Here is a 144,179-nt window from a genome sequence, read left to right on the forward strand (position 1 = left end):
TATGCATACCATCTGGTACCTGTTTTTACCAGAGAACAGAGTGCATTTAATCATTAAATCCCATCCTGCAGTACTTAAATCAAATTAATTTATATTGATAGATGCATTTTACTCCCTGTGGACTTTCCTATCAAAATAATCTGGTTACTTTTTGTGACAGCAGATGAAGTCACTAGACCAAATTCTACTATAAGGTACCCAGAAATAACCAGCAGAAAATCATTAGGTTTGTACAAGTATAAGTGTTCACAAAATAATCAGATGTGAATGATAGCTGTATTCAATATGTATATTATTTACATTACAGACTTTTCTGATTTTATCACGGTATGGTTTAATTAGCAAATCAGACAAATTTATGTTAATGTTAAGGATAGACATCAGTATTCTTCACCTTATTTATCCCTGTAATATGGATATAATAATGTTACTTCTGTGACACTATTCAAAATTCAAGCAAATGAAATTTTTGCGTAGTACTCTGGCTCTTTGCCTCATTATGCAAAGGTTTTTCTAAAGAACAAAACAGTGTTAGAACTGTTTCTTAATAACTTGTTTTCACCATTTGTCCTCTGTTTTCTGCCATCATTTTTTTGTAATTGATGGTAGAACAAAGCAGGTATTTAAATCAGCAGGTTAGATTTTTGTCAAAGAAATTATAAACATTCACAGACATTTCTTACTAAACAATGATATGATTATCTTCCAGTCAACTCAAGAAGTAAGATTCCCACACAAATTTTTCCTGGTCTGATCAGAGGTGCTCATGGCATCTAGCTGCCAATGTTTGTGAATTAGCTTGTACCCTGAAACAAACTCTAGCTTCATAAGACTCCATTGTTATTTTATAACAAATACCACCTTATTGAATGAGCTGTGATGTTCAAATAGCATTCATATCTCTTTCACAAACAGACACAGTTAGTTGACAAAAAAAAAAAAAAAAAAAAAGAAAAAAAAAGAGAGAAAAAAAAACACAGTTTAAAGAACATGACATATACAACAGTATTAAATGGCATGTCCTGGGTGAGAGATAAATTAAGCAATTAAGAAAATTGGTTAGTAGAATGACCTACATTGAAGAGGTGCTGTGGGGTGGGAATATGTTTAGTATTGTTTTTTTATGAGTGGAGGAAGGCTGAAGTTCCTTCCAAGCACAAGCAAGACGTTATCTGGAATTTACATCTCAAATAGAAATATGTGTTAAAGGAAAGATTATCCTTTCTATTCATTTGAATGAATAGTGACTTTGAAAAATGAAAACAGATTTTCACTCTTACTGAAAAAATGATTATATTTCTTCCCCTTAGAACCAAACTGTATTTGGTGGTTAGAAAAAATGGATCTGCAAAGCTGTGAAATAGTAATCCACTGAATGAAGTCATTTCAGAAGCCAAAAGGCTGCAATTAGCTGTATATCTCACTTTCCTCCCTGATATCAAGCTCTAATCAGGTGTCACAGCACTACATATGGAGAATATTTTTGGAATCCCCAGTTCTTTCACCTTCAAGATTTTTGCATAATGAGATTCACTTCTATTCATCTGCTTTTTCTCAGGATTGCTAATGAATTACATGTTGCTGTTTTATAAGCATCCTCAGATTGGACTTAAAGGATTAGAGCCAAATAATGAGCTGAAATTCTAACAGCTTCTTTTTGTCCTGGGTTTTAGATAGTGGTCAGACCCTCCAGACTTATAAACTGGCATACTTCAAACCAAGTTCTGTGCCCTAAACTAAAAGAGCTTCAACAGTGCCAAGTGCTGGCTCCATGCAGAAAAGCCCTAGGAAGTTTCACAAATTTCATAATGCAGGAAGAACATAACATTAAATGTGTATTAAATGTGTTTCAGGGAATTTAGTATCTCTCTTCCTAACGCAGAGTTTCTGCTAACCTCCTACTTGCACACCTTTTAGGAAGCTTGAGGATTGTGTGTTGTCCCTCATCCAAAACCAGCTGACAACCCTACACTCTAGTCAGTGCTCCCTGTTTCTTATACCCTTTCACAGATGTATGGGTTAATTGCCTTATTTTCACAGGGTGCTTGTAGAGTCATAAACACCTGTGTAGGCATAAAGAATTAAGCTCAAAGTTGAAAGAACTGATGCTATTTTGTTTTCAGTTCACTCCTTTTTTTGCATCACTGTAAGACAGAGAGTGGGGGAAGTGTGAAATTCATTTAATTACAAGCTCTTAACTTGAAAAACTAATTCAGAATACCAGATCTTAATAAAGCTGTTTAACTTTGTCAACAGCATTAGGGAAGCTTTTAGACCAATTAGATAAAACATCTCTAAAACAGCTCTCAGCTCTTCAGAAAAAAACAGGGGTAGTCTCATGGTCATTTTGCTTTGTTACAAGATAAAAGATTTTGAATTATATTAACATGATTTAGCCATGTAGTTCTAGGTCATTTACTTTAAGTAACTCATCTTTGCCAGCTTTGTTATTGTTCACCTTTGTAGCCCGTGTATCAGCTATCAAATGGATGCTTAGATATTGCTCTCTGCAACTACCTAAAAGGAAGGTGTGGGGAGCTGGGGGTTGGCCTCTTCTCACAGATAACTAGTGATAGGACTAGAGGGAATGGCCTCAAGTTGCACCAGGGCAGGTTTAGGTTGGAAATGAGGAGATATTTCTTCTCAGAAAGAGCAGTCATGTATTGGAATGGGTTGCCCAGGGAGGTGGTGGCATCACCATCCCTTAGGAGAGGTTGGGAGTGGTGCCGAGGGGCATGGTTTAGTGGGTGACATTGGTGGTAGGGTGATGGTTGGACCAGATATCTTGGAGGTCTTTTCCAACCTTAATGATTCTATGATTCTTTTGAATAATTAAGAACAAGGGTTTACCCACCTTTAAGAGCAGAATACTAGAAATCATAGACAGGTACTTTAAAGTTAATCAATAGTCCTTGAATTTTCCTAAGTTTTACTCTTAACTCAGCCACTGATTTTACTGATATTGTGTAAGTTATCCTTGTAATTATTTTCAATATCATCCACAGACTGCTACCTGTACATAAGGCATCAAATGACACAAAAAAAGCTGCATTAAAAAAACTAGCAACTACTTTCTCGTATGTTCAAGGAAGGAAACAAAGAGAATAAAACATACAGAAGCAACTAAAATTTGCTACAACAAATGAACATCCTTCTTTGAGCTTATTATTATTTCATCTTCTGTTGTAATGTAGCATGTAGTATTTTTTCCATAAAACTTCAGTTAATATGTCTTGGTCCACCATGGGCTTTTAGTAAAGAGGGGGGAGGAGTCTTTGCTTCACCTTTCCCTTTTTTATGACACTGTAGCTCCACCAAAATCCAAAGGTTCATGAAAAACCCACAGATCAGAGGATAGAGGTTCCTAAAATGCCTTCAGTGGAGTATAATGAAACTTGAGTTTATTTAAACCTGGGCAGCTGAGCCTCAGGAGGATGTCAGTCAGCAGACACTAAAAGCTCCTAGCTCTCTGGCACCGTGGTTAGGCTCATAACAGTGTGTGAGCATACCTGTGTATGCAGCATATAAATAATCCTCACAGTGAGTGACAGCAAGGGGCAGAAGAAGGAGATGTCTTACAGAGATGTATAAGTTTTCTCAGGGTACATTCAGGTCAGTGGAGTAACAGTATATAGGAGTAACTGCTAAATTCAGCAGAAGCTACACAATCATTAAATTAAAGGTGACTGAATTTCTTATCGCTGTGACAACAAGATGTTCTGCTGTGCCATGGGGTTGAGCCACACACTTTCTTTGACGAGTGTTTCTGTCATTACCTTTTAATGTCACCTGAATGCAGTTAAAATAGGCCTATGGCTAACCAACTATCGAAGAACAGTCCCCATGGAAATGAAGGCCTAACATGTCTGCTCAATGAAAAGGATCTTTCAGAATATTGCCTTTTGTGAAGGTTGAAAAGGCAGCATAAAAACACCAAGGGAATTGACAGTGCCTCAGATCTTCACAATAAACACAAGTATTTTTACATGTGTATGAATTCAGTGGGGAACTAACAAGCTGACCAAAAATGTGACTGGAATAAAGAAGAAAAAGACAGCTGTCATATTCATTTTGAAGTGTTATATTGTTCATATTGACATGCAGCTGCAGCAATTGCACAACAGAATAAATTTAATCTGAATTTTATTTTTATGACGTTTAGTTGTAAAAACAGTGCCAGGCTGTGTTCTCAATTGATATGGTGAAAATGTCAGTCCAAGCTGAGTTTATATATCCATCTGTATGCTTCTGAAGGGAAGCAAGGTCCAGACCACCACAGGCAACCAAAACTACCAACATTTCTGCGTATACCTTTTTATGCAAGTGTTTATGTCCTCATATTTGTATAGTTTATACTGTGCTTCTTGCACCGTGTTTGCAAGAGGACAGACAGTGAGCTGCTGTCTTCTGAGCAGTAGGTAAACTCAGACTTGCCACCTGTAATAAAACAGTGAAAAAATATTCAAGTAGATGATTGCTGAGTTTCTAACAGAGCATTTGTGAGAGGATTTTTAATAAGTTAAAATACTTTCTTCTGTGCCTGTCAGTAACCATTGAGTTGTAGAAAAAGGAACTGAGTTACAAGAGCAAGGACTGAGATGCAAACTGCTACTGGAATTAATCAGATTAATACAATGAATGAAACCAAAACACAAGCAACAGGACCTTCATATATATGATGGTATAAATCAGAGACAGTCAAAACTTTCTCATATTCTTTTTAATTATTTTTTTAATGTACTCTCAGTAACACAGTTGTCAATAAGAATAAAACTATGGAAACTGCAATGTAGATAAAAGGCTAAGTTTTTCACCTTTAAGATGAAAACTTTAGATAAAAACCTGTGTTCTTTTCATGGCCTATAAACCCTACATGTTCATAAAACCACTTACCTGTACAGAAGCCATAATATTCTTCCTGTTGATTTTAGTAACACTATTGCATCAGGGCTACGGAACCAAATGTCTCAACCCAGAAAAGCAATTTATCACATGCCATGGACAGAAGCTGTTTTACTGAGAAATTGATATAAGGGTGCTGACAGATATTTCAGAAGAACCAGCTGAGATGATTTTGAAGTCACCAGCTCCAACTTTCAGTTCCACTTCTCTGCAGAAGACGTGTCAGGGCTGAATTTCTTAACAAATGGGAGGCCAATTTGCACTCAAGTTACGGTGAGATGTTTTCACTTGAGGAAAGAAATCATATCCTAGGTACAAAGTGACTGACTACTTTTGCAAAATAAGCTGGCAAAGCCAGCTCTTCCTGTTCTCTCTCCCCCCCACCCCCATGGTTTTGCTTATGCTGATGAACAGACAAGTCCATTTTGTGTTTCTAGGACCTGTGAGAGTACAATCCACTGTCCTAGGATGAACTTTAAGAAAGTACATTTGCTTCAATGAATATCATTTACCTCATAGTGTGTAATTGCATAAAGAGTGATGTTGGAAAACCAACCAACCAAACAAACAAACAGGGGTTTTAACTCTTTTTAACAGGCATGTAAGCCATACAGTGTCTTCAAGACATGCACTCAGACCAGTGGCCACTGGGGTGCTAATTATATTTAAATATTTGCACAGGGGAGTGCAGCAGCCTTACCGTAGCTGTCACAGCCCTATAGTATTATTCATAGCCTTATACTGCAGTAGCAGGGGACATTTCTGAGCAAAAGTCCTGTTTGGCCATGATCCATAATCTAAACATTGTTCCATTTTTACATTTTTGTTTCAGAACCTTACACATTTTGACCTTACTGTAGCTGGATACCCTGACCATGCCCCTGACCATGCTTTTATGCTTTTGGCAGGCTCTCTTTTTTGTCTCTTATTCAAAGCAGAAGGTCACTGGAACAAACAGAGAAGAAATTCATAGGCTTTACAGGATTAGGAGGAATAAAGTATCCAATGATGCACAGCTACTTGGCTCACTGTATCACTAAGTGTGTAATACTGCAAAGCGTAAGCAGCTAGTCCAAAGATGTGACAGTCTCAATGTATCGAATTTGACACCTTTTCAATAAAATAGGCTAAGTTTAGATAACCATATGCTCATGCTGACAAGCTAACTTCTCCCTGAGAAGTGTTTTCATGAAAGAGTACAGGAGGGGCTCAAAGTTTAATTAGCTTAAAGTGAATTCAAAATATTGTATTAATATACAGTGGAAAGGTCATGGTGTTGAGTAAACATCAGAGATGGATGAATATATTCTATTTAACACACTAAGGTTTAGCTGCACACAGCACATTGTTAATGAGTCACACTGCCAAATTCATAAATCATACTAGAAATGTGTTATCTGTCTATGCTCTTACTGCAGTGTAATAAACATTGTACAATTAAAGTCCATTCTCTCTTGACTGCCAGCAAGGCAAAGTTGCACACAAGCAAAGTAGTCTTTTATCAACAGAGATGTATTTATTGTCTGTACTTCAGAAATTTAAATTAAGAAGGTGCACCAATTTCACTATTAGAACTTCACAATCCTAATTAATACATCATGTTTAGAGTGTTTAGATACAACCATTTGAAAAATTAAAAAACTAAATATTTTCAAATAAAAGTCCCTCAGCAGTCACTAACTGCCTTTTTGTTAATAATACTGTGCAACATACAACAATATCTACTTATTTATGTGTGATTATTCCATAAAACTGACCTTATTTAGTACATCCTAAGATCAAAGTCACTTTAAAATTCACTTCTTTTTCTGATGTATCCCACTGAGTATTTTGATTTCCTGGGTTGCTCATACACTGGTCTTACTAATTTAAAAGAAAGCCAAAATCTGAGGTGTATATCACACAGCTGAAGGCAGAGAAAATCTTCAGTCTCCACTTAAATACAATGACAATGGCATGAATAAACACAGGACACCTAATTTCTTGAAAATGCATAATAATTAGAGTGATAAATAAAGCCCAGTGATAGAAGCTGAACTTCTGTTTGTTTTTATAAAACAAACCAACAAATACACAATTCCTGTGATACAAAATTGTCTGACTCATGCAAATTTGGACAAAATAATGACTACTTTTGCTGATACTCTTTAAGGATTACAGTACCTTAAAATACACACAAAATCTCAATTAATGATGATGATTACAAAATAAAAATTAGAATAATACAGTTTTCTGGACACATAATACCAAGTATTAAATCAAAGACTACATCAAGAAAATTTGCACTGCAAGAAATTAAAACGTACAAACAATAAGGTATGCTGCAAAATAAATGTCAAAATGTTAGATTTTTTTTCTTAATTGTACACATAATATTTTACTTAGAATGTGATTCCACCCCATTTATAGAGAAACCTCAATAGTCTCAATGGACAGAAATATAAATATTAAGTGTTTCACTTCTGAGAAATTAGTACAAAGTGTATAGCAGATGCAACAAATTATTTTCCTGCTCTTATAGCTATATTCCCACTTCCACATGAGAAAATGGAGGTAAAGAATTAAATGTATTGTGTATATAAAACACATATTATTCAGGTCCTACTTGAGGACTTTTAAGAATGTCAGATGTGGAGACTTTTCTCTCAGAAGCTGAACATACATAGAGATTCACATATTCTTGTATAAAGGACATTGCTAGAGCAAGGGAGGCTTTTTAAAGGTAAAGTTAAGAAATTTGTAAAAAGCTATCTTTTTTTCAAAATGCCTGTACCTCTAGAACATTGCATGCAGAGCAAACATGAAAGCCCCTTTATATTCAAGTTCTTCTGACCATGTAGTAATTCTATTCCTAATGCATGTTCATTGCAACTCACCTTTTAAAGCAAAGTTTAAGTCTGATCACCCCACCTATGCCTGCTGGATATCTGTGTCACTTATAGTTTATTTTCTGATGGGCAAATTTTCTGATGACAACATGGTTTCATCATGGACCAGTGATGGAGAATGTGGTGCATTTCAAAACACCTCCAGATATGTTAAGTTCACTAGAGCTAGGAGTAGCCCCAGGGATATCAGTATTCGTGATGACTTTGGACAGTGTAATGCATCATTTAGATTCTTCAAAGAAAAGGATGAATAATATTTGCTAAATTGATTCTAGAATGGGTTATCTCACATGATACATAATGCAAGAAATCACATGAAAGTGTTTTGAATATACTTTTATCCCTAAACTTTATGGGCTTAAAAATATTAAGCCCATACTCCACCCTTTTTTTAACATTTTCAAATCCTTACTTTTTCCACAATTTAGCTGTTCCTTTTTCTTAATCTTATCTCTTCATTATCTGTTATTGTAGTATCATAAAATCCTTGCCCAATGCTATTAAAAATTATTATTATTATTATTAATAATAATAATAAAGTAGATTTAACACATAAAGCTTATATTGACAAGGAAATTTCTTCCAGAGGCAATGCTGTTTACTGATGCAAATAATGCTTTAGTGTTGCTGTCTTCCAAAAAAATATTTTTTGTTAACAGATTTAACACAAAGTATTAACTATTAATAACATTTAAATAAAGAAAGACTGGATCAATTTCAACAAGCAATTTTTTGATTTTTTTTTTAAATAAAATAAAACAATCGTGATTGCATCAGAAACTTGATAAAACATAATAATAATAATAATAACAACAACAATAATAATAATAATAATAAAAGAAACTTACCTTTGATTTTGGTCCATGCAATTTATTTATAGAGAAATCATATGCAATGGAATTTGGTTTTCAGTGAAAGAAACTAAAAGTCTCAAATTGCTAAATCACTTCAGGATGCATGTTATTATCCAAATACTGATAAACTTTCCTTTTCATTTCCAGCCACACCACATGCACACAGAGAGGTAGAATAGTACAAAATTAGCTTACTTTCACATTCTGTTGAATCTGAGAGACCTTCACTTTGGGGGGAAATCAGAGAGTCAATATATATGTCGGTTTCCACAAGCTTTGGATTTAATAAATGCTGTATTTCAGTCATCACTATGAAAAAGCTTGATAGATTTTAATGTAATGAAGGCAAGCCTCTTTTTAGCTGTAACTTAGATACACAGCTGCTCAGTTAAACTTGCTAAAGCAATTAGTATAACCTATAGCTCCAGAATTTCACAGGAAAAGGGTGATTGATGTTAAATGCTGTCAGATTGTTGCACTTAGTTTTTAACTAGTCTCTTTGATTATGTCATTTCTTCTGTATCCATCTCTGAAATGCAATCCATAATATACTAACATAATTCAGGGAAAATTCCTTAACTTCCTTTAATAATTTTGCACTTATATGTATATTTAGCTATATATGTGTGTGAGAGATGTATGTATGTGTATGGTTTATTATCAATGCAGTTCTGTGGAATAATACAGAGATACAGAGAAGTATCATCTGATTGCACTTATTTCACAGGCTGCTGACTCCTGACTGACTTCTTTAGTGCATTTTAATGGATGTAATATGAAGCAATTCCTACTGTGATTCTGTTTTTTTTTTGTTTGTTTGTTTGTTTGTTTGTTTGTTTCACAGGGATACCAGTGTTTCACTGGGAGAGGGATGAGATTTAGAATCTGGTGTTAAGCATAACTGACACCAACCTAGCGTGTTTTTCAGAAGCTTACAATAAAGTTTCCCAGAATGTCCAGGGATGGGTGGGCAATGCAAAAATAGTGTAATCCCCACTGTTAGTCTCAGGAAATAATGAGACTTTTCCCTCAGCTGGTAATTGTCTTGGTCCCACAGAAAATGAAGTCTCATCATTTCATAAAGAGCAAGACCAGATCCTAAATGAGGTAAAACTCATGCCTGTTTTCTCCTTCATAGTTCTCCACCTTTTTGAACCCATTCCTACATTTGCACATCAAGAAAAAACATCTAACCTTTTCCACTGAAGGAGTAAGGGGGCACAGAACATTTATATCCAAACAAAACAAAGCCAGAAAATGGACAATGTCTGGTCTGTTTACTCTCTTACAGAGAAATGTAAGTGCTCTTTTAGTTGTGGATGAAAAATATTCTTCACTAACCTTAACTTTTTTATAGAATGTAATTACAACATATATACACCCAGTGAGACAAAAAATATTATTTAAAAGTTTTAGAAATTTATGCAGATTTAAGGAGCACAAGATCAGGACTACACAAAAATTAATATTGTTATTTTATGTCAGTTTAGAGAAAGTAATATTGAAATTCCATAGAATCAATTGTGTATTCAATCCCATTGCAGCTTTCCATAAAAGCTTAGTGTTCATAATTTTTGTTTGCATTTAAGATGAGATACACTATTGTCCACGAGTTAAAACAGTACAATAATACAAAGATAAACTGAATTATCATATTTAATACCTGTTTCTTCCACAGATATCAACAGCAAAATTGATTAATTTCAGTGAGGCAGGAGCAAGATCTAAGTGGCCAGTAATATGTCCTTCAGCTTAGTGTTCTCTCAGTTCTGTTCAGTTAACACACTTTTCCGTTGCTGTAATAGTTTTAAAGCATTTATTCTGTAAATGAATAGTCAGCTTTCATGTAAACAGTCCATTAGCATTAATCGTATGACTCTCACATGATACATTGACAAAAAAGATGTTAGCAATTTCTCTCTTACTCATAACAAATAGGTAGTAGGTAAAAATGAAAAACAGCAGTTGAAAAGGAAGACTATAGCACTTGATCTCCTGACACCATTTCATTTCTCTTCAGAAATACAAAAAGCCATATTCTAGTTAGTGAAAATATGGAGGATTGCATTTCTGTTGATCAAAATATGAGTCGTTGCCTTCTTTATCACAGATCCTGTTGCACAAATTTGCATTTCTTTATATACTTCTCCCATGAAAATACTGAAAAATCTCAGCTTACTGGAGTACAAAATGTGTAACTGCATAAAATAATTGAATGAACTGCGTCACCAGCATTGACTATTATAAACAGATCCTCTCTGTGTCTTATGCAAAGAAATTCAAGGTATTAAAACCTTACAGCTATCAAGATTTACGCCTTCACTAGAGCTTGACTGAACACTAGCTATTGAGCCACAGGAAATAACTTGTATTAGGATTTCTGCCTGACAGGATGAACCTGAACCAAAGCCCAGTGGAGTCAGCATGAGTTTTTTCCTTCAAATTTAATTGGCAATGGATCAAGGTCTTTGCACACAATCTCCTATTTCTTCAACATTAAAACAATGCTTTTGACTGTCAAACATTTTCCTCTTCAATATATATTCCAAAGGAGATTTTGCAAAGCACCCCAGGACTCTGCAAAATGAAAATCAGGCTTGGATTTGTGTGTCAAATAGTAATCTTTAGAAGCTTGTTATATTGCAGATGGAGATTTTAGCTGCCATGTTGTCTTTCTAAAAATAACATGCAGTTTTCCAGTGAGCATGCAGTCAACTAGCAATATCACTGTGCATTTATATTGCAGAGGATCATTTGAGAAATCCATTTTAAGGGTTTCTATATTTCTATAATCAAATCGTAAAAAATATTCATGTTATACATAAGGAAAAATATTTTTAAAAAATGTTTAAAAACATGACATTTCTCAAAGTCTTTTTATGTTTCACAACAGAAGAAAAAAAGCCCACAAATGAAAATGATAATGAATATACTATCTAAGAACTAATTTACTTTTTTTTTTTTTTTTTTTTTTTTTTTTAATGTGACAATGCTGGCAAACCACAAGAACAAAATTTTAAAGTATTTAATGTAATTCAAAAGGAAAAGATTTGTATGCATTATCTCCAGGCCAAAACACATAAAATCCATTGTCAGGCTTGAAATAAAACACAATCAAAAGAACATTTGCAGATCTAAGCCTTTGTCTCCTTCATGTATTATAAAGTATCCTCAAATTTTCCAGCACCATTCTGGCCCTTTTCTTTAAAGGGCTGATAGCATTTAGTTAGGAATGCACTTGTATGTTTTTTGAGTCCTGATCCAAGTCCTACTGTTGCCAGTGAGATTTTTGCTGTTGAATTCAATGAGAATTAAATAAGGTCCTTAAGTAGAACTTATTAGACTCTATTAAAATTGTTGTTATTAATAGAGATTTATCTGTGACTGCCCCAGTGGCTTACAGGTAAGTTGATGGGACAGGAACAGTATATTTCTGGAATCAGCTATAAGGCAGAAAAGCTGAGGTAACTGTTTGGATTCCCTGATGAAAAGCTGCAATTGTTTCATTTACAAGTTAAATGTACTCTGGCTATTCCCAGAGTGACCTTGGCGGCCAATTGTGTTGCCCTTAGCGTCAGCAGAAAGAAGGCTGTTGGTGTCAGTGGGCTTTGGATCAGGCTTTGAACACAGAGAAAGCTTGCTTAAGGAGGAAAACAGACATAATGAATAGTTCTGATTTCCCAGGTTTTATCACTTAGAGTTCAGAATATCAACAAGACACTTTAAACCCTGAAGAATTCTATGTCAATTATTTTGACCTTGCATGTTTCTGCAATTGTATGCAATAGTACAATAGTAAAGAAAAACAAATCTCTGGCTTACCAAAAAAAAAAAAAAAAAAAAAAGGCAAGCACTTTATTTATCAATAGAGATTTTAGCTTACATCACTGCAATGACTAAACAAACAGCATAAAATAAACATAGGAGAGTATAAAATCACTTTATTCCAGCTGGTATCCCAAGACAACCTTTTGACTAAGTACAGAGTTGGATGTTTCAAGTATGGCACTTATATAAATAAGAGCAGAGAGAAGGTGATATAATCACAGTTAAAAGCAATGTACTCTGTTCCTTTGGTATGTGTGTCATAGGTAACTGCAGGTAAATACATAACTTGGCTGGCACAAACCAACTCCATCTTATTCATGCACATATTAGGGAATGAACTGAAAAGTACTGATATATTTTGTAGATCACATCTAATCTATGATGATTAAGGTCGCTGGTGTGTGTGTGGACAGGCAAACAAAAAATGGCAAAATTATATTCAGCATTTATTGTTTAGCATAACTAACTGATGTACAAACTATGTTAGAAAATAGCTAGTAATACACACCAGGAATAAACTCTGTGATTTAGACAAGCAAAATAACATCAGACATCTGTGAGATCGGTGAAAGCAGATGTCCTGATTGAGCTGTGGTCAGGTTCCTTACAGTGCAATTACCCTCCTTTTAAAACATGCTTACATCTGCACATTGCAACAGTTTCCCCCACCCCATCCCACCCCATATAGAGTATCCTTGCAGATTTTTAATATGAACATTCTACATGTTTACAACAATTAGTCAGACAGTCCAAACTGTGAACTCATCCTAATGATGACCAAAAAAAAGCCGCTCCAACAGGTACCACCCAATTGTTAGAAAGAAAAGTAGTAATAGTAGTAGCTGTAAGGCTAGGTCAAGCATGGTTTTATAGCTGTTTTTTTTTTTCAGTCTTTTAAATAGCACTGCATTTTTGCAGCTAGTTCAGTAAGTGCAGATCCAATACCTTAATGGCTTTCTTGGTGGTTTGATAAAATGCTTGCCTAAGCAATGTACCTTTCTCTAATAGTGTCTGGGTCTCTTCCACCTGGCACCGTGTTTCAGGTCTGTCAGAGCCTCACACATAAGCTGAGTCACTTGACTGAGTCCTGCCAAAGTTAGGCATGCTCATTCTTGGCAGGTCCTTATTTCTGATTTCGTATATGGATTTCCTTTTTGCCTGTACTCCTCTCACTGCCATTTTGATCTTTCTCCAGCCCAAGTGGTTCAGTTCTGCCAAATTGAGCACCACACAAATGCCACTGACAGCAAACATGAACACCAAGAACACAGTCTTCTCAGTGGGTCTAGAAACATAGCACTCTACTTCTTTAATGCAAGGGTATCTGTCACATTCGTACATAGAAGGGACATTGAATCCATACAGGAAGTACTGTCCCACTAAGAATCCGATCTCTAGGGCATTTCGAAAGACCACTTGAATGATATAGAACCGAGAAATGCCTTCTTGCCTCCTCATCTTTGATTTTGTAGTTCTGATGGCAGGGTTGGGGATCTCCTTCACTTCTAAGCAGTCTGGCTCTGCCTCTTTGGTGGAGTTCTCAGTGTTCTGCAGCACCCCATTGACAATTGTGTTCTTGATTTTCTTACTGTCCTCACGTTTCATTGACTCCTGGTCCCTCTCCAGGGTGAGGAAGACAGTGGAGTACCTCCGTTCCCTCTGCTTAGCAGACTGGTGAACAGAGTACGTTATGAAGCACAGGCTGGGCGTGCACACCATGATGATCTGGAACACCCAGTACCTTATGTGCGAAATAGGAAAAGCCTGGTCGTAACAAGCCTGATTGCAGCCTGGCTGCAGTGTGTTACAGACGAACATGGTTTGCTCGTCATCGTACACCGTCTCCCCTACGATGGCCACGATGAGTATCCTGAAGATCACCACCACGGTCAGCAGGATCCTGCAACAGACAAGCCGGTCAGGGCGCGCCGCCGCCCGGGAGCTGTCCGGTGCTGAGCGCGCACGGAGCGCCTCGGCTTCGCGAAAAGGGGGAGACCCCCGGGACCGCCACCGCCACCGGGACTGGTACCGGGGCTGGGACCCCCGGCCCGAGGGCACGGCTCGTCACCCGGCTGCCCCGCCGGGAGACCCCCGTGGGATCCCTGGGGACAAGAACGGCGGCGTGCGTGGTGTCCCCCCGCCCCGCGCCCCCACGCACACTCCAATCTCCAACCGAGCCCTGCCCGGCTGGGACCCCCGCGCCTCCCGTCTCCCCTGGCCCTTGCCCTTACCTCCCTATCATAGTAGAGTGCTGCTGCACGGCAGCTTCCAGTAGCCTCTCTAGAATAGTCCATTCCCCCATCGCTGTTCATCCGGAGACAAAGACTTGGGCAAGCGGATCTCTTCACTTCTTCCTGCTTTTTTTCCCCTCCTTTTCTTTTTTTTTTTTTTTTTTTTTTTTTTTTATAAAATTGTGTTTGGTCGTTGTTGTTGTTGCAGGGGGCGGTGGGGACGAAAAACGAACAAAAGAGCAACCCCCCCCCTACCGCTCGCAGTCCGGCGGCGGGCAGGCGGAGGGACGCGGCAGCCTTCCGAGGTCTCCGGACCCGGCTCGGCTTCGCTTGGCCCGCCTCGTCCCGGCTCGTTCCGGCTCGGGGCCCCGCGACGGCCGACCCAGCCCGGCCCGGCCCGCTATGCTCGTGTGGCGGCGCGGCGCGGCGGCCCGGCGGTGGGGAGGGAGGAAGGTTGGCTTTTAATGTCTTGCTGCCTCTAATCTGCCTTTAAGTAGTCTCCGCTTGCGTCACTGACAGGTTGGTGGAGAGCAGCCAAAAGCAGCGCTCGGATTTTCTCATTTTTATTATTCCGGCGAAGATAAATAAATAAAGGCGGTGGAATACGCGGAATAAATAGAGGAGGAGGAGGAGGAGGAAGCCGGGCAGAGGAAGAGCCGCCCGAGCCGGCGGCAGCCCTGGGCTGGGACCCCCAGCCGCAGGAGGGCTCCCGGGGGCTGCCGGGCTCCGGTCCCTCCCTGGGCTTGGCAAGGAGCGGCGGCGTGCAGCGGTGGCCTCACCTTAGCGAGCCGCGTGCCCTTGGAAGAGAGTGGAGTTACCGCACAGTTAACTCTCACCCGATTACATAGAGAAGAATGGCTAAGGAGAAATGGGGCGGATACATAGCCATTTCAGACAGCTCCCAGATTGAGGCTGAATTCATGCTAGGAGAGGCACCAAACCTTCACACAAAGCATCCCTAAGCACTACGAGAATAAAGTAATTTAAAGAATTTCCTACCATACAATCCATCTACATATTCCCCTAAAATATTATATTGTGTTTAAAATATATATATTTACCGGTACCCTTTACAGACTGTACCTGAGACACTACCAACCCCACATAAGGCACTGGCACCAACTGGAACTGACACTTTCCTGGTGGTGAAGCCTGAAGTGTATTCTCTACCTTTCCTTAAAGATCAACTACAGATTCCTACCTGCTGTTCTTTTCGCTGAACTGATCTTATTAAAATTAACATAAGAAAAATTCAAGTCAGTCTGCTCACTATGTTCCTATTGCCAAATTCAGTAAAATCAATCTGCTTCCAAAGAAGAACTGCTCAGGCCACAGTAAACAGTGTAGACCTTTGGTTTTTTTGCAGCTCTCTCATCAACCAATTCTGTGTCGTGTTAATGATGTTAAGTACTTTCTAAATAGATGAGACCAAGCTTCATCTGAGCAAAGGTCATCTGTGTGGTTTAGACACCCCAAGATTTGTCTTTTCATTTGGTGTGTGCAGATGGTCTCTGATTCATATAATGCTGGGTCAGATGCCTGATTGGATCCCCAAATCTTTGAGCTGGGAAAATATCAAATAAGAGGTCAATGAATATCTCATTACCAGAAATTAGTAATCTGCCTTCTTTCCCAATCAAGAGTCTGTTAAGAAGCATTCAATAATCTGGAATGTTTCCTTCCCATACTGTTGGGAATTACTGGAGACACTGAGTAACCACTATTTTTTCTTAAAACCTGACTCTGTTCTTCCTTCAAGCTGGTTCTCACATTTCTTGCATTGTGTGTACAGATTTTGCATAACCTGCTGCTGCAGCAACACCATAATTAAAAAGAAGAGGCTGTTTCTTTTGTTTTTAAGAGGAGTCCAGTATCTATCCAACTACCCTGAACATTAAGTATTTCAAACGGACCCCAAAGTCTGTGTTTGGAGATGGATCTGAAAATGAAAGAGATCAAGTCAGTAAAGGAAGCAGTAATGCATGTGTAGGAGAGTGGGCAGGGAATATGCTAAGAAGCTAATGATGATAATCCTATTTAGGAGACCAAACAGAGAGGGAAAGCCCTTGACAGAAATTACTGAAGAAAGGAGATGAGATTTTGGTCAACAGTCAAGTATAAGGATTCCTACAAAGGGAAGCTGTTCTCTAGCATCAGGATATAACACCCACATATCTCAGTTTTTATGACCAGTAAATAAAAAGGAATCTAATTCTGATCAAATCAAACACTGACCTTTTAATGAACAATCAGTGTTTGCTATATGTGATGAGTTATACTTACTACTGGTAGCCCAGCTGTGGAAACATGAAGGAGAGATACCATAAATGAATGCTACATACACAAAAGCAATGTTATAAAATAGTTTTTGATTTAAATATGGTTAAACACTTTCAGGCCTGCTCTTGCAGCAGTTCAATCTCATTCTGAAATTGCTGACCTCTCCTTTTCTAACAGTGACTTCATATGTCTTACCACAACCGTATTCACATGGAGGATGCTTGGCCTCACACAATGAAGTTTACTGAACTTCAGACCTTAGAGAGTTTGGGTAAAAACAAAACAAAACAAAACAAAAACACTTAATTTCAGTCCAAGAACCTCTTTCTTGATGCTTACACACATTTTAAGTTTTGACTGGAAAACTCAAAGGACTTTGATACATCACGAACTTACCTGCAGGAGTTCTGGAACTAAGAAGTGTTGTCATTAATTTGTGCCCCTACGTATTTGTCAAAATAAAAGTAGTAAGAACCAATTGTGATATTGTCCAAGTGCTTACTGTAGCAATGCAAAGCATATGAAGAAGGTCATTATTTGCATTCCCATTATTCACCACATGTATAAAGACAACCTGTGGACTTGTCTGACAAATTATCTAAATCACAAAGTGCTCAAACTATGTATAGTCATAATTGTAAGAGAGAGTTACCAACATAAGAAGATTTTCAGCTTCTCAAGGTTCATCTTGGGTTTTACACCATTCCCCTGAATGCTTCAGCCTGTGATAAAGCTAGGATTTGCAGAGCAGCAGGCTGCCAAGAATGCTATGGGTGTGTTGTATTCACATTAGAAATGTGAATTAGAAAATCATGCCTCTATTTCATTCACAAACATTCAGGATTATCAAAGCTTTATATTTTACAAAGCTGATGGCTTACAAAGAACTATTGCCTACTGAAGCGACAATACCGGTTTGCAACAGGGTCAGGCCTGTTCTGTTCAATGGTTTTATCAGTTTTATACAAAAGAAACAAAGTCAGCTTCACACTGCCAGCATAGGCTTTTGAGTTGGAGGGTGTATTTTTGTTTGTTTTGCTTTGCATTTGAAGTGAATGAGGCTTCCTTTACAGATGAAATTCAGCAGGAATACTCTCATTATCATAAGAATATATATTCATTACACAATCTTCACAAACTCCACTTACATTAGCAAAAAAAATTCATACAAAAGTCAAAATAACAAAGGAGCTCAAACAGCCTCTACAAAAAGAAATTAGAGCTCCAGCTTCTGTATATGTTCAGAGATGACCCTGCCTCAATATTAATTCATGTTAAAATAATATAGACAGAGCTGATCTTGGATTAGGTTTGAAGAATAAAAACTGTGTGTGTCCTCAGTCAGATGCCAAACAGAGGTTAATCTGTCTCTAAGAAGTGATGGGACGGATTCTCTCTAAGAAATCCAGCCCTTTTGCTCTGATCTGGTTTTGTAAAGGGTGCAGGAAGCCATTGGATCCCTCAGGCTGCACGTTCCCCAAGCACAGAGCTGAGCACATGGGGACCCCCGCTGACACATTTGGCTCCGGTGTCAGACTCCCTGCAGCCAAGTGTGGCTGGCGTGACTGGGGCGGGATGAAGGAGCCACCTGGCCTGTTCCTACCCGCTGTCACATCATGTACTGAAAACAGTGTTCCCCCACTTCATTATTCTCTATGCTGAGATGAACTCATGTAAAAACAGGATCCAGACCTTACAGAAGTGCCCCCCACATACCACCTCCTTTTAAAGATATATATTTATACTATTTTTTACAAATATTTTTATCTCAGAAGAAATCTCTGCATTTTTAGTACTATACCAAGGTTCTTCCCTGGTGATCTTTGTTTTGCAGTTGTTCAAAGTGGATCCATAATTACAGCAAATAAATGAATGCTATATTTAGATTTAAAAACTGCATGATGATTGACTGTATTTCATGATTACATGATAAAACACTGTTTCCACCAACTATAGCAAATTGAGAGCAAAGCAAGAGCTGTTCATGGACAATTGTAAGCTATTACTTAAGTAAATAATAGGTTTTCCTTTTAGAATTTTTTATGTGAAATGTATTGCCCCACATCAGCCTTGTGATTGCACTTTCTAGGTAGTGTCACAAAGGGAGATATTGCAGCATTACTTTTATAAAACTGCAGTACTTTCTTTCAAAGGCTGTCATGATGAATGCTTCATTTTTGATAGCATTTGGTGTAATCCCCAAAATCTAAGTAGTTAGCTACTAAACTGAAAACGCCTATCTAAGACCTCTCACAGCCATCTGCTACATTCTGTTTTCATTTGGCGCCATGTGTGTATTAATGAAATGATTGCATCAGATTATATCTTTTATTCATAAAATCATCTAGGTCATCTGCTTCCACCTACACTTCCTCATTAAAATGAACAGTTGTGTGTTCATTCTCCCCTCACTGTGAGTACAATCCTCACTGCAGTCAGCTGCTGTGTGCATTTTAAAAAGAAATCCCCTTGTCTGCTTTTTCTTATATGAGATTCCTTCAAAAAACAGCTTGAGTGTTTCACACCAAAAGAGTGCATTTTTCTTATGCTTGGAAAAACAAAGACTTCCTAAAAGGTACAAGATCTGGATGCACTGGTGACCTTTGTCAGAGGTCATCTGCTTTCAACAGAAAGCAAGAACACTGTCACTTGTACCAAGACATAGGTAGCAGAGTCTTCTCATCTAGACAACAGTGTTTGTATCAAAGCTGTCAATAACAAGGCAAGAATTTGTGTTCCTCGTTGTAAGAATGGAAGACAGCCTGCATTTGTATACACCATACTAGAGAAGAGTAAGTTACCAAATGCATAAATGTACAAAATACTCTGTTATCCTAATAATCACAATAAAACTCTATTATCAGTCTCAGATCCATGTCACCAATGCATGTTATCAGTAAAGTTTTGTCAGCTGTTCACAAGGACCAGCTTATGAATGAATTAACAGCTCAAATTAATTTCCTTTGAAATAATTTGGACATATATACTGAATCACAATGGCATACACTTCTGGCATATATACAGCAGAGTCTGCATTCCTTGGAAACTACTGAGAATAGCTTCTAATTTGCTGGCAAACAGGCTGCAGCTAGTAGAAAGAAAACTTCATTGAACGAAATCCTTATAAACTGACAGGCTCCAGACAGAAGTGAAAACAAAGTAAAATATTCCAGGGTCCAGATCACCAGTCCCCAGTCTTCTGATTTTCTCCTCTTTCTTTCACCAGTTTCAAGACAGTGCACACATTCTGCTAAAACATCTATTATTGCAGCTTTATGACCTATGATGGGTTAAGTGTAAATTTGTGAGTAAATCTCATGTAGGCTCCCTTTATCTTCTGTTTTAAGGTTCCATACTTACTAAAGAAAGAGAACCTTTCAAAAACACCTGAGACACAGAGCAGTGTAAAGGATTCCATAGCAGATTTAGTACCTACCACTTGCATTTTAAAGATGGGAAGAATATGCACATCTTTCATTAATGATAATTTATATCATAATATCTCAGTCCCGTGGTAGTCAATTTTCCTGGTACTAACAGCAATTCCCACTGACTTTTGTGGGGACAGGATTTAAAAACTCTTAAGATTTTATTTACACCAGAACATTTTAAAATTGCTAATGGCAAAATGCTAATGATTAGAAAAGAAGTACTTCATAATAGCAACAGCAAAAAAAATAAGACCAAATAAGTTGAAGAGAGTACTGTATTTTGGAACTGCAAGCAGCTTTTGATTCTTCTTGTATTCTGTAGGGAAAAAAAAGAGGGGGGGAGGGAAGAAAAAGTATGAGAAACCATGCTGCAGTATTTCAGTATGAATGTATTACAACAAGCATTTTTTTCAGATCTACTGTTTTGCCTTGCCTTATCTACATTTTCCTTTATCCAAATGCTACATCCCTAAACTCCCAGATGCTTTCCATTCAGTGACATGGTTTGTGACAGAGTTGCTTTCCTTTGTTTGGACTGTCACACCACCATATGTCTCCAGCATCCTGGTGCCCCTCACTCTCCTCCCTACCTCACCAGTCTCAGAAGGGAATTCACATTACATTAAAGCATCCCAATGGAAGCCACGCTGAAACAGTCCCTTGAAATAACTAGGGCAGGCGAATGATTGATTTGAAAGTAAACTATGTCAGCAGGAGTGGCAAATAGGAGCTCAGTAAGAAATGCAGAATTTTGTAACCCGTCTGTCATTCAATGATTTTACAGTTGCAATAAAGTTGAGTGCCATACATTTGATATACAATCCATTGCAGATATATAAAATATAGATAATACTCATATATACACATGAAAATGCATGTATATGCATGTTTTATGATTAGTGTCTATTTGACAAAAATAAATATGAAATAATATTCACCAGAAAATTCCACAGGAATTCCTGTTTTTTTTTAGGAAACCTCTTCTATAAGATTGCTGAGACAGTTTAAAAGGCCTGCGTGGAGAGGATGCATTCAAATTCCACGTGATTTTAGACCTTCTTCCATGTAAGACCCAAGTTAAAAGCCATTGAGTTATCTTTTCAATGACTTCAGTTCATGTGGATTAAGAATATGTAGTCACAGGTTTGAGAGAAGAATTATTATATTTTCTACAGTCCATGTAATATTTAAAAGAAATTCTTCAAGTAAATTTAAATTTTATAAACATTCAAAGGGATGATAACTCTTTAGTCTAGAATCTTCAGTCAGTTTACAGATCTGCACATTTTCACTGGAAAATAGTGATTCATAAACTGGAAATGGTTTTCCAGAACCACCCAAGCCACGCACATCTGGAGTTTCACAGGTGGGGATTTAAACTGGACTTTTTATCACTTCTACATCTGGTATTAACACATCACATCTTCTCAGTGCTGGGCAGAGTGTTTGTGAAGATGATTTTGTTTTTGTTAACCTTTCCTAAACAGTAAGTCTTCCAGGATATTCCTTAAATTTTTATGTTTCTGTTTCAAAATGAAGCAAAATCAAATTAAGAGCTTCAAAATGTTCTATGAATCTGAAGTCCTAAATTTTGAAAAATTGTGATTATGGTATTCAACTTCTGTTATTCCCCACAAAATTGAAGTAGTCATATAGAGATTTTGCAATAATTTTCATGTTGTGAACTATTAATTCATATTTCTCAGAATCTATCAGCAATCATGAATTCTTGTCTATTCTACAAGAAAGAATTTGTGGCAAAACAAGAGAAAAAAATAAATTCATAAGATGTTGTAGAGCATCTAAGATTATGTGTCATTTATTTCTGTGCTTTTAAGAAAAAGAAAAATCATAATTATGCATAATGTCAGTATGGTACTGGAAGGTACAGTTTATTTTTCTAGATAACATAGAAGCCCACGTAATTTCTCACATAGGTCACAGTTGCTCTAGGGCTGCACTGATTTACACAAATCCTATGCAAATCTGACCTCATTTTTAACCAGATATTTACTCTTCAATTTAGATTTAGGACTTCTGCTTTGTAGCTGTTTGCAACCTCTTTCACACTTCACTTCAAGAAATCAGGGACTCTATTCCTGTGAGGAACATAACCAAACTAGCAGCGATTTTTAGGGAAAAAAAAAATAAAATAAAAATAAATAAAAATAAAGGTTTTGGTACCTTGCTTCCTTAATTTCCTTAATCAAAATGAAATCATCTTTCCTACTGAGTGGGAAGCACAGCATGTAAAGTACCTCCCTTCACCCTACCCACACTTTCTTCATGGCATCCCCAGGAGGCTGGGGGCCAGTGTGGGCAGCCAGGTCCCAGCACACAGAGGTACCTGCCAGCTGATGGGGCAGCCCCTGGAAACTGCTCCTGCCAGAGTTTGGTCAGCTCTACAGCCAGCAAAGGATGGCAGAGAACCCGGAGGACACCATCATCCACTTCCTGTCAGGCTTGACACCTCACACAGCCCCTGAAGAGTAAATGTATATACTGTTGTTTAAAATGTTATCCAATTGTACTCTAAAGGCCACAACAGAATGAGAGTAGTGCAATATATTTACACTTGCATGCAAACATACATTTTTATCAGCTATTATTTTACATCAGTTAATACGATTTATTGTAAATATGATTTGGGTTTTCCTGTCTTTCAGGTTTTGAAGCATCTCTGGCATTTGTATGTCTGTACTTGCTGGACACTAAAATAAAATAAAATTAAAATAAAATAAAATGAAATGAAATGAAATAAAATAAAATAAAATAAAATAAAATAAAATAAAATAAAATAAAATAAAATAAAATAAAATAAAATAAAATATTTATTTAATTAATTATTTTTTCTTCAGTCAGACCCTCCAGAATAACTCCATTTTGCAGTTTCCTCAGTGCAGACTCGCTCAGTCTGTGTTCAGACCTCCTGCCATGGGACGACAAGCCTCCCTTTCCCCATGCAGACTTACTCTCTATTCCCTTGTTCAGCACATGATGAGACAGACTTTCTTGAGGAAGCCTCTAAGAACTAGTCCATGGACAATTTGTCTTATCTCAAAAGTTTCACTCTGCTCAAAAAGAGATGGGTTACAGAGAGCCAACAAAACAGAAGGACCAGGGCATTTGAGGGAGCACTGCATAACCTCACCGTGGCCAGGCAGAGTGAGCACTAGCAGGTTTACCTTCCTGCTTGGGAAACCAGGACAGCTTCCAGGCTCCAGGTGACCAGCATGGGTAGTTAGGGGGCTGGATTTGGAGCTGAGTATAGGGAAAATCTTAACTGTAAAATGTGATGACAGCTGCTGCAATTTATTTTCAATCAAGCAGTAAAACTTATTTAGGGATCAGATCAAATACTTGCTTTGTTATGAGCAGGTCTTGAGGATATCTGGGTTGGCCCCATCTTCTTCTCTAAGTTTTAGATTTCATAAAAGAATTTAAAATATTAATTTATAATTATATATAATTATATAATATAATTACCCAATACTCAGCATTTTCAGACAGGGATTTCAAGGTCTCTTGTTGCAAAATAGCTTCCCAGCACTTTCTTAAACTCCAGACCTCTTCTGATGATAAAGCAATAGTTTCCAGCCCTGATTTCACTGCGTAAGTATATCCATCCTAGAATTACAGTGGACAAAAAAACAGGCAAGTAACTTGTGGACAAAAAATCAGGCAAGTGCTGATAAACACTTAAAGATTTTACCTGTTAAAAATATGCCAATATGCAAATCAAGAAGACATGGATAAATTATTGATCTGATTTATTTCATTAATGTTGTTTGCTACATTTCATAATGTCATGTACTTCTTTTGAGCAAAGGATCTGCTTTGGGGCAGAGATTGTGTTATAAAGAAAAAAAGGCTTACAGGAAGGCTAGTGCAGTCAGAGAAAAAGATGACAGCCAAGTCCTTGTTGGACTTTAATAAACATTTGTGAAGCATATTCAGATTAATTACACCAACTAATTATCAAAGTCCAGTGTCATGCTACCTGAAATGTCAGTGCAAAATGTTCCTTGGGCAGTATTGTATGGCAACAATGAATGTGTGAAATCCAAATATGACTGCCACAAAGGCAAACAAGGCATGAGGGAAAACATGAGCTCAAAGATAGATCAATTAATGCAAAGAATACCAACTAGACAGGTGGATGAGTCAGACCTACCAGGCAGGCAGAGTTCCTGTTGAATGGAAAATACATTTTTCCATTCATTTCCATTCAAAATGCATTTTTCACTGTGAAAGACAATGCAACCAAGAATCTAAGCTAAATTTGGTGGCACTGTGCCAAGTTGACAGAAACATTCTCAAGCAGAGAACAGGAAATGAGTTTCCCCTTTTATAAGGTTTCTCCTCTTGTGGTTACCCCTTCCCAAATCAAACAGAAAGGTTTTCTTCGGTTCTTAAGATGTTCTTGAAAAAGAAAGAATAATAATAATAATAATAATAATAATAATAATAATAATAATAATAATAATAATACAGCAATAGATTCTCTTTGATGGGACAAATAATAGATATTTTCTTTTTTTTTTTTCACTGGGTAGGGTTGGTCAGAAAAATATGTGGAGTAAATATATCCAAACATACCTAAAGATTTCTAATTTTACTTTCCTCTGACTGTAAAAAAAAATAAAAATAAAAAATCCAGTACTAGAAAGTGCTAATATCCTCAGGGATATTAGCACAGGGCTGAGATGACTGTCCTGCAGAGATGGTATGGAGCCACGGTATGCTCGCAGCTGGCTGGAACAAACCAAGTGCACTGCCACAATGGCTATGAATGGCTTATAACAATATTTTTTCTTTTTAATTACATGAATATGTAAATAAGAAAAATCATAATAGAAAAGGCAAATACAAAGTGGTACATCAATGTATACATGTATAAATGGTCTTGTGACAGCATAGCATTACATTATTATTTAAAAGAACACAAGGTGTTTCTTAAATTTGTCGCTTATTATGAAAATAAACTTCTCAGAAGTGAAAAAGTGTATTCAGATGTATACCACTGCATTTAATATAATATGTAAAACCTCCAGCATTTTGGTGAGTGTAATAACAATTCAGAAGTTGCACACACCAGCATTTATGTTAATTCTCAGTGCCTGCAGTGAGTTGCACTAGAACCTGGCACAAGATGCACAATTTAAAAAATCCAGTCAGTGCCCTTCCAAGAAAATAAAGAGAGTATCCACTTGACTCTTTTCAGCCACCATATTCAATGGTTAATTAGAAGCATGCATAGATTTGCAGCATAGGAATTAAAACAAACAAATAAACAAACACACTTTGAGAAATTTGTCATACCTTCATCTGCTTTAGACAGTATAATTGGCTTCAAAAAAAAAAAAGAGCAGATATTCAATTGATCCAAGCTGAGAATTTGGCCCTTAATTTTTTTTTTTTAGTGAAATGAACAGTATAGTGAAACATTCTTTTCTACATTTAGGTTATTTCAGTAATTCCAATCTTCCAAAGTCATATTTATTGAAGCAAAACACATTCCCATATTCTACTCTTCAAGAGATTTTTAAAGACGTCAACCTACCTATGAGTTGGGCAAATTTTTAATGGTTATGAAAAGCATTGATGTTGGATACAGTACCCTCTTTCCCTAGAATACTTCCCTTCACTGTTTTCACCAGGCAAATTTTGTTTGTGGAAATAGCACAGAATGTGGGAGAGTATGCCAAATGAAGGGAATAGTTCATGTCAAGAACTGACAACAGGGTTGAGCTGTAAAACACAATTTTTGTCCCCAGACTAGGAGTTTCATTATACTCTTCAGTGCCATCTGCTGTAACCAGACTCATTTGAAACCTTCAGAGATGACCAAAGACCCACTCTTAATGGCTCCATGGCAGGGACATAATATAACTCTAGGTTTAGGCCTGTCCTACAAAGTGTAAAAGTCAATTAAGGGATCATTTTAATGGTGTTGTTTAATGACCAAAGATTAACAGCTTCTCCACAACTATAGCTATGTTCTTTCAATTTTTTGGTACATTTTTAAAGCTATAGTAAAATATCTTTACACAACTTAATACCTATGTTATTAAGCACCACAGCACCTCCACCAGCAAGCAGGGACAGAACTGCCGCTGCAGCTTTAAAGACTTGTGAGCAGCAGTCCATTTCATTCTCACCCTCTGAACCTGGAGAAGATAAGTCAAGAAACTATTTTTTTTCAAAGTGTAAATAGTATTTTGGTGACAGGGCTCCAGAAATTCAGCACTGTAAGACAACGGCAAAGCCTTAATGACCTCTACCACCAAATGAAAGATATTTTTTTTAGGTGAAGAAAAAATATTTCCAATTTGCTCATTGTTACCTTAATGCCCTTTCTCCAGTTATTGCAAAGAAAATAATGGTTATTTTATTTATTTATTTATTTTGTATGTCTTAGAGTAAGCATACAATGTGATTGATTATGTCTGTTCTGTCCTTTGGGATTTAAGCAGAGCTATGGAGCTCTTAAGCTATGTCCAATTTATGTCCAACAACTCTCTGCTTGAAAGACCATTTTTCCAAGAAGACTTCATGTTGGGTTGTTTGTCACAGAATACACAGCATATTTTCCAGTTGAAGGTTTCCTAATCTTCATGTACTGGGCAAACTCCATTTTTTCTGTGTGAATGATGTGTCATGACCCGATTTATATTAACTTTACAACACTCAAGCTCTGCTAGGATATCTATTGCTCTGGACACTAGAAACAGACACAACGAGACATTTCCTATACAAAAGACCTTTTGGTCTTAATAGGCAAGATAAAGGAAGAAAAAGCATAACAACCTCTGTCTTTTTCCATACTGGGAAATTCCTAGTAAGCAATACCTGCAATGCATTTAAAAAGCATAGAGCACTCCAGGTTTAGTAAAGCACTTTGCACCACCAGCACTTTGTAGGTTTTTGCACAGCAGCAGTTATCTGTTCTGCGGTATTTGAGGCATTCTCTATACTTAGATTGGCAAATGCCACAAACACCATGATAAATTTAACCACTGTGAGTGATAAATGTCAGGCTTTTAATAGCACCCACTGTCTCCCCGTCACCACATGACCCTATTTGGAGACTGGACAATCACCACCTCATATTATTACTTCTAAAAGAAATAGTGTTTTTAGCACTTAAAATGATATTATATTTGCTTTGTATAATGTGCATGGACTGAACAAGCAGAGGAACCATTGTGCACTTTACGGCAGAAAGAAGAACCTGCAGGGTACTATTCCTGATCATTTTGTATTTTGTTTATTTAGAAAAATAAGTTCAAAAGATAGTTTCCTTTTTCTAGTAGGTATCAATACAATGGCAGAATTCACAATCTCAGTTGAAATGAAAGGGAAGAAACAAATTTGTCCACCCAGCAGGTGACCACTGCTTATGTTATATTTGATCAGAAAGGAAAAGTCTACAAAACTAGTGCTGCAGATCTTAAAATACTGAATGTGACACCAGGCAAAACAAACGTTCCCTACATGACTTTGGGCATTTTTTACACTTCCAGCAGTATGTGATATATTCCGGCTATATCTGATGTGCACACTTTTGTGTCCTGTTGACCGCAGGCTGCAAGAAGGATCATTTCACATTATGAATATGATTCTATGATAATTTTGATTTGCAAAATTCCAAATTTATGAGGTTTTACCTCAGAGCAGAAAACCAAACTGGGAATTAATTTCAGTCTTAGGAACCAGGCTACAAAATATCCACAGTTTTGTCTTAGTCAAATGTCTCTGAATTTGTCTGGCATAGAATATTTGTCCTCCAACCTATGCTATATTTCTAGAGGATACTCATATGCCATGTCATACAAACATAGTCTCTGAAACTTGTTTCTGAGTTAGGGGCATTCTTTCTTTGCAAAATTAAAGACATATCTTAGGGAAAATATTGGTATGCACATAAATGCACATGTGTAAATATATACATTTTTATGTGCAAATATATATATAAATACATATAATTGCTACATACATTTCAGAGAACTCAGAGCCAAATGCAAAATGCTATCACCAACAATAATATAATCACTCATTTTCCCATGTATAGGAAAATTATCAGTACAACATAAGTCTATTTCAAAGGCCATTAGTTTTAGCTGCCAAAATATACGGGCAAGAGACCAAAAGCTACTGCATTACTGCGGTTTGCCTGGTTACCATAAAGAGCTGAGCTGCACAAGATAGCTCCAATTCAATTAAATCATTTCCACACCAGTAAGTGTTGTAAGGCCTAAGACCATTTTAAAGGCTTTCATTTCTACAATACAAAAATAAATAAATAATAATAATAAAAAAAATCAGAATGAAAAAGTATATCTGGGCAGCTTGTAGTATATCATTTTAATGGATTATGATGTTTAGAAAGTCATAACAAACATTAAATATCTAGTACATATTAATTACTGCAAATACATTTTTTAAAATATGGATCAAATAAATCATTAAATATTCATAAGCCTATAACCACAAATTGTATTTCTCATGATTCACACTTCCAGCTGCAAGAAACACATACTAGATTTCAGTAAACTAAAAGAACAACTTAGTAATTTTATCTCTCCGTAGCTTAATTTAAGGATGAAACTGTTTTTCAAGTAACTGGATTATTTTAAGTCCTTTATGGTGGGAGTTACTGGCTAAATTACAATTAAAATAATAAACTACTCCTGCATATTTCTTTGTGATTATATCATGAAGAATGACAGAATGTTAACATTATGCATACACACAGGCTATCTGCTATGAGTTCAGTGTATTAATTATGAATGAAACAGTACAATAATAAAGTTGTTTTCATAAACAATTCTGAACTAGTAACTCATTTGACTAATGATATTAATTTACATCATTTGTTACTCAAATGATCAAACGTTGATCGAACAAATGATCAGATAATGGAGTTAAAAGTTTAGCACAAGAGGGGTGTTTTCTGTAAAGCCTGTAACAGAATACAAAGGATGAGATGATCCTTTTAATCTTTAACCCAAACTAAATTTACAACCACAAAAATGGCATGATTTAACTGATGGAAAATAATGTTTTCTTGCAAGTAGAGTCCCTTGTCCCTTGACAATGAAGGATCACCCAGTTTAGGTGGTAAATTCAAGACATCATTCAAGCTAAAGCAGTAAAAAGTGGTGTTTTTTTTTTTGTTTGTTTGTTTGTTTTTTGTTTTTTTCTTATGCCTTGTTCAGTGTTTTATCCTTAAAATCTGCTGAGGTTTCTATTTCTGCAAGAATTCTACTCTCCTCTGGCTTACCAGAGAATCAGAGCACTGCAATGCATATTGCGCTGGCTTTTGAAAGAAACAATTTTGTAGAAAATATTGGGCTTTTCATACCAAAAAAAAAAAATAAAAAAAAGTACATCTAATAGACAATTAGTACATCATTAGACAAAATGTACGTCTAATGGACAATTTTATTGCTTTAAAATAATGTTTCTTTTTCTGTTTTTATTATTATTATTATTATTATTTATTATGTTTTGTTTTTTTGATGCAGTGGAGATTTAGCTTTTGAAGACTTATGTCCTGAAAATATTCAATACCAAAATGCATCTATTAAATAAACATGAGGATATGGCTTGATTCTCCTAAACTTCTAAACTTCCCTTTTCTTGACATCACCTGCTGTAAACCCCAGAAGTTGACTCCAAAGCTCTTCATAGCTCACTATGTGTGAGCTTATATTACCTCATGATGGAAAATAAGATAGTCACCGGGTATGTTATTTTTTTGCTGACGTCTCCTAGATTCATTTCATGCACTTGACATGGGACAGCTTAATCACAAAGTAAAGCTATCTTTTAACTATATATCAGCATAATATTTTGTTCCAACAATTAACATTTCTGTATGCTGAGTTTACAAGTATCAACAATCATAGTCTTCCCCAGGAGAAATAGCAAAGATAACTGGTGTCATGTCAGCTGCCTGAATTGCTTCTTTCTTGAGTACAATGAGTGAGATTTACTAATCATCCTGTCTTATAAATGTTTTTTGTTTTTTTTTCTTTATCTAGTTTCATGGGGCTGGGCTCAGCTATCAGCAGAAGAAAGCAACAATCTCTTGCTGCCCAGGCTTCCTATTCAGTCTATCCAACCAGCAGAGAAGGGGGGTTCCCTATTTATTTTCTATTGTTGTACTATTATCGTAGATTAATCTGACTGTCACATATACTTATGGTCACCTAAGTCTTTAAGTATAAAACTGTCTTATTCTACATTAAAAACATTATCACTTGATAGAATTCAATTGTTCAGGCTAAACATTTTCATATTAGTGCTTTGCCCCAGGCTGGCTTTTTTAAAGCTTTAGCTAAAACAGCCTTTTTAGAGAAGATTTGTGCAAAGTAGACAACTATCAAATTTACGATGACTGTTGTACCAATTTTTTTGAAAGAGCCTTGAAGCACTAACATGAGACTTCTGAAACATCTCCTTATTTCCTGTCAAAAAGACATCCTATTAAACAGAAACATCGGCCTTTGGATTCTTAGCACATACTTAATAGAGGCGTTACAAGCTTTCTGTTCTGATCATAATCCTATCCACCAATACTCGTTAAGTGGCAACATGCTCCAAGATCTACAAGGAAAGTTTTCTGTAAGATCTGTGGATCAAGAAATGGTGGTAAAACCCAAAAGTCCTTGAGTTAAAAGCAGAAGCAGGCTATATTGTTCTGGCTGCAGAACAGACCATACAATTTTGTCTTAGCTCTTCCTGATGTATGTTAGCAGTTCTTAATACTTTTTAGCCCTTATTGCCTCTTTAACTAGCTTGAAAATCAAGTCAGCCTGACTTCCACTGAATGATCTTCTTAGTATTTTACATATAAAGCAAAAAGGAGCTGCAAAGTTGAGTAAAAGTACACATGGTGGTGTGGCAGGTAGACATTTTACTGTGTATTTATACTGCTTTTCAAAATGCATGCATTGAGTCTGTATATTTGGCTACCGCCTTAAGCTCCTCTCTTGCATCCAAAGAAAATTTCAGCAAGAACAGTAAAAGTGCTCTGTGAGCCTTTATTCTCACAATTCTGCTGCCTAGTGAACGACTACACAGGGCTTGGCAGTCAATTTCTGGTGAGCTCTGCCATCAACTTAAACATAATTAGGTCCTCATTACTTTGTCTCTTTACAACAGGTTACTGAACCACTGTGGAGTGTATAGCAGTATAGAAGGCTACATTATTCAAAACAGTTTCTTTAATATAACCAGACAAAAGTTAGGTCTGGGATAGCACCTACTGGGACTGCAGCCTCCAGTAGAGGGGCAGGAACTGCAGCTGGAGAAGAGGGGAGGGAAGAACCTTAAGGCACTCAAAGAGTGAGTAATGTATGTTCACGTCTCCATGCCTGGGGATGGTCAACCCAGAAATAATAGACTCTCACTGTATGTCAATGTCTCCATCTCTGCCATATTTCAGAGGTGAATTGTAGGTTGATCTGGTATAGATAACCACAGGCAGGTTTGGGTACATCTGTGTTTTATTTAATTTGCCTTTTTTAGCCAAATTACTGAAATAATCTTACTGGTTATTGTATAGGTGCTCTCCAATGAATTCCTGTATCCTGTTCTACTATCTTTATGTGCCATACAAAATGTATACAACTGTAATTGAGGCTTGCTGTTAAATGTAAACAAAGGATAAAATTCAGCAGTGGCATCTCTTAACAGAGTTTGGAATCCTATCTTATGTGACTTTATAATCAAATTCCTCTCAAACTGATCAATTGCATTATCTATGTTTAAAAAGTCTAAAAAATTCCCAAGTTCTGCTTCCATAAATAGTTACCATATTTCATATTCCATTGAATTACTCAACTTTTCATTGTGCTGAATGGGAAAAATGGCAAAATACAGGATAACCACATTAAAACTGAATACACCTAGAAACATGCTATAAGAGAAAAAGGGTAAGGCACTGGTACTGTTTCATCATACCCTACATATACTTAAGCATGCTATCTTTTGCAGAATCCTTGGTGCTCACATCCATCTCCATAAACTGTAAATTACATCACCAAAAATGTCCATGGAAATAGTTTTTCCACCAGTCATGCAATTAGCGGCTTCCTTCAGTTCCCTCCGTGTGCCCACATGTTCATGGGTGAACTCATACCCACAGCCCCAGAGGTGCTGCCAGCTGTATGCTTGCCATTCCTGACCTGTCGGAGACAGTCAGCCAGGAATCCAAGGGGTCTAACTTAACATGCCCTTTGCATACTTGCTTAACGTTTTAAGCTCCAATTAGTTGCAATTTATGTCCAGTATCACCCCGCTAATTCACGGTAAAACCTAGAATGACCTTTTTGACCAGCCAAATCTTTCAAATTAGCAAGGCAGACCAAGGAAAATGCAATGGTTCTAAACAACAGCAGGCGAATCTCGTTAGCAAATCTCATTTAAGTTTAAATATTTAAAATAATGTTCAAACATTTGGTGAAGTTCCTATATTTTCAAAATACACAAAGTTTCTCCATGATGTGACTTTCAACATGATGCTCTACTCTGGAAAACTTCTTGAGAACATTGGAAGATGTTGTCTTTGCCTTAAGAGAGATTTGCAGGTTAATTAATTTGCATTATATTGTGAAAATTCCTGCTTGTAGAAGGATTTCAATAATATTGTATGCAGTGTGAAGGTAAGTATTTCATATTTATGTTTAAAATTTATTTAACAACACCATCCACCTTCTATGCCCAAACACAAAAACACCTAGAAGCATCTAAATATTTCAAATGCAGACCAATAGTAAGCAATTACAAAGGTACCTCAGTAAACTGCTTTCTAGGAAGTAAATTAGACACAGGTACTAAACATATCTTCAGTAGTCAAAGGGTAAAATCAGTTTTGATTAATTGCAGATCATATCAAATGGCCAGTTTTAATGCCTTTCCAGAGAATAAGTGGGAGGAATAGAAAATGTTTCCTTTCAGCAGTGTAAACAGCCTAAACAGCCTTTTTTTTTTTTTTTAATTAGCATTTCAATATAAAATCAGCATGAAATCTCATCTTTCTAAATACATGTAATGGCCTTTAGCTGAGCACATGCTTAGCTTCACACAGGAAGTTTGATACAACTTCTAGGTATAAACTTTATTTAAAAAAAAATGCACAGTTAAGTCATAGAGATTTCTTAATACACAAAAGTCCACGAAAAGCGATTTATGATTGTAGTATCTGGGTCAAATACTAACAGAGAACAGCAAAGACTATGGATTAAAAACTGTCTAAGCCATATGAATAATAACAAAGAATAGCAAAGACCATGGATTAAAAACTGCCTAAGACATGAATGATGATGTGAAAATAATAAAAATTGTATGTTTATAAGGCAAAAGTTTGATTCTTTGCATTAGTATACAATAAAAGCTTCACTTATCTCTAGCTCTGAAGAGATAGGAGAAGATGAGTAAACTGTCAGTTTGAATTAATGTTTTGTCATAAATATTTATAGCCCACAGAAAACAACTGCATGACTCTTAAGGACTGAGCTAATTAATGCAATAAATTGCATTCTAAACATATCAACATAATTCTTTTTCAGAGGCTTTGGCTTTCAATATGTTGATATTAATATACTTACGTTGTAACTAATACAACAACAACAAAATCTAAACCCAGTGGGTGAATGTGAGAGGTTTCCTTTCTACTTACTAGGTCTACCCTCAAGGTTACTTTTGTAAGCCTCGATAAATGATTATTCTTTTGTTTCAAGTTTCAAAACTAAAACTAGGAAGCATGAACTCATACTAATAGTAAACTGCGACCTAACATGCCTACATCAGTTAAGAAGACGCATGCAGTGAAGGGATTGACAGGTTTGACGGTAGTTTCCAAATCCCAGGGTGTTTAGACTCATTTTTGTAACCATTTAAACACTTAAAATAAAAAAATAAAAAAATAATAAAAAAAAAAAAGAAGAAGAAGAAGCATGTGTAGGTTGCAAGTCCCAGATCTTTATTTATAAAGCAATAAATATTAGAAGCACAAATAAATTGCACGGGTGTGTAAACAAACTGTACAATGACTGAAGAGTTCAGGAAGGGATGCCAGAAGACTCCAAGAAGCATATTGTCGTCATCCTGAGTGGGAAGTAAATTGAGGGAAAAGTGCTTAGAAACACTTGCGGTGGACAATGGATGGACCGGCTTCATCGTACTCCTGTTTACTGATCCACATTTGCTGGAAGGTGGACAGAGATGCTAGAATGGAGCCACCAATCCATACAGAGTATTTGCGTTCAGGTGGGGCAATGATCTAGGATGAAGAGAAACAGCAAAATCCCCTGTTAACAGTTCCGTTACTGCACAATCAGCCCACACCACAAGCATACCAAATTGCTAGGTGTTTCTTTAAGTATGAGCCTCTCTGATATAGCATACTGATCTTCAACAGCTGAAGCAATTTATGTAATATTCTTTAAGAAAATTTACAGACCAACTTGCCTGTTTTCCAACATTTGTTTCTCATTAATATAATTATGTTGATTAAAAGGAAAAACTTCTCATTTGTCCATCAGCTGATGATCTCACTTTTGACTTGTTCCTATATCCCAATTTAATGACAAGGACATTTTCCCCATCCTTATCCATATATTATAATACAAAGTCCTCACCTTGATCTTCATAGTGCTAGGAGCAAGCGCAGTGATTTCTTTCTGCATGCGATCAGCAATACCAGGGTACATCGTTGTACCACCTGAGAGGACGTTGTTAGCATACAGGTCCTTACGAATATCAATATCACACTTCATGATGCTGTTGTAGGTAGTTTCATGAATACCAGCAGATTCCATACCTTGAGAAGAAAAACAGCAGATCAGTAAATTATACATGAGGTCTTTGTGAAAAGAATTCTTGGTATTTCCCCTCATTACTAATATGAGCTTCTATTAATTTTTCTGTTGCAAAATTACTTACCAGTACAAGTATTATTTTAGAAAAGTTAAGAATCATAATGCATGTGCAAAGGAGACGCACAACATACAGTAAGAGGTAGACACAAGATAAATTCATTTACTATATACTGATGGGAGCAAGTTATATATAACAGAAAACATGAGTATTGGTCTTTGTCAGTCTCAATAAAAGCATCAGTTGAATATAGTAAGAATGGCAATAAGAAAGTGAAAACAGTCAAAGTAGAACTAAAAAAAGACACTAGTAATTTCCTTTCTTCAGCCTACCTGAAATTCAGAATCTATGCCATTTGTAAACATCAAGGGAAGAGATAACTGAGACATACGCCAGGATATTTATAAGTACTTGGTGATAAGTAAAAAGAAACCAGAAGCAAGTGTTTGTAGGTTGCATTCCAATTTATAATTTTAACAGGTGCTTCCTGAAAGAGTTGACACTAGATATACAGTAAGATGTCAGCTGATGAACAACTGCATTTGTTGCTCAGTACTTACAATGTAAGCATTTGCTATTATCTGTCAGCTGCACCCACAAGCAGCAAAGACAGCCATCTTGGCCATGTCAATGTTTGATTTCAGTTCGTGTAAATACACATTCCATCTTACTCTCTCCCAGACATTTTACCTCTTTGTGGAGTCAAATAGTGGTGTAAGTGTAAGCTTTACAAACACAGCATTGAAAGCTGCTCTTGTCATTAGCAACATGACAATATTACAAATGTGTATTTTTTCACTAAAAAATTGTAAGTCTAAAACCTGGTCTAAAAGTTGCAATGAGAGCCCACAGCTCAGCTAATTACCAGCTGGTAATCACATTATGCAGAGCTAACAGGGAGCAGAAAATCTAACTCCCTATTTAAGTTTGGTTTTGTGCCAAATTTAGATAAAGAAGAAGGGGAGTGGGGCACCTTCTAGATCTTGTGATTCATTCATACCTCCTACTGAAAGGAGAATTTCCTGGGAAAACTTACCGATAAAAGATGGTTGGAATAAGGTTTCAGGGCAGCGGAAACGTTCATTACCAATTGTGATCACTTGACCATCAGGCAATTCATAGCTCTTCTCCAGAGAGGAGGAAGAGGCAGCAGTGGCCATTTCATTCTCAAAGTCCAGTGCAACATAGCACAGTTTTTCTTTGATATCACGAACAATCTCACGTTCAGCTGTAGATACATAGAAATCAAATCAAGGTCTGGAGAAACAAAACACTAGAGGAAGAAGATGGGTCAAGGGAGACATGAGGAATTTCACAAAAGGGCAAAGCTGGAGGACCGACCTGTTGTCACAAAGGAATAGCCACGCTCCGTGAGGATCTTCATGAGGTAGTCGGTCAGATCCCTGCCAGCCAGATCCAGGCGCATGATAGCATGAGGCAAAGCATAACCTTCATAAATAGGTACGTTGTGGGTGACACCATCACCAGAGTCAAGAACAATACCTGGGAGAGAAATTGTCAGAGACCAGTTAGAATCAATCACCTATGAAATGCTTCAAACCCTTACAACACAGTGAGCAGTAACACTGAAAACAAAACATAGCATTTTTCAGGCAGCATAAAGCAGCATCATTCTGTTTTAGGCAGTTACTGCCATACATTTGCTTTTGCATTTGCTTACATGGACATTGCCCATTTGGTCAAACATTCCCATGAAAGAGTTGTTCTGTATGGATTTTAAGCTAATCCATATGAACAGCCTTCTACTACAACACTGAGCACCAAGTGTGCTTGTGACAGCGATTGTCCTGATCCAGTAAAGGGCATCTTTTGGTGTAATACTCATGTTAACTGCAGTATCTTCATAGTAATGTTTTCTTGTTCACATCACAATGCAGACAAATCCATGGACTGTTCTTTCCAAAGACTGTTTTGCACTATCTTTTCTGATAATGTTATTTTTAGTCACTATAATCTTAAAAAAAAGTCTGCAAATTTGATTTTTTTTTCTTCATGTTTGGAGTGGGAAGGAAGGGAGAGCTGGGGGTCCTGAATGAAAAAAAAATCTAAATGGTATGTTTATTTTACCTGTTGTACGACCGGAGGCATAGAGGGACAGGACAGCCTGGATTGCCACATACATGGCAGGTACATTGAAGGTCTCAAACATTATCTGGGTCATCTTTTCACGATTAGCTTTAGGGTTCAAGGGGGCTTCTGTGAGCAAGGTGGGGTGTTCCTCAGGGGCCACGCGGAGTTCATTGTAGAACGTGTGGTGCCAGATCTTTTCCATATCGTCCCAGTTGGTGATGATGCCATGTTCAATGGGATATTTCAAAGTCAGGATACCTCTTTTGCTCTGTGCTTCATCACCCACATAGGAATCTTTTTGACCCATGCCAACCATAACACCCTAAAAGAAGAAAATACAGAAAAGCATGATTTGAGGAAGACAACATTACAGAGCCCAAACAATTACACCTCAGACAACTATGCTATTTGCCAGAAAAGTACAAACATTTGTGCCACTGAAAGCTTGTTTAGGAAAAATGCGCTTCACTAAAATATTAAGTCAACAGAATTTGAAGTTCTCTCTCAAAATCTGTTTTCCTTTAATCAGATGAAAGCATTTTCCCCCTTTTTGTTTAAAACACCATTTATTTTCAATTACCTCTTGTGGTCTAAAAGTTTGACTGATGGTAAACTGCACAATATCATGAGCAAGAAAATACAGATACAGATATGTACAAAGAGAGTTTATCAACATAAAGATAGGGAGTGGAATTAAGTCTTCTAGTGAAAAAAGACACAGTCAAAATGGCTTTATTGCTATGATGGCTCAACAGCAAAGTACTCGCAAGAACAGAATATTAATTCCAGATGTTTTAAATAATAGTATAAAAGACAAACTTTTTAACATGGAAACTGTAGGACAAAGAGTGCCGTTTTCTATATGCTGAAAGACTTGTCACAAAATAGGGGAAGAATGAAATGGGAACAGAAAAAAGGAGACTTAGAAGGTGGTAAGAAGGGAAGATCAGAGACAGACAATCAGAGAGGAGATTCAAGAGTTTGGTACATGGGACACTGCATCAGATGGGTGGGAAGGGCCTTATACAAACAGCTTCGTGCACGAATTGGGCCAACAGAGACACCTTTGCGCTAACACCAGCAGCACATCTGGCTTAAGGCATGGAGCGGGCAGCAGCTTTATATGATGCTGGGTTTGGGCTCATTAGGAGAGAGGACTGGGTGAGAGTGAAGGGAAGCTGATGAGTCTGAAATAGCCGGGGCAAAGGGAGATAGCAATAGAAAGGAGACAATGGAGAACCAAAGAGGGGAATTCAGGGAAGCCCCAGAAAGAACTGGAAAGGCGTCAGCAGTGCGAGTACAAGGTGTGAGCGGAGGAAAGGCAGAGTGTTAGGTGCAGGACAGAAGAACTGAGAGGTGAGGTGACCCCTGGGGAGCGGGGCGAGCCCCGGTGCCGTCGGAGGGCCGGGCATTTACCTGGTGCCGGGGGCGGCCCACGATGGACGGGAAAACGGCCCTGGGGGCATCGTCTCCGGCAAAGCCCGCCTTGACCAGCCCCGAGCCGTTGTCACACACCAGCGCGGTGGTCTCCTCGTCGTCACACATCGTAGCTGAGCGGCGCGGACCTGCAAAACAGCGCGGCGGCGCCTCCAGACCCCTGCGGGCACGGCAGCGCGGACCCGGACCCCAACCCCGACCCCCGACCGGCCGTGGGCGCCCGGCACCTCCCCGGCGCGGCGGAAGCGGGAGGTCCCGGGAGGGTGCTGCGGGACTCGGCCACGCTCTGGGGCTCCATCAGCCGCCTCGTAAAGCCCCCCCCCGTGAGGCTTTCAGGCCGCTAACACAGGGCATCTCCCCGGGGCACGGACTTCAACGGAAGCGTCGCGCCCCGTCGGGCGGCGGGCGCTGCCCGGGGCGGGCGCTGCCCGGGGAAGGAAAGGGGCGGTGAGGGAGCCTCCCCGTCCCTCAGCGCTACTCACCGGAGCGGCGGGGGGGCTGCCGAGCGGAGGCTGGGTGTCGTCCCGGCCGAGAGCCGCCGCTTTATAGCTGCCGTCGGGGCCGGGGCCGCGGCGGGCCGGGGCCGGGGCCGCCGCCGTCTCCTTATTTGGCCGGCGCCGCGACATGGCGGCGCGGCGCGGCCATGAATGGAGCAAGGCGCGGTGCGGCCGCACGGCCCATGTAAGGCAGGCGCAGGGCTGCGCGGCCCCGGCCGCCGCATGGCCAAATAGGGCCGGCACCGGGCTGCCGGGGGGACGCCGACAGAGGGAGGGAGGCCCATGAGGGAGGCCCCCGGCCCCCCTGTGTGGCCCGCAGGCTCCCGTGTGTGGCCCCCGGGCTGTGCGCCCTCCCGCTGCCCAGCCCAGGTGGGCCTGCTAGTGTCCCCTTCCAGGTGCTGAGGATGCTGGGGTCTTGCCTTTCGTTTATTTCTTTTCTCCGTGAAAACCCAAATCTGGCCAAGCTGCTGTTTAAACGACAGCCCAAGAGTTACCACTTTGGTGGTACCCACTGAGGCACGTCTCCTCAGGAAGGAGCAGAGCACACAATTTCTTTTGAGCCTTGATGAACACACGCAGGCAAAAAGCTCGTGCTTCTGTCAGCTTTGGGCTGGCAACATCTACAGCGCAAAGCAGGAGCTGTTCATTTACATTAACATGCAGATACTTAAATTCTCCAGGTTTGCTCCTGAAATGCACGCTGGGCCAGTAATGCGTAGCGATATGTGTAAGGCAGAGGTGGAGAGATGGGAATAGCTTGGACCAAAAAAAAAAAAAGAGCGGTGTTATTAATGTAATGTGGCAGTTGTTTTCCTGCTCGGCTGTTGAAACATCCACATTGATAATTTGTTCTAACCATGGAACCTAGAAAATCCATGTATCTTCAAAGGTTTTGTTGGTTTTTGCTTTTTGTTCTTTTTTTTTTTTTTTTTTTTTTTTTTTTTTCCCCCAGTTAAAAATAGACAGGAGAGGCATCCCTTGAGTGGGCTTGGCCTGGTATGCAAAAGCAGAGGTTGTCAACGTGTGTCCCATAGGAGCTGCGTTATAACACAGAGTACAGCGTCCTTCGGGCATGCAGCATGTGAACCAACCGGTGCCTGCTTGTGTAAGACACAGAAGCAAAATAATCGAGGTTTGGGGTAGAAGGCGAGGGTGGGATGTAAAAGTCAAGAGGGGAACACAGTCAACTAGGTCAATTGCTTAAACACCGGTCAAGTTAATTAGATGTCTGCAAGGCGTGACATCCATCACATGATTGTATGTCTTCAGTGAGCTGAAAGCAAAGAGCCTGTGAATGCAACACAACCTGCGATTTGGGGAACTTGGAGTTTTTCAGTTTAAGAGCTGTCCTTGCACTGTGATTAGGCTCTAACAAAAGGTACAAGAACTGGAAACTGCTTCTCATTTCTAAGCAGTATCCAAAGGGGGCGTCAGAGTCTCTTGAACTTTAATTTCTTCTGAAATTGGAGATAGTGGAATCAGTTTCCTCATTTCTAACACAATTAATGAGGTGATTAGCTCCACCCTAGCCCCAGTTTATCTTGGGGTTGTGCCCAGTTATGAACATGACTCTGAAGCAGATGTAGCAACAAACTTCTTGGCCATTGTTAGCTCCTGCTTTTCTTTAAATGCCCCAAGGAGACAACCTGTTTCAGGTGAGGCACTATTTGTGTATAAAGATGTGTCTGTGTGTTTTATATATGTATATATATATAAATAAATATATATATTATATGCATTTTATTTATTTTTCCCCTCACCAACCTGAGAAGGGAAGGTGTCAGACTGTGAAACAGTGACCTAACAAGGTCAAAGCAGGGAAGGTCTGTGATCCAGCACTACTGCTCTGGGCAAATCTTGTCTCTTAGTTTTCTGCTATTGATGAAAAATCACCCAAAATCAATAGTGGTGGGATAAGGACTCCGAGTGAGTCTGTATCTATCTAAATTGATCAGACATGGGGTAAAATATATATATATATTCTTGGTGATAGCAATGCCCGTTTATATAAGAATTCATATATATATATATATATATGCCAAGCTGTATATCACAGGCTACGTATGCAGAGAGTATGCAATTTAAGCCAATTCAGGCCAAAAAAATGCCATACACTGCTTTAATTAAAAAAAAAAAAAAAAAAAAAAAAAAAAAAGTACATTTTAATCTATCAGAAATTGCCACATATATATATATATATATATATATATATATATTTTTTTTTCTCCTAGCACATCTTTTCTACAGAAACTGTATAACATAAGGGATTGGCCAGCCTCACCGGCACTAGAGATTAGTTTACAGTGTTATCTCAGCTGTTCCTCCATTCCGAGGTGTTACAGTATTTACATAGAAGCCTGCTGCTGATATCTGCATTGAATTCCTCCCCAATCAGACCCTCCCTGCCACATCCTACATTCCCTTTGGCTAGAGAGAGAGACTCTATTGAAACTGAGACAAAGCCAGCTCTTGCTGCAGAAGTGACACAAAACAGCCTGTATTTTCTAGTTTCCTTTATAACTCAATATTGTCTTTCTCTACCCTTTCCTCCAGTTTTAGATTTCTAATCCAGGAGGACTTACATCTCAGATCCTCATGCACTTGAGAGCTCATCAGTCTCTCTCCTCCCATCTCTCTCTGTCTCTCCTTTCTGTATACTGCAAGGTCAAATGAAAAGAGCAGAACACGATGCACATAAATCCAAAATCACATCTGCTTTCAAAAAGCCATTTGAAAAGTCCTCAGATAAACTTATACCTTTGGCCAAAACAATCTTTGCTTTCTGTACCAAAGTGCTTTAACAACCTCAAATAAACAAAACAAGCAAACAAAGAAAGAAGAACCCACTGAAGTGTGTTACAGATCATCCAGAGGAAAAATACTGTAGCATCTGACAGACCAGGGTCCCAACATGCTGTTTACATTTCTCATGGACATAACTGGGAGGCACCCCAGCAACAAAGGAAAAAACAGCAGTATGGGGTGTTAGGACTGCAGGCAGATCTGCAGTGGACCTAAGTTGCACATATCCTAAAATAGCTCAAACACTCAGGAACATGAGGTCTCAATGCCTACGCAATATTAGTGGTGTAGCGCAAGTACTATGTGTGATATATGCACACAGGCAAAACTGGATGTGTTACTTAACTAACAAGGCACTGCTGTGACTAGAGCCAACAGAACACAAATGGTGGATTATTAGCTCTTATCTCTGCATGCTAAAAATACAAATTAAAAAAAAATAAAAAAATACACTGTAATCTTACAATTCCCCGAAATCCTCACAATCACAATTCAGCTTTTGAATGACAGGAAAAGAAATATCTTAAAAGTAAAGCCCTAATTCTTCAAACTTCAAAGCATCAAACTCTACCACTGACTTCAGATTTTTTACAGTAGTTAAAACTGCAATCAGAAAATGAAAGCATGTATAGTCTTTCTTTCACATTGTTCTTTTATTATCTGAGGTTGTTCCAGTAAAAACAATAACTTTTCATAACATATCAAACCACAGCATTATTTTGATTTCGCAGTACAGCATATCCTGACCTAGTAGGTCTTAGAACAGAAGACTTCTGTTCTCACTTCAAATCTGCTATTTCTAGATCCAATGGATCATGACATATAAAATCTGTCCTAGCACAGAGCCAAATGTTACCTCTTTTAAGCCTCAGGCCAGTGTAATCTTTGGAAGGAATTTTATTTTTTCAGAAATAAGAAGCCAATACCACTCTGACAGGTTCTATTTTGTCTCATGACAGCTGTTTTGAGTGATACGTGCTTTAGAAATATAAGAAGCATTGCAGTAGGAGTCTTATTGATGGGCAGGAGTCCTGATGTTAAACATACAATATATATCATGAATATCACTGTGATGAATGAGTCACTGTCATGAAGGAGTCAAACGTGGTTATCTATGCTATGAAGATGTCTCTGTGCTATGCAGATAAACAGAGAAGCCATAATCTGCAGTCTCCACCAACAAGCTAAAGTTGTTCCCCGTGAAATTCTATTACAAATTTTCAGTCAGATTTTGAAACTCCAAAATAAGAAATCTTTCTCCTCTTCAGCTAGATGATAGTTTCCCAATTTAATTACCATACGGTCAGGCAAACTTCTCTAGAGAATTCATTGAATATTTCCTCTTCTTAGTTATGTCTCACTCACCCTAGTGATAGCCTGTGTCATACTTAATACATTCCTTGTCTTCTCAGCATTTAAAGCCTTCACATAGTTGCAAGCTGTTATCATCTCTTTGTGTCTCTTTCTCTCACTCACTCATGTACTGCTGCACATCTATAATTAACCTAAAACATCTTAAGTGTGCTCTGAGATGATAGAATAATGAGGTGTGCACTGGGAGGTAAAGATGCAGCTAAAGCGTCTTGTTAGGAGGCTGAGAGAAGTAGGAACAGGCAACGTAAATGGAGATGAAAAGAGTTTATGCTGTGTCTGACCATCATGAATCATTACTTGCTGCTTGTCACTTACAAAGAAAGGCAGAGACTCTCATTCCCATAGCCCCTTTGCAGCAGAAAGGACTTAGGGAGAGCCCAGAGACTCTAAAAACACTGGGCCAGCACAGGATAAATTTCTTGCTTCCCAAGGTGCTGGTTTCTCACGAGCCACAGCATAGCAGGTATGATGAGTAGGATGTTAGCTTTTCATACTGTGAAGACTTCAGGCTGCTCTGAAATAAAATACAGCCTGGGGAAACTGCTATAGTTTAGTCTCCTCAGGCTGTTGTATGCATTGAAGGACACAGAGTAGTTCTAGAGGACAGAAATACATCCCAAACACTTCAGCTGTTTGCAGCATGTATCTCAGTTGCCAGTCCTGTGCAGTGTCTCTAAGAGATTACCTGCCTTACATGAGAATGTTGACAGGCAGTTTTTCTAACAGACTCTAAGTCTCATTTCAGCTGTTTTTGTTGCTGGTGGTGGTGGTTGTTTTTTTACTTAGAAAAAAAAATTTAAAAAATCTGACCTGAACACCAGAAAAGATGAGACATGAAAAACACCTTTGTAGATGTTTGTTCAGTATCATCACTTGAGGAGTGTCTGCCTGTTAGTACAGTATCAACAAATAACAAATCCAAAGGCAATGGGCACTTGCTAGATGTAGCAAGAGTGGTTTGAAGTTCTTTTATATGAGGAATATTTACAAAAAATACCAACTCTTAAGGCTAAATTCTACCCAGCCAATTAAAACATGTAATAATTTTATTTAAACTGCATCCCCTTTTTATATGTGACTGCAAAAAGCTGAAATTTGCAAAACGCTTACCCAGCAAGCATAATGGAGTGACATGGGACCTTAGCAGGTATTTCATTTGTAATATGAATTATGCAGATTAATACCTACGTACTTAAAGATGACAAAGGAGATCAATTACACAACAGCGAGAAGACAAGAAAGCAAGAGAGACTCCAGAAGTGGCAGCCAAATGCACTTCCTCACCCTGATTTATGTCTCAGTCCACCTTTAGTCTCCTCCAAGTTCATTGTGCTCCTGTTTTTTTGCCATAGATTCTGCACCTGTCACAGTCTATAGAAAGTAATCGGGACCTCATAGCCTATCTGTGTATTGCTTTTCAAATTTAGCATCACAACTGCTACCATACCACTGCCATGAGCAGTTGCAAATCTATTACCAATGACCTCTTCTGGTGGTGTTTCTAGCACTCTGCTGTAACCTTTAAATTTAATTTATTTCTCTACTCCAAGTCCTTTTACAAGGTCTCTGATTCACAGCCACCTGTAGTAATTCAGGTCAAAGCCAGTTTCTAAAAACTTTTCAGGCTGTTTCATAGTAGGAACTGGATCTCTTCCCTTCTTCACTGCTTCTAACATTCCTCCCCTTCATTGAGTTCCCCTTTTTTATTTATGATTTTATCACGTTCCCCCATCTTCTATTTCATCCTCCTCCTCATGTAATTCCCATCTTTTTACATATTTGAGAACCTTATGCTCTCTTGTAGATTGTTGTGTGCAGTCATCTATATAAGATGATGAGAAGATAAAAGAAATGAGGACTCAAATTGTTTAGGGAAAGTTTTCCAGAGAAAAAGAAACATACTTTTATTCTTCCCCAACTAACATGCAGTTGTAAGAAGATGAAATCTAATACATGTATCTTTTCTTTACTGGCATATTGCTTAGGATTGTCTTATTTATAACCTACCGCATTACTTTGGTCTCACCAATCTGTATGAGCTGTCATTTGAAATCCACTACAATGCACAGAGTTCAGTAATCTGAAACAAAAAGAACCTGAATCTACCAGCTGCTGGAAAGCCTTGTGTGCTTTTCCAGATTGCCTCTCAGCTGCCTTCTATTTTTCAGAATCAGCAACAGATGTCTCAGAATTACAGGAAAAGCAACAGCAAAGCTGTCTATCCAAATTGAATTCTAGCTAAGGAACTTTTAATGAATTTGTTCTCAAATAGGAATAGGCTCTCTGAATCAGAAAAAAAAAAAAAAAAAAAAAAAAAAAAAAAAGCCACAATTGATAAATACATCCATCTGAAGAAATTCCATTTTACAAGTCTGATGAGTGCTGCTATAGAAAGAAAAAAATGAAAACTATAGATTTATTTTTCAGAAAGACAGTATCTGAATCATCACAAATGAAACGTAAGTCACAAATAATTGTAAAACTAAATAATAAATCATAATCACAAAACAAAACATTTAATTGACAAAAACTATATTTGCTGTTTCTGAGTATTTTCAGAGTTTTTACCTTTTAGCCATATTCAGTAGAAAAATATTTTAATCTCACCTTTTTCAAAGGATGGAAAAATTACTAGGATTTTGATCATCAAAATAAAGTTTCTTTGGGGTCTTGCTGACCATTTGGATCCCTCAAGTATTAAGTGACTAGCTAGAAGTTTGTAGGAGTGTAGACAAAACTGTTTTTTTTTTTTCCACAAAGCAGTTTGATAAAAAGACTTCATGCAATAAGAAAAACATACCACAGATGTAAGTGTATATATTGTTGCTACATATTGTGGTGCAAATGCAAATTTTATCTACTTTTTCAATTTATTTCTCTTTATGTTCAATTAGAATTGAGGAGAGAGATAATGCAAACACTGGACCAAAATTTTTTCTTTCATGGTGGCATCATAATATGAGTAGATATTTTTGTGCTGGTAACAGATAGGATACTTTTTCTTTTCTACTGGCTTTTGTGAATGATTAGTTGCATAGTATGTTTTATAAAGAATATACAAATATTTCCAAAAATAATTTCCTATAACACGTTAAATCTTCAGTAATGTAGTCTTCATTTCAGTCCAAAATTCTCATAACACGTTGAGTACAATTCAGAAGATTTCATACCAGACAGACATTTGTCATTTTAACAATAAAATGTGTAACATGGTAACAGTACTAACATGTACATAACAGATTTTTCAGATCTCAGAGAGCATTTTCTAAGCTAATCCTATTGAGTACACACAGGGTGAAAAAATACCATAGATAAGAAGCAGAGTTCAACTGAAGTGAAAATAGCAAAACCACATTTTGAGCCATTCTAGAATGCTTGGCGATGGAAACAATTTGAAGGCAATAAAAGGGGATTACTTGTAGGGTTTAATAATTTCCTAAATAGTATTCTAGAATGACATTGGGGAATGTTTTCTACTAGTATTATTTTATCTACTGAAGAAAACTAATCAGGGTCTACCTCATTTTTCTTGTAAAGAAGCTTTGTTTTGGACAAGGCTAAGCATTTGCCAAGGCATTAGCAAGAAGTTTGTACTGTCTCTTCTATACGTTTCCTGTAAATAATTAAAGGATTTCACACTTTGCTTAACATGGTTCATAACTATCACAGAAAAATGTAGGGGTGTTTCTGGGTACCTCTAGAATAGAATGCTTGATTTCAAATGAACAAGAATTTGATTTCAAATTAACTAGAACAATTCATTCTACTTAAGCCATCCTTAACACAGGAAGACCCATTACTGGCTCAGTCAACTTTGTAATTACTTATGCTTGATATATAGATGTGAATCGGGTGTGATTTTTCTTTCACTTGAGTCCTTCTGGCTGTCTTGTTTTTGTATTTTCTTGCTTATAATAGAATGGCACTTTTTTTTCTTCACATTCAACAGAGATACAATGATGTCAGTCAGTCAAAAATTCTGCACTGTTTTCTTTGTACTACTTGCTAGAAATGCACCTTCATTAGACTGTATGACATTTTGAAAGGTAATGTATAAAAAAAAAAAAAAAAAAAAAACAAACTTTAATATTAATCATGTGATGAGATACCAAAATACTGGTGTCACATTTTCAAGTAAAACTCATGTATATTTCACCTGAACAAAATCTGTCAGCCAACATATTATTTCAATTTATTTATGGGCTTATCTCAACTTTTAACTTCATTTTTTTTCCTGAATTTGACTAGATATGCAGTCAGTGGACCTGCAGGCCAGATCCATAATTTCATACTAAAGTACTGATATTGAAGACAATGAAATTATGTAAAATAAAAATACTTGGATTTTTTCCTGAGTAAACATACATTTTATTTTAGAATCTCACAGTTTGTCCGGTAAATTATTCCTGTGCTATAAAAAGACTAGGTTGGTGTTAAGATTCACTGAGACCTGACATTAAACAAAAACAAATCAACAGCTAAATAATCCTAAACTGTTTAAAGTCAAATTTAAATTAGTATTTCATATAAAGATGTTCAATGTGTCCTGCAGATAAAATAAGAGCTGTGGAGCCACATACTCTTGCATTTGAAAAATCTCTCAGGCATAGGTAAAATTGGTGTTTGAAATTCTTCCTGTAAGAATGGCCCAGGCAGAAACTGTCTTGAATCTGGGAAAAACGATTGACTCAGGGGAACCATTACAAAGCCTGGGAAAAAAAAAAAAAAAATCTGAAAAAGTGTGTTAGAATTGAAAGGTTAAATGAAGATTTAAAGAATAGGTCACTTCTTACCTAAAATCTCAGTGACTCAAGGTCAGAGGAAGTACCAGATGGCATCAGTGAAAATCTCATTGGCAAGAAGTTCACCATTTAAGTCGTTTGGGGAAAATGTTGCTGAAAATACATTTTTAGTCTGTTGCCTTAAGCATAGTAGGTGTTCAGGAAAAAAAAAGGGGGGGGGGGGTCAGTTTAATGGTTCATAAAGGGATTACCTCCCCATTAAATAACTCCTAAAATAATACACAGAACACAACCAAAGGCAGTCACCACAAAGAAAATCTAGATACTTTTCTATTTTGCAAAACAGTACCAAAACTACAGGCCACGTTGTTGCCTCCTGAATTACACTCCTGAAAAATGACAGTTTCTCAGTGCAAAATGTCTTGGCTAGACCAAGATATTGGACAGATATCTGACAAAGCTTGACATGCACGAAAACTCAGAGTGTACTGCCCTTCAAAATGAGAAAAAATGGCCCTAGAACAAGGAACTCAGTTAAACTCAGTAAATAAAAGGAAAACTTGCATGCAGAATGAGGTTGCTAAGTACTAAATCAGCTATATTTTACACAGAACACTGGCACACAGATGGGGGCTGGCACTGGCATTATCTTCCACTAGAGATAACGAGGACCAAGGTTTCTAGGGATTCAAACTATATTCAGACTGACTGACAGAGCTAAAGGGAAAATAAAGATAGCATGTTTACTTAACTTTGCTTAACTGCATGACGCTTGGAGACCATATCTGCCATGACTTTGAGGGCACTTTCAGCCCATACTATGGCTGCCCAGCAGCCCCTGGGTTCCCCCCACCCTGGCCGTGCACAGGCCCTCACATCAGCCCTGGGGCCATCAGCCCCTGTCCCAATGACGCTGTGGCAGAGCCAGGCTCCAGATCCACAGCACTGCTCTGCCCAGCCACGGGCCCCTCCAACCGGGGCAACCTATGGGGATGGGGATGTGCCAACCTCAGCCCATGACCCTGTCCAGCCACATCCCCTCCCAAGGCCATGTCTGAGCCTGTTTTCCCTCGCTATCCTTGTTCTTGATCCCCACCTGAATTTTGTGTCTCAGTCTGGTCTCGTTGTTAAGGGCCTGCTGGACACCAGTGGATCTGCCCAGCAGATGGACTTCCCAGCTTGACATCAGACTTGACTTATCACCAGGATACTCCATTATGGAGTATGGATACTCCATCTGGACTCTTGCTTGGACCTGGATCAGATAACCACCGTTTCCACACCTGTCCTGAGCCTCTCTTGAGCCCGGGACCTACCTGGAAAGATCCCTGCCCTGCACCACCTATGTTGTTCCCTGTGGCTCCCCATCTTCTAGGGAATAGCCAGCTCTCACTGCTCTCTGATATGCATGGAAACTACTACATTCAGGTTCAACTGGCCACAAAACCAATCTATCCTGAAATTCCATAATTACTGTCTTGAACTGGCACCCAATGAATGTAACCTAATGCAGTACTTATTGCTGGCTGCTTGCCTGTCAAGATGCTAATTAGAAACACCTGACATCATCCTCTTGTCCATTAAGAAAACACAAGTGTTTTCAAGGTGGCAGACTGACTCATTTGCAGTGCTTTTCTCCTCCTTGTTTAGAAGCAAGAGCTCAAAGAGAAAGTGTATTTTAAAAAGTCTTGGTCATGTACCCAATGTATATATTATTTTGTGTCCTTTGTTCAGAAGCTGTTGTTGTTAGTCATATAAGATACAGATCATTCCTTCTGTTGTGAGTTCATAAAACAGAGACTATTAAACTCAGGATGAAAATGCCAAGTACTTATTTTACGAAAAATATAGTTGTGTAATTCATGGTTCTGCAAAAAAAATAAATCTCAAAATACACAATAATATAAAATATTCAAATCTATGTCTAAATTAAGTTCAAAATGTATATTATCAAAACCATACAGACTCATCTGTTGGTACCTATATTTTCACCAAGAGGTCTTCCAAATTTTTACCAGGTTACTAGGTGGCATACTTAGTCATACTCAGCATTTAAATCTGTATGTATCTCTGTCAAGCATAACTTAGTACAAAGGCTGGGCACACATCATGATGGCAGTTCCCAACAGTGTTCAGAACATGTACTGGATTTTGAGATGAAGTTGCTGCCTTTAAATTATTAGGAGTCCCTCTTACTCTGTCCCACTGAAGTTGTTCTGCATAATAACACAAAAATCAGAGGATCAGGAAAACAATATAAAGTTTGATAATACTGCTTTGAGGTTCAAAACACTTAACTGGAAAATGGAGGGAGAGTCCTGCTTTACATAAACATTAGGTTAAAAAAATAAAGAAGATGCACTGGACACCTACAGCCAAGTATACCTAATGGATTACAGAGTCATGTTTCATCTCTTTTGTATTCTCTCCCTTTGCTTTTTCATACCCAGAGGTCCACATCTAACAGAATGATGGAGAAATTTATCTGTTAAGCTTCAAAGGCATTACAGTGCTTAGGATGCTACCTAAGAGCTGAAGAGAGCATTAAATTCATATTGCACATCCCAGCAGAGTACTCCAATCTGTAATAAAAGAGAGAAGCAGTTGCCTCTTCTCTACCTCCACCTCCTTTTCTATGCCCAGGTGCACTTAAAAATGAACTCAATGACAGAAACAGTAAAGAATAAGTCCTGTATAGATTCTCAGGAGGAAAAGATACAGTCAGACTCTACAAGAATTTCAGGTTCTGTCTCCCAAACGAGCAGGGCTTCTATCTGCCAGATACACCAGCTGAAGCATACCAATGCCAGAAAGGAGGGGGGTTTCAGACACATCACAGGATTAGTGCTTCCAATACATTACCTCTAAAGGTCTCGTCATTACTTCATTTTTTTCTAGCACGTTCCAGTGCCTAAACCATCTCATACATTTAAGGTGGAACCAAGACATCTATGTCAATTCTCTAGATTTCAGTCTGAGTGACAGACAACTAAAAATTAACTACTTCAGCACCTCTAGCATTTTAGCATACTGCAATTATTTCATGGAACTAGCAATTAAAATCTATGATGGCTTCAAAATACACTTAAAGGTAAAGGTCGTTAATATGTCATCTCTTGTAAAACATAAATCGTGTCACACCTTTTGGAAACTGAAAAGAAATACCATACCTTCTGTAAGTCATCTGTTCTGTTTCCTTTTTCTATCATTGATGATCAAGCTGGTTCCCATTGAAGACCCTATGACATATCAAATGAAAATTATCTATATGACTGCTGTAGGAATTACATACACTAACTACCACACTGCTATACCGATCATACTGCAATGAGTTCTAAGTGCCCAAATGCAAGAAAAATGGACATTAACTACAGAAGCTCAGAAAGATTATTTTATGTGTGAGAGACAGTCATGATAAAAAAGCTTAAGAGGTTGATACAAACCACACTGAAATTGTTAATAAACTGTCTTCATAGGCTTTGGAGTAAGCCCACAAATAGCTATCGATGGATATTGCTTTCTTGTCAGATTAAGGAGGACATAACTACTATTTATACTTAAATAAAAGGCCTAAATACCCAAGAATAAAGAAATATTTATTAAGTTTAACTGTAATTAGCTAATTTACTCTGGGCATTAATTATGTATCACTGTATACCCTACAAACCTGTTAATTTAATTTGTCATCTACAAATAAAACTGCAGGAAGGCAAATCCCAGCAGAAACTGGATAGTTAACACCTTGGGGCTATACATATTGAATTAAGTGATTGAAATTATTTTGTTGATAGAATTCAATAGCAACAGGAAGTGAGTGAAATGCAATACAAGCATAAAATACATTCAAGATAAATAACAGGATGAATCCTGAAAATACCATGTCTCAGCATATTCTGAAAATTAAATAAGTTGGGCTGCAAGCAGATAAACTAAGCAAGTCCATAGAGCTTGACATACTAAAAGGAAAAGCTAGACTATGCATTGTGTTTGGTAGCTACCAATCTGCTTCTATCCTAAAGTTAGTAGCTTTCTATCTATAAGCACAGGTTTTCCACTTTGGTATTACCAAGTTCATATTTACTAGCAAATGTTAATCTCCCAAAATTCCTGTGAGATTTTTATAGATAGGTAATGAAACATGTTATATAAGGCTAAACAGGAAACTGTTGATCAATCTGAAAATGAAAAATGAATCTTAGAAGTAATATTCCAATGTTTTAAGCTTCTGTCTGATAGTCCTCAAATTTTCCAATTATTACTCCATTCCTACTGGCATCTTGGGACATGCAATTTTACAGACGACCATTAAAACTAGCTTGAAAATGATAACATTACACCACACTACATTCATAGGCATACGTGTCAGCAAGATCAAATAGTTGTAATAACGCTCACTTTGCTCAACCAGATTCTCCAAGCTGATCTGCTTGAAAGTCATATAAAGTTCTATTGGTTTCAGCAAAGCTACATCCAGCTGAAGCCATAGAGGAGTGAGATTCCAAGTTCAGTTGTTAGCAAGGAAAGGAAACATTGAAGGGCTTACCTCTTTGAAAAAAATATCTCTACAATATTTAAATGAAAAAAGAAGATCTTGGAATTCTGCTTAGCACAGAAACATGAGCAGGTTGAAAATCACGATAGCTTTACTTAAACTCTCATTTTGTCTTCTGGATCTCAAACTGTTATGAAAATGCAGTTAGTTATCAAAATGTCACTGATGCCAAACCAACTAATACGATGTCACAAGCAGATTAATTACTTAAGCTGGGAAAATGCCATGTGGAGTAGATGCACTCTGAAAGAAAAACTAAAGGAAGAAAAGATCCTGTTTAACATGGTATCGCAGAAAATTGAATCATCTAAAAGAATGTTAGAAAATGTAAATGTTAGGTTAGATATGTTTGTTAGTAAAATGTAAATAGAGATAAACATGAGGTTGTTCCTTTTGAATGTTCGTGACTATGAATGACCTTTTACTTGTAAAGCGTATTAATTTAAATATAGCATATACTAACCTCCATCCATTCTTATCTATTTATCATAATTCACTACTCTTACAGGAAGTTAAAGAAAATGAAAATTATTATAAGAGCGCAGCTTGTTTAATAATGACCTCTAGATTCACTGTGGCAGACACTACCTATATTTCTGTTCCTATCATTCGAGGAAAAAAAAGAAACAACAAAATTGTGAAAGAATAAAAGCATCAGTGCTAATCATCCTAAACTACTTAATATTATTCAGAATCAATCCCTCCTATAAGCAAGAGGTCATTTCTCACTGCAGAATTGCACACCAGTGCTACTGCAGACCTAGTTTCTAATACTAGCACAAACTGTAAAAAGGAGTTCTGTTAGAATGAAGTTAAAAGAAGCTATGTTACAACATTAATAATGGAAGAAGTTTGGAGTGGTTTAGAAAGTAACATAAATTCTTTTTAACCTAGTTGCGGAATTGTATATGGCCTGCATAAAATGGTAACCAGTTTGTAAATGTATTTCAGTGATTACTTTTAAAAAGATGAGCAAAAAAAATGCACAGAAAAGGTAAGAAAATGGAGAATTGGAACATGAACATGAGGAATTGTTTCAGTTAATTCTAGTGTTGGTCTGGAGCTGCTACAAAATCTACTTTTTTATCAGATATGGAAAAAATGATGATGAACCAAGAAGGCTTATAAAGGCTCAGGTGCTCCTTGGAAGAAGTGTGTTTGGGGATGTCTAGAACAGTGGTTTCCAAAGTGGAACATGCAAGACAATCCACTGGGGTGCAGGAATGATGTATTTTTGTACTATTGAAAATAAAAATTAATATATTTTAAATAGAATCATTTCATCTTTGTGCCAGTCTTTATCATTGTATTTGTGTACACTTTATCACGTAGAGAATATAGTAGTATATTCATATAATTTATGAATACACATATACTGGGGGGAGATGCTTGAAATGTTTTTGATACGAGTGTGTGCTAAAAACAAACAAACAAGTTTGAAGATCCCTGGTCTAGAACACATCCTTCTGAAGTCCCATTCCCATATAGAAGTCATAAACACAAAGATGGAGTCCAAAACCTGAACAATAAATAAGTTGTAAAGAGATGCTTATAAAGATCACTTGACATTCCAGCTCCCAGTGTGTCTGTCACAAGTCCTTCTGAGATTTGGCATCACAGACACTGTCCTGAAGAAGTGCTCTGTGGTATCAACCAGATAAGAAACAGAGCAAAATGAGGAGCAAAATAACGACAACTCCACTGTTCCCAGGAAAGAAGCTGCTAGATTTCAGCGATAACTTGTTTGACATTTCAAGTTCCATTTTACCAGTTAGTACAATTGCTGTTGGAAAACATATAGTAACATTTAGAACTGATTTCAAAAAGCTTATTCTATGTGAGAAAAGACCATTACCACAGACATATTTTAAAAGCAACTTTCAACAATTTTTTTTTCCATAAGTTTGTTTCAATACTATTTGGTTATTGTTGAGCTATAAACAAGAGAAAAAATAGAAAATATCCAAGTAATTCTGTTTGTGCTGAATAGGTCAAATACATAACCATTCTTTTATTCCAGCACTTTGAAGGCTCCCTACAGGCAGTCCACCACATGAACCACAAACTTGTTTTAGGGTTTGAGCTTGGGTGCATTTATTTCTCCTTCATCTTCCTTATTCAGAACACATACTATGGTCAGTCAGAATCATGTATTTCCACTTTTTATCTTAAAATGCATTTTGATAGATGTTACATCTACTTTACATTACATTACAGCTGTTTGGTATGCCATAGCAAAATTCACATGTACTCAGTTCAGTGATAATACACAGGGACAGTTAAATGTTTCAGAGATCAGAATTAGCGGGGAGAAAAAAAAAAAACAACTTCTATTTATCATCACCTAATTCAGCCTAAGATGATGCTTGATGTTTGAGGGCAACTGAATACAAGGGTCTTTTTGAAATACCATTCCTGTTCACAGCTTACATGCTCTTTTTTACTATTCAAGATTCACACTCTGAAACCTTCTTCTAAGGATTCAAACCCCTAACTATTCTGATAAAATACAAAGACTTCAGTTATGGCAAACTTTATTTTACAGTGTCCTTTTTATTGCAGTAGCTTACTAGCAAAGATGAATGCAATTGTCTTCTATTCTGAAAAGAGCAAAAGAAATTATCAGTCATACTTACCCTTGTCTTTGTCAAATTTTAAACATGCAAATGATGGAATGATTAGAACCTCTCAACAGATTGGCTCTACTTTCTTATTTTTACATAACACATAATCTTCCCCAAAAACATTTTCAAAAATAGCTATGTAATTTGGGGGTGTTCCAACATCCAACCTGAGGATTTTTCATTTTACATGAAAAATCTCTGACCAAACAGCCACAGTTTTGGCAAAAATAGAGGAGGTCTCTAACTATCAAGGCCAGTCTCCAGCTGCCATAGAGACCCATGCAACCAATTAAACCTCTTCAAACTGCCTTCTAGGTGTGATCATTCCTGTAAAATGCAGTTACTGTCACCCTGTCAGCTGGTATATAATGTCTTTTGAAGCAAGAAAGCGAACTTTTAGAAAACAAACCATGTTTTCATATATTTACTCTCTGTTATATAAAGATAACAGAACCAGCAAACATGGGCCATAAAAAGCAAAATAAAAAATACTTTCTCTATAGACCTATTCAAATTCTTGGAAATAACAAGTATTACAAGTAGGTGGTTGGATAATGCTTAGTGTTCAAAGGATCATAAAAATATGTAAAAAAAAAAAAAAAAAGACAAAGTAGGAGATATGTCAAGGAAAGTGTTTACAGAAATTCTTTATTTATTTAATATACTTGAAATCAGTGCATAGAGCCCCCCCATCAGTAATGTTGTTCCACTGAAAAGCTGTTGTTCACAAGAAATTAACACAAGACAACATCATAATACAAAATATTTCTAAAGTCTATTGCAAAGGAAATAAACTAAGAAGGCACTGAAACATATATATGAAAACATGCACACTATCAGATCAGAATTTTATTTCTCTTACTACTGAGCATTGTACACTGGAGATCAAAATATTCACAAAAATATATTTCCAATTCAGCATCTATTCTTCTCGTGTGTCTTAGTCCCACCCATTAGGTGCATTCCATCTCTTAGGCAGTATTTTTAACCACTTAACTAGATTTTGACATTAAGCTCAAATCCTGAGATAAGCACTTAGCTACCTTCTCCATGTACACAGCATCAGTTTTGAACTTGTACCCAATTTGAAAACAATAGCTGCAACTTTTATTTTGTATTCTCAGAGACAAGCCTCTGAAGTGTTAAGGTTTCTAGACACTAAAGAGAAATGTACACACTGAAATACAAAGAAAAATATTTAGAGTTAAAAAAAAATATGAGACTAATAGTGTAAACAATGAAATTCTGTTGTATACAGTTGAGTGCTTGTCTGATGCAGGACTGTCCTCATTGCTTAACACGGGGACTTGCCATTGCGCACATTCTGAGCACATTGCCTCCCCAAACATGCACCCTTCAGCAACGCATCGCTTAATTCATCTAGTCCTATTAAAGTAGCCAAAGGAGAAAGGAATCCATGAAGGGCACACATGATTATGCTTAAGGGCCAGCCAAGAAACACCAGCACAATGAGCCAAAAGAATGCCCACACTATGCAGTTGCAGTCTGCCATCTGAAACCTAGCAACAGAGAAAAGGAGGGTTAACTTTGATGGCAAATGTATATAGAAATACATAGATAAAACTCAGTTTTGTTTGGAAAATCTTATTTTGAGGGGTAAAGTGTATTTTCAGCCAAGAAAAAATTTGTTTCCTATATTTAACAAAAGTCTAGTATAACAAACACTAAGTCACATATGCCTCCTGGGAAACTTCCTAAGGAGGAAAGGAAAATATCAGATTCCATTTAATGAATAGTCTTCTAGACTAGAATGACTTGGATGCAAATTCTTAAAATAGCTCTACAAGTTGCAATGTTCTGCTTATACATGAGAAAATAGAGCTACAGATGAAAAAACAATTGATGTTTAGAACATTATGCAATACATTAGGAAAATCCTAAGGTCCAGAAAATAGGTGGCCCATAAAGCTGCAGAACTTCACAGGTTGTCAACAGGTAACCAACCTATGGAGGATGCCTCCCACTGCTTATTCTTTGGTTTAATGAGAAATGATTGCACACAATTGTAACCAGCTTATTTTTTTATGTATCTGCTGGTCCTTTTCATTATCATTTACTCTCTGTACCGAGCTTTGAGAATATGTGCGTATTTTTTTTTTCCTAAATAGATCCATCAAGCCTATCATTCACCAAGATTATTAACAGCCATATCCCCAGTGACGGAGAAGTGTCGTGAGCTGTCAGAGCATTTTATTTCTGCCTTGTTCATTCTTTCAGCAGTCTGGGAAAAAGCAGAGTTAGTTATATATATGAAAATGCTACACAATCCAAAGCACAAGCTGGAGTTTTCAGCTAGTCTTGTGAGATGTGTTGCAGCTAAATAAACCAAGAAAAAAAAAAGAATTGACCATACATAAAACACTGGACCATTTCTCAGTATTTTACTATAATAATTCAGAATTGGGATTTTATGGTAAATATATGAATTGTTGGGATACTGAGGAAGTTATTTTAATATTAAAAAAATAATATGTGCAACTTGATTATAAAAGGATTACTAAACAACCATATATAAAAATATGTATATATAAATATATTCAAATATATGTTTATATATATAACATGTAAGTATATAAATATATATAAAAGTGATAAAGTATACATTGAGGAGAGGGAAACAGAAACAAAAGGTAGAGAATTTTTTTTTTCTCAGTCTAATGAGCTATCACTGCAGGTGCTAAAGTATTATTGAGTTAGATAGGTTGTCCTAATTCAGATGCTAATAAAATACATGAACACAGCAACAGTCTGCTCTCAAATCATGAAAGAGTAAACAGTGCCATATAACACAATAGTAACTCTGGAGTTAAGGACATCCTAAACAGTTCCACTTCTTTAGCAATGTTTCATTTACAAAACATTAAAAATATATCCAGAAAGAATAAATATGATCAGAAATATTTTTTTCTTGAATGACATAATTCTACCTTGATAGAGTGACTCATGGACTAATTTCATACTGATATTTCATATTAACATCCTAATGCTGTTTCTCGGTTACTATTTAGGTGAGACAACAGCAGCATACAAGCAGTACACAGAGAAAGGATGGCGTGCATTTATCTGCTGAATTTACACAGCCTCATGATACAGTTCTGAAAAGCGTACAAAGGAGTCAATTATCAGTAAAACCAGAAAAATATATGGCTAGTAGCCTTACCTTTAAAGAATAACTCTATGGTCCTTTAGAATAGCAGAATGTTTCTTCCAGTCTTTCACTAAAGCAGAAAAGCAAGATAAACACCTTGTTTGACTAAAGCCCTTTCCTCCTCCTTTCTGACCATACCCCAACCAATCCCCAGCAGTTAACATGGTCTCTGCCAGTGGCTTAAATGCTAGGCCAGGTACTGAGAACAGAGGGCTGCCTCAAACACCAGATGGCCCAAATGTCTTCCTCAAATTGAGGCACCCCCATGCCTGGCCTTCCCTGACAGTCCCCCTCACAAACCTTCTGCCTTGGGTGACCTTTGTCTGCAAAACACACCATGGATGAGGGCAGGCCCTCACGGCTGTGCATCAGCCACCTCCTCAGGGCAGAGGATTTCACACACACGCAATCACAGAATGGCTGAGGTAGGAAGAGACCTCTAAAGACCATTGAGTCCAACCCCCCTGCCAAGCAGGATCACGTAGAGCACATTGCACAGGATGGCATCCAGGCAGGTTTTGAATATCTCCAGAGAAGGAGACTCCACAACCTCTCTGGGCAACAAGACCACACCAATTTCACCACACCAAGGCCAACCTGCCTCACCTGGGCCAGCAGCTGGGTGCTAGGTGTGGGCCCAACGCTGCCTCACCTGGGGCAGCAGCTCAACAGGACCTGGGGCGACGTGAAGCAGCTGGTGCCTCTGCTGGCAAGGGTGGCAGAGAAGAGCCACAGGGAGCACCAGGTCCCACCATGCCTTCACCTCAGGGCAGACCCCTGAGTAATTCCTCACGCCAAGCCCTGGTTACAGAGAAAGAAATACAAGCTGTTTTCTGGCCATCTCTTAACCTCTCCTCCCTTCAGCACCACCTCCCAACGGCCAACTCCTGGCCGTTGCGGCCGAGTGGCCCCAGGGGGCCGCGGGGAGCTGTACACCAGCAGGAGAACATAGCAAAACACTGGTATTAAATCTTCAGTCTCTTCTTCACCATGCAGGTCCTTGTTGTTGGAAAGCTTATTTTCTTCTCCTGATAGAAAACTAACAGGCTAATCTTCAATCTGAGCAGGTATTCACTGAAATAATATTATAAAGTGGTCTTCAATTTCTGATCACCTTTGGTAAACAAACTAGCTAATTAAAACTGTCTTCAGACATCTCGGGCGTCCATATAATCAAGCTGTCCTAAATCTGCCTTCAATACAGAAAAAGAAAATGCAGTCTTTGTTGTTCTATTGAATGACTTCCCTATCCTGTTCTGAGCAGATTTTACTATGTTGATAGTCCACAAAATTTAATAAAACAACTAGGAATATGTTCAAGACTTTTCTCAGAAGTACCAAAAAGATCATTGTAATTGTTCCTTGTCCCCAACATCACTGGTTTGAAAAGGATGTTGCAAGACTCACTGCTTTTTCTTCAGCTATTCTTATGTATGCAGGCTAGGAGCTAGATCTGAAAAAACAGACTTTTGAGGCTATCATGGGATGTGAAACATTCAAATCTAAAACTGTAACCTGAAAAATCTGCACAAAGCTCCTGTCTAATCCCAAGAGGCTGTATGGTTCATGAGAGGCCTTGATGTATATAGACTAAATTCAGAGCCAGGCAGCAGCAAACTAGGTTACTGGCGGTTTGGCAATGTAGGCAGATTACCTTAATACACATTTCTACTTACATGCACAGTGTTTCCTTTTCACATTACATCTTTCACAGGCATACTATATCCAGTCCAGAAAGCAAACATGGCTGATGTCTTTTTCCCTCAATTCTGTGTGATGTGACCAGATTGCAAAATGCTGCAGCAGAAAATAGCAAAACTCAGGCAGCTAACAGTTACCAAGTAGGAAGAAAAAAGTCTGGTCACCAGCAGACTGAGATATTGAACTCATGTCAGAAGGTGGAAAGTATGGGGAAGATTCCCACTTAATGCTTAGCTAGCTGACTTGAGAAAGAACACTTTTTCCCTGCTTGCATGAGTTTGAGAAGACTCATAAGCAACAGCCTGTTCCCTACCTTCTCAAAGGAGAAAGGTAGCCTAAGGTGGAGACAGGTGCCAGCTGGAAGACTATTTGATCAAAGCAGATGACGGAAAGACTAAGGATATCCATGAGAAGTGAGTCCGGTAATAGATATCTCTTTGATCCCAGGATTCTTGCCCTGGTTTTTAGCTTTGTGTCCCATCAATGTACTCACTGTTGTCTGCTATTTCTCTTGGAACAGTGCTACAATCTAGATTCTGAAATTGACATATGAGACATCCCAAACCCAAAATAACTTACATGTATAAATGCTCTAACTGGGCTGTCAGTTACCTAAACTTTCTTGTTTGTATTCTTTGGGATAACATGAAGGGAGAGTGATAACAACTCAGTGTATGAGTCAGTGACCTCATTCTCTGAGAGAGCCTTTACAGACTCCAAAACAGAACTCCAGAGATACAGCGATCATCTTTATATCCAGTAATGGCCACCCCACCTTCACAGGAATATTATTTTTAAATAGTTCCTTACTATAGACTCTACTGTGATGTTTTACTGCTTTCCCCATAGGTACAAACTGCTGCACAGAAGTTCTGGGAAGGAATTGGAGCTGCCTGCCAGGATACAGTCAAAGTCAGTGCCCTAAACTTACTGTGATGCTTCTCTCCAGGAAAAGTTGAGTGCTTCACTGGAGTGAAGTGCAGCTGCAGTCTAAATTGCACCACAGAAAAAATCAATATCTGTAGACACATGGGGTAAGAAATCTGCCATTTTCATACCTGGGTAAGACCCAGTACATAAACATGCACATACACACATATTTCTGAACTAACCTTTAGTCAGCTGCACATCTATCCCAGTTTTTCTATCTAAAATTACTAAAACCTTTTCCTACTTGTGCATATATGTATGTATATATTTGCAATTGTATTTATAGTTCATTTAAAAGATCTTGCTAGGTGAAAAATAACTTATTAGATTCATAAGTTAAAGCTAAAGCACTGTGGTATATACATGGCTTACATACATGCATTATGGGGCATATCATAATATGCTTACTGATCTCTGATCTAATGCCCACCACCCTGAAAGAGGGCATGGATATATATGCATTTATAGTTCTGTACATTGTAATAATACCAAAAACATTTTAAGTCCTGATTTAAACTAGTAATTTACTGGATTGACTTTATCTTATATCAAGTGAGGTAAAATACCAGGTTTCATACAGACAATATCAAGGATATCACATTAGTTTTTATACTAAGAATTTCTCATAAGAGTTGACTCTCTTTAAAAAAAAAATTACTGATACACAAGATGTGTGTGTTCCCCTGATATTCATGTGGAGCATCTAAATCCACCACATTAGCTAAGGTTTTCTTTCCAGTTGGTAACTGTTTCAGCTTGGAATTACAGGAAGGTACTGTGCTTAGGACCGAGAACCAAGATGAGTCAGGACCAGCAGCTGTCCTCAATGCCTCTTCTCATTACACAGTTCAGACTGACAGAGTGCCGGTGGGTGAACACTGCAGGAGCAGGGAGCAATCTAGGACAACTGCTCCATCGCTGAAGTATCTATGTAAGGAGTAGTACAATTAGCTCATAATACATCATAGTACATCAAATGAGTTGAGGAACAGAGTACATGAAAGTTGAAGTAGAAAAGCCCTTGTCTGTGTAAGCACTGCTGTGCAATGACTGAAAACATTGGTGTGTTATTTGCACTATTTGCATCAAAAATCCAGAACACAGCATCATATAAACCTCTATAAAGAAAATTAACTCCATCCCACCCAAAACAAACAAACAAACAAACAAAACAAAAAAAAACAACAGCAACAAAAAGCAAGACAACACTTCTGCAGTTGGGTTTTTCTTTTTCCCTAATTGTCTTGTTTCAGTGTTCTTGCATGTGTCCTCAAGCAAAAGAGGATTACTGTTAAGGCGCTTTCTCCCCTTTATGACTCAGCATGCAAAACATGTGGTATGTCTCATTTTAGAAAACATGGTATTGCCCAATAGGACATTGCTGCCAAAAATCACTCCCAAAAATAGGACAAGTCTGCACTGCTGTGGATTAAGGTCAGAAACAGAATCTTAGTGCCTCCATGCTGAGCTTCCCCCTACCCACTTCTGCTGCCCCTAAACTACTTCCTTTACAGTAGTTACGATGCATTATGTCCCTAATGACCGTGCCATCTAAAAATAAGTGCTCTTGACACACAAGAGATGTCAGGCTAGCACAGCAGGATGCTGAAGCGTCTCTAGATGTGTAGCAGGGCTTCTCTTACTCTGGGTTGCAGCAATTTAGGAATTCACACTTGATAAATGCAATAAGGGCGGCTTCTTTTTATCTCTCACAAACAATGCCAAGACTGATATATTCCTGACCCTTATTTCAGTCTCTAGCTTATTCTTTTATGCTATTCTCTGGAATCATAAAATTCTAATGTTTCATCAGGCAAATGTACACTGTGGCTCTATATGTTTTTTTACAGATATCTATAGATGAACCACATAATTGACAACAGTTGGCTCAACTTTTTGCTTCAGTCTATATTTTCCTAAAAGTGAATCATGCATGTATAGAGAAATGTGTTCTCTGTTTCCTCTGATGTTTTTCAAGCAAAGAGATAATGTCTGAACTCTGGAAAGTTTCTTATTTGTAGCTGAAATAACTCTTCTGCTTTTATTTTTATCTTGTTTTCCAGGTACAACAGTACAGCAACAGGCTTCTCTGCATTACACTTAACTAATGTTATTATTACTTGATTCAAATATCCATGTCCTTGCTCTTTTTTTTTTTTTTTTTTCCCCCCAAGGTGATAGAAAATCTAACAAAAGGTATATGAAACTATTTTTCTCAATATTACATTATCCCTCATGTGTGCCAGATTAAGCTGACTAAAGCCCTTCCAGAGCAAGGCCTGGAGAAATAATCTGCCCTTATTACCTACCATAGGAGTGGGAAATATCATTTTCTCATTTCAATAGTGGTATTTAGTGTCCTGAAATATTACTATTTACAAACAGAGATTGAATAGCACTGCAGGTGTTGTTTCTTCCTCTTTTCTTGCATTCTTTTAATGTAGAGATTGTGTAGATACACCTGATGGTAAGGAAAAAATTGTTTTGGAAGGTTGAGTATTATATTTTTTCAGGAACCACACAAAAATTAGGCAAATGCATGGACTTACAGAGGATGCTTAGCTGAAAGAACTTTAAGGAAAATCTTTATTAATTTGTAATTTTAATAGCTTACTTTTAAAATGTGTTTCTTAGTACTACAGCACACAAACATTGTACAGAGTTTTTTCTTTTGTCAGGTTCTTAAGCAACCAATCCTCTGAGGTACAGGACTGTATGAAAACTACACTGAGAAACCACATAGCAGGGCAAGCACTAAGGGACGTAAAAACAGCCTTCAAAAATCCCCTGAAAATATTCGTTTTCTATTGATTGATTCTGCTGGGAGGATTACCATATTTGGCAAATGAAGCTACACTGCCGTATGTCTTAATGGCATTCACAGCTTCTTGACTGCTGTGGGTCATGATTCATTTGTTGGCTAGGACATTTACTTTTGTCTATTTGCCCTATGAGATTCCAAGTGTTACCTAATTCTCGTTTCAGTAGAATTGTAAGTCATCTTGTTTATCCAGTACGTGAGCAACTTTGCCTGCAGGTTCTCTTTTTAAAAATAATTCTGATTTCAAAGAATAAAACTAGTCTTTCCTGTCCTGTCAGCAAAGGCGTTCTGTCAACAGTACTTAACTTCTACTCCACATAGGAATACTTTTCTTCAGGACTGACACCCTTTTATGTCCCATGAAACAGCAAAGACCCAGTTCAAGAAGGAAGTGAAGTGGCAGAACGCTTGCTTCGCTGTTTGAAAAATGTTAGAACCTTACCCAACACATACAGCAGTACTAAGGCAAAGTCAAGGTAGGCTAGGAAAAAACAACAGCCTTGTCTTTCGGAGTTTATGGATGCTGTCATTAAGATCTCCACTTCTTTAATCTTTTTCCTTGGCAAACTCTTTTTATTTTATTTATTTTTTTTTGGCCACATGGCCAAGCCATAAACCAAAGCAAAAGCAAACCATTACTAAGGCATTTTCCGTGATCATTTCTAAACCTGTACTTACTGCATTATTTCAGTCACAGATGGAAAAGTACTGCACAAATACAGGCCCCTATCTCAGCTATGTATGGATGAAGGATCAGTAAGAAAGTGAACTGCTCTTTGCTCATTTTTCTGGTTGTTACAGAAATGAGTAGTACATTGAATTACGGTGTCATTTTTATATCTGCACAAATTAAGAGTCTAAGGATTTGAGCTGTTGCTGAATAAATTTGGAAAGTAGCTTCCAAGGTGTTTCACAGGCTCAGTGTAATAGAGAAAAAATAGACCAATTAATGGAAGCACTGGCTAAGTAAATATGAAGAAAAACCACTAACACTTCTTTAGTTTCATTTAAAATGTCCTTAGTTTTTTATTGCATGGCTTTGGAACAATAAAAAAAAAAAAAAAAAAAAAAAAAAAGTGCTTTTAAATATTTTCCTTTTGTTCGTATGTTTAAAGGATCTTCTCTTCACAAGGATTTTGTTCTCTAGGTTTTCATGCATTGCTATAATCATTCTTTGCAATAATGCTTGAATGGTGATTGTTTTTTCATTTTTCACTTAAAAAAAAAAAAAAACACAACATATTATCATGATTTTTGTTTGAAATTTCAATTATCTCAGGAGTTAAATACATTATTAACATCTAGACCTCGTTGGTCGCTAGAATAAAGATCCAGACATCAAAAGGGGATGCTAAATTCCAAGCAAACATTGCCTTTGGAAAACAAAGTGTGTAAGTCAAAATTAACATTATCATTTCTCCCACCAACTCTTTTTCATAGTAAAGTTTAAATAGAAAATCAAAACTAAATATATTTTCCTGGAAAATGCTAAGTTTATGCTTTACCAAAAAATAATAAACAGAACCTTTTTTTTTTTAAAAAAAAAAAAAAAAAAGGCCTCTGAATCTATAAAGAATTTTCTAACCACTGCTACACGATAAACATTATTTTCCAGGCTTCTGAAAATGCATTCTCCCAATGCTTTCATGTTCCCGAAAAGTGTAAAGTTTAATGTACAGAAGATTGCAGCAAGGACTAGCCAATAAAATCTTTGTCACAAGTCTACCGACCATTTTAGGGCAACACTGAGGTCTAGAAATTTAACTGTATACCTGGCTGTTGTTCTACAAGGACCCAGTGAGTCAGAAGGGACCACATACGCATGCCTGCACATGGGATGCAGCATCACACAGGCCAGTGTGCTCTCAGACCAACAGCAAGATTTCACCACAAACCACATACGAATCAAGGATGTCTTCACAATCCCTTTAAGCTTTGGTTGCTTTTTCTGTTGTATTTATTGATAGAATCCCTGCCAGTTAAATCATCCATTTTAGGAAAACAAAACAAAACAAAAAAACCTTCCAGAATCCTTTACCACTGTTTCTTAAAATTCTGAGCACAGTAAGCGATTGTCAGACCATTTATAGAAAATGCTTTGGAAAACAAAGATGACAACCCTCAGCTGAGTTTGTCACATATTGCCCGAAGGCCCTGTATTATTCATCCCTGCTTGAACACGTGAACATTACTGCAGGAAGCTTACCACCCTGACATCAACTGCTACTTGTCCTCCAAAGGCAGACTGTTTGTAAGTAAGCAGTACATTCCTTTCCACACAGAACAAATAATGACAATACAAATCTGTTCAAAAGAGTATTCTTGTCTGAGATGGCTCAGCACTGAATGAAAAGCAAACCAGAAAAATGAATACTACATGTATGTGCCAATAGTAAGTATTATGGTTTGTTACTCCTGAGCTACCCTCTAACTGACAGAGTTAGAGGGGGGAAAGGCAGGTGAAATGAGTGCACAAATATAAAATACATGTGTTTCATTGAGCTTGGCTTATATTTGTTTTTTTATTTTATTATACTACAAAAATACTAAGAAAAAATAAAGACCTTAAGTCGTAGTAATAGGTTAATGTAGGTTGATGAATCTCTAATCCATTTAACGAGGAAATTCTTCTGGCAGATCCAGAATTGCAGTACTTGAAAACCAAGTATTTCCCCATTGTCAGCAGTCAAAGATGTTCCTATGGCTACTACTCTGTTTGAAAATCAAACTTGGAAATTCATAGGTCTTATTGAGTTGCTTAGGGACATGGTTTAGTGGGTGACAGGGGTATGGTTGGACCAGATGATCTTGGAGGTCTCTTCCAACCTTAATGATTTTATTACGCTATCACTGGAAAATTTGCTAAATTGGCAGATATTTTTAACAAACCAGGGAAAAACTTCTCACTTGTCACTTTATGAAAGATGTATTACTCTAGGAAAGATATTACTCTAGAAAACCCACTCAGCCATTATGTCTTTACTATCAGTATTCCATGTTTTGTAAATCCTTCATTCAGTGAACTGCTTTAATATTTATTTCTCATAGGGCTTTATCCTGTGTCCTCTTAAAATGAGATATTTTATTTCAAAGCACTAACTTAATAATGCTGTTAAAAAGCTGCATCTTTACTTCTTGTGTAAGGAATGATTCAATAAAGCTTTTTAAAAATTTCAAAGTCCCATGGTAATTCACATTGCTCATATGTGCAATTAAATCTTACCGAACTTGAGCCTAAACCTAATATGCCATCTCAGTGTATATAAGAGCAGTTCTGCGTAAGAAATTATCCACTGTAAAATATATTAAGGAAACTACAAAGACTGTCTGGTCAATACTGAATACAGTTAATCAGTAAATTTTAACATATAATGCAGTGATTGAATTAAAGACCAATAACTTAAAAAAATATTCACAACTTGTATAAAAGCATCTTTACTGGAAAACTTATGAAAAGGAAACTATATCATTTGAGGCAATTAAAGAAATTACATTACTGACAAGAACTCAGTAAAATGTTTGCCAATCATTTTGCTTGTCCACAAGGTATTCAGTGAAAATATACAAAACAAGGTCACATTACACAAGCAACCATTTAAAAAAAGTCAATGTAAAAATAGCAATCATATTTCTAACTGCTTTTTCCCATCTGTTTTCCAAAATACAGATATGAGGACAAACATCACTTGGATCACTTTTCAGTCTCTTCTTCAGGTTCACTGTCTTCACTATCACTGTCTCTTCCGGGGTGTTCTGGCATTGTTCGATGTTCAGTCACTTCTGCCACTTTCAATTCTTCTTCCTTTATTTCTTCTACCTTATTTTCTTCTTTTGCATCTTCCTGCATGCCTTGCACTTCAACTTCTGCTTCAGTCTCTTGAGTTGGAGTCACTTCAGCTTCTTCAGTCATGGCAGGTGGGGGCAATAAACGCTGGATAATAGAAAAAGAAGTAATTTTCAGTTTTTACAACAAACAAATAAATCATTTTAGTATCTATTCCTACTTCAGCCTGTTTGTTCATTTTAGATTTAAGGATTTGCATTAGATTAAATAACAACAAAGCCTTAAAATTTCAAAGCCTTAAATAGGCTTCTAAAGCCTTTTAGAAAGTGCCTATATAAATAAAATGTAGAGTCACCTTGGCTCACACATGGGTCTTTTTTTTTTTTTTTTGGCATGAAAAGCAGGTGTTAAGATCTCAGTACTTCCAACTCAAGGGTATCAAACATTTCATTATTCCAAAGAGACACACAAGTGACGGGACCACAGTAAAGCCCTATTTGGAGCAACAACCACATTCCCACCAAAACCTCATCTATCAATCATTTTCAACTCCAAGATAAGCTGGACTTCTTTTTAAGCCTGCCTTTAACAACTTATTCCAGTAACTCAGTAATTTCTCCTCAAAACATCTTATAAAGTGTTATGTGGACATTATTTATGCAAGTTTCATCCACAGCTCTAAAAGTAGAACAATATAAGTTCAAGTAACAGGTAAAGAAATACTTAAATATTTTTCACATACTACTTATGTAAAAGTATTTTAGTGTGTTCAAAGTGCTTTGCTCACAACCAAGAATGTGGTTTGCAGGTACAAAACATTACAAGCAGCAGCTGTAGCCACGTTACAGACATGGGGCAAACAAACAAAGAATACAGTGAGCTGAAAACTATGATGAATGCTATTCAACTCGAAGCTGTATAGAAAATCTCATCCTTCTTGCAGCTTGATATTATTTAATGACATGTTAGATACTTCCTTGAATACTGTGCAGCATTTCAATGAAATGAAAATTTGATAAATCTCCTGTGGGTGATTGGTTATGTTTTGCTTAAAGGCAATTTAGCTTCTCACGTACAATTAAGTGTTTAATTATTGTAAAGTCTTATCTTCAGTTAGATGACATTAATATTACAAATTTCTGACAAGCATGGACCAATCTATGCAGCAATTATGACTACCAGCAAATAACTTGTTTTTTTTCTACATACTTTAAAGTTACGCTGTTCCCCATAATCCATTTGTTCACAGAAAAAGAATGTCTAAAAATCAGAGATACTTTAATTACAAAAATATGCATCCTCAACACACGAGACTTCTGTAATGAAGTTAGATTCATACTGTGTTTTGTGACTAGTACTGTGAGGGCCAAAGGAAAAGAATACGAAAATAATAGAAAGAATACGAAAAGAATACAAAAATAATAGAAAAACACCATTTTTTATTTGAAAGGGTAAAAAAAAAAAAAAAAAAAGCTTTATGACTACAATTTTTTATTTTTTTATTTTTTAACTTTACTTTTTGGCTACTGCTGCAAGAAGAGCATGATTCATTTCCACAGTAGGAAACCAGTGGTTTTTTTTTGTTTTGTTTGTTTGTTTTTTTAAACTAATTTTAGCTAGCAATGTAAGATTAGGATGCTAAAAGAAATAGCTGGTATTAGCAGAAGGTTCAGGTGCATATTCAATTAGGGAATCAAGCAAACCCATCTTTTGATAAAATTCGGTTGCTACCATCTGCTTTTCAGGACATTCAAACACTTCTGAGTGTAACCAATTGCACAGTCCACTGTGTCCTCATTAAATGCAATCTGCAATACACAGCTACATGAAACGATTTTACTGGTGTCATTCTTCTTTACTCCCTTTCTTTACTACAGACAGGTAATTCAAGCATTTCCCCGAAACAGCAAGAAAGCATCCAGTCTACTTGGCAAAGACTTGTTCTAGGTAGCAAAGTACTTAAATTTGACTGAAACTATATTGCCCAGAAGAAAAAAAAAAAAAAAATCCATGATTCATTGAGAAAAAGAAATTGAGGAAAATAAATGTTCCATCCGTAAGTACAACATTAAGCTGAGAGAGCATTTTAGGTTCTGATCTCTACTTGTTACACAGTTCTGATATTAGATGAAACAGTCATTGGAAGAAGGAAGGAAGAGGTGACAGAGAAATACCCCTGCATTAATGAACAGAACCTAGATCTCAGAGACAAGCACCCTATTCAGGAATGGAGAGTCATGCTCACACTCTTTCCACAGTCAGCTAGAAGAAAGTGAGTAGTGTTTCTTTTACATCAATTTCTTCTGCCTTTGGAAATTCTTCAGAAAAGCAAAAATCAACAAGGAAGCTACACAGAGTACCATGTAAGAATAAGTTATAACTAATATAACTGTAAAACACCAAGGTATTAAATGTAATGTGTTGCAGTTCAGGGATAACAAAGACTTCTCTCTCTGTTTACTGTCAACTATCCCTAAGCATCTACAGATCCAAGTGTGTTGACTAAAGGCAGCTCTCTGTATAGCATTTAAACTGTTTCAAAGCTCTGCTCATGTACATGATAAGGAGTCAAGGTGTTTCTAACGTTTTCTGCTCCAGGGATTACGCAGTGACAAAATTAGGAACAAAAGTGAGAAAGGATCTACCCCCACTAAGACCATACTACTTAGCTTGGTGCTGAACTAGTCCTGATGAAAAGTTTCACTAGACAGCTGCTAACCAGCCTGGATAATACAGCCAGCTAACTTGGTTAAAATGGTTTGAAGACATGACCTAGTCTCTCTATACACAGCAGCCATGTCATGAAAATATCTATTACAAAGCATTATCACACCATGCAGCAGTGCTGTAACGTTACTAGCTGCACTTACCTGGAGCATAATGCACAAGTTTACCTCAAGTAAGTATCAAACAGACTAGATATTCAGTATTAATAAGGAATTTTGTGGCCCAGACAGAATTATTTTAAGCACTCAGCACTAGTTATGGCTATTTTGGGGGCCTTAAATTGGGGCCTAAGTTAGTAAAAGATGCAAATCCTGCTACTGCAAGATTTTAGAGACATCAATATTCTCACTCTCAGCCATAAAACCTTCTTGAATTCTAAACATAACAGCAACAATCTCAAACCTCAACAGTATCCCTGGTTACTTACTGAAATTTATGTTATTTTAGGTATGCACCTTCCAATGGTAAGAAGGCCCTTACCTGTTGGTAGTGGCGTGTACTCTGTATCATGTGCATATACATGTTGTACACAAAGTTAGCCATCTGAGGCATGTTCTTAATAACATGTATTTGGTGAGATGGTCGTTCTCCGTTCTAAAGAGGAAAAAAGTAGAAATTCAACAAGCAAAGCAACACAGCCGTTATCCAAAAAGTTGTTATACTGTTTTAGGAAACGTAAACCCAGTAAATGAAAAAATGCTTTTTAAAGAAAGAAATAGCTACATTCTTTTTGAATGGTAGGAAATGTGGGAATTGCATTTTGAGTGACTGGATTAACCATGACACTGCAGCCCAACGAAAAAATTTCATTTCAGAAGGACAGGCTGGGTTCCAATACTTAATCCATGAAGTACACTTAGGACTCCAGTTATTTAACTCAAGGCATAAATAGTTTCAGCTCACATTAGCCTACTTGTCTGCCAGAAACCACCTCATCCTTGCCTACACTCACACTCTCTCTGACCATGTACACTTGTACACTCATTCTTTGTTGCAGAGTAGACCAGTTTCAACAGAAAGACTCCCTCCCAGACGTGTCAACAGTATTTAAGACCAGGTAAAGATTTCTAATTGAGTTTTGGATTCATGCAGGTACTCTTCTCAAAGCTTCAGACAGCAAAGCAGACATGTTCCTCCAGTTCTTATTTGGTTGTTTAGCATCCTACTCATTAAGTGTCCTGTACTTAAACACTTAACGTTTTACTAAAGTTCTAGTACAACATTACAAATTTTTTGTATTTATATACCTTGCTCAGCAACAATTCTAATTGCTATCCTGAATTACTCAGTCAAATGCAATTTTACCAATATTAATGAAAAGCAATTAGCTTTGTGGTTTTTTTTGCTTGTTTGGTTTTTTTTGAGAAGTGACATTTATTTGTTTTGTAACAAGACTAAAATTACATAACACTGGAAAACCCTACATACTTATCCTAAAATAAAAATGCAGAATTACTTTCAAAGGCAGAACTTCGGAAAAAAAAGCAGGTATGACTGATAAATTAGTTTTGTGGAATAATCAATTAAGAACAGCTGGTATCACGATAAAACTTAACTCCAGGGATATAACTATCCAAGGAGCATTGATTTAACAGTGAAGACACTGCAGTCTCGTCTCTTATAGCTCACTTAAAGGCAGGCAACAAGTACACCCCATTGCAGACAGCAAAATTCACAGTAGCTGTTCCTACCTGTCTTGCTGCTGGAAAACATTCTGTGGGAATTATATGGAGGTGAAGTGGTCTAGCTGTGAGCTGGCTGAATGCTGGAGTTAGTTCAAAACAGTTCTGAAACAGAGATACTCTTGCAAAGATATAAAGGCCAAGCCTGGCTCTTGACATGGCAACAACTAATCGTCGAACATCCCTTCAAAAAAAACAAATAAATTAATCATGTTCTTTCTCACTGACGATACAATTCCAATAAAAGTAACAAGAAGTATGCAGAAGTCTTAATTAAAGTAACTACAAAGGCATTTGCTAAAATACTATTTTGTTTTCAATTTTTCTTCCTACTATAGTTTTAATAACAAACAAAATCCTAGAACGTTTACATAAAAGAGAGCTCACTACATTGTTAATGATATGAAACTCACCCTTTAGCTCTAAAGTCCAGAAAAACAGTTAAGTTTTATAGTTAAGTTTTACATTGGGAACAAGTCACAACTGCCTGTCTGTATCCCTGAATGAGAAAACATGCGTACCATAACTCATCTCGCTGCTGCTGAGTAAGTCTGCCCCCACTCAACCCCAAAACGGAAGAGCAAACATTTTAAACGGCACATGATGACACAACTTCGGCAGCAAACAGTTCTGATACAAAACAAAATGCTCACTTATGGAAAATAATCTATAAGAAATTTTAAGCCTGCATTTATTCAACAAGCATTAATTGCATTCCTATTAATCTACTTAAGGTGAAACCAAGTTCTGCCCACCTGCAGCAGTATACACTTCTTATTGTGTAAGAGCCATTACTAAAAGATAAAGTGGATGTAAAAAGGGAAGCAGACAGTTGTCAAAAGGAACTGGGTCTGAATTTCATTCAACATACAGTACTAAACGTCATTTCTACTGTATACTGAAAAAGTTGAACACTTTTGCATAATGTTTTCCACATCAGAAATATGTTTGTAATATGTGCACCTTAATGTCCCTACAAGAGTATTTTCTTACATACCTAAGGTGGCCTACAGCTTTGGTACGCACTAGCGACAGGAGGATATAATCATTTTGTTGGCCTTGAAATCTGTCCACAGTTGTTACCTAGACAATCAAAAAACAACAAACTAAATAGGTTAATCTTTGCCATTTCGATTACAATGTGATATCCAAATTTTAACATCAACTTCCTATTCAGACTATATTAAATAAGAAAGGAAATGAGAATGTTTTAATTCTGTTTTAGTTGACCTCTAACCAAAGATCATCAAATTCCTCTTTCTGGGAGATGTGAGAGTAACAGTATAGAGAGTCACTTTTTTATTCAATTAGGACAGCTAACTGTGGAGTACTAATTAAAAAAAAAAGCTTGTGGAAAGCTACCAGTTTATAGAATTTTAACCTGCAGACACCAGAATTTTGTAAATATTATTTATTTGTAAATATTATTTGTTCTTAAGATTCTTCATCATGCATTTTATCAAATTGCCATTTCTACTCTGGGTGGATATTTCTTATTTATTTATTTAAAAGGCAGACAAAATAAATGACAAAAGAATAATATTCTGTCCCGTGTAGTCAGTGGCCTATCAAACTTCACTGATTTTGCAATTTCTTTGTATGACTAATTACAAAACAGGCAAAAAGAGTAGTGAAATTCCGCAGAATGCAAGTTAATAAGTATGTGCTGTGACTCCATTCAATCAGATTGAACAGATTCAATCATGTCATGTCATGTTATAAACACAATAATTATGAAAAAACAGAGCCACTCTAATGAGCGATATATTCTGAAAGTCACCTTGTTTGGCCGTCCGATCAGTGGATTATTTCCACAACGCTGGTTAATGACATCACGGATCAGGTGTTTCTGTCCATTGTATGTTGTCAGGATGCTTATCTTGTCTGCAGGGTAACCGAGCAGGCACATATACATGAATAGTGCCACAACATACTCTGCTTCACCAAGATTCTTAAGTTGAAAAGGAAGGAAAAACAAGATATTCATTTTGTAAGGTTGTAAAGAACAACTGTCTATTTAGAGAAAAATCTCAGTGCTGAAACATTTACAGATCTGTTGATTTCACTTCATAAAAGTCATTTTGAAGGAATAAAAGAATCACAAGTAAGTTTAATAATTGAGATCCCTATCCCTCTTCAGTCGCAAAACTGCTGAAAATCTGTCAACATTATTGTTAGGCAACAGATTTAGACTTTCCAGTATCAACTGAGGAGTACTCAGTTTTATTTCAATTAAAATCTAAATATTTAGTACTCCTCAAATGTATTAAAATGTTTAAAAGAAGTGTGCTATATATGTAGTGGTAATTCGTGTCAAGAAAATGGTTGATATTAATAAAGAAGGGGGAGATTTGGGAGTGTGGCCATGGGGGTCGGAAAGCCCCGTGGTTGATAGGATTAAACTCTTAACGATGAGGCCATCAGGAATGTAAGAGTTTAGAGGGAGCAAAGAAGGGTGATTCAGAAGACCCCATGCAGTCTTGGGTTGCTTGTTCTCCAGCCGTTAAGGCATGGAAGTTTCTGGGTGTTTGCCGTTGCTGTTATTTGCAAAATTGTTTGACCAATGAAAAGTTTTTTTGAAAAGGACTGCTGTGGGGAGAAGGGTATAAGAGGGGAGCCTGTCCTCAAGATAAAAAAAAAGGCAACACGATATAATAAAGTTATGTCATCAATAAAGAAGCAAAAAGAAGGAATGAAAAGGAACAGGCTAGCAGAATGGAGACCGGAATGGGAAGAGGCGCATTGATTGCCTCATGAAGATAGGCTCGGCCAAACTCGGCAAACCGCTCAAAGAAGCTCATACAGAAAGTCGCTGGAAATGGGCGCACTGGAGCTGGGAAGAAGCTCAAGCTGAGAGAAGCGGACCTGCACACACAACTGCCCCTTGCTGGTAAGTGGTTGCGCATTATGGGGAATCATACGTCCTTAGAAATAAAGACTGTCCTGGTAACCTTACAGCTTATTCTCCTTATTAACAATTGGACAGATTATGAGCCTGAAACATGGGACCAAACTGAGGTCAAGGTGTGGGACTCTGCAACTGAAAACGACAAGGTTGCAGTGGGATTGCTCAGCACCTGGCGAGCAGTCTCTGAGGCCTTAAAGAGCCCTGTGGGACCACAGTCAGAAACGTGTGGTTTGCCAGGCAGCGAGGGAGCTGCGGGCTCCTTTACTGATCCGACTGCTACACCATGGGCCCCTCTGCTGCTACAGCCATCGAAGGCTTTTGCTGTTACGCCCCCTGGTGACCTGGACGTGCCTTTTGACCCAGGCCTATTGGCCTTGAAAAGGAGATGGATATGCTTTTCTTCGATCCGGGAAGAACGGGATACATAAGGCCCGAAGGCCGAGTTGCTTGACAACTTAAAGCAAGATATATTGTTCAAAAGGAATAGAAAATGGAGACTTGTTTGTAATCAAGAAAAGGAGTGGAAAATGGAGACTGTTAAGTCATGGAACTTAAAGGATTGTTTGTTACCTTTCCTGATTGTATGTATGTATAGGCATACTTGGGTTTAATATGTAAAAGCAATGTTCTGTATATTTAGAATGTTTGATCTTTGTGTGTGCGTGTTGGTGGAGCGTAGACTCCCCGCACACCCAGCACTGATTACTTGCCTTTTATGGCTTTTATAAATATTTATTTTATAAATATTACTAAATTCAGATTGAGTTGATACTTCATTTATAACAAGTGTTAACATTTAAATTATATTCAAAGACGTAAATATTTACATATTTGCACCTAATGCATTTATATACTTGGCAGCCCAAAAGAACCTCCACTTTAATGTATTTCTACAGAACTCAAGAAGTGTTAATACAACTTTTTTCTTCTACTTAATATACCAAAAACACACCTCTTATTTAGAACTGTGGAATTATAATTCCATGTTAATAGCATTAATGCTATTAAAACATTAATAGTTGATAGTCTACAGATACCAGTATTTAAATGTAAGGGGTTTAAAACAGAAACAAAACAAAAAAAAAGAGGCAAACAAACAAAATCTGTTTAGCAACAGTTTAACAAGTTTTTAAACAAGCAAGCAAAAAAAAAAAATTGCAGTGAATCACTCTCCAGTATGCTCAGAAAAAGAGCTCATTGAACTAGAATAATGAAACTCCTTTCAACAATTGATTAGACAGACAGACACCTGGATTATCAAATTCAGTTATTTCTATTTCAGGCCACACCTATTCAATCTCAAAGTATCTAATGTTAAAGTATATTTCCTAACTTTTCTAAGTAAATAATAATAATAATAATAAATAAATAATAAAAAAAAGACAGTTGTCCCAGAGCATCACTCCTCTGGCTCTAGGAGCTTTTGTCCAATTTTCAGAGTTAACTTATTCATAGCCTGTTTACATCCATTTTCTGTGAGCAAAAATATCTTTCAAGTTAAAACGTTATTCTCAATTGTGGAATTTTATTCTTCTTATATTTATACAAGGATCTTATGGCCATTTAGCATGTGTTTGACCAGGCTGGACATGTCAGCCTCATTTACTTTTTTCTTATTATTAAGGGGGTTCTGCTTTACTGCTGTTTCAGCAGACAGCTTTTTACTACTTATATGCTAGTGTTATTGCTTAAACTCCAACACCAAAAACTCTCCCCTTCAAACAACCATCACCCCAAGCTAGAAATGATAAGCAGTGGACTCTGGCTCACACCTTTGTTTCATTCAGTAACAGCATGCTAGCTCGTATTTAAAAAGAAAAAAATAAAATAAAATAAAAAGCAAGAGGAACCCAAGCATACCCTATGAATACCTTGCAAAAAAACAGATTAACATTCTCAATGATCTCTGTAAGCAAAAAAAAAAAAAAATGAACATGCATATTACTAGCTTAAACTATATTGAACTATATTGTTTGCATTCCATAACATTAAACAAGATATAAGGTGTTAGTTCTCTATTTGTATTAAATTAACTAACTTGCACACAAATCCAGCTTCTAATTTTTTGGAAAACCCAAATAGATTATTTAAGTGCCAGAATGTTCCCATCTTTGTTTTTAAAACAAAATTTTAGTGAAGAAGAATAAGAGGACTGAAAATGTAAGCATCTCATTACAAGTGTCAAAGGATTTCCTATTTTAAACAAATAGATAAAGGCTGTTGTTGCTGGCTTAATTTGAAAATTTAGTCAAGAAATTTCAAGGCTAAGCTTTTCTTTTGCAATTCACTTCACCCTCAATGTCTCTCTGCTTCTTATGCATACTTCTTGTAGTACTGTTTCTTTCTTTTATGAATGGGCTCTTTTGCATTCTTATATACAGATCAAATTAAAACACTGCCACAGAGCAAATGTCGATCCTTCATACAGATAAATGCTTGTGCTTATTTTGTTATCATGACAGTACAGCAGCCTTTAATTTGCCATAGGCCAAAACATTGTTTCATAATGAATTATGCACCAAATCTCTGCCCCAACCCAGTAACTTTGAGAAAATGGAAACAGCAAGCAGTCATTCACTTTGAGCAAAAAAGCACAACATAACACATTATCACCCTTTTCAACATTCAAAACTGATTACGAGGAGAAAAAGTATCATTCATATGCATGGCTGTGTTATCTGAGAACATAAACACCAGTTTACAGTATTGTTAAAGTCTTCACTGAAGATTTAATAAACCATATCCAGATTAAATACACTATCCACTATTTCTCTTACCTGATAGAAATAAGGATTGGGTTCAGACTCTCCCACACCATTGAAGTCTTCTACATTTATAAGCTGGAAGTCATACAAAAATCCAGCGTTGGCTGTTCTAAACTCCGGCATAAGTTGGACATGAGGCAGATTACCCAGATTCTTATAGCGCCAGTTGTAGAGGTTACATAAACTGTCCAAAACCACACAGACAAAAATAATTAAAGGTGAATTCTTGAACTTAGTACTTTTTTTTTTTTTTTTTTTCATTTTGTCTGGTTGTTTCACAGAAAACTGTAGACTTTACTTCTTTCTAGAAAGCATACAAATCTGGCTAATTCTTTACATCCTCATCACATATGGTTGTAACCTGAAGTGAATTCCCCCTTCTCCTGCTCTATGGCATCTTATACTAAAGAACTATACATAATTATATGTCTGTACAGAACTGTACATATGGCATCTTATACATAGAGAACTGCTGGCAGAAACTGAAAGAACCACAGTATATTCTATTTTGCAAACTGAGAACAAAAAAACAAACATTCTAATAGCAAAGTTTTCAGAAAGGGTTTTGGCAGATCTGTTCAAATGCTGCAGCTAACAGAAATTTCCTGTGGTAACTGAACATTGTCATGGATAGCCTTAATTTACCTGTGGATTCCCAAAAAGGGAACGTGATTTACCTCTTTAGGAAGAATTTGGATATTAGATCCTGGTATTTAAGCTATTAATGAATATTAATGAAGAAGCTAGAGGCAAGGAAGGGAAACTAAGTTGCTAGATTATACACATGAGCAATTCAGTTGCTTAACTACTACCTTCTTTTAAATATTTTTTCCTGCAGTGAAACACTACTGTATAGAGAATTACTCTGTGACCTCTCAAGACTGAATTCTTTCCTGCCACTAACCAAGGTTATGAGGTCATAACCTTGAATGCTTAATTCCTTCATTTCACTTTCATCTTCCATAAATGTGGAAGAAGGTGGACGGAGATCATTACTCACTGTTATTTCAGATTAAACTGGGGAAAAGCCTGACATGCTCCCCATTTCTGCTTTGTTTTGAAGTCAGAACAAGTCATTAATGCAAAGCAGTAGGCTAAAATCATAATAAATTTGGACAGTCATGATCTTGCAGAAAAATCTCATGCCACCCAGTGATGTGATGCAGTTGTGACAAACTCACACCATGAGCTTAGAAGGACATTTTATTTAGAACTAAGCTATCAGTCTGAAACAGAACAGAAGCCTAAAAAAAAAAAAAAAAAAAAAAAAAAAAAAAAAAAAGTCTCTAACAGTTTGATCACCATCTTCTCCCCACTAGATAAGCTGTACATTGAGAGGTGAACAGGCAAGTGGTCCCTCACATTTAAGAATTTTGATTTGTCCCCTTAATGTTGAGCCAATATGTAAACATTTTTTGCCTGAAGGATCTGAATATACTCTGTACGTGCTTGGAGATAGAACTGATAACTTAGCTACAGGGCCGGTTTGACAAATAACAGTTTTAAGCCTGATCTAAGTAAGTGTTGATGAAAAGTGTACTGTAACTACACAGACTGGCCAGCTTGTAACACAAGAGGCCTGCCTGCAAAATGCAAAGAAGCATGTCATTCACAGAAGCATACATATATGTCTGGCAGAAACTCAGTACAGTAGTGTCTCAGCCATAAGCCTGCTCTGCCTGATCAGCTCTCCATTGAAGGGTACAAATTTTGCAAAGAAATCTAGAAGGCATTTTAACATTACAAAATTTAAGAAATATTAATGCTTCTTTACAAGGAAGAAAGGAGTAAGGGCAAATGGATTTTCTGTATTATTTGTTGCAAAGACTCTTACTGCAAAATGAATTTTATTTTCTTATTTTGTGCGTTGCCATGTATTAACTGAAAAGCAAAGGGAAGCTGACAAAAATCTATACAATTCTCAATCATCCCTGATACTTTCAGGGAGAGTAATATAACCAAAATGCCGCAATCAGAAATGCAGAACAATATCCTAACCAGGTAAAGTAACAAATACTTCATGGGGAAGTTACCTATGAGCACAAAAGTAGAAAGGTATGGAAATAATACTTGATCAAGAAACTTTCTTCACTTTGCAAACATTCTGCTGTTCCCTCTGAGATGTTGTAAAATAGTAGATGGCAAAAAAAGCTTCATTTGTCCTCACACTGAAGCATAATTTGTATTTTTATATAATAATGTAAATAACTGTTGTCCATATGGCTAGAAAATAATATTCTAAAAGCCAATGTTTGTTAAATGAAAAAGAAGTTCTTCAAATTGTTCATTGTACTTTATACCTAGAAAAAACCTAGGATTTAAGACTAAGCATGTTTGTGTATATATATATATATATGTGTATATATATATATATATATATATGCATACATATATGATTTATATGGAATCATTTTCTCTTCTTTGGTTTTCTTTTTCCTTATTAATAAGATGCCACAAATATGAATAAATTTGATATCTAAATTGTCACATTGAAAATGTCAGTTAAATTGATAAAAAAAATAAAAGTTCTCTCTTACTATGAGGAATAAGTATCTATCTATGCACAAAAAGGCATTAAGGCATTATGTTCTTGGGAGGACAACCTGGCTGACTATCAGGCAGAGCTGAAGCTCATCTGAAATCCCGTAATAAAAGCATCTTTTTGCAGACCTTATGAGGAATAGCAAATATTTATTTAGCCTTGAATATATTAATTCAGAAAAGGAATAAAAAAAAAAAAGCTAAGCTTCTTCTGTGGGGAGGAAAGAGACTTAACATTCATTCAAATATCATTTTCACTGAAATACTCAGAATACTACTATATAAAATAAAGCCAATCTTACTGCATTTCAGCAAAGTAAAACCCGCCTTCTAGTCTAAGCTAGTCTAATCTAAACTGAAACAAATTGAACAAAATATAAATCACAGTTTTGCGAACTCCTGTCTTGATAATCTAAAGTTTCCAATACTATACATGCGTTTTTCCACTTGACCTGGTATTAGCTACACATGCCATTTTCTTTAGCTTACCTTGCTCTTGCTCTTCCTTGTGCATCCAAATCAACAGTCGGTACTCCAACACGAACAAACCGTGTGAAAAGGGACTGCTCCATGTTGGAGTATTTTTGAAAAGCCATGTTCTTAATGACTGGTGGCAACTGGTGATGGTCACCAATCATAATCCACCGCTTCAAACGACTGAATCCATCCTGAGGGTTCTAGAATTAATTGCATAATTGTAAGTATTACAATATAATCGAGGCACTCAATTACAACACATTAATAGTCAAATTAGTTGTCTAAACCCTAAATTTTATTCTTAAGCTACACTGAACTGCAATCATTTTAAAGACAACTATTAACTTCTTTCTAATCTCTATGTTGCCTGCCTTTCAAGTGTTTTTGTGGTTTGTATGCTTCTCCTGTTTACCTCTAGAATTCTCACATTTTCTCCTCCATGACCAAGATGTGTCACCATGGCTCTTGGACTGAAAGCCCTTCAGTATGTTATGCATAGCTGTTTCCAGTTCCCCATCGTCCTCTGTGTACCTACGTTAAGTACTGAGAAAGTTCATGAAGGATTATTTTAACAGAGGGATGTAAAAGGAACAGATGTGTGGGTAACATTACCCTGGAATCAGAATCCTGAAGATTTCTGACTGCCAGTTTTTACAGTTCTGACCCTGTTATTTTAAACACTCCTCTGATATTTCCGTGTCCCCATGGGAGAACTATTCAAGACAGAGCCTGAAGCTCCTTTTCTTGCCACTTGAAGAACTCTGAAGCCCTCTCTGATCAGGGAGCAAGGAGGGAAACTGCACTCTGGACTGTCCACCTCATCAAGCCTGAAGATTCCTTAAGAAAGGAAGAAGATGAAAAATATTTTCAATAGCTGGGAAAAACACTATTTCCTTTTCTCCAAAAAAGGTTATTGATTTGGAGAAGTCCAAGTATACTACATTCTGCTCTTATCATCAGTTTTAATCTCAGACAGCAAAGAGCTCTCTGATTTTTTTAAAAAAACCTTCTTGCTCTGAATTACAAGTGCAAGAAATCAAGTACTACTACTTTGTAAGCCTATTTTTTTTTCAACCAAAAAAACAACCAAACATAAACAAACCAGTCTCAATTTTCAGTGACTATTTGAATGGCTCCTCAAAGAATGATCATGGGATATCCCACAGAATGCAGATTTATCATAAAAAAAAAAAAGTTTGCCTTCGTTACAGAAGTCTTCAGCTTCTGCATTGCTTATATATGCAGAAGCCCTTATATATGCAGTGAAGGCCCTTTCCCTTCACTAACCTGATGCATCATGTTATTCAGTATTGATTCAAATAGTTAGAAAAACACTACATGATGATTATTTCACTAAATGGAATAATCTCGTTATAAATGAAAACCGTGGAAAGAGCCATGCAGGAATTATTCATTACACAGCACTACAGTAGCATTAAATTCAAGACTGCCAAAAGGCAAAAACAACATTCTGGAGTATAACACTTGTCTTTAAACAGAGATTTAAATAACCTAAGCTTCTACAGACCAGCTTGCATGAGAAGCCACCCAAACTACAACTTATGCTTACATACTGTTATGACACAGAGCTATCTAGCTAAGCAGAAATCTCCTTATATTTCAGGTTTCCCTAATTTCACTGCTGTTCTAGACTACAATGAGGGCTCATTAAGTCCACAGGACATAAAGAAACCAAGTCCATTCCACTTTATTATTGTAATTGCTGAACTAAAGTGAAAGAGAGCAGAACTGTTCCTGTTTTATGATTTGCAAAAAGCTTCAAGTTTGATTGCTCTCCATACACCCCCCAAAAGACAGAAATATGTGCTCCTCTTCAGAGTTCAGGCCATATTTGGGGTTTAGATGGTAAAATAACAAGTTGCCTCCCTGCTCTGAATTATCAAAACTCGGTCACCTTTACCAAATCAAAAAGGTGAAGAAGAACCATAGTAATGGCCCCAGAACAGAAGAAACCTGCAGTAAGACTGAACACAGGACTTGGGCTTTAATAGCAGTATCTTGGATACACACATTCTTTTGTGCACTAGGCCCATATGGAGTTGCTTTCCTGCAACTGTATTTGAACTTCTATTGTTAAGGAGCAAAGAGAAAAATTATAAATCTAACCAATATTTCATGGAGTTTCTGTCATGCCTTTTTCAACTGACATTAAGTTTCTTTTGGAATGAAAGTCCGAGCTTGGATGTGGTTTTCTAGAGGAATTTAAATCATTGTTTTTCAATGAAAATATTTGCTCCAAGCAAAACATCTAAAAAGGAAAATTACTTCTAGAAAATGAACAGTCTGTAGTTTTTTAGAAAGCCACAACACTAAGAATCAAACGAATAGCACACACTGTTTTAAGTTTCACCAGCTTCCCACACATCATCTTCTGATTTGCAGCTAAAGAGTTTGCAGAGTTCCTGAGGGAGCCCACACTTCCCTTCCAATGGTGAATTTTTATCTTACATTAATCTGAGATTACAGAGATACCTTGAAAGGGGTTGAAATTGTCATTTAAGCCACTGGTGTATAAGAAGCACTCTTAGGCCTACTTAGGAAGGCCTACAGCTCTTAAAAGTACGTGGTGATGCAGCTCAAGCTCAGGATGCCAAAACCAACCCCAGAGCTGAGCCAACAATCTTCACCAGAGGCACAACAAATTTAAAGACAGGCTGATCTTAGAAGGATAAGAGTAAATGTTTTTAGGGAAAGATATGCAACTGTAACAGTGTTAGCCCTCTACTACATCAATCCCTTACATTACAAGGGTAGGGGACACATTTCTTTGCATACAGAGCTACTGCTATGTGGCTTTCTAAAGACTGTCCTATAAACATACCACATGTCACATTAGCTTCAGTTTCCTTCCTTCCTTCCTTCCTTGCATTAATGGCACCCTTCCAACTGCAAGACTTCTATTCAACCATATCACATACACATTCCTTTTATAGCTACCAATTATTGGTTTGCCAAACAGCATAAGCAGCAGTTGATACCAAACTAAACATTTACCAACTTAGCTAAATAAAAGGTGCAAAATTATTGGCCCAAAGCAGACATAGTATAAGCAGCAATTTTTTGTTGTTTGCTGTTTTCATTTTTTTTTCCTTGTGGTGTTATCATCATTAACATCACTTAGAATGTCTCCTCTTTATTTGGCTACAGTTTTCCTCGAAGTTGTAGATACTTGGTATCCACTTTATCTCTGTTAATTTTGACTGAAACTGAACAAGCAACACTGGCAGTCAGGATGACAGAGAGCACTTATGATCTTGGGAAACAAAGTTAGAGCAGTTATTTCATAAAAACTGTTAAAAAATATTATTTAATAAAACTAGCAATGATTTAGCAATATGTATTAAATGAGAAAGAATACAAGTAAGAAAGTGACAAAGCTAGTTCACTTAAATATCTTCATGCTTCCAAAGTGAAACCCTGATAGTACTACTATTTAGTCACCTGTATGTAAGACAAACAACTAATGAAGAATAACATGAGAATTCTTACTGTCTGCTCCATTGGAAATACCAGTTCTATGTTACTTTCTGCACATGATACTTTCCTTTCAATATTTGGTATTGTTCAAGAACACAGACTTTCAATTACATTTTTTTGTAGCATGTTTTATAATTCAGGTCTGACCTGCAACAGGAGAGGTATAAAGGTCTCTATCTCCAGAATCTGTGCAGACTCCTCCATTAAGATGTTGTCATACTGAGAAAATAAAAATAGAGATGCCCATCAGCCAAGTAATACAAGTTAATGTTGTTATTCAACCTACCAAAAACAAGCATCAATTACTTATTTAGGAAATTAAAGTTTTTTTCATTAGTAGGACAATTACAGCAACGTCTTCCTTTATAGGCAAAATATCACTACTACTAAGTCAGTGCCAGTGGATGAAATTCTACTACATCAATGGCAAATCTATCTGTACCAATCAGGCTTTACATCTAGAAAAAAAATCAATGACTGAACTACAGGATATGCTTCCCATATGCCATAATCCATCCTTGATGGAAAAGCATTCTGCAGTGGAGCAAACTTAATTTGGTATTCTTGTAGTGAAGTAGAAAAGGTGCATTTTTGTGATCCAATGGAGTCCATTATAGATGAAAAATACAAAAGAATTATTGGTGGTAATTTTTTTTTTTTCACATCTGTAGTAAATGAATACTTAGGGTTAACACTGCAGAGTGAAAATAGCACTGCATTATAGCTATTTTTCTCAAACTGATCATTTTTTAGGTAAGCAAAGTTACAATAAACATGTTTTTCCCCAATTCATCCTTTATTTTATCACCCAATCATATCACTGCAGTTCATCTCATATGGCAAAGCTAACTTATTTTTATATGCATACACTATTAAGCATTTCAATATATGTAATTTAAAAGCAATCTTTTACTTACAGAACCAGAAGTTAAAATTCTCTTCACTAAAATTACAATTAAAAACAGAGGTAAAAACATGCAACTCAAAATAATCTAGATGCAAAGAATTAAGAGAGATAAAGGTCTAAATGAAGCAGGGGGAATGACAAAAAGAAGAAAAAAAAAAGTGTAGCATCACTAATGTCATTACTTTGAAACCTAATTCAACTAGGTCGTGTCGTTTCAGAGCAGCGTGGGTACAAGTCATAGCAATGATTTTTGCTTCTTTCACCAACAGATATTTGGATCTATCCAGGCCACTGCGGAGAAGTTCAAATGCTCTGAATTCCTGTTGTAGAAAAAAGAAATTTTGAAGAACAGAATTAAAAAATAAATAAAAATACTGCTTATGAAACATATTCACTGAAACTATCTATCTGTCCACCTTTTTAGTAAAATTAAGCAAGAAAGTTATGAGTATGTACTGTTAACAATTCCATCTTGGATTTTTATTTATTTCTTTGTATCCTAAACCTGGAGACAACAGGATTTCAAAACATAAGCTTGTTAAAGTATATCCAAGAATTCTGCAACCTGTATGCATATAAAAATTCTCAGACCATTATTCAGTTGACTCTCAGGAGCCCTCCCCTAAACAATTTTGCTTTACTGGTTCTTCATATTTTCATTCTGTCCTCCACTCCCCTCCCCTTTTTATTTTTTAAACAGCATCATAACATCACATCTAATATTAGAAAGGCCAATACAGGTAATATGATGAAAAGATACCCTGATAACCCTTACCTTAGAGCTTTTAAAAGTCTCTCAAGCAATTTTGGGAAAAAAAAAAATAAGATAAACCATTTATGTTACACTTTTAGGTTATCTGACTAAAGGCAAATCACTGTAAATACAAAGACCCTGTAAGGATCAAGGGAACAGTGAGTGATAAGTGCACCAACTTTAGTAACATAATCAGTGAAAAAGAAGCACATAAAATGGGTGCTTCCTAGGCTTAAAATAAAACAGATTAGACCCTTGTCTCTATTGTGATGGACACCTGAATTACTCAAAGAGGGATGTTCTCACCTGAATGCCGCCCTGCAATATAAAGAAGGTGCCTAAAGGCATATATTGCTTTTAGGATTTAGGGCAAACTGTACTTTGGAACTGTGTAAACTTTCTTTAGGATTAAGCAGATTAATTTACCTTTCACAGTTACATATCACCTACCTCAAGCTGAGTGAATATTTTTTTAATATGTCTAAAACAGCCTTCAGCAATCTCCATATCTTCTTCATAGGATTTGCCTTTGAAAATTGGTTGAGGAGCATTTGCAAAATACTGGTGAAAAGGAAAGAAACTGGACACGTCTGTAACATTTGGCAATTTTCCACCTTTAACTTTCACTTTGCTGATATATTCCTCCCAACGGGACATTACCTATAGTAAACAAAAGTGTCATGCAGATGTGTTTTTAATGTAATGAAGTCATTGGACAGTTATCATCTTGCACACTTACTAAATAAAATAACTGTTTTTAATCACAAAACCAAGATGTCTACATTAGCATTTGATCTTGTATCAGGAGGACATTTTCAAAGCTGTGGTGCAGTGTGTTGAAGTTGGCTGGATGCCAGACCTACACCCAATAACTATCACTGAACCTCCTCACTAGGATGAGGGAAGAAAATACGACAGAAAAGCTTGCAGCTCAAGATAAAGACAGGGAGATTACTTACCAGTAAGCCAGAGGCAAAACAGACTTGACTTGGTGAAAATTAATTTAACTTAATGTGAATTAAAAATGGAGTAGGACACTGAGAAACAAAGACAAAACTAAAAGCACTTTCTCTTTGCACCCTCCCTCCTTTCCAAGCTCAACTTCACACTCTTATTCCTGACCCTTCAACCTCCTTTCCACCCTTCCTGAAGAGCTGTTCCAGCATGGGTCCTTCCCCTAGGGTGCAGTTCTTCAGAAAATAACTTCTGGCCAGGAGCCTGCTCCAGCATGGGTTCTCCAAAGGCTCCAGCTTTCTTTAGGATACCTAAAGAAAGGGTACCGCCTGTTGCGGCATGGACCTCCACAGAGTGCAGTGTATGTGTTTTTTTGTGGCCCTTTAGAGACTGCCAGAGGACAGCCTGCTCGACCATAGTCCTCTCCATAGACTGCAGGAATTCTCTGGCACCTGGAGCACCTCGTCCCCTCCTGCACTGACCGTGGTGCCCGCAGGGTTGTTTCTCTATCTCCTATGCCCCTCCCTGTCTCCCCAGCCATCAGTCCTCTTTCACAGCTGGAGCGATGTGAGATGTTTTTTCATCCTTTCTTAAACATGTTTTCACAGAGGCACCACCAGCATCACTGAATGGCTCAGCTTTGGCGAACAGTGGTTTGTTTTGGAGCCAACTGGAACTGGCTCTGTTTAACCTAGGGTCAGACCCTGGCTACTTTTCACAGAGGTCACCCCAGCAGCCTCCACCTTCTGATATTAAAATCTTGCCACATAAACCTAATGCACAAGCAAACTTCCTGATCATCTCTACTTAAAATACTTTGATTTAAATGCCAAACTGGATTCCTTCAGGAGGAAATTAAACCAGAAAATGTGCTTTAGTAGTGCTCCTAGCAGTCTCCAACACCTAAATGAATGTTTAATAATGTTTAGGAACACACTACAGCTATCCCAAATTAACTTCTCTAAAAATACCTGTAGTGTGGGGATTTGGTCCTAAGTACCATTCCCCAAGTCTGCTTAAGCCATATTACTTGCTAACGTGGACACGGTCAGTGACAGGTACACGGAGGGGAATGAAGGAAAAACAATATACATAAGATCACTGTTCTGTACACTATGCATCTTATTTTAACCATAAAAGCTTTCTAGAAGGAATATTAAGTAGCTGATCTACTGTTTGTCTAAAATACAAAGCATCCCACAGATTTTCTTAATTGAAGGGGAAACTCCAGGTTAGAAAATTTGCCAGTAGTCATGAAGGGCAGGAATGCTAGCCTGATGACTCACAAACTAAGAGGCATGATTTAAAACAATAGCAATACAAGTAAGTAATGTTATAATTATGGCTTTAGCTATTATTGTATTTTGAACCACCAAAGAAAATGCTGTGTGGTTTTGTTTTTTTAAGACTCAATCCTGAAAAATTCACTGTAATTTTTATAGTGTGTTTCCAAAGACTACATTGAGGTCATGTAGTCTCTGTAAAGCTATTTTAGTCCTTACTTGGTATAAGAAAAAGTGGCCAGCTGTTTCACAAGTGTAAGAAACATCTCCCGGGACTCCAAGACTCTCTTGCAATCGCCCAACCTCTCGCAGAAGTTCAAGTCTTCGAGCCAGAACATAATTAACTCTTCCATACCTACAAAATGAATTAAGGTTAACATATTTTGTATTTCAATTTATTTAATCCCAAGTGGTTTATTTAAGTATCACAATGTGATATCACACCTACTAGCAGCTTGCAAAACACAAACGTTTGCTACCTGCTGACTATTTCTATCTTGATAAGCCCTAATAATTTACAAAGCCATGTAAGAACTATTACTGTAAAAGAAGCTTTTTTATCCTATCACATCATTAAAAGTTTCATAAATATTAGTAAAAATATTCTCATAACATGAAAGCATTACTTCCTATGTGCTGTTTAGGAACCATTAGACATTATACAAGCACATGCAAGTTACAGAAGTCTATGGACCATCCATCATAACTGGAACCGATAACCCAAGTTTCTATGCAAGTCTATCTTCCTTTGGTGATACACAAAATGCCTTGCAATAATGCTTTGATCACTGTAACAGACAAGTCTGCATCCACACATAGGAAGTCCTGTACGCAGAGCTGTCCATTGAAAACCTTTTATGGCTGATTAGTTTGTAGCTTACTCCTTCCAGTCTGCTTTTTCTTATCTAATTCATTCCCAGCTTTTTTCCTCTCCTTTAAAAATAATTAAAATAATAATTAAAAAAATCACTGTATCACATTTATTACATCTTCATTTTAAGATAACAAATATGAAAATTGTCGGAATTACAAATGAGGGAAACAGGGCACTTTCTTTTAAAAATACAGATTAGTTAGAACCTCAAATATGAATAAAGGCTAAATTTTGAGTTCCTATAAAACTTACTATTCATAAAACAAACTTTCTGCACAGAAAAAAAAAGACAATCCCTGGGACCTCAATGGGTTCTATTGTCTTATTTACAAAAGTTAGAAAAGCTAAACCTAGTGATTTTAATTTACTAAGAAACAACTGACAATCATATTGTCAGCAACCAGAAAAAACAAGTTTCTCAGGAACTAGGACAGTTAAGATCATCGCAATGTTATTTTTTTTCCTTGAGCAAAACCAATCCATCATTATTACAAGTGACTGCAACCATTTTTTTCCACACTTCCCGATGTCCTCTTATTTCTCACAGTTCAAGTCATACGCCCGCCCTCTGTTATATATTCATTCCTTGCTACAAAAGTTTTCTTTAGCTGTGATTCCCTTTGTTTCTTAAGTGACAGTACCAGTTTAAACAGCTCCTCTGTTTAAACATTTTATGCTGGCAAAACTCACTATTTTGCTGTGTCTACTGCAGGTGCAAAATAGGACAAGAAGCTTGCAAGCAGAAGTTCTTTTAAGTGGTACTGTGCCTTCTAAAGCAGCCTAACACAGAAAACATGAATTCTAAACCAACTTAAAAAAACAGTAAAATAAATACAGAAGGCATATAGGAAATAAACTTCTTGTCTGGAATTACTCCGGAAATTAATGAAAATAGACAAAACAGAACATCTCAGAAAAAACTCCTTTTAATGATGAACACTATAGTTCAAGGAATATTACTAAATCTTAGATATTACTAAATAAATATCTACTCTGACATCATTTCACTAAGTTCTTGGTTATCAAATTTCTGGGAAAAAAAAAATTATATCAAATGATTCATATTAAAAAAAAATCACAAAGTATTTCTTTTGCTAAATGAAACTCAAAGATGTATATGTGAATAACTTCTAGTGACTATATATAATTTTTACTACAACTTCTAGAAGTCAAGGTATTGCTATAATAATACATCACAGTCCAGTTATTTCCAGTGCATGACCCCTATACCCTCACTTGCATTTATGAATGTGGGTAATCCTATTGACGTCAATTGGACTAACATGTAATATAAAACATACAAGTGTTTACCAGAACAGGTTCTCAAGTCTTTGTACTTGATAGCTTGACTTATGAATGTATTTTGCAAAATGTATTACTTACCAATGAAACAAGCAATTTTGTTATTAATCAATATTCTTAAGAAGTAGAAGCACCAAGTTTTACTTCACAGTTACATGTACACAACATTCAGTACACCAGCAGAGATGCTATCATGTTTGCACAAAAATTTAACTTCATCATTCAGATTTCTCCCAGAAAACAGGTCAATTTTATAAAGCACGTGTGTACGTATAATATAGTGAACTACTTTTATTCAAGCAGACGAATTTGTTAACAAGCAATTGCCTGATTTTGTCATTTGGCTACTGAATAGAAATCAAAATTACTTAACCCTACATTGAAAACAAGCGTACTCTACATAACTGCAATTCAATCGTATGAGAAAGGTAAAACTTGCCAAGCATAGCTCCTTGCTCAATGACAAGGGAGGTAGAATGGATTCAACACGTTGGTCTCAGCTACAATACTTATACAAGCTATCGTTAACACCTCCTTTCTCACCTGCTGAAATCTTTCTCTGTCTCTAATTCCTCTTCTCCATGACCCAGACGCAGGAGGTGGCGTTCATCAATGTCTAGAGCCATGATTTTTTCAAACAGCTGGTTCAAGGCCTAAAGATTGACAAGAGCAGGAGAAAAGGTAGCTTTTAGAAACCCTTGCAGTGAAAACCAAAGAATTACTTGTAAAACAGTCAGCAAATAATGCCTATTTTGGTATAACAAAAGCCAAAGCATACATGAAGTCAACACTGAAGCTAGATTGTGTTAATCTTGACAATGGACATATCTGCCTACTGAAGCTCTTGTCTTCACTTCCTTTATGCAACAATTAAATTTGATTTTACATCTTTCGTTAAATTATCTAGTCAAAAAATCTAGTTGATAAAGCTGTCAATTTATACATTTTTCCTCGAGAGGCACAGTTTACAACTAGCTATTTTAGATCACTTAGAAACAATACTGTTCATTTAACTCTTACTGTAAATTAGAAGAGTGCAGTCTGGTGGTGACTGACAGGTACCGTGGCTATTCCATATTTATAAATACATTTTGCTGAACTTAAAGGTTTGCTGTGGCTCCTGCCTTAAACTCTTCAGTTTTCTAAAGCTGAGAATCCACACCTCAATTCAATGTATTCTAAAAGAGCTGAGTCTATAAGCACTGTAACATCAAACCACAAAACTGAGAGTGAAGTACAAGCAGAGCTTGTTCACGTTTAAGTCAAATGGAAGTCATACAAACACGTTTAAGTACATAGTCAAGGCACAGGAAACAAACCCTGCTGAGGTACTAGTTTATTTCCTGAAGTGCAATTTCAGATACTCACATCAAAAATTATTTACTTCCTTTTCTCCACAACAGAAATGCTCTCAACTCTAATGCCAGTTACTCACCCACAACCCGTTGCAGACTGGCCTGTATTTTCCAGGTTTTAACTTACCACCAAAATGAAGCTACACTGTTGACCAAAGGACGGTCAGTGGAAGTACCTGATCTTACTCTAATGAACAAAGATGAAATGCTTTCCAAATGGTAAGCTCAGTTAAGATAGCTGATAAAGGAGATATGATAAGCTACTTAGGGAGACCAGTAAATAATGACTGTAGTTTTCAAAGAAACCCTTCAAAAGCACAGATGGCTTTAGAATAAGAATCTATAATACTATTATTATTATTTTATATATGCTCAAGAATTAGCAGGCAGACTCCATCTCTTACGAATAGGAAGCAAGCATTCATCTGAACAGGCCATTCTACCTTTCCTGCCTTTCCTTGGAAGGATGAGGCACGGAGCAACTGGTGCCTGAGAGAACTAGTTAGTACAAGTCAAGTTTGGCATGCATGCAGTAAATGTGCAATTGTAAAAACTGTGCAGATACTTTTTTTCAAAATACTTCCTAATTTCTATCCCGTAATAAGGTAAATATCCGGAAAACCTCTAATAAATACCTCAGAACTACTATCCTTAAATTCAAAATTTTCATGGCGTATTTTAGAATTAGCAAATCTGCTCACAAGCTAACTTAAGCTTTCATTAGTAAGAAACAACTGCAGTCCTGAACATACTGATTCTCAATATCCGCTGCTCTTCTTGATTTTAACTACAGGAAAATTTCATACATGAAATATCTCACCTGATTAGAGTGAGTAACTATAAGAGTTCGTTGTTCTGGGAAATTGTGATAAAGATTGGATATTATCTGGACCGCAACATCAGTTTTCCCTGTACCAGGTGGACCCACTACCTAAAACCACAAAATAAAGAGAAGAAAAAACAAACAAAAAAATGCACAATTTATAAAAATTCTGCACAGGACTGAAGTATAGCCTGTTGGGGAAAAAAACAAAGCAATCTCACAATCTCCGACAAAAAAAACAAGCAACGCTAACAAAAAAACCATGCTGTTCATCCCCAAGACAGGCTAAACATAAGGGAAAGAGTGAAAAAAAAAAGATACATCAAAGAAACATAACTGAGAAATAATAAGGTGAAGTAAAGAATAGAAGACAGACTCCATTCTCTTAACTTACTTAAAAATCTACAACTGATGATACAACACCAAGAGTTAATGTTTTTAAAGGATCAATTATACCAACAACTTTAACAAATTTTACACATATGACATTTTAAAAGTGTAAATAAATATTATAAACAATATTAAAAACATCTCAAATGTAATTTCTTCAGTGTTAAGAAGCAAATAGCTGCTTTCATATATATTTACACATAACCACACAAATTGTCTGAATAAAACAAGCATGATTTTCTAGCAATCTCATTGCTAGATTCAAAAACAAGTAGGATTGTATTTCTCAACCGTATTTGACAGGAACAAATGAAATAATGACAGAAAATAAAACACAGGCTTATGCTGCATAACTTTTCTCAAGCAGTCTGCCTTCTCTCCTTGCAAACACAAACCAGGTGATTTCATCAAAAAAGCACAAATACATCCTCAAAAAAAGCTGATTTGGTCATTGCTTTTTTGCTGTTGAACTACCAGACTCCATTCCATAACCCCTTCTTAAAAAATGGGTAAATATATTTTTAGCAAAAAAGTTAAAATTATACATATATACACACACATAAAGACCATCTTCTCACAGATTCATATAAGCTGATGGAATATCAGGCACAGTAACGTCTCAAAACGTGAGACAGATGGTAATTATGATTCATTACATACTGCAATAGAAAGTCATTTATAGCTCAGCAAATATTAAATGACACTAATAAACAGTATGCAGTGCTATTCTAAAAAATAAAATGAAAGCAAAAATTAGGTGACAGAGATACAACCTCCCCCTCATTGGCCCTGTTTTGTTTTGTTTTGTTTTTTTAATTATATACTAAAAACAGTAACAAATATTTTTAATTTCTCAGTCTTCTTTCCTGTTGACAATAATATTGATATAAAACAATACTCCTATTCACTGGTGTGGGTGTTCTTACACAAACACTCTAATTATGTAAAACTTAGCAGTTCAGATCATTGGGTTCATTCCAAAAAAAAAAAAAAAAAAACCACCACCCTCCAGCACTGTTGAATAACCAAATTATTTAATCTATCACTGTGACATTTTTACAGCTGTCAAAATAAAAAGCTCCTGATTTATGAATAAAGCTTAAAGTTGGTATCCTATCAACATACAGAGAGTACTGCAACAGAGAACACATCATACTCAAACACTACAAAGAACTCAGGAACTTTTATACATGGTTTAAGACATTATGAGTATCAGCACACCTAGTAAGGCAGTGACAAATGGCATACAATTCTACTGAAATTTATTTTCTCCTTTGTGTTGCACTTTTCATGTGCTAGCTACAGAGTGCAGAGGGAGTAATAAAAACATAAGGGAAGGGAGAAGGAGGACTACTTACTAATGAGTACTACTACTACTAATAAAAAAAATAAAAAATAAAAATTTGCATTAACACCCATGTAGTCCAAGAAGAGATTAACAGTACCAGAGAAGTCATTGCACTGAGGAGTCACTAGCAGGACAGACTACTTCACTGGAATGCAGGCACTTGTAGTCAGCTAAGCCTTGGAGACCTTTGCAGATATTCATTGTTCAGAAATCACTTTCCTAACAAATCTACAACTCTTTTACAGCTTCTTATATCTAAACGTCAGCAGGATATAAAGGAATTATAGATTAAATTTCAGAAGACAGAAGAAAAAAGCCCCCTAAGGACAATTTAGTAACTTTCATTTTCTTCAATGGAGCTAGACCAAACTAAAAATGACGCAAGTACTTTAAAACAGAAAAAAAAGACACACATAGCAGAAGCTAAAACTAGCAATCTAAACAGTCTAAAATTAGCAATTCAAGCACTGAAAAAGTAAGTTTTGATTGTTGTGGGAAGTCTTCAGTCACTAGGACACAGGATCCAGTTATACAGAGATCAAATGTGTTTCCAAAGCACGATTTAGTGAAGATAGGAGGATGTTGAACATTTGTTATTTTCCTATATTTTAAGCTACTAATAGAGTAAGTACCCTCAGAGAGGCTACAGAAACAGGCATTTCAGGTATTTCATTGAATGTACCTGAAGCTAGAATCAAGTGATAGCATAAAATGTTTAAAATAGGTAAATAAATAAAAAATTCTTACCATAGTTAGCCCAGGCTGCATTCCTGCTCGTATAGCTTCAATTTGAGTATGGGTAAATTGAATAGTATTGCTGTAACGAAGAAAATGCACAGAAAATTGACATATTTTGACAGCAGTTTTTGGTAAAAGCAACTGTTTAAAGCCAAACTAATTGGCTATATGTTTCTCCAACTACATGCCTACAAATATTTATATAAATTAAACCAAAATTACAATTATCTTCTTATTAGACCTGGCAATTTTTCAATTTCTAAGCAAGACTGTAAATCACAATGGCCACGTGACAACAAAATCATCCCACTTAAAATGATGTCCTCAGTTATTATTGGCTAAGAGTGCGACAAAATTATTTAGCTATGATTCTTTTTAATCCTATAGTAATAGCGTGACATGCTGAAGTAGCAAGTTAAATGACTTTACTAGATTACCTGGATATAGAGAAAATGTAATGACTTTTTTCCTTTCTCCTTTAAAAAGGCAATCTGACAAAGGATTGTCAAAAAAATTCAATTTCAGATCCTGCTGTTCTTCAAGCAAGAAGAGTTCTACCAAGGCTCTCCCTACTTCACACACTTTAAGCACATACTTATGCCACTCATCTGAAGTAGGAGCAGACCTAAGTTAAAATACTTACACTATATAAAGAGAGTCTTTTAAGTATATGTATGGATTGATTCTTCATTAATTGCATCAAATTATTGCTGATGCTATAATAAAATTCCTTTGCAAAGTGATAAGTAAAGGAATTATTTGTAATGGAATTTTATTATAAGTCTTTGTACGAATAGCTAGCTACCTGTTATTGTAATTACTAAAAAACAGTTTAAGCATGATCAGCGCTTCTTTGCACTGATTAAGTGTTCAGCAAATCCAGTAGCCAGGTTTCCCTGTAAAGACAAAGTTTTCCAAAAAAAAACTGCTAAATTCCAAAAGGTACATTCCTCCTAACACATTCATACTCTTGCAGATATCATAGGTAGGAGTAGATGTTATACTCCATTCCAGTCCCCCTCACCCCTACCCCCATCTTTTAACATGCAGGTCTTCACCTCTAAAAGATCCACAAGTCATTTATTTCATGAATAGGGTCTCATGTTTGTCCTGTGACTGTGCATACAACTTAGTGTTCTGATGATACACAGTATTTCACATTTCTAACTGCTTTTAAAACATATTATTGAAAACAAATGGAAGCTTTTAATGTATTTCGTTCATGTAAGAGACCCTTCAGATTCCAGTGTTACAGAAAAAACAAGTATTTTGCATACTCATACAAGAAAAATACTTATCCACCTCTGTCCTTACTAAGCTCTCAACTGTTACAAAAAGTCATTAGTTAGAAAAGATCAGTAGAGAAAACAAGGGCAATTGCATGAAGCATTAACTTTTCCAATACTAATATTCAAAGTCCTAACAATACTAAAAGCTAGTCTCTCTCCATATTTTTCAATTGAATAGTTTTAAATAGAGAGTGGATAATAGAGTACTTTGATTTAAATACAAAGCATAATAGTCTCATATCCAAATCTTTTTTTGGTAATGAAATCAAAGTGACATTTAATTTATGATGTACAACATGATATTTTGAGTTCTGAAACTGAACTGCTATGCATGTTACCATTTGCAACCAAGTCCACATCCATCTATTACCGTTTAGGTTGATTATATGGATATGGTCCCCTGTTCGGAATGACATGAGGCTCTACAATCAACGTTTTAGTTTCTTCAGGTTTTTCTTCATTCCCATCATCTTCTTTTCTTTTCTTTCCTTTACCTCCCTGTATTGGGAATGTTATCCTGTAACACATAATATAAATTTACACTTCAACACATGCGCTATGACACTGGATTGTCTTAGAATTTTTTTAATGAAGAAAGATTTTTTCATCACCATAAAGATAAACTTTCACACAACAGGGTAACAGGAGATGAAGATAGCAAAATGTTGATGAGTACATGGAAAAGAAAAAATATGTTGGTAAAGCAGCCTTTAAGAAAGCATATTTGACAAAAAGTATGTTAAAAGCGTACTTTACATAGCTATAAAAGGCAAGGGCAGTGCTGTGAGACAACTGGAAGAACACTGACAGCAAAAAAATTTAGAAATAAAAACTTGAGGAAAGGGAGATAATTAAAAGCACTTCATGGTAGAAGAACTCCAACAGCAATCCAATCATCTTGATACAACAATGCAGACATTTTTAACATCGATAATCTCTTAGTCTCTTTAGAAGGCAAAGATACAGCAATAGGAAGAACAACAAATAGCTCTTCATACAGAGGAAAATCTGTATTTTGACCCAAGATCTGAAAATTAACAACAGTTCATCAAGGGAAATTGCATGTGGTAGCTTTTTGTGATTCCTTCAAACTATTACATTATTTATATAGCGTTAGTACTTTCTCCACATACACTCTACATGCCATGTTTCAAAAAAGCTGTTAAAGCTTGTTAAAGCTCCATGCAATGCAAAATTCAGTTCCAAAAGCACAAGGAAGCCAACAAAGAGGGAAGAGAACTTTCAAATCTAAAAATTAGTCACTAAAATTCTGGGATGGAAAACAGTACCAGTGAAACAAAACACCTAAATCTCACTTTCTACCTCACAAAGGTAGGCATCCTATTTCAGAGACCATTTCTAAAATAAGGCAAGCATTATGGGATATCAAACTTTAACTGATGTTGAAATTGCTGTAATTTGCTTCAATGTGACATATAAGGAAATTTTGTAAATAAAAATCACTAGGCTGAACTTGAGGTGGGTAGGTAGCACAACCAACAAGGGAATACTATGTGTCTTGATTCTATTTCACACTTGCTTTTCTCATAAAACCAATAGGCTGACCTACAAGTAACACTGAGACATATGTTTGTACACAATAGCTAAGATGGTCCTGAGTCTAACTGTAGTATACAGCTACCTCAATTATACAATTAAGTCTTGATACTAACATATGAACACGTTTTCTTAAAAGAAAGAGCACCTGACTTCAACCTCTGAACTCAACTGACAAGGCAGCAAGAATACCAGATGAGGAGTACTTGAAATTTTGAGATCACCTGAAGGGGGGTACTTGCAGATCTGGATTGTCAACAGTCACTTTAATATTATACCCAGGAAAGCTAGCTTTTAAGTGATCAATGGACAGGAAAGTGTCATTAAAATCCAGAGATGCAATCTGATTTGGCATTTTTGAATAATGTGCACTACTTGGGTCTCCATATCCAAGAATGATATCATGCAGCCAGTCAGGAACCACACAATCTGTGTTCATCAAATTCCTAATAGTCTCCAGAACAGCCTGTAAATTGGAGAAGGGAAAAAAAAAAAAAAAAAAAAGATTGGAGGGTGACTTTTTAACCGAGAAAGTATGACATATTAAAGACTAACCAAGTCATTCCAGCATGTTAGCATGTATCAGTCTTTCACTGACAGTTATTTTTTAGACAAGTCAGTATCTATACAGTGCATATATGCAAAAACTAAAACAGTGTCAAATTCCTAAGCTGTCCTGTCAGTAAAGAGCTACAAAAGAGCACACATTTCTGTTTCACAATCTTCTCCGGGACTTCCAGAAGGCCATTCTGTTTGTATCACAAATGCATTAGAATTTCTGCATGCTTATAACATGGGAATATAAGCTTATAGCCCTGGAACGCAGAGGAACACAGACGCCTTGACCCAAAAGGCCAAACACAACTAATCTGTACACTATCTCTTGAAAGACTGAAATTATAAACTTTTTTTTTTTTTTTCTCTCAAATCAATGCTCAAATGAATTAAGATTGTTCTGATTTTCAGTTACTCCAGCACTTAGCTGTAGGAAGAAATTATCATCTGCTGATGGGCTCTGAGATCCTAAAGTGTTCCAACTCCATTTGGAAAGGCTACGTACACATCACTAAAATGAACTAATTTCAGTCAGGAAAACTTCATCTGAATGTGCTAAGTATCAAAGAGTATCAAACCTTACCTTGAAGTTGTTTTCTTTTGGTTTTCTTCTCATTATAATATTAAATGTCTCATAGACATCTTCTGCTCCATTTTGGATTGTATTGGTCATGTCTTGTTGATACTGGTTTGGGTCCAGAAATACTCTGTACGTTCTGCAATCCCCTTTCAGTCTAGGTTTGGGTTCGGGTCCTGCCCATAATGAAATAGTAAAATTAAAATTTGACATGTTGCCAAAAGTAGACTAGCACCCAGATAAATGACCCATGATCGCTTCTGAAACGTATTTTAAACATATTCATATAATTATTTTCTGCACAGCACTTCAAACATTGTTTCATGTTTTTACACCATTTCTAGTTGAGTTTTAGAATACAAGCTATTTTATTCTTAAACCAAAAATGTAGTATGCATATTTAATTAAATCCACTTTTATCAGATTGTACCAGAGGAAAATAATTAACCTCTCTTGGGACTGCATATATAAATATAATATTTTTTCTCCAAGGAAGTGTTTTCCAATAATACTTCAGTCTGTGTTATTTACAATAGAAGCAAGTTAATAATTAAAAAACAACAAAAGACAGACATATATTTAAAACAAGTTTTGGTGCATTATACCTTCTTCAATAACACGGCCTTTCTCATCCAGCATCCCTTGGATTTCACAGCCTCTGACATATACCAGGCCAGTTTGCTCAACAAAAGGTCGCCGTCGGTCAAACTTAGTGCCATAAGGTTGTGTGGGACGTACCGTAACCAAAAAACAGACATCGTGTTTACGCAGACCTGAGTCCAAAAAGGAACATTGAGTGAACTGACTGAATGCCATTTTCCTTTTCCATTCTTTAAATATATATACTGTTAATAAAAGTAAAACTCCACCTGCTTAGATCATAATGTATTCTGTTTCAAACCATCCCTTTAACTCAGACGATACAGCACCATAGTAAATTGTCTTTTCCACTACTCTTACATACTAAAATCTGCTAGGACTTCAGATAGAAGGAGAAGAAACTGATTGCTTTTTTCATGACATCACACTTCATATTCTGAGATTATTCTGCTTCCAATAATCTTATCTCAAAAGTAATGCGTCATTAATCTCTTATTCTTGTTGCTTTCTTCTGGATTACTCTCAATTTTATTTTTTAACAATTTAAGTGTGGTGCCTAGAACGAGCATAAAATTCCAAAGTTACTTCAGTTATCTTCTTAGTAGGGTATAAGGTCATTTAACCAAGTTATTTGTTTTCCATGCTACATTGCAGTTTATAGAGCCCAATATGATTTGGTAGAGTGTTTTTCCCTCAGGAGTAGCGTATTGTTGTGGAGTCACATTTGCTTTTGAACCATGATGAACTCTGACTTTTTCCCTCCTGCACAGCTACTGCCTAACAAGTTACTCTCCAAACATACGCTTGTGCAGTAAATTGTTCTTGTTTAATTTAATTTCTTTTATTAATCTCTGTTGAATTATACCTTACTTTTAAAAGGTCTTTTCTCTACTTTGCTGTTGTCATTTTGAACACTAACCCTTTCTTCCAGTATACCTACCAATTCTCACGTATCTGCGAGAAAAAATTCAGTAAACACACACTGCATTCCACTACAAAATTAGCAGACTTTGCACAGCATTAAGATCATTGAAGAACTTCATTTTATAGACCTCCTTTATCTGAGGTAAGTACTTTCTCATTATTCACCGGATGTTGTTATCCAACTTTATGTAGTTTCATCAAGACCTTGTTATGCCAGACAACGAGTTATCAGTTCTTCACCTCTGTCCTGATTCAGCAATAGTTTTAACTATTTGTTTTAAACATTACCTAGCTTAAAGCGTTACTGCTTTTGATCTCTCAGAAACTATTATAGTGTTTAAAAGCAGTGGAGGAAGGATCAACCTACATTGGAAAAGTAGAACCACAAGAAGGATATTAGCTACTGGAATATTCCTGCAATCTAACAATATTCAGGACATGGTATGTTAATGAATGCCAGAGTTTTACCATGATCAATTAAATAATCATAAATTTAAAAGAAGAGCCTATTAAAGATAACTGGAAAAAAAGAGAAAACATTGGAAAAAAAAAAAATTTGTCTGAGTCATTTACCCATACAACCTAACGCTAAAATGTTTAAAAGCATATGCAATTCTGTTGAAGCAGAAGCATGATTAGAAATTACATCTCAATATTAGTAACAAACTTGGATCTATCTTAATCTTTGTTTCAGGAAAATCCCAATTTCTTGGGCTTGAAATTTGAATAACATGCTTTTAAACAGTGTATTAAGATGGACAAGTCTACCTCAGATACAGAACTCTACAATTAAAATTAAGGCAAAGGATATTTTGATGAGCATTTATTTTGAGCATCTTATTTCAAAGAACCACATGGTACCTTCCCATTCATCTTTGATGCTATCTCGGACATTCAAATTAATTGTGACATCTGCTCGGACTCGCATAGGCCAGTTTTCACCAATATTGGGCTTTGCAACCTCCACCACTGTGAAAGAGACAATGGGTTGTGCCATCCTAGCCCATCCACCAAAAACCACGCCTCCATATTCTGACAGCCTTAAAAAAAATAATAAAAAAATAGGCTTGTTAGTCATTATCTGATAACAAATTCAGTTCCTAAACTCTGACAAAATTCATCTCAGTCAACTCTAAGAAAATAGAAGTCTTAATTTTACATGCTACTGAACTAGATTAATGTTATCCTGCATTTTAGAATTGAAATGTAACATGAACTGATTTATTTTTACATTTCAAGAAGCAAGGGCAACTTATGCTGGCATTATTAAAAAAAAAAAAAAAAAGAAGAAAATCAAAGTCAGTGAGAAAATAAGAAAAAGGGAAGATAACAAACAGCAAATAATGAGTATAAGAGAGGCCATAACAAATGACCCCTTGAAACATAAAGAGGATCAAAGTGTGGCAGATGGTAGATTCAAGAATACTCAGTAACACATTTAATATACAAGAACTGATGGCAGAGTTTCCATATTTCATGAAGTCAGAAATGCTCAGCTCAGTACTTTTATGTTATGTTGTTAACACAACAAAGGTTGGTTGTTAACATCCAACATATGTTCTTAACATATCAGGTATACATATTCACCCGCTCTTGCAACATAATCTGACGGGACGGCAACATCCTGTGGAAGAAGTTAATACAAAACAAAATAACATTTTAAATTATAATAAAGTATTATGTATTTAGTACACACACAACATCAGTTATTCATTCTCAAAGTCACTTTGATCAAAGTTGAGCTGCACCAGTTTATAAATATTTTGCATCAGTTAATATATATTACCATGGTTTCATCCTACTGACACTGTCTTCAATATCCTGTCTGATTTCATAGGTGGACTCTAAGCGGAAGAGATTGAAGTTCCTTAGCAGGTAATCATGAAGAGTCAAAAACTGTAGATTCAATTTGGGAAGTGCAAGACAGCCTAAGGTGGATAGAGGTGGTAGGCAAGAGGTATTTGATGAGAAAAAAAAAAAAAAAAAAGAACATGAATTAATATATTGGTTCTACAAATTCATAAACATATTATAAAGCACTATAACTGCTGGAGTTATCCTAGAAGATTCTAAAAACTTATCTTTTTATGAATATACTTCACTAAAAAAGTACACATTTTTCTCCTTCCCTCCCCCAGATTTTCCATTTTTCTCTAGATGAACCTGCACATGATTAAAGGAATTTTCATCCTTCTGGCAGTAATACAGGGGACCAATGAAAGACTGAATCTTTTGCAGTTTTCAGACTCCCATGAAAATGACTTTATGAAAACCAAACCAAAACAAACAAGCAAAAAAAAAAAACAAATGTAATGTAAAGTAATTGTACCTTGCAATTCAACAATTAAACCAGCATTAAAAAGGCTCATTTACTAGTAAACAATGCATTAAACAGCAATTCTCTGACTCCAATCCTTTATGTTTATTAAAAAACACAAAAATCACTAATGTAGACAAAAAAATTTAAGCCAATAAATCAATTTTGAATAAACAACTTTTCCCAAAAGTTTGTTAATGATTATAGATTTTTCAGTGAAAATGAAAACATAGGAAAATTAGATTTAAGAGTATCAAGGAGTATCAAAACTCCTAGAGAAGTCCACATAACTACTTGCATACCCTTAAGGTAGTCTTAGATGTGAATCTGCCATAATAAAAATTGTTAAATGTTACTTATCATTACTGGACTACTCTTCCAGTTTGATACCTGTGCTTAACACCTGTGAAAGCATCAGGCATTTGTAACATGCAATATTATCCTTGAAACCAGTACTACACACTGGCTTTCACGTGTTCTGAGATATATTGGCAGTAAAGAAAGGCAACAGAATACAACTTCTATTCTGGAAAGCTACATGGTGATAAAATCCTTTAACACATTTCCCAACACCAAGTAACAAGCCCTGTCCTGTAAAGCTAGTTATATGCACAAAGGGCAGGGCCTGAAGCAACTCCTCTTATGGCTGCACAGCATTTATCAGACAGATACTCTTCTCTCCCGTTTTATTTATTTATTTTAAAGAAATATCTCTTTCTCAGGCTAAATTAGTTGTCTTTAAGTTTCAGACAAAAAGAATTTTGCTGCTTTAAAGAACACAGAAAAGAAACATCTCTTCTTGGGCAGATATATAAATGGTATTTGTATCATATATGTATGCAAAAGATCCTCTGTTGTCCATAAACCTACGTTACCTAAAGTGGTTAAGATTCAAATGTCTATCTTTCTAATCATCATTGGTGCTTCATAAAGAAATCACCCCTCTAAACTATATCTGCTTAACAAAATTTATTAAGTCTTATATCCACACAAAAAGCCCACTTCTGTATGAAATTTATACGGACAAGGGTATAGAATACACTCTGTTCAAACCAGAAACATACTCTGCACTAGTCTTTTGCACTGATTTTCTGCTGCGTATTTAAAACCTGTTTCACCTCACTGAAACCATGTGGAGGTATAGTGTATTTGTTGCCCAGCTTACAGGTAAAGAATTGGCTTTATGTGAACACAAACTCTTGGATTTTTCTTGAAATATACTATTTTTTCACTAACAATTTCACGTCAGAGTTCTTGAGTCACATGTCAAAAATCTGAAAGCTGACCCTTCCCTAAGATACTGAAATGTGCCAATTGCTGCATAAGTTCCGAAGACAGGATAAGCACAGATATCAGAACTGCTTTTTAGAGCATTTACTGCCCTGTTCTGCCTTTACTGAACACTTATCATACCTTCTCCAGAATAATATTCAGTTGGGACAATATTTTCATCCCAAATAATCTTCTCCGTGGGATACAGAGGCATCTGGTTGAGTTGCTGAATTTGAGATATTCGTCTCTCATGACGGGAAACCTAAAGGATGCATTTAGAACATTTAAAAGTCGAAAAAAGAACAATAAAGCTATCTTTGAAACACTAGTATTAATCCATAAGAACGCTGGTGTTCATTTGCCATTTCCTGTTTTAATAACTTTTTTTCTCCCAATTAAATATAACAATTATAATAAATATAATAATAATAATAATAAATATACAATTGCATTGAAAGATATTCCAACTATCTATCATAGCTCTGGAATCAAACAATCACCTGATGAAAAATGGCACAACAGAACCGAAAATACTCAGTGCATACTTTGCAGAGAATCTAATTAAAATGAATTTAAAAATTATATATTTTTTGCATTAAGCACATGTTCAATAGCTAAGTGTAGCATTGCTCATCCAGCAATAGCTACTCTTAATTCCATCAGGGAGAATAAAAAAAATAAAAAAAAAAAAAAAAAAATCAATATTACTATACTGTCAGCTGAACAAACATCTCTTCATAGTATCAGTACTCATCATATTCCTACTACCTAATACTTAGAAAAATCATATAAACATTTTTGAAGGAAAAAAACAACCACAAAAGAGTTCTGAAAGACACTGAAAACAAATACACCTTTCTAATATTGATTCTAATATCAGTATTTGATACCTACAGTAACTGTTAATACACTGAATATCCAAAAATAAAAATCTTGTGCATGAAACGGTGTTACAAATAGGTTTGGGAAACCAAACAGATAATGGGCAGCTAGATTTATTTTAGCATTTTTTGTTTTTAAAAGAGAAAAACAGTGACTATATAAATAACTTTTCTGGAAGAACACAAAACTGTTGCTTGGCTTTGCTTATTGACCTTTACAGTTACGCCAAGTATACTAATTTCTTACGAAAACTACTTTTATACATTAACATTTCCAAATATTTAATTTATATGGTTTAAAACCCCATCTTAGTGTCTACTTTACTGTTATAGCACTGCTGTGGTTCACTGGTGATTTAACAAGAGGTGCTAAATAGCTACTTTACTACAGTTTAGTTGCTAAATTATATGAATGGCAGTTTTACCAGCAGCTCTAGCAGAAAATCCTTTTCATAGCCAGTGTCATTCCCTTCAGGAAGAGGAGGCAGTAAGCAGAGGTATGATGCCACCTGGTGGAGCGTGTTTGAGCTGCATAATAGAAGATAAACTTTAGTGACAAATACTGAAAACCTGTGAAAAACAGGTTATGAGTATCTTTTTTTTTTAAAGTACAACTACGAAATTTCATGAGAGTGAAAAAAAGCTAAATTAAAATAACTGTAGCAGTAATTGCCTTATAGTAAATAACCTTTATTTAAAACAAACAAACAAACAGCTAGCTATTTTCCAGGAAATTAATACTTTTTCTTCACATTAGAAAAAATGAAAAAGTTATTTTTCTTACGGTGGATTTCTGAGAATTCACTACCAATTTCTACTAGTGGACCCAAACTCTCTATTTCTCCCTATTTCAACACGTGTAAAGGCTCCAAAAGTGACGAAATATGAATTGGTCTTACTAATGTGAGAAGCCATACAGAAAGTCTTACTAATGTGAGAAGCCATACAGAAATTTGTTAAATTAAAAAACTGAGAACAAAGAACATCAATTTTATGTTAAATTTCATTCTGATGCATTACCTGAGGGGTCCAAATAACTTCACCAGTGAATCACGAGTATCTACTGCAGCCACATTTGAGAGTGCGAAGTCATATAACTCTGGGAAATGTGCAAATGCTGTTCTCTACAAAAAGACCCAACCCCCCAAAACTGAACGTAAGCACATTAATGAAGCAATTAAACAACAATCTAAATATTTGTACAAAACAATGTTTTCTTCTGATTCGTAACACAAAGTACCCTGTGGACAATTTCAGACTAGAAATAAAAAAAACAGGTGAAATCTCCATTTTTCTGAGCACCACCTATTTATTATTCCTGGACTTCTGATATACTGTCTTTCTGATACACCACCTATCAGCATTTGTTCTGTCATTAAAATAAAAACATAAGGGGACAGACATGTAGACTTGTAGACAATTAAGGAAGACAAGGAACAAATTTATTTTAACCATGCTTCCTTGAATTTTATTGTCAAAAGTGATGTGAAAAACTCTGGTAAGCGTAGCTTTCCTTATATGACTATACGCAATGTGAATCTTTATTTTCTATCTCTTATGTAGAAGGTACCATTATTGCTATCATGTGTGGACTGAACTTGAAGAAATGATGCCACCTACTGCATAACCATAAATCGGGTTCCTACTGCACTGAATGTTCACTTCTGAACAGATTTAATGGGTGCAGTTCACCTAACTTAAAAACATCAAAACTGATGGTGTTTTGCTAGAGCATTTTATTTAGTCTTAGTCACATATGTGAATTAAGTCTTCCGTATAGCAGAGAAAGTCAAATTATAACTATTCCTGAAACTCAACATAAAAATTAAGGGGTTTGCTTTGGGAAATAGCCTAATTTGTACATAGAAGAGTTGTATAAAACTACAAAAAACAAAAAAAAAAACTACATCCATTCACGCCCCTAAACACTTTACCTGTAAAGAAGTAATTCTATCATAGTGAATTGTCGTCATCTCATTCTCTGTCAAAGCATTTCCAGTCTGATCATTGATTTCAAAGCCAGTGTAGAATTTAAGCATATCTAAAAGCTGAGACATTATGCATACAAATTAGTGGATTAACAATAAGAGGCACCTTACCACAAACAAAAAAATACCATTTAACAAACAAATCTGAGCACCATGCACAAACAAGTTTATCAGAGTACTTCAAGAAACAGACCACGGACTGGTATCTAAATCTGGTTGATGCGCAAAATTTTGGTAGGTATCTCATCAAGCCATAGAAACTATAGCACAGACCATGGCCAAAGTTGTTTCTTCTACAAATCAGTATTAGAAACTAAGTATACTACATTGACCTAGCCAGAGGTTCAGAGACACTGAATTCAACCTCTGGCTTGCTGCTATCAAAAGGGAGAGGTCTTGCTTCACTCCTGCCCTCTCTGATGCCAGCCCTGGAATTAATCCTACTTTTCAATGATTTTCTTCTTCCAAGTTACATATTGTCAATCAGATGTGTTGCTGGCTTTCTGTTTCATCGACCCTCAGAATAACTGAACACATGCCAGAGATCGGGGACAGTAAGCCTCAAGAAAAGCAGCTGAGAAGCAGAGAAGGGAAAAGATCTTCAGATCCTTAGTAATATACTGTCTGTGGCTGAGTAAAATGAAGGACAGTAGTGAATAACATCTGCATTGTAGAACTGCCAGAGGTCAAAACAAAGGCAAGAATGCATTAGTGACATGACTTCTGTTATTCATGGGGTAAAGCAAACCATAAGTTCCATTGCTTTCTAGGTTGTACTTTTCAAAACTGCTGAAAAACAGCCAGAAATGTAAAAACAGACACACAAAGACACAGTTTAGAAGGGACTACTATCTGAAGGACTTAAATAAACATACGATTTGCATGCATCAGAAATATTCATAAAAACCTGTCTTAACAATCAAACATAAAATACAGCAATTGCAATATTCAGAGTTGCATCAGAATGAAGTAAGTTATTTTCAACAACTTCCTATTTCACCTGGCAGAAGAGATGACCTTCCTTCTCTCTCTTGGCAAGACTAGATAGGTAACAGTGAACAACAAGATGGGAGTCATCCAACACTGTGTTAAACCAGCGTCGTGTGGGAAGCAAAGCCTGTGGCAAACAATCTCATGTTAGTACAAGCAGTTCTTCAAAATTTAAGAAATCTTAGTTTCTCAAATTTCCATTTCAAGAAAGCAGATCAAGGTAGATTGCTGCACAGTTATTTTCGTATCTAATACCCTAACAGAGGTCTTCATATTAAAGCAGCATTTACCTGTGCCTGTTTTTTATGTGGGTAGGCTGCTATGAACACTGACTTTTATAGGTCTGGTAGCATGGCACAAGCTCATCACAAGGCAGAATGCTCCTATTAGCAATAAAACTAAATTAATTATAGCAATTGTTCTACTACTAAATGTCTGTATAATCATTGTGTATTACATGATACATCAAACTGCTGCAATATTGTTTTAAATGTGTGCATTCTACACTCATTTCAGTCATTACTGCTTCAGCAAATTCTGTCTTATTCCAAAGTGTCTTCTAAAGCTCAAATTATTTAAAATATAATTTGTTACTTGTGTGAGAAGGTCTTTTAATGTTTTACTTTTAATTCTGGTACCGTGAAGCTTAAAGTTGTCCCATTTTCTCAGTACCTGCAGATAGAAAACCTCACTTGGCCTCCTCATATTATTCTGTAACAAAACTAAATCACCAGAACTGTTTCCTGTAAATAATGAATTCTAGTCAAATAGAAATAACTTGCATTTCAGAACTACAGATGCTTTCTAGGATTATAATACGTAACACTAAAGATATTTTAAATAGCCTATCATGCTGTGGGAGGAGCACTCCCAGATTAATCCTAATGGATTAAAGCCTCACACATTTTCCTCAATTGCTGGAATTATTACCATTCCCATTAACAGTCTTCAGAGAGCAATTTAGTATCCTAGATTTCTCTAATAGTTTATTTGATTTATAAACATTATGTTAGTTCTCAGTGTAGCTCCACTGTTACAACCTCCTAGTTACAGATGGAAAACTACTATTAAGCAACCATAATATGCACAGCTGTGATATAACTACCCATTAATTGGAATAAGGCTACAATGACAATTTTATGCATATAAAACCTAGAAAAGTATACCTGGAAACAGGCCGAAACAACTTAACTTACCTCAAGATCTATCATGAGTTCAATGAATCTCTCACAATAATGAACTTTGTCCATAGAAATAGGACCTAGATAGAAATAAAAATCTTTGTAATTGACTCACACCATAATATGCTTATATTTAACTATTCTTTAAAAATATATTAAATGTTGCTAATACACAGTATTAATACAGTATCACCTTATAATGAGATTAGAAAACTAACTAGTACCTTCTTCTCTTTTGCAGACACAATCCTTTCCTTCACTGCAAACTAGAAGATTTTTGGATATAGAAAAGTAATGGAACCAGACTTTTAGAAGGGAATTTATTAAACGTCCAAACTCAACTATTTTATGATCTTGTGAAAACACTTAAATGAAGCACTTAATATAGTGTGAAATAGAAGTGAAATTGGTGTTAAGATTTTCTTCTAATGAAGCAGTCAGATGAGCCATCTTAGATCTAAAAGGAAACAAAAATGATCTAGAAAGTGGTACTTTCACCAGTATCTTATCCATTTTACATTGGAACTTCACCAAACGAAGCATCAAGGGCTACACTGCACAATGACAAAAGCAGTACGTAGAGTCTTTAGGTGGACTGCTGAGGAGCTTTTAAGATCAAGTCAAAACATAACACCAAATCTACTTTAATGAACATCTATTTCCTAAAGCCCCCAGCATTAACTGTTACTCTAAGTCTTTGTAAGACTGATCTTTGCATAACCGGGAAGATGGGAGGTGTTAGGTATCATTTTTGAGGAAATCCTAATACACAGAAATTCCTGTACAGCTCAGGAAAACACTTAGCAAACTTCAGCTCTCAAAAGCAAAAGCAGGACTTTGAGAATTGATTTTACTCAGTGATTGATTTACTACAGTGCTGTGCTTGAAGTACAATAAGCTTTTTTTTTTTTTTTGTCAAAAGGCTAATGCCTTCCTGTAGAAACACTTTTCCTTTCTAAATCAGGCGAGCATGTAATTTTGCTTGTCACAATGATTTATAAATCAAGAGCAGTCAAATCTTACAGAATTTCAGTTCACTTAGCTTTTTGTTCTCACCATAGAGAACAGTAGTGAGAGAATATATACTTATGATATGCATTTATAACATCTGTTTAACAGGACAACTAAGTACGCACTAAAATGCTTTAATGCTGTAAGGGTATAAGCAAGCAATGAAGAATATCACTTCCCCAAAATACATTTTTAAGTCCGTACTGAAAAGAAGTAGAGGAGATTTAAGGTAGCTTTCTGCTATTTCATTTTTAAAGCATATGAAAATTTGAGTACTAATTTTGACATGAAATCCATTCAGTCTTTCACTAAAACCCTATATAGATAAGGTCTCCAATGTCAGGTTGGTATCCTAAGGAGTAGTTTCTTCTCAAAAACAGAGAAAAATTTAAGGCTGATTATCAGATGATATAATAACAGAAGAACCACAGTTACCTGAGATGGGTATTGATTTCAGCACAGAAATAAATTTCTGAATGAGCTGTGACAGAAATCTTCTCTCCCGATAGGCTCTAAAATGAGACATGACAAAAGTATTAACACTTCTGAAATGCAGACTAGAAGTACACCTTATCAAAATTAGCTGCTTTAACATTTGTATAATGATAAGTTTGCTTGAAACCATACCTAAACTGTTTAGATGATAACTTTTCTCCTTTCATTTGGGCAGACAGATTAGCAGAATCTGTATTTTTAACTTCCAGCACAAAATTGATTAACAAGCCATGCTTCTACTGAGTAATAGAGAAGTAGGCTACCACCTGCACTTTACTACACTGTGACACCAAAAAGTTTTGGAACACTTATCTTTGTTAAGATACGCACAAGATTATTCACACACTTTAATAGCTGTTCAAGTAAGAGCTAAATCTTTGCTGAAGGTCATAAAAAATACATGAGTAACTATACAAATATTCTCATACGCACATTATAGCTCTAAAATTTGGAATCATGAATTCACTGATCAAATAAAATGTTAAGTTCTTTAATATTATTTTGCATAAAGACTACTGGAAAACAAAAGTTTCCAGGAGATCACAGATGATCAATCCTTATTTGCAATCATTAGAGGTTTTAGTTTATTTGTTTTTATACTATACATATTATTATTAAAACAACTTCACTTAGCTGAATTATAATAAATCCATTAAGGGTTTAGGCTTTAATACAATAAAAAGATTTCTGTAACATACTGCGTTCTTGCCTCTTCATTCATTTTCTCATCATTTTTCTTAATTAGATTCCAGAATTTTCTTAGTTTTGGTGTCTTTTTCAGCTCTTGTTCCAGTCGTTTCTGAAAAGGTAAAATGCTATTAATTCACCAAGAATTAAGAATTCCCCTGTTTTCACAAGGGAAGTAAGTATTGAGAGTCTCAATAATCCCAAGTACTAATTCTGAGAAATACCATAGAAACCACTGATACATATCCGCATAGTGCCAGTTAATCCAGTCCCACTGCATTTATCATTCTCAGTTGTCTTTTTGGTATTATTCCTCCCTTCCCTATTCCGGTGTTTTCTGTTCCCACACAGCAGACCCATTTCCCAGTCCCAGTGTTCTCATGTCCTTGTCTACAAATTATAGCTCAGAAATGCTATAAGCATCAAAGCTTTTTTTTTTTTTTTCATAAAACAAAAGAACAACAAATACAAATGAAAAATACAATTACAAGGAAATTTACAGCAAACGGAAAAGAGAGTTTTACCAAAAATACAATACCACAGTAATGTAGGTAGCTTCATACATTAGACAAATAACACTCACTATACAATTCACACCCCAGGACTCCCATACTGCCTAGAAGATCACTGCCAGTTTACAGTGTTATGCTTACAGGTTGTAGAGCCATCCACATTGGTAAGGAAATTAGCTGTTGCACCTGACTTCTGATCAAATCCACTTCCTGTTAGAAAGTCAGAGACATAAAAGGTGTTTTTTAAGAGCTCTTGTATTTTCTCATGTGCCAGTCTTACAAGTATATTCTTACAAAGTGGATCAACAGACAGTACCATCAAAGTATATGTATGTTGCAATATTAGATTTCACAATTTCCTGAAAAGAAACTACACAGTATCTCTCCCCGGTAACTCTTAAAATTGTTGATGACTTTCTCATTTTAGGTTCTTTTCATGGATTCTGTCAGTTCTTAATACTTTATGAGGGGCTTTATCCAGGTAAGTATTTTAGGATAGAAGCTGAGAACTGATGTTATTTCTTCAGTCATTTCTTGTCCTTCTGAGTTTTCTTACTCTGCTTTCTTTTTACTCAATTCTTTTTAAAATCTCTTCTAGAGGTCTCAGTAAGCCCCTCAATTATCAAATTTCTCCCACTTCATCTACATTCTTCTAATTCTAAAATACCAAATTTCTCTGTAATTCAATGCTCTTTTTCTGCCTATGATCTGCATCCACAAAATTTTGCTTCTTTCCTTAACTACTGAAGAAACATAGAATCATTAAGGTTGAGAAAGACCTTCAAGATCATCTGATCCAACCATCACCCTACCACCAATATCATCCACTGCACCATGTCCGTAAGTACCAGGTCCAACCTTTCCTTAAACACCCCAAAGGACAGTGACACCACCACCTCCCTTGGCAACCCATCCCAGTGCCTGACTGCTCTTTCTGAGAAGAAATGTCTCCTTATTTCCAACCTAAACTTTCCCTGGTGCAACTTGAGGCCATTCCCTCTAGTCCTATCACTAGTTACCTGTGAGAAGAGGCCGACCCCCATCTCCTCACACCTGTAGAGAGCTGTAAGGTAGCTGTAGAGAGCAATAAGGTCTCCCTTGAGCCTCCTCTTCTCCAGATTAAACATCCCCAGCTCCCTCAGCTGCTCCTCATAGGACTTGTGTCCCAGGCCCTTCACCAGCTTCGTAGCCCTTTTCTGGGCACATTCCAGGGCCTAACTTCCACCAACATCTTAAATATATCTTCAGAGACAAATGTTCCATATTCAGCATTCTGAAACTTCACACTTTGGTGCTCCCTATTTAAAACATCACTGTGACTATCCTGTTCTGCACCTCACAAAGAAGTATAGCTTCTAATAGAAGTATGCTTTTGCAAGCACGTTTATACCAGCTTACATATTGTGTTTTATGATAAATGTCCTGCAGACAGGACAACATAGAGTCACTATCAAACTCTCCTTGAAAAGGAAGATTAATAAACTAGACACATGAGGGTGATGCTGATTACTGGCTCCAATGATCATCCCTAATTCCAAAATCAAATCACACACTTCCTCAATTGCTTTGTTTGTGAGACACTATTTAGTTCTTTGCTTGTGCAAACCCTGATTTTGACCGATACATCCTACATCTAACACAAAGTCCAGTTACAAGAGAGGTAACAGTACCATGTCTGATATAAAAGACTTTTATTTTACTCTCCACAGTTGCAAACTAGGATCAACAACTGTGCCCAGTTTTTACTATAGACTAAGAACACAATCTGGCCAAATGGTTTCTTAAGACTAACTCAAAAAAGTGCAGACAAATATTACCTAAAACCTAATTTCAAAAGCTAATAAGTCTGCCATCTGTCTCAACTGTTAATAAAAAAACAATGGTTGTAATGTTGCAATTTGGCAACAAAACTAAAAAAGTACAGTAGTAACAAATTTGCTTTTAAGGGTAAGCCACCTTTTTAAATAAAAACATTTTTAAGCACAATTTGAAATATGTCTCTAAATTGCAGTAAGTGTCATTACTCCAAATTTTTAGTCTCTTACAATGTTGTGTCAACATAAACGTGGTGACAGAAACAAAGCAAGTGTCAAAAAGGGTAAAAGCCATTCAGTACCACCATTGTCTCTAAATGGAAGTTTTGCTTTATCTGTTTCTTAAGGAATTACTAAAACTAAATTGCTGCTAACTCAGAATGGTGTAACCACACGTATTAGTTGCTTTTAACGTACCAAACTATTGAAGCAATGATCAAGGAAAAGCAGGAGGACTGTTTGTTCATGCAGAGAGAATTCACTGTCATTCTCAACCAGTGACGCTTCCAATATGCATTTGAAGAAGAAAGGAAAGTGTTCTGGCTTTTTTTTGAATGTCTAGGAATAAAAGAGAAAGTTAATCGTGAGTCAAGGTGATACAAATTATCTTCATTCACATAACATAGATTGAGACCTCCAGGTTTGTTTAAATCTGTAAAAGGAAGAAGGATTTATTTCTCTCTCTGCCATTTATTCTGACCAGGCAGAGCAAGCAAAACACTTGATATCCTCTTACAATATCCTCCTATTAGGGAATCCCAATAGACAGGAGAGCTTAGAGGAACTGCTGCATTCTGCTTGGCCTCTAACACAGGTGATGCATAAGACAAACTGAACAAGAAGAGCAAGTGGAGTGGATTGTGTTATGGAAACACTCAACTGATGATCACACAGTATTACTGTAAAATGACACAGGTTAGAAAAATTCCTTTAGATCCACAGAATTGGTAGATTTTAGCCAAAACTATAGCAGCTGTTTAGTGATCTAGAAAAAGCAAGCAAGTAAAAACAACAAAGATTAACTACAGTTGTGGACCTTGCATTCAACTGCCTCAGACAGAAAAAGATAGTCAGTAACTATGGCAATAGTTTCTTTAAAAGGGCGGCCACATACCAAATAACGAATTTAACTAAACTGCTTGGATGGTTACATGCACCTGTCATTTTGCTTCTAGCACCTACACGAAAGCAAAATAGAAGACACAGACATCATATGCCCAAGTTATTAATCCTTTGTGTTTTGCTGGAACTGAAGTGATAGCACAACTACCAGAGTAAGTGTGCTTCTAAAGTGATGCTTGCATAGAATTTCTAAGTAGGCTCATGTCATTGGGATGTCCTGTGAGAACTGAACTATTTGTAGAACAACACATTATTTCTGAACCTACTACTACACAAAACAGTATAAATAGAAGCAGAATAAGAGATTACTTTATGATAAATTTCATGCAGAAAAGCTACAAAACCATATACACAGATTTTAAGCAAGACAGTATTAGTTAAAATGTCAGACTGCCAGCCGTGCCTTCTTATACCCACAGATATACAAATTCTCTCTTTTCTTTCAATATCAGAGAAATAACTTCTCTGCAAATGCCAGACTTGTTGAGTGCCAAAAAAAGCAAACACTGCTGATGTAAAAGCATCATGCAGCAGAACAAAAGACTCATGCACTGAAAAGAATCATCTTTTCCGATGGAAGATCGGATGATCTTCCATCCATCCCCTGCCTTCTCAGAAAAGAACACACACTTTAAAATACCATACGAGACATTCCAGCTGAGGAACCATTTACCATTAACACTACAAGATTTGCTACCTTCTGTCAGTGTAAGTGAGCACACTGCAGAAGCTGCAACTTGTGGATAAAAGTCAATTCTAACTGTAATTGTAATTGGTTACCTCCCACGCAGGGACATTCTCTCTGAACTTCTCATTCACCATACAGCAGATTGACATTAAATATGCCTTACTGGACACCTCTGGAGAATAATTCATCCATAGGTAATTTTCAAGGTACTGGCTGTGAAGAGACAAAGAATATTTCATTAGTTGCTGCCACCCACATAATCTGTCACTCATGTGAAAAAGCACTTATCCACAGGGTTGGTTTTTTTCTTTTTGCCATTTTTGTAGTTTGTGAATAGTTCCTGACGTTACCCCTCATCTAGGTCACTGCAGCATAACTTGTTAATGGCAGGCTCAGCTCAGATAACTGCTACAAGAGACAGATGAGTTCTCATCAGGAAGAAACACCACTCAGGGAGGATGTCAAATGTGCTAAGTAGCCATAGCTCAATGCAAAGTCAGAACGTGAATTCATACTGATTTTCCAGAATGAAAAAACAAAACCTGCTTGTCTAAAGAACGTCACTTACAGCACTTCTAGCATAAGATGCAAAAGACAACTACTGTATAACACTATTTGTAATATTAAACACCTCTTACTATAAAAAAAAAAATAAAATCATCCAGAGATTTTGTTTGCAATCATCATATAAAGGTAGTAAAAAAAAAAAATAGTGTAACTAAAAAACTTTATTATGGGAGAGATCAAGTGATTTCAAGAAAGTAGGAAAAATTACTGGACACTGGGAAATAGCAGCTTCCTAGCAACATGCACTTCTTCTTCATTAACGTGGCACATTTCTCACAGAAGAAACGCTTAGAATTAGAGCTTGGAGATGAGGAGCAATTTGGACACACAACTGTCGCCCTCTTCTAACTACCAATTGAACCTACACAGGATAGCTACTCCCAAGGAGGCAATCTCTAAATTCAACCTTTTCAACAGTGTACTTGCACCCTATGCCATCAGAACATCTTGCTTCTTCTCAGGCCAGTTGTTCACCTGCTCTCCTCTTAATACCAGCTCTAACATTCTTTTTGCCCTTCCTGAGACAATCCAGTTTTACTTATTTACTTTCCACAACTTACCTGAAGTGATTGAAGTAGCTTACTACATCAAGAAAATAGTAAGACAAGTACCAGAGACAGTGGAGAAAAAAGGCAGAAAGGGCTTGTATGTAGCCAGGACCGGAAGACTCAGTTAAGGGTCAGACAAGAATTGATACTTTCTGGGGGCTCAGCCAGAATGCATAGCATCAAATAGAGCAGCTGAGATAACTTCAGAGGCATATTCAACATGGAACATATACTGCGTCCCAAGAGCTTGAATCTGCCAACAGTAGGGGAAGAACATCCACAAAATCCAGAGAGAGTTCCATACTTCATTTTCTCCCGGGCATTTTAATAAACTTCCATATATTTCAATAATAATAATAATAAAAACAGTAACACCCCCAAGTGAGGATAAACATATATGAGCATGAATGGAGAATAGGAAAATCCTATGTATTTTGTACATAGGATGTGGCAAGAGAACTTAAGGGACAGATGAGGAAAGAAGCAAAAAAAAACAGAGAGAAAAACAACTTACAGGACGAATGGCAGTAGATGGGGCTATACACCAGGAAGTACTTAAATTACATTACAAGCCGGTAACATTAAGAATGTTCACAGAAAGGATTAAAAAGACTAACTCCATGGTATTGCTTTCACGCAGATTCCAGAACAGGCATGCTACCAGTGCACTGTTTGTCAAACCCAAAATCATAGCTTCCATTTGCTCTTATGCCTTTTCTATTAAAGAAAGCAAAATAAAGTTTATCCTACTTTTCCAGTTAGTGGTACTAATATATTTCAGCCTTTCCAAGCAAAGAAACCATCCCAACAAAAACCCATCTCATTCTGCCTGCTCATAAGATTTGAGACAACCAGAATACTAAATATTCCATTTGTAAATATGTAAAATTGCAAATGTGTTTTACACCATTTTAGAATGCTAAGCAAGCCCAAAAAAGTCTAAAGTAGTTGTAAGAATCTTCTAAACAGACTTAATTTCTTTTCAAATGAAGAAAATTTCATGATGAATGTGTTGCAGCAAATTTTTTTACCCTTGCAGGAAGACTTAACACGAAAAACTTCCACTGACTTCACTGAGTGCTGATTTACCACTTAATGACACATTTCAAATTACAGACCCAAGTTTTTCACCTATTTCATTCCTACTCTGTTCCTTGGTGCTTCATTTATACTAGAAATTCAGAGTCATAAAACAAGATATTCTGATGTTACTTATGAAACTATTTTCTCCTAAAATTCAACTCTCCTCACTCAATTTTCCTATGTGTTCAAGGCTTTAGTAAGCAAATGAGTATACAACCTTCAAGCAAATTCACTGTTCTGCATTTGCTTCTCATCATTATGTGCTCCTACAGAAAAACAACTTAAATTTCACTCATTTAAGTTTACCTGAATTCAAGAAGCATTATCTTTCTAATAGCAAACCTAAAAAAGGAAAAAAATTAATCAATTAACATAGAAAAGAAAGCCTCCCACGCACATCTTAGCTTAGCTACTCCCCCCCCCCCCACACACACTCTTATATAACAAAACTGATTGAAGCATCTAGAAGGTATCTTCCCCCACACACACATATACATTTCTAGGCAACAGCAATCACTGGAATACAGTGCTTAACTGCTATAACATTGTGAAAGCTAAAGTTCATGCAGGATCATTAAGTAACCAATGAATTTACATATTAAAAAAATTAGGTTTTTTTTTTTTTTTTTTTTTTTTTTTTTTTTTTTTTTAAGTATGAAGACACCACTTCCAACAGTCTTGAAGACATTAAATTGCTGGAAACTGACCGAGTATTCTGGAAAACTACAACTAAATATTTATTCAGTTTGTAACGGTATCACTTCTCAGTCAATGGAACTGCAAGCTTGCTCTGATTCTTCATGGCAATTTTTTGATGACTTTCATAAAGCAATCACAAATAGGATTATCTCCAGAGTTCAAACTTCAGAAGAATAGATACAAATAGCTTTGGTTACTACTCTTTTCTATACACAAAGCTGTAGAAAAGAGTTTATCGAGATTTTTTTTTCTCCATCATCTAACATTAAAACTTACTGAAATGACACTCTCGCTAATTATAATAATTACGAAAAACAAAAAAGCTAGGGGCACCACAATCCTTAACTGATTTTTTTCTTTACATACCTCAGTGACAAAGGAGGGACCAGCCTTCTATAACCACCACAACACAAAACTAACACAAATCACAACATACTAGCAGATCAAGGAACCAAACAATATTACGTCCAACCCTCATATTCAAGGAGAATGAGCTCATGAGCTTTCTTTTTACCACATTCAGACTTGGAAAAAAATATAAGGATTAAATTACTAGAATGAACTTGGGCCATCTTCACTTGCTTCAAATACAGAATTTCAAGGAATTCTATGGAACATTAGAAACAACTGCAACAATGATGGAATGCTAGTCTATATGAAACTGACTAGTATACTTTGCACATGTTTATACTATACTGTTTGTAAATGTTTATGCTAGTATACTTACTTTGACTTGACAATTTCTTTTGTATATACATCTTCAATAACCTATGGGGAAGAGTAATTCAAAAAGTTTATACTTCATGAAATTATTAAAAATGCATTAAGATATTTAACGCAGTCAAAGTTACTCCGTATTAGTTACTCTCTGCTTAGTGCTATTTGATGAAATACGTCATAACAGGTAAGTCTCAGCTCTGATGAGACCAAAACCTTCACAGACATATATTTCTGACAAAGAAAATGAATCAACTTAGGGAGGAAAAAGAAAAAAAAAAAAGCACCTAATGATACAGAATCAAATATGCACTACAGAAAGCCATCACAAAACCAAACGTATTAGGCCAAGCTTTAAACATTAAAAACACAGATATCCACCTGAACAGCACTCAAGTTGTCCACTCAAAACTCTCTGAAGAGCTTTTTAAGTTAAGTATTGCATGTATCTTTCATCCATTGATTTTTAAGAATATCTCCTCAGACATCTTTTACACTCAGCTTCTTCGCTCAAATAAACTGAACATATAGCACACAAAAAAAATGTGCTGCTATTACATATCATCACAACAGTGCATACATTTTTAAATTTCAAATAAATAACAACCAACTTGTAACTACAGTGTGTTAAGTAACTGGTGACTTTTCAAACAGTCTCCCATACTCTTCTACAATATAGGCATCATCAGAGGTCAGCATGACAGAATATCATTGATCTTCCTTCTTTCACACCCTGGCACAGTTCTGGTAGGAGTTCTTACCTTTGAATCAAAGCACAATTTTTTCTTCACATGTGGAGCCCAGTATTTATTTGCTAACTATATGAAAAAAAAAAAAAAAAAAAAAAAAGGGCAAATATGTTTATTTTCAATTGTAATGACAGAATAGCTCTGTAACAGATCCAATCCCCATGCTTTATTTCACTTTTTTTTTTTTTTTTTGCTGAATTTCAGGTTTAACTACGCACACCAATGCTGTTTTTCCAACAGCAGTGCTTTTCAACCACTTAATGTTCTACATATAAACATTTTCTGAAAGAAGCGTGATACTCTGTAAGAGTTTCTGATGTTACCATTATATAGTAAACACCTTCTTTTGTTATTTTGGTTAGGCTACCCCTAACAAATCCCTCCAAAATACACCAGGAGTTTTCAGTGGCTGCAAACTGCAGCCTGCAAGCCTCAGGCAGAGGTGAAGGCAGCAGGTCAGGGCCTAACACTGCAGGGCTACCGCTGGAGCCGCCCCTGCATCGCTACCAAGCTGTGCCGCCAAGGCCTTCCTGGACCCCTTTAACCACACTTCTCCGTGCTGTAGAGGAGGATGGAAAGCAGGATTTTCAGCACCTGTGAAGCTACTTTACGTACCAGCTGCGAGGCACAGCCAGCCGCTGTTTACACATTCCGACAGACCTGATTGCTTTTACAGAGCTCTAGTCTGAACGTTTGGGGGCACATGCGCTTCCCTGCGGTGACACAGGCCCTCAAGCACCTCCGCGGCCCTCCCCGACACCCGCGGCTTCCAGCGGCCATTTAAACGAGGCGCTGGCACTGCCACGCCGCACAGCGGGGCCGGGCTCCCGAGCAGCAGCGGCAGCCTCTCCAAACCCCGACCCGGCTCAGCCAGCCCGCGGGGACCCCCCCGGTCCCTCCTCGCCGTGCCCACCTGGGTGACGAACTCGGCGTTGATCTGCGATACGGTGGGCGCCACGATCTTCTTGGGCGGCGCAGAGGCCGCCGGCGCCGCCATCGCAGCACCCGCCGGGCAGCGCCGGTGCCTCTCCCTCCCCTCCCCTGCCCCGACCCGGTCCCGTTCCTGTTCCCGGCCCCAGCCCCGTGCCTCCCGGAGCCGAGGGGAGCGGAAGGCAGCAGCGGTACGGAGCGGTTCCGGGGCGCGACGGCCGGGCGGGGGGGACGGAGGGGATGCGGTGTCGCCACCTGCCGCGCCCTCCCGGCCCTGCAGCCCGCACCCGGCCGGTGGCGGCGGGGCAGCGCCCCCCGGCGAGGAAAGGACAGGGAGACCCGAAAAGCCTGAGGGGAGTTGCACCCGCCTGGGCAGGCCGAGGTGCAGCCCAGCAGCCCCTATAACCCGAGGAACCAGGCATGGAAAGCCTGAGCGATCCTGTTTTATTGTTTAGAGCAAAAGTTGTGGTCCAAACAGTGTCCAGGAGGTACTGTGGAAAGGACCTGTTCTTATTAATGTCGGACAGCACCACCATCCCAGCACTGCTGCATGTTCTGTTCGGTGTGTGCACCTATAAACTCGGGGAGGAGAGGGAAGGCAAAAGTAAGAGGGAAAAACTACGTGCTTAAACAAGTCGGCAATTTGGTAATCAGTTAGACCTGTTAGCAATTAGCCTACTCTATTTGGTACGCAGATTAATTAGGGGGGGAATTTAACAGAATCTCTAGAGAGGTTTCAGTGCTTTGTTTCTTTGCTCATTATCCAGCACCTGCCACTTGAATACTTTAAACTTCCAGGCAGATATCATTGAAGTCTGTTTGAATATGACCTCCTTTGTTTTGATATCAAGGTGATCTCCACTTCATTTCTTCAAGCAGAGGTTAAACTAAATATTCTTTTTGAAGTTGAATTAGAATGTGCAATGGGAATGGAAAAAGTAATGACAGTGCCTTGAATAGGATCAGACATGGCTGTATTCAAATAAATACGCCCACTGCATGCCTTTGCTTTAAAGCTTCCAGAAGGTGTAAGTTTTCTGTATGGAAACAAGTTAAATAAAAAAGTTACAAAAGTACTGGTAACAAATTCTTTAAATAACAAGGACTGAACACTATTTGTCTAATAATTGAAGCCTTTAGAGAAACATGCATTGGATGAAAATATGCAAATGCAAAGCAATTTATTAAAATAGACTTACACCGATGCACCCTGTCTGACGCTTAAATTGTGATAAAAGTAAGCAAGTTAAGATGCTTATTTTAAATTAGTCTGGAGTTTGCAGCTTCATGATTGACTTAGGCTTATCAAAATCTGCACTTGACACCAAAAGGGTAGTTATACTTGCCCTTTCTCCATCACTTAGTACACCATCTAGCATCCATGGACACATATAGAAACTATGAGTAAAATTTACCCAAGCTCTGAGCTGGCTGGATGAGCCATGTTAGCATGTTGCAGCACCCTAGCTAATGTGTTGGAAAGAACACTGTAGGCAGCACCAACTTCCACCATTAGCTTGTATTATATCTGACTACTTCAGAAATCACTGTAGCTTATGTTTGTATGTATCAGAACAAGTGGAAATGTAACAGCTTGAAAACCCCTTGGCTTTCAAAAAAGTTGGTTTTCAGATGAGAGCTGTAAGTCTGACTTGTGTTTAAGAGACAGCATGGGACACTTAGTAGAGGCTGTGATGTTTTCCTGGGATCAGAGATGACAGTAATTAGTCCTCAAATTTCTTTTCTGGTAGCATGTCTAAGTGCCACCCACAAGGCAACATTTTAGGAGCTATTTCCATACCAAAAAGTAGGCAGGCAAATAAATTTTGGAATTGAGCTGATAAATTATCTAAAACAGCTTTGCAAAGCTAACTCAAACCCGCTGACCTCTGTTTGTGATAGATCATCAGTTGCATCAAACCCCTCAAATTTCCACATGGTATCAAAACTGTGAAAGCTCAAGGAGGAATCCATGTTTCCTGTGCTTTCAGCCTTTGGATGTCCCAGTGTGATTAGCTGTCTTAAATTTCATAAAGGTCAATTTCGTAAAGGTCAAACAGAGGTCCTTCCAGAGGGCAAATCAGGACTCATTTAAGTGCTTTGAATGAGCTTCTGGTATTGGAAACTAGTATTAGATGCCTAATGCTAGGTCATATGATTACAGCCCTCAGTAGCAATGCCAAATAAAGCAATAAAGATCTCACTCCTATAAGTAATGTATTAAATATTTCTCTGTAAGCGGTATTGTTTAGTTACATTAGCCCTATGATAGTACAGTAGATGGACATTGAAATTACTTAGTAATATTTTGGCAAAGTATGTTGTTTTCAAGTCTCAAGAGTAGCTGAACCTTTAAAAGGGAGTTGTGGTGAGACCAGACATAATGGTACCCATGATTGTGTGTGTGTCCCCATCTGCGACCCTCACCCCAGCTCACAACTGTCTATTAAAACTAATTTCTTGAACACTACGCTCAGTTTTCCCCAGAGAAGAGTCACATCTGTCACTTTCCACCCCAAACTGCTTTGTAGTCAAGGGAAAAATAAAACCCTGCACCCCATCTTCTCCAAAGCCTTCTGTGAAGTTCCACAGCTTTCTGTACTCATTGACTTAATGCGTCAAAAAATCAAATATTCTTTCTTTTCAAAAATCTGTTAATTCATTCATGAAGACATATATTATTTAAAAAGTCACACATTTGAGTAGATGCTGTTTTCAAGACTGTTACACTTTTTTAGGCTGCATATAGTCCTGGTCAATTTATATTCAATGCCACTTTCTTGCTTAACTAGCTCTTCTTGTTTTGGATGCTTGCCCTTCTATATTAATGGAGCCAGCAAAAACATGCTTCTCTCCTTTTCTTTGCCAAGGTCATGAATAAGCTGGCCATTGCTTTTATCTCAGCAATATTCTTCCAAATACAGTATCTGTGCATTAGGAAGTAACTAGGGATAATCAGCAGAGGCTGAGTCTGTGTTCCATCTTGCCTTTTAAATTATTTTGGGTTCTACCTAGAGTCACAGGAATGATTATAGTGCTGAAACTCCAAGCAATTCATCTGTGTTTCTAATATTAATAGATTTTTTTAGATTTGTTGTTATGTTTGGGTCTTCAATGAGACATAATTTAAAGCAAACTGCTGATGTTTTTATACTCTAAAACAATTCAGTAGCTCGATGTCACTTTTGTAAGAAATTTGTGCGCTTGTATCTTGGCTGTGATGCTAACTTGTTATGTGCATTATTTAACTATTAATTAGAAATACAAGGACATTTTGAGTTTGCAGAGTGCTTTGAATTGCATATGTATTATGTAAGGTGTAAATATAATTCTTAATTCCCTTTCAGTGGAAAAAGAATCTCAAAAACATGCACACATCTTGTGCCATGTTTAAATTACAGCCTGTTTTTACTCCAGGTCATACCAATATGCTTGTCTATCAGAGAATCCCTCCTACAGAATTTTGCTGAGTGGAAACACCTTTTTTCTTTAAATACAAGCATAACTAATACAAGCATAAATACAAGCAATAAATAAAGAACTCAGACACGCTAAGGAGTAAAAAGAAACCATACAATACAGATTTAAGTCATCATGGTTAAAAAGCTACTGCAGCTCTTTAAAATCAGCTTTTAAATCTAGCCTGTTGAATTGTACACTTAAACACAACAATTTTATTTATTTATTATCTCTGAAGAACTCTGAAACAGAAAATTCCAAACATGACAAACGTCGTCTCATCATGCATGCAGCCTTGTACTTACAGCTTTTCTTTTAACTGAAGGAGGAAAGTGACTGTGGATTTGCAACATTTTGAAATATTACTTCCAAAATTATATGAAATAAGTTTTATAAAGGGATGGAGGAATGAAAATGGAATAATATGTATGTTACTCAGGGAAGAAAAGAAACCTCCTTTGTCTCTTACCTGTTGAAATGATAAAATAAATGTATTGATTTAACTTGCTTTCAGGTTAAAAAATAATAATCAGAAAGCTTCTCATAAAAGATCACAGGAATCTTTCAGCACATATAAAGTTTAGGCATGATGAGAGGGGTTATTTCTTTGGATATAGTTTATCTTCAATAGTAGTCGAACTAACTGTTCAGTCTGTTCACTATGATTTTAATTCAATCACGTCATACTGCTTTTACAATTTTATTTATGTGCATTCTTCTAGTCCAAGAGTTTGTCACAGCGTTCATCTCATTAAATACGGGTACTCACTCAGTAAATATGTGTACTTCCAAGTATGTGTACTTCCACTCAGTAAATATGGGTACTTTCAAAAATGATGCCTCAGTTTAGTAACAGATGCTTCTTAAAATATTTAGAATTTTAAAGTGTAAAGAAGCCGTCAGTAGCATTCTGATTTGTGTATAAATATTTATTTAGCACACGTTCTGGCCAATGTACTGCCCTTGATTTTTGTGCAAAACTTACAGTAACTTCAATGGAAATTCTGAGCTCATGAGTAGAGAAAAATATGGCTAATTCAGCAACCCAGCTGCTTTTATATCCCAGAATAGCAAGCAGTGCCTCTAGTGAGGGAGGTGGGGAAATATGGGAGTTTATGTCATTCTTAGCTTTCTGTTGCTGGGCTCACATTTCACTAACAGCTCAACTTAGCACAGACTCTGGGGTATCCTAATTCTCTTCAGGGACTTTTAGCTGGATTTATAGCAACTGGAGCAAAACAGTGGTATGAACATAAGAATTCAGTGGCTAGTACCTATAGCTCTAGAAATATTTGCTAGAAATCCTGTGAGAGTGCAACATGAGATGTGAAAAAATTTCTATGGGGAAAGTGCCTTCTTAAATCCATACCACAGCTTAACCTCTTTAAACATACTGTTTCCAGCTTTTCAAAAATGTCTTTTCTTTTTTATTATTTACTCATTCTACTCTTTCTGTCACAGACACCAGAAATTAATAACAGAGAGACTACATCTAGCAGAAATTCTCCACTGGTAAGAAAATTGTAGAAAACTCTCTTAGGAAGATTTGTAGTACTGTGAAATCCTAGAGTGTATGAGCTGAAAAACTGCTGGGTTAACTAGAGTGTCGCAGAAGAATGACAAAATTTCAGATCAACCTTTCAAAATAATATGACTTAGATTTAGTTATGTAGCTGACTGTCCATAAGCTCAAATATCCAGAAATAAGACCTCAAAAACTAGAATGGCTGGAAAATCAAGCACACTTTAAGTATTAAGCTAAGTGTTTCCAGACAAGTTGGATTTGCTCTGTTATGTGAATATGCATTATATTGTTCTAAGTGACAGTACATCAAGACAAGAACTTTAATTAATAACCTCTCCCTCTTAAGTGTGCAACTCTGTATCTTATCTTGCTTGCTGCACACTATTCAAGCACTTTATGAAAGCAGCATTATTCATTTCCTTTAATCTTTGTGCAGGCTCTCAATGTATTAGCAGAGTGCTGCACAAATAATAACTAGTTCTATTTCTGCAAAGCTCTCCACATGGTGTTATTTTCCCTGTTCTACTAAGGGGAAACCGAATAAGAGTTTATGGCCAAAAAAAAAAAAACAAACAACCTTTAGCAATGACTACTTAATTTTACATGCATTATACTACATTATAAATTCAAGTACAGGCTCTATTGACTACACCTGAAACTCTAAGATAGTATAGCTACAAGTCACATACAGGGTTTTGAGCTGGCAACCAAAACTGAAGAACACAGTGACAAGATGACTGTGGAAAGTCATCTTCAAATGTTTTCCTTAACATTGCAGAAGAACTTTTCCAGAAGATGAGGGAGAGGGCCCAGTTTTTCAAGTCCTGAAGGATTTTTCCTTTCTAGTGATTTGGTAATTTCCTGCTGTTAATACTGCAGACTTGTCTATAACAAGACCTTCTACACTAACATGTAGAAATTTAGTTACAAGTTATTTTTAAACACGCTCAAGACATACTTTCCTCCACAGCTGTGTGTAAGATAAAGCCTTTTAATTTGCTTTCTCCTGATTTCTAAATTCTATAATTTAATCCATAAAGTGTTTCACTATGGCATAGAATGGCATTCTGACTAGCACAAAAGGTAATCAATTCTATCTTTTTTTTAACAGTCCTTATACCACAGGCTCAACATTTCTAACAGGGGAGGATTTTCAATTTAGAGAGCTCCTCTACTGCATACATCCTCAGTAACCAAATCAGATCCTATTTTCCTAGTACTCTGATCAAAGATCTAAGATGCCTTATATTTAAAAATAATAATCATGAAAAAGAAATGTTTTGTGCCACTTGATATGTTTTCAGAAGCAATGCTATCAGTTTGGCACTGCAAGTAGTATTCCACCATATTAATTATTAGGACACACAGTACAAAAATAAAGTTTGCTTTATCTTTTATTACTACTTACTATAAACTACCAAGGTTTGCTTAACTACCCTAAATACCCAAACCATCCAGTGGATAAGGAGACACTGTCTACTACATCACAGCTGGTCAGTTTCTTGCATACTCATGTACTGCTCCTCATACCACACTTTCAAATGGCTGGCCCCAAACTCACCAGTTCCCCAGCTCCATACGTGGGCCCTCAGACCTCTTTCACGTATTTTCCTACCAAGACGCACATCCCCTTTGCATATACTTTTCTAGTTTAAAATTCCCACTCACCAGCACACCATATTCTTCTTCATTACTCATGCATCTCATGTACAGCCCCACAATTTACTTTCCTCTGTAGTCAGGCATTCAGAGAATCGTAGATTTCTTTGGGACAGGTTCTCAAGGCACCATTTTGCATATACTGTGGCAGCAGGTATGTGACAAACAGCTCTGTGACCTTCCGAAAGTCACATATCAGGTTTCACAGATCCATATGAATTAGGATCTATATATCCAGTGTGTGTATATATATATATACACACACACACACACTATATACATATATATATATATACATATATATATATATATATATAGTATATATATAGTATAGTATACTATACTGGAAAGATTCCAGCGAAAAGGAAAAATTTCAGCCACATACACAAATTATGTCAGGTGTGCAACAGAATCAAGTCATACATTAGCAGATCCAGGAAGAAAACAAGAACTGAAATGGCAGAGTACAAAATTAAAACAGCATTCAAAAACCTGCGGTATCTCATGGCAGACAATGTTCATGTTCGAACAGTGGTTTCTGAATAAGGAAATGATCAGTTCTACTAGTGTGTGATTTTGTTGGTGTAAGGCTGATTAATCCTCCATTTTCATAGACTTTGAAGATTTACTTTTAAAATAGATGCTAAAAAAGATGCTGTTTAGAAGCTGCTTGACAGATTTAGTGAAGAAGCCTAATTAATATGCTTAGCCTGGAGAAAATAAGGTATATGAGAACACAAAAGAGTCACATCTGGAATTTCAGTTTTCCTTACAATAATCGTCTCTCAGATGCATCTTACCCATAGCTACTGGATGACAAAATCAGGCTATTAAGTTCAAACTTACACTTAAAAACTACACATAACTTTGTGTTAGAAATAGGAACCATGACCCCTTTAGTTACTTACAACATCTAGACATTTTGAACATTATGACAAGGGGCAATTAGGACCAAAACTATAGTTTTTATTGATTCAAGAGTCATCCAACTGTCCTTACGTAAGCATTACTCAAGTGAGGTACTGTTATGAGATGACAACTCTGCGTTTTACATTTGTGCTAGAAGAAAGCCAGGAAAACTGAGCATTAATTCCAACATCACAATGCAGCCAAAGGTCTGATTAATTTCAATTAAGTTTCTTCTGTGTCTGTTTCCCATTTGCCTCATCAACTTTTCTTGTTGGCTGTACGTACAGTAGCGAGAGTAGATCACAGACAAGTGACAACCTAATCGCTCAGCAGCTACAAAAACAATAAAATGCTTTTTCTGTCTTTTCCGATGGCTTTTTTTTCCCAGTTGATTTTTTCCCCCTATACATATTTTGCAAGTTGTGACTTTCTGCAAACACTGCAAGGATAGCACAGCAATCATGTAGAGTTGCAAATGTTTTAAAGCTAACCATAGCTCTATTTCCTAGGTAGAAAATGGACTAAGTGATCAGATAGTACTGCAGTTCCAGGGAATTTAGTACTGCATACTCCATTTGCCTTACAAAAAAAAAAGGTCCCTTTAACCTGTCTCAGTTTATATATAAGTATATAATAAATATATAAATATTGACCCTTTTTTATATCACATAGCACTTCCTCAAAGCTGAATGCAGTTTGATAAGTTCTCATGAAGGAAGTTCAATATTAACACAGAAAGACCCACCCTTCTCCTGTTTACAATACGCTTCAGAGATTGAAGGCTTAAACTTGCCTGGGATCATGATGGAAAATGACTAACCTACTAATGACCAATGTGAAATAGGATTCTTAACACTGGGAAAATCCCTGTAGCTCAGATTCACAAAGGTACTTTGAGAACTTTACTGTTGACTTCAAGAGACAGGATTTCAATGTTAGATTTTTTTCCCAACTCTTAGAAACCTCTTTACCTCTTTCTAGCTGGTTTATGCTGTAATTCTGCTAAAATTATGAATTTATACTGGCATAAAACTTTGGATAAAAAGAATAGAGAGCTAGATACACAAAAAGGTCATTACCGCCCTTCTGGAATCCCATGGAAACCAAAGATTACTGTCTGATTAATTTAGAAATTAATGTAATACTTTCCACCTGGCTATCCTTCAAAGTTACCTTTCTGTATTATCTTCCTCCATTTTACTCAAATCAATATTTTTCAGAACATACCAAGCTTACTGTTCTCAAAACATTACACTCAAACAAATTTTATAAAATGACTGACTTCTTAAAAACGGATCTTACTCTCTTTAAACATATTTATACTTACTTTTTTTGCCATAGAAGTAAAGAAACAAAGCCTATTTGTTCAAACACACAAAGTGCTATTTTGATTCCAAGTTTTAGACTTCTCTGCATACTAAACATTATAATTTCAATACTCTAGTTTGCACATAAAGTATACAACAGAAGTGCAATATAAATAAAATAGTTTATTACAAGAGCTCTACAATACACTTTCAAAACATCTTATACAGTATTCTCTTTCAATATGAAACAATTCACATGGGGAGAAAAAAAATCTCAATATATAACTATTGTCATTCTTAAGATACTGAATTAGCCTGTCATACAAAAATCATAGTAACTGAATCTTCCTTAGTTGTATTCTCTCTCAAAATAGGAAAAAATAATACACAAAACTAAAATAAGAACTGCCTTCATCCTTCATTTATACCAACTACTATAAAGCTTATGCCACAGCAAGACCTACATAAATTGCTTCAAGAAATAATAATAATTAAAAAAAAGTTTATTTAAATAAATACATATCTATTTAAATAGTGAAAAGAATGTATTTTACAGTTATATTAGTTTAGATATAGAATAAAAAACTTCATGTTTCAACTATTCAGAAATTGTGTAACAAATGAAAATATAGTAAAAAGTAGTTTCTTTAGAGAAAAAACAAACTTCATTCTTGTTCTTGGTGAATAAAGCTCCACTGCACTTACACTTTTTGCCAGCCCCACAGGCACAATGGGCAAAGCTCTCTACTTACCAGAAGTAAAACTACAGACTCTATTAACACAAAACCAGAAATACTTGATTTGAGCTAAGTCATTTTCAGTCTCTAATATTTAATGTAACAAGAACATGACTTCCCAACAAAACTGCTTGTCTGAGCTATTGTCACGACTTAAGAGAACACTCTTTTACTGGTGCAATACGCATGTCAGAAGGAACAGATAGCAACTGTATATGTAATATTCATTATAATTTCTTGCCCTCTTTTCGTGTAGAAAATTCAGTATAGCATGAATTGGAAAAAAAAAAAAAAAGAAAAGAAAAAAAAGAGAGAAAACTTGGAAAAGCAAGACGTTGCAAGAAGTAGAAACGAAGTGATAAAAGGGATTAAATGATTATCAGCCCTGCTACTTTAGCAGTCTACTCATATTTTACCATAAATAAGGTAAAAATGTAATTCCTCACCCACAGATTTCCAAGCATATTGCAAATATCCAGTTCATTTTTCTCTTTATTAACTGTTCTATAATGCTACTTAAGTTTTTTTTATTAAACATTCTTCCCCACTTCCTCAACTTTGTTCTTTTTTTGCATCTTCTTCACCTAAATGTAACAGGGTTTTTTTGTTTGCTTGCTTTTAAAGCATGAACTAAATACAGCAAGCATATGCAACACTTGCATATTTGTTTGCAATGTACAGGAAGCCAGAAGAAAGTAAAAGGACCATTTCCTGTATTCTGGAAATTACCTTTTTATCATTACTTTTGGATCGTTATCGTTGGGCAGTGTCATAAAATACTACACAGGAAAAGGTAAGGAGCTCTGCAGATTGCTGCAACACCATCAATACTGTAAGAATGTTTATTTATAAATACATTTAAAGAAAAGAAATGCAAAGTACCTTTTTTATTGCTTTTTTGCTTTGTTTTTTTTTACCATTATCTCACTGTCATCACATATTATAATCAAGTACACAGTTCTGAAGACAGCAAAAACTCTTCATCAGGTCTTCTTCATAACATAAAAAAAGATAATCCTTTTCAGTCAATTATTCAATGTAACATAAGCCTTTTAATAATTATGCAACCAAAAATGTTAATTTATAGTTTCATGGGACGGTATCCAGTTTCAATGAAAACAATACATTCCCTTGTTGTTGCTCAGTGGAACTCAGCTTTAATCTTTCTTTAAAGTGAGTAAGGTGATGTCTCTTCAAATGTGGGGACTGTCTGAAATTTTTACCACAAACTGAACATTCAAATGGCTTCTGTCCAGCATGCATTAGGTAATGTCTTTCAAGCTTAGAAGGTGATTTGAAAATTTTAAAGCAGATACTGCACTGATACACTTTCTTAACATCACTTTTTTCAATCCCATCAGAAAAATCATGCCAATAACTGTAACAGCTTTGCTCTGTTTCCAACAATTTACTACACAAATACGGCTGTGTGTTTCTCCTGCTGGTGTCAAGAACAAAGTCCCCTGACTCAATTTCAACTTTGATTTCAGCTGCTTGTTTTGACTGAATCAGTTCAAAATCTTTAAAGCCAGCTGCCTGTGAAGGTGTTTGAGAATAACCCGAATAACCCACAGGCTGAGAAGACTTAAATTCAATGTGATCTCCCTGATGATTGAAAAGTTTGTTCAGATTTTCAAATTCTACCTGGCAAACAGAGCTTTTATAGGGGTTCTTTTCAGTATGGGTGAGCTGATGTCTTTTTAAGTGAGCTGACTGTCTAAATGTCTTCCCACAAACATTACAGCCAAAGGGCTTCTGTCCCGTATGTATAAGATAATGTCTTTGAAGTTTGGATGAAGATGGAAAGATTTTTTCACATCTGTCACATTTACACACTTTGTGTCTGTTATGTATATTTTTAGTAGGAGCTGAAAAAGCACAGTGAAGTACTTCTGGATTATCAAAGAAGCCATCATCTGATGAACCATAAAAAGCATCATCCTTATTATGCACTGAATCATCGATGTTTAACATGCGTTCATCAGTAAGCATACCTTTTAAATTAATTCCTACTTCAAGAGGTTGTAGATGCTCTTGCCAAGATAATGGCATGGCAAATATTCTTTTCGCCCGATTACTAACTGCTTTGTGCATGTCAAGCTTGCTACAGCAGTCCTTGAAAAATTTAGTGGAAGCATTCTTATCAGAACGCTGATTTCTAACAGCAACCAGGTCAGGACTTTTAAAGTAACCTGATTTCATTTTTTTTCTGCCAGTCACAGAAAAATCTGATGCCTTTCCTCCAGTATGCTTCAGCTTCATCAGGATCCTATTTTTCATGCTGACTGCGTAGCTGAAAGCTGTTGTGCAGTTATTTGAACTTTTGCCGTCTCTCAGGTAACATTTGTGCAAGTTTAGAACCTGCTCTGTTTCAAAACACTGTTTGCACATTGGGCACTGAAAGGGTACAATATAAATTGAACGAACATCACGTGGGTCATTCTCCTGGGACTTGTAAGGGTCATTCTCAAAACTATCCACCTTTCCTTCCAACAGTTTCTGCGGTCTGAGATATTTGTGAGTCTTTCCTTTGTATATGATATTGGGGACAGTCTTACTTCTGACATGGAGCTGTTTGTGCTTCATGAGCTTGCTCTGTATTTTAAACCCCTTCTGACAAAAGCAGCACTGAAAAGGCCTTTCTTCCGTGTGTGTGAGCTGATGGATTTTCAAATGGGTTGACTGTCTGAAAGATTTACCACATGAAGAACACTTAAAAGGTTTCTGGCCAGTGTGAATAAGGAAGTGTCTTTCTAGCTTAGATCTTGAAGGAAATGTCTTGTTACACGATTCACAAGCATGAGTTTTCTTTCTCCTTCTGGTACCATGTAGATGATCTGCCTTGAGGCACTGATGCAGCATCCACCTCTCTTCAGTTGTAAAAGACTTCCAGCACACAGAACATCGAAATATGCCACAAACGACCCTGTCTTGCTCGGAATCCACAGATTTTTCTGCTTGCTTGATATCATTCTGATAATTTGCATTGTGAAGCTGCTGATGCTTCAAGAAAGTAATTAAGTTTTTGAAGTTCCTATGACAAACAATACACTTAAAAGGCAAATTATGGGTTAACTGATGCCTGTCCAGATGGACTAACTGCCTAAATGTTTTATGGCACACGTGACATTCAAATGGCTTTTGACCAGTATGTATCAGATAATGCCTAGCTAATTTTGATGGAGTTTCAAACTGTTTATAGCAAGTGTCACAAATATATGGCTTTTTCTTGGGTATCCTGTTAGCCGTTACACACTGCTGTACTTTTAACATTTTTAAAAAGCAATTACACCTTGCCTACTGTTAATTTCTTCAGATAAGTATTTCAAGTGAAATCATCAATTGCCCACTAAGATGGAAGGCTGTAGAAGCAGCAAATTTTCTTAGAGGAGAGATATTCTTAAATCCCACAGGTCCCTAAAATAAGAAAAAGAGTATTACTTTAGCCATAATTGCTCAAGTTTGTCCCTTATTTTCTACATAAGAGACCAAAAGCATCTGAATTAGAATACTGCTCACTTAATTTAGCTTAAAATGCTTTCCTCATAGAAAAGTATTTACTTGTTCTGTTACATGATATGGAAAAACTTAAACTCATTTCATCTGAAAAGTAGTCATCTGTGCTGTAATGCAGGTATTACGCACTCCTGCCACTTATTTCTAGGTCATATACAGTTTAACTACCTTATGATGTTTAGGCTATTTGCAAATAAAGGATATTCTTTAAAAAAATATATATATATTGTAATAAATTTCTCCCCTACAACAGTACTTCGAAATCCCACATACAATTTTATAACAGAAAGTGCTAGGAGCTAGGGATTCTTGCACTTCAAAATAAAAATTAAATGAGTGCCGTGTTTGTGGGAAATGAATATTAAGAACATATTGAAACAAAACAAAACAGTTACTATTCACATTTGTGTGTTTTATTTTGTCAACTGAATGCAGAACAAACTAATCATTTTTGCTTTATCTCAGGATGGCAAGCATCAGAGCCAGCCACCAAGTGTAGCAGAGTGGAACCATAAGCTATCACCAGAACAAGGATGGAACGCAGGCTACATTCACTGTATCACAACCAAACCAGAGTGCCTGAGTTGTGATACTTATGCTCTTTTGTCATCATAAATATACACATTATCTTAAATCATCAGTGAATGTTAATTTTTTTATATATATATATATATATATAAAAATCACGAAACAGCCAATTTTGATTTTCCTCATTTTCAACACTTGGGCAACCTGTGTCTCAGCTAAAGAACAATGATTTGCAAACAAAAAACTTCTTATGCACTCAATTACTTGCATCTTTATTAAAATATTCACAGGAACCTGTGTGAGAGACAACCTCCAACAGGGTCTTAAGCACTTCCACTAAGGGGGTTCTTTAGCCTCAGCAGGGCTCCCTCTCCAATGCTTGCCCTTCTCACCAAGCTTCTACTTGTGCTCAGCTGAACCCTTCTTTACTATGAAGTTACTTCTCTTGTCCTTCACTCCACTGAATGTAGAAAACAACTAAAGGTTGTTCTTTGTGACAACTGTGTATTCACAGTCTTCTTTCTGTCCTTTTTTTTTTTTTTTTTAAATAGAACAACCTTGTGTTTTTGTTTTTGTTTTTTAAGTGTTGTTTTTATGCTTACTTTTTTTTAAAGACAGGATTGGTCTTTTTAATCATCTCTGGACTAATTTCAATTGGTCACATCCATCCTAAATTGCAGCATCTAAGGCAGATGACATATTTCAGTCCACAAGAATAGTATGAATAACAGCATGAAAATACCTTACCGTTATTACCTATGTTCCTTAATATAGAAAGGGAAAGTGATGTAGGGAGCAAACTTTAAAGCAGTAGCATAATAGCTAGAACACCTGACAACTCTGTTGCAGAATACATTTTTTCTGACTATAATTTTGCTACTACAAACTCAAAAATGGTATTTTGATACAAGTCACAAATCATGCATTCTTTCTATATACCAGCAGAATAAAAAAAAATAAAACATTTTTTCCAGTGTCTCTAAAAGCACTGCTTCTTCCCAAAGAGGCAGTACCCTAGTTTTTAAAAATTCAGAAATACCTGAAAAGTCCATTTAATGTAATTCCAAAGAATAAAAGCCTACTGCAGTGGAAAGCAAGTTATGATGAGATTCAAGATGTGCACAGAAGACTGAAAATATCTGGTAAATCAAGTTTTTTCTTACACTTAATAGAAAGAAACCTGGTCATCTGATAGGATCCTTCCATCCCTCATAGATATGACCCTATATAATTGTGGGCCTTATTAATAATGCTTGGATGTATGCCTTTGATGCAGTTGTCATTGCACTGAGGAATTATGTAATCTCACTCCTTTGATAGAACTTGACAATACTGTGGAGCAGATGAGAAAGTCAACTTTTCCTTTCCTATTCTCTTCGTACAGAATTTTAACAGCTACTCAGTTCCAGTCTTTTGAATGAACGACACTACACAACACTCTTAGGAGAATCCTTTTTCCTCCCAGTTGTCACATCACTTGAAGGTAGGGAGGTTGCAGTGAGTATGTAGCAGCACAAACTAGAAAGCATTTGCTATAGTGAAGCTACAGGCAGGTAGGCTGAGAAAAGCAGTGTATTTCTCTGCTGTGCTGGAAATTCCTGTACAGCTGTGGTTCAAGGCAGCCTCCATTAGCAGGGAAAGAAAGCCTCCTGAGAAAGAACTGTAAAGACTGATGAATTTTAGCTAACGTGCTGTCATACAGATCTAATTTACACATCAGGAAAGTACTCAAGCGGTACAGTGACATGCAAAGAAAAAAGTCCAAAGTGAGAGACAGCTGTGGCATATTACACAAGGGATTTTGTATTTAGCTTATAGATGTATTAAAGATTCTATCTGATGAATGAGGAGAAGTGTTCTGTAGTACAGGATGTCAAAAGCAGAGCAGAGCTTTTTACTGTGGTCTTCTGCCAATGAAAGACTGAAGGCTAAAGTGAGGGAAACTTAGGCAGTGCAAAAGGAGAAGAAAGGTGTTAAGATGGGCATTACTGTGTGGCCCAAATATATTTCCAAATCTTCTTTAATAAGGACATTTCTCTGTATCTATTTCAGGGTGATCTGTGCCTTGCACATCTAAGGAATAAACACACAGCTGCTAAAGATCAAAGAACAAAAGACAAGCTTGGAATACTCTCTTCTGCCAGCCCTGGAAGTACATAGACTCATCCTATTTAGAGATTAAATTTATGGACTGGGCCCAATTTAATACTAAATTGACACTACTTTTCATCTCGGCTGCAAGGTCATGCAGAAAAATAGGATGAAGATGTAGGCCACTGAAGGTTCACAGAAGACCTTCTTATGTCAAGTATTACTTAAATATGTATTATGTTTATCAACCTTCCAGATGACAGCAACAAGCTGAAAACACAATGGAAAAAAATTCTGAATTCTAATCTTGCCTTTACTAATCAGAGAAGGTTCAGGGAAAAAGAAAACAAAAACCAGGAAGTGCACTTTAAGGAAAGGAAACACAAGATTTTCTATTTACAAAGAATAATCAACTGGAAGGGGAACAACTTAGTAGGTAACAGTTGAACAGAAGAGACCTGGAGACTATGTTGGAACAGAAGCTGGGTATACCAATAACGTGCTATTACACCAGGCTGTATAAACATAAATAAAGCTTGAATGGCACATAAGTCTCCCATGCTACTGCTTAGAATTCAGCTGAAGTACGCTATCCTGTTTTGAGTACTGCCCTTCAAACTGAGTCAAGCACATAAACTAATTGGAATGAGTCCAGAGAACACGATAGAGAATGATCAGAGCTTAAATGCGTAATATAAAACTTTAAAAGAACTGGAAGTGTTTAAGTTAAAGACAACACCTGATTAAAAGCAAAACAAACACCAAACAAACATAGAAGTCAGCTGAAAACAAAAATAAAGCCATTCCCAAAGTCATTTATAGATGTGGCTAGAAATTCAAGTTATTGGAGAGAGGATTTAAGTACACTATCCTTATATTTACACAATTTTTCTTAATAAGCTGTCAAGCAAGTTGTGGGGGAACTGTCCTACCTCCAACAGTGGAGGTCTTCAAAAAGGGCTGTATAAAGATCTCTCAGTTCCCTCACTCACACAGTAGACCCTGCTTTGATGCACGGGAATAAATGAAAAATTCATATCCTGCCTTCTTTTCCTATGGCTCAATAATGTAATTCAAAACAAACCACCTACAAGTTGAAAATTCAGTCCAAATTCCAAATTTGCAACTAAAGGATTGTTCTGCATTGTTAGTGTATTCTCCAGACCCTCTAGAAAAGCTAGTGGCTGTAGCCTTCCTGACAATTACAAAATTTAATAATAACAATAATAAATGCATTAAGAAAGATAAGTGCCTTTTGTAACATTAACTGCAAAACAGGTGAAAAATCTAGCTGCTGACCTACCAGACACATAGCATGCAACAGAAACAAGCGTCTGAGCACTGAGACAAGTGCGCTGCTCACTGCATTTCCTCACCAGCCTTCCCTATGGAAAAGTTAGGTTGCAGCATTGGGGGTAAAACACAGTTTACCAGCAGTGTAATCATCACCTTTATACAGAAATCAGCATCACGTGTCACAGCTCCTCAAGGCTAGCACATCTTATCCCCATTTTCCATGTATTTTTTTAAAGCATTCTCTGAAACAAACCCAAAAACACAGGTGAGGGAAAAGCGGGGCTAGTTTGACAGCAAAACTAAGTTCTGCGGAAGGGGCTTAGGACCTTTCCACCCCCAAACGCCAGAAAAGCTACCCCCTCCTCTCCCCCCAGCTCTCACAACTCTCTTAAATACAGTTAAAAGCAACCAACGAAGCGGCTCCTACAGAAAGCAGACAGCGAACGGCCCCACAGCGGCCGGCAGCTGTCCCACGGCAGAAAGCGGTGTCCCTGCTATAGGGCCCGGCCCCGAGCTGCCCACCGCCTACCGGGGCCGCGGTACCGGCAGCAGCATCGCCCGGCGGCTCTGCCCTGTCCCGGCGCGCCGAGCCCGCATGCCGGGCAAGGGGAGGGTGCAGGGGAGGGAGCGACCTGAAGCAGCAGCCACCACACCTCCACCTTCCTCGGCCCGCCCGCGGCGGCCGTCGCCTAAACGCTTCCCCCCGGATGGCGCCCGGCCGCCGGGACGCCGGGAAACCCGGGCCGCGGCTTTCCGTTCCCCCGCGAAACCCGGCCTGGCCGCCCGCCCCCTGCGGCTCCCCCGCGCCGGGCACCCCGAGGGGGCGAGGGGGCTGAGGTCGGGCCGGGCACGGGGCCCCGTCCCGCGGGCGAGGGTTTCGTGCTCGCCCTGCCCTGCCCGACACCCTGCCGGTGGGGCGATGAGTTCTGCGTGCCTAATGGCACGCGTTGTTCCCCACAAGCAGGACGCGTTTTATACTGAAGCGTCACAAAATAATGGATTCCCAGTGGCCACAGGCTGCTGGACGGAACCCTGCTGGTGGAATTACATTGTGGTGCAACCGCTGGACAACAAGGACAAAGCCTGAGGTCTAGGACATTGGGAAGTGACCCTGGGAAAGGAAGAAGACTCTCCAAAAAGATACCCAATAACCTGTGCACACAGCAGTAATAGTTCTGCAGAGTTTTGTCTCTCTTCTGAAAGAGAGAAGGGCCAAGGAAATGCAGGAGATATGGGTGGAAGAACGCAGCTGGAGAAACTGGGGGTGCCAGATGGGCCGAGGCCCACGGCTGCTGCTGCTGGGCAGTGGCTGACCTCAGGTCTGCCAGACAAAGGCCAAAACAGCCAGATAAAAGCAGAAGCTTTTTATTTCAGAAAGGAACATGCAGATGGTACAGCAGTGAATTAGAGATTCACCACAAAAGTCTGTTAATAATTAATAGAACGCAAGAATATGGATGAGGCTGATACTGTGCTCAGACTGCTGATTATTATGCTGACGGGCACTGTGCTGCTCTATTCCCCTTTATCTGAATCCATCTCCTTTCTCCAACTCTGCTTAGACCGTAGCAGCTTTGGCACTTGGCACAGAGCATTCCTAGTCACAGACACATATTTACCTTTAGAGTAAACATGGGTGGGTTTCCACATCTCTGCCACTGTTCTCCCACTCATGCAGCTCCCATATTCAGACAGCAGGACCAAATGGTGCTGCAGTACCCCCACAACTCTTCTTCACAGAAGAGGGGATCAGCATTTTTGTACAGTGCCTAGAGTAATGGGGTCCTGAGCACTGGCAGCATCTTAATATAGTAATTATAAATGGATACCCAGAAGTGTCCTGGTATAGTATGAAAAAAAGTTCCACACAATGAGCATTTATCGTTGCTGTTTTCTTACTGTGGTACCTCAGTGAGCAGAATTCAGTAAATTATTGGATATTTATCTAGAAATGACTGGATATTTATCTGCAAAGCAGCAATATCCAGCCAATAAATATATAAATAAAATGAGTTTGGGAAATGACATAAAGATTCAAGTTTCAGGGCAAATATATATATATAAATATATAAATATAAATATATATATATATATATTAGCCTAATGACATTGTGAAAAAGTTTTCCTCATGGACAGATTGCTTCACACATGATTTTCAGTTTCTTTTTATACGCTTCAGGAAATGGAATCATAGAATCACCACAGAATCACAGAATTTTCTAGGTTGGAAGACACCTCAAGATCATCGAGTCCAACCTCTGACCTAACACTACCAAGTCCTCCACTAAACCATATCGCTAAGTTCAACATCTAAACGTCTTTTAAAGACCTCCAGGGATGGTGACTCCACCACTTCCCTGGGCAGCCCATTCCAATGCCTCACAACCCTCTCAGTAAAGAAGTTCTTCCTAATATCCAACCTAAAACACCCCTGGCACAACTTTAGCCCATTCCCTTTCATCCTTTCACCAGGCATGTGGGAGAATAGACCAACCCCCACCTCGCTACAGCCTCCTTAAATGTAGTTATAAAGAGCGATAAGGTCGCCCCTGAGCCTCCTTTTCTCCAGGCTGAACAAACCCAGCTCCCTCCACCGCTTCTTGTAGGACTTGTTCTCCAGACCCCTCACCAGCTTTGTCACCCTTCTCTGCACTCTTTTGAGCACCTCCATGTCCTTCTTGTAGCGAGGGACCCAAAACTGAACACAGAACTCAAGGTGCGGTCTCACCAGAGCTGAGTACAGGGGGACAATCACTTCCCTAGACCTGCTGGCCACACTGCTTCTTATGCAAGCCAGGATGCCATTGGCCTTCTTGGCCACCTGAGCACACTGCTGGCTCATATTCAGCCGACTATCAACCATCACTCCCAGGTCCTTCTCTGCCTGGCAGCTTTCCAGCTCCACTCATCTCCCAGCCTTTAGCTCTGCTTGGGGTTATTACTCCCCAGGTGCAGGACCCAGCACTTGTTGAACTTCATACAGATGACCTCAGCCCATCAGTCCAGCCTATCCAGATCCTCCTGCAGAGCCTTCCTACCCTCGAGCAGATCAACACATGCACCCAACTTGGTGTCATCTGCAAACTTACTGAGGGTGCACTTGATCCCCTCATCCAGATCATCAATAAAGATATTAAAGAGGACCGGCCCCAGTACTGAACCCTGGGGAACGCCACTCGTGACTGGCCTCCAACTGGATTTGACTCCATTCACGCCTGGCTATCCAGCCAGTTTTTAACCCAATGAAGCATACGCCAGTCCAAGCCACGAGCAGCCAGTTTCTTGAGGACAATGCTGTGGGAAACGGTGTCAAAAGCCTTGCTGAAGTCAAGGTAGACAACATCCACAGCCTTTCCCTTGTCCACCAAGCGTGTCACTTTGTCATAGAAGGAGATCAGGTTCGTCAAGCAGGACCTGCCTTTCATAAACCCATGCTGACTGGGTCTGATCGCCTGCTTCCCCTGCAAGTGCCACGTGATGACACTAAAGATAATCTGCTCTATGAGCTTCCCTGGCACTGAGGTCAAACTGACAGGCCTGTAGTTTCCCAGGTCTGCCCTCCGGCCCTTCTTGTAGATGGGCGTCATGTTTGCTAGCTGCCAGTCGACTGGGACCTCCCCCAATAGCCAGGACTGTTGATAAATGGTGGAAAGCGGCTTGGCCAGCTCCTCAGCCAGCTCTCTCAGTATCATCAGCTGGATCCCATCTGGCCCCATCAATTTACGTACATCCAAGTGCTGTAGCAGGTCACCAGCCATTTCCTCATGGATAGTGAGGGCCACATTCTGCTCCCCATCCCCTCCACCAGTGGGCAGTTGGTCAGGGTAGTGGGTATCCAGAGAGTAACTGGTTTTGCCACTAAAGACTGAGGCAAAGAAGGCATTAAGCACCTCCGCCTTTTCCTCATCTTTCGAAACTAAGTTCCCCCCTGCATCCACTAAAGGCTGGAGATTCTCCTCAGTCCTCTGTTTTGCATTGATGTTTTTGTAAAAACATTTTTTGTTGTCTTTGACAGCAAAGTAGTAGCCAGATTTGACAGCAGTAGCCAGATTGAGCTCCAGATGAGCTTTGGCCTTTCTAATTTTGTCCCTGCACTGCCTCACAACATCCTTATAGTCCTCCTGAGTGGCCCGCCCTCTTTTCCAAAGATTGTAAATCCTCTTTTTTCTCCTAAACTCAAGCTCTGTTCAGCCAGGCCAGTCTTCTTCCACACTGGCTCGTCTTTGGGCACGTGGGGACAGACCGCTCCTGCGCCATTAAGATTTCCGTTTTGAAGAGCACCCAGCCTTCCTGAACTCCTCTGCCCTTCAGAACCGCCTCCCAAGGGACTCTACCAACCAGTGTCCTTAACAGTTCAAAGTCGGCTGTCCGAAAGTCCAATACAGTGGTTTTACTGGTCCCCTTCCTGGCTTCTCCAAGAATGAAGAACTCTTACCATTTCATGGTCACTCTGCCCAAGACAGTTTCCAACCACCACATCTCCCACCAGTCCTTCTCTGTTTGTGAAGAGAAGGTCTAGGGGGGCACCTCTCCTGGTAGGCTCACTAACCAGCTGCATCAGGAAGCTATCTTCCACACTCTCCAGAAACCTCCTAGACTGCTTTCTCTGGGCTGTGTTGTGCTTCCAGGATATATCTGGGAAGTTGAAGTCCCCCACAAGAACAAGCGCTGACGATTTCACAACTTTTGTCAGCTGCCTGTAGAACTCCTCATCAGTCTCCTCATCCTGGTTTGACGGTCTATAACAGACCCCCACCAGGATGCTCCTAACCCATAAGGACTCAACCTTACCATTCCCAGCCTCAAGGTCCACGACATCAAAACTCTCTCTGATATAGAGAGCCACACCACCACCCCTTCCATGCTGCCTGTCCCTTCTGAAGAGCCAGACATTGCAGCACTCCAGTCATGAGAGTGGTCCTACCACATTTCCGTGATGGCAACCAAGTCGTAGCCTGCCTTCTGCATGATGGCTGCCAGCTCCTCCTGTTTGTTACCCATGCTGCGTACATTAGTGTAGATGCACTTCAGTGGGGCCATTGCCTTCTCTCCCAGCCTTGCCATTGTTCCCTCTGGCACAGTTCTAACAAGCCTTGTTTCAGCCCCGTCCCTCTTCTTACCTAGTTTAAAGCCCTCTCAATGAGCCCCACCAGCTCCTGGCCTAGGATCCGTTTTCCCCTTAGAGATAGGGACCTGTCTGCGGCCATCAGGCTGGGTGCCAAGTAAAGCGCCCCATGCTCAAAAAAAAAATTTCTGTGTTGGCACCAGCCTCTGAGCCACGTTTATCAGGTGGGCTTTCCATGTTCTCTCTGTACCCCTCCCTGCCACTGTAGGGATGGACAAAAACACCACCTGTACTCCCGCTCCATCCACTAACCGTCCTAGTCCCCTAAAGTCCCGTTTGATGGTCTTCAGGTTTCTCTCTTCAATGTCATCACTGCCAGCCTGGACTATTAAAAGAGGGTAATAGTTAGAGGGGCGAACCAGGTTGGGAAGCTTTCTGGCAATGTCCCTGACCCTGGCCCCAGGGAGGCAGCAGACTTGCCTATGGGTAGGGTCAGGCCGACAAATAGGTCCCTCTGTTCCCCTGAGAAGGGAGTCGCCCACAACAATCACCCTTCCTTCTGTCTTGGTGGAGGCAGTCCTGAGGCGTGGAGTCAACTTCCTCGCCCTAGGCATCCTCCTGGGTAGACTTTCTACCTCTTCCTCAGCTACCGGTCTCTCAAGCTCCAGGGCCTCAAACCTGTTGCATAAGGGCACCTGGGAAGGTGCAGCCAGTAGGGGGGCATCGCCTGCGATGTCGAGCAGGGATCTGTTTCCATTCCTCCTCAACTCCTAGGTCCCCTCCCTCTGCCCGACACCAACAGGGCAGGGGGTCCACCCGTGTCTGGGGTGTCTCATCCCAGCACCCGTCCTTCAGGCCGCACAGGGGGCGTTGTTCCACAAGTCTATCTCCCGCTCACACTCCCTGATATCCCTCAACCTCTCAACCTCCTCCTTGAGTTCTGCCACGAGGTGGACCAGGTCGTCCACCTGCTCGCACCTCACGCACACAGTCTCTTTGCCCCCACAGGTGGTAGCAACAGGCTCAGGCACTCCCTGCACCCAGAGACCTGAACTGCCACAGTTTTGAGTGGGCAGTTGGTCTGGGTGTGAACAGACTTCCTAGAGTGTGCCTGGTGGAGACCACTGTGCCTGGTGGAGACCACTGTAGCTGAGCTAGTGGTAGACCGCCGTTAGAGGAGG

At 37.2% G+C, this 144,179-nt stretch overlaps 4 protein-coding genes and 1 long non-coding RNA gene across 11 annotated transcripts; all 5 read right to left on the reverse strand.

Annotated features, from left to right (window-relative positions):
- Nucleotides 1-13,319: 13,319 nt before the first annotated feature.
- GJD2 (gap junction protein delta 2) lies at nt 13,320-15,447 on the reverse strand. Its single transcript, XM_084521849.1, has 2 exons — nt 14,704-15,447; nt 13,320-14,372 (listed from the first exon to the last, which is right to left on the reverse strand). Exons 1-2 carry the CDS (start codon nt 14,772-14,774, stop codon nt 13,529-13,531), a joined length of 915 nt encoding a protein of 304 aa, XP_084377975.1. The 5' UTR covers nt 14,775-15,447; the 3' UTR covers nt 13,320-13,528.
- Nucleotides 15,448-34,386: 18,939 nt separating this feature from the next.
- Nucleotides 34,387-39,495, reverse strand: ACTC1 (actin alpha cardiac muscle 1). Its single transcript, XM_084522345.1, has 7 exons — nt 39,314-39,495; nt 38,811-38,959; nt 37,392-37,716; nt 36,645-36,806; nt 36,340-36,531; nt 35,066-35,247; nt 34,387-34,707 (listed from the first exon to the last, which is right to left on the reverse strand). The coding sequence occupies exons 2-7, from the start codon at nt 38,937-38,939 to the stop codon at nt 34,564-34,566; spliced, it is 1,134 nt and encodes a 377-aa protein (XP_084378471.1). The 5' UTR covers nt 38,940-38,959; nt 39,314-39,495; the 3' UTR covers nt 34,387-34,563.
- A 16,558-nt stretch (nt 39,496-56,053) lies between these two features.
- Nucleotides 56,054-59,145, reverse strand: LOC311438207. Its single transcript, XR_014693992.1, has 3 exons — nt 58,892-59,145; nt 58,604-58,661; nt 56,054-56,942 (listed from the first exon to the last, which is right to left on the reverse strand). It is a non-coding gene; the product is annotated as an uncharacterized lncRNA (long non-coding RNA).
- An 8,317-nt stretch (nt 59,146-67,462) lies between these two features.
- Nucleotides 67,463-121,047, reverse strand: AQR (aquarius intron-binding spliceosomal factor). The gene is made up of 35 exons (XM_084520266.1): nt 120,890-121,047; nt 119,989-120,045; nt 119,238-119,278; nt 118,118-118,153; nt 115,706-115,826; nt 114,221-114,361; nt 112,131-112,199; nt 111,489-111,589; nt 110,731-110,807; nt 109,300-109,364; nt 108,114-108,230; nt 107,060-107,173; nt 106,146-106,249; nt 105,551-105,653; nt 104,386-104,506; nt 102,442-102,583; nt 101,517-101,695; nt 99,737-99,904; nt 99,138-99,307; nt 98,224-98,465; nt 96,813-96,959; nt 95,163-95,232; nt 92,675-92,785; nt 91,043-91,152; nt 88,543-88,678; nt 86,537-86,746; nt 85,515-85,652; nt 84,573-84,644; nt 80,940-81,127; nt 77,922-78,093; nt 74,017-74,187; nt 73,234-73,319; nt 72,246-72,420; nt 71,035-71,148; nt 67,463-67,974 (listed from the first exon to the last, which is right to left on the reverse strand). Exons 1-35 carry the CDS (start codon nt 120,971-120,973, stop codon nt 67,735-67,737), a joined length of 4,392 nt encoding a protein of 1,463 aa, XP_084376392.1. The 5' UTR covers nt 120,974-121,047; the 3' UTR covers nt 67,463-67,734.
- An 8,881-nt stretch (nt 121,048-129,928) lies between these two features.
- Nucleotides 129,929-138,621, reverse strand: ZNF770 (zinc finger protein 770). 7 transcript variants are annotated; one of them, XM_084519690.1, is made up of 3 exons: nt 138,463-138,604; nt 138,136-138,175; nt 129,929-133,919 (listed from the first exon to the last, which is right to left on the reverse strand). In XM_084519690.1, the coding sequence occupies exon 3, from the start codon at nt 133,773-133,775 to the stop codon at nt 131,592-131,594; it is 2,184 nt and encodes a 727-aa protein (XP_084375816.1). In that variant the 5' UTR covers nt 133,776-133,919; nt 138,136-138,175; nt 138,463-138,604; the 3' UTR covers nt 129,929-131,591. The 7 variants fall into 7 exon arrangements, with proteins under 7 accessions (XP_084375816.1, XP_084375819.1, XP_084375815.1 ...); XM_084519693.1 differs by lacking the exon at nt 138,136-138,175 and adding an exon at nt 137,941-138,022 and having other exon boundaries at nt 138,463-138,602; XM_084519689.1 differs by lacking the exon at nt 138,463-138,604 and adding an exon at nt 135,149-135,229 and having other exon boundaries at nt 137,941-138,339.
- Nucleotides 138,622-144,179: the final 5,558 nt, after the last annotated feature.

Source organism: Aythya ferina (assembly GCF_964211825.1).
Source record: "Aythya ferina genome assembly, chromosome: 5".
NCBI classification, from domain to species: Eukaryota; Metazoa; Chordata; class Aves; order Anseriformes; family Anatidae; genus Aythya; species Aythya ferina.

Excerpts from the sequence above, each read along its gene's own strand:
- GJD2 (XM_084521849.1), bottom strand. The coding sequence starts at position 14,774 with ATGGGGGAATGGACTATTCTAGAGAGGCTACTGGAAGCTGCCGTGCAG. Across the intron at positions 14,373-14,703 it reads CACTCTACTATGATAGGGAG|GATCCTGCTGACCGTGGTGG; the intron begins GTAAGGGCAAGG and ends TGTCTGTTGCAG.
- ACTC1 (XM_084522345.1), bottom strand. The coding sequence starts at position 38,939 with ATGTGTGACGACGAGGAGACCACCGCGCTGGTGTGTGACAACGGCTCG. Across the intron at positions 37,717-38,810 it reads TGGGCCGCCCCCGGCACCAG|GGTGTTATGGTTGGCATGGG; the intron begins GTAAATGCCCGG and ends TTCTTCTTTTAG. Across the intron at positions 36,532-36,644 it reads CTATTCCTTTGTGACAACAG|CTGAACGTGAGATTGTTCGT; the intron begins GTCGGTCCTCCA and ends ATGTATCTACAG.
- AQR (XM_084520266.1), bottom strand. The coding sequence starts at position 120,973 with ATGGCGGCGCCGGCGGCCTCTGCGCCGCCCAAGAAGATCGTGGCGCCC. Across the intron at positions 120,046-120,889 it reads ACGCCGAGTTCGTCACCCAG|TTAGCAAATAAATACTGGGC; the intron begins GTGGGCACGGCG and ends TTTTTCATATAG. Across the intron at positions 99,308-99,736 it reads AGGCCGTGTTATTGAAGAAG|GACCCGAACCCAAACCTAGA; the intron begins GTATAATGCACC and ends CATTATGGGCAG.
- ZNF770 (XM_084519694.1), bottom strand. The coding sequence starts at position 133,775 with ATGTTAAAAGTACAGCAGTGTGTAACGGCTAACAGGATACCCAAGAAA.